Source organism: Macrotis lagotis, chromosome 1, assembly GCF_037893015.1.
Source record: "Macrotis lagotis isolate mMagLag1 chromosome 1, bilby.v1.9.chrom.fasta, whole genome shotgun sequence".
Classification (NCBI taxonomy): domain Eukaryota; kingdom Metazoa; phylum Chordata; class Mammalia; order Peramelemorphia; family Peramelidae; genus Macrotis; species Macrotis lagotis.
The window spans coordinates 643,649,952-643,794,130 of record NC_133658.1 but is presented as its reverse complement, the minus strand read 5'-3'; the positions used below and the strand labels follow the sequence as shown (position 1 = coordinate 643,794,130).

The 144,179-nt window shown below is 41.6% G+C and overlaps 1 protein-coding gene across 2 annotated transcripts; it reads left to right on the top strand.

Moving 5' to 3' along the window:
• Positions 1 to 37,223: 37,223 nt before the first annotated feature.
• On the top strand, positions 37,224 to 140,295 carry NECTIN1 (nectin cell adhesion molecule 1). Of its 2 annotated transcripts, none has more exons than XM_074215270.1 (6): positions 37,224 to 37,567; positions 114,329 to 114,679; positions 116,975 to 117,277; positions 117,902 to 118,019; positions 120,762 to 120,913; positions 134,952 to 140,295. In XM_074215270.1, the coding sequence occupies exons 1-6, from the start codon at positions 37,489 to 37,491 to the stop codon at positions 135,494 to 135,496; spliced, it is 1,548 nt and encodes a 515-aa protein (XP_074071371.1). In that variant the 5' UTR covers positions 37,224 to 37,488; the 3' UTR covers positions 135,497 to 140,295. The 2 variants fall into 2 exon arrangements, with proteins under 2 accessions (XP_074071371.1, XP_074071372.1); XM_074215271.1 differs by lacking the exon at positions 37,224 to 37,567 and adding an exon at positions 99,988 to 107,813.
• Positions 140,296 to 144,179: the final 3,884 nt, after the last annotated feature.

The window sequence follows — 144,179 nt, the reverse complement described above, 5'->3', positions numbered from 1 at the left end:
TTTCCTGGCTCTGAGGTTCTTTCTCTATTGCCAGGCAGACTTTCAGTATAAATACATGCATGATGAAAGCAAGGTAGTTTTGAGAGAGGATACTAGTAGTAGAGAGATCAGCAAAGGCTTCATGAAGTGTTTTCTGATCTGAATCTTGAAGGAAACAAAAGATTCTAAAAGACAGAGGTGAAGAAGGAGTACATTTGAAACATAGGAGAAATCCAGATCAAAGGCACAGAGAAAGATGGAGAATAATATGTGAGGAGCAGGTTCCACATCCTACCTCCTTGGGAGCCACAAATGGCTCCTTGGGGTACAACCTTGTGGTAGTTGCATGTTTTCTCTCACCTCTGTGACCTGAAAGGGGAGTCCCTCAATCTCAAGTTCCTAGACCTAGATTTGGAAAGGCTGTATCATAACTACTCATACTGAGAGTTAGCAGGGATAGAAAAGGAAGTCAAATGAACAAGTAGTATAAATTTCTGAAACTTGTAATTCCTGAACCTAGAGAGAAAAAGAGGAGTTCCTGGGCAGTGCCAGTCTCTTACATAAAAAGAAAATCAAACTAGAGTTCACCAAAGTTGGAAAAACAGCAAGGGATTAAGTCACAATATGGGGAAAGAAATGACCTGGATATTGCTACGGGTGATGCTAAGTTTAGATAAGACCTGGTCCCTGCTGCCATCTGGTACATAGATAAAATGCCAACACACATAATGAGAATATACAGTGTTAAATAAATACATTAGAAAGAGAGGTTAAAAGGAAAGTATCATGACTTTTCCTATCACATATCACATGTCAGCATTAGAAATTAAATAGGAATTTTGGGAAAGTTTTGTGGACCATGAAAAATGACATGAGAAGGCCAGCAGATGACACAGAAAAAGTTTAGAAATTCAGAAATGCATAAAAGAAAAAATTCAAATTTCTTCTCTGATATGAAAGGAGAGTCATAAAATTTTATGTGGATTTTCAGATTGTTGGGGAACTCAGTCCCTAAATATTTACTATAAGAGGGCTGAGAAAATGTCATTGTGAGCAGGAAATATAAGGAAGAATTTGATTTGAGCTTTTGAAGGATGAGTAAGAATTCAATAAATAAAATGAAGAAAGGACATTCCTGATATAGGGAAATCATGAGGAAATAAGAGTCGGAAGGATGAATGGTGCTTTGTTGTTCAATTGTTTCTGATTCTTCAGGAGGTTTATTGGCAAAGATACTGCAGTGGTTTGTCATTTCCTTCTCCACTCATTTTACAGATGAGGCAAACAGGGTTAAATGACTTGTCCAGGGTCACACAACTAGTGTGTGTCTAAGACTGGATTTGAACTCATCTTCCTGACTCCAGGCCTAGCATTCTATCCACAGCACCACCTAGCCATCCCAAAGAAGGATATCAGTTTAAATACAGTATAGAGTTTCTGCAGGTTAATAATTAACTGGAAAGGTAGGATAGTGCCAAACTTTGGAGAGCCTTGAATGCCAAAAAAAATTTAAATTTTACTTTATAAGCAATAGGGAACCACTAAAGATTTTTGAGCAGAGGCATAATGTGACCTGATCTATACATAAGGTATTCTGTCAGAAGTATAAAGGTTGAATTGGAGAAAGGGGAGAGCAAAGCTGGGAAAACTTGCTAAGAGGCTATTGCAATAATATAGGCAGGTAGTAATCAGGGCCTCTTTTAGGGTAGTGGCAGTGGAAGTCCTGAGGCAGGGATAGATACCATATGGGGTATGGAGGTGTAATTGATAACTAAATGCTATTTAATTGATGGCTAAAAGCTACATAAATTATAGTATTTTAAGATTCTCGAAGAACTTTATAAATATTAGCCCATCTGATTGTCATAACAGCTGTGAGAAGTACTTGCTACTATTATAGCATGCAGACAAGGGTTAAATGATTTACTTAGGGTCATGCAGCTAGGATCCAAAATAGAATTTAAACTTGTATCTTCCTGACTCTGGATCTAGTCCTCTATCCACTTAGGTATAGTTAAGTGTTTCTTGGACTCATGGTGGTGGCAGTAGTGAGTTCTTTGTAGGTCAGGTCATTCAGACACAGGTCTTGCCTCCCTGAGCTTATAGTTAAAGATCCATCAGTTTATCCCCAAGGAATCTAGTACAATGTTGTGTAAGTCCTCTATAGCTGCATATTAAATGATTCTGAGACTGTCTCAATCATTCAAACATAGACATGAGAGTGTACGACATTCCGAGGGGGAGAGCAGACCCCAAATATGACCTCTCCAAAGGTCACATTCCTTTAGACACCAGCCCACTGGGTTGAGGTCACTCCTGTTACCTCTCCACCTGAGAAAGAATACCCTGGGCTCTACTGGCCTCTCTGCCTATATGACATTCCAGTGGAAAGACTCTCTCAAATTAACTCTACCTCTGCTGAGGGACAGTGAAGAATAGAGAACATTCATTCTCTGAGAGGTCTGACTTCCATATACTTCTGAGGAGAGGTTTTCAGAACTGGTTCCCTGTCCCAGGACTAAGCCAGAGCAATAAAAGGGCCTGGGCTGGTATTCCCCCAAATCTTCCTCTCTGCCTTGGGCCTCCTTGTCCCTGGGCCTCTCTCCTACCTCCCCAGAGGCCCAAGCTGATGTGAAATCTGTACCTCCAAATCCCAGCTGCTCTCAGTAGCAGGATGTTGATGACTTTAGGTCTGGGAATGTTGCTAGCCATCTGCTTCATTGTTCACGCCACATCAGTCTTCCAGCTGTGCCACCCCTTTCCCCATTTTTCATAGAAACCTACCCTTTGTCTCCTTTAGGGTCTTCTCAGTTTCAGCCTTCTCCCTCACTCTAATCAAATGGGAAAAATACTATCTGGTCTCATCCTCATTCTCTTTTTTACTCTTGAAATATCCACTTCTTAAGAGATTAGAAGGTCTTAGTGAACTATAAATTCAACATAGATTAACAATGTAATGTAGCAGCATATATAAATATATACATATTATCTATGGTACGTTTATATTCTAATATATATGTGTAGATTTGCATATATTATATGTATATGGATATATATTATGTGTATAATTATATTGTATATGTATGCTACATGTGACTATTATATGCACATAGTATGTGTGTGTAAATATGTGGTTGTATGTAAATTTTATATGTGTATACATGTATATGTATGTTTCTTAGGTTATCTTAATAATAGTAGAGCTATAGGGTTCCTAATGAAGGAGATTTCATCCTTCTGCTCTCTGCCCTGGCTAGTCCATATCTAGAATATCATGTTTACCTGGATACCATATTTTATAAGTCACAATGACAAGCCAGAGAGTATCCACCTGGGCGGAACCATGGCATCTGCAGATTGATTTGCTAAGCTTGAAGCAAAGACTTCTTTCTCATGCTGAGTAATGATAATTCCTTTCAAATATTTCAACTGAATTCGGCAAACAATTATTAAGCACTCACTGTGGACAAAACCCTTCCTAGTTGGGGAAGGGTGGTACAACATATATGTCTCTTTTTTCATGGAGTTTTCAGTCTGATAGATGGGAGATTGATCTTGGGAGGGGGAAAGATGTGAGGGAGGAGAAATCTATTAGAGGCAGAGACAGGAGAAGAAGGGATACAGGTTTAGCTAGAGCAGAAAGAAATAAAAGGGGGAGAACCATATCATGCATGCAGATTCAGAAACCTGCAAATGGATAACTAAGAGAAATTATCTTGTTTTCCACTCTATCAGCAACTGATGGTGGAACCCAAAGAGAAAGAAAAAGTCAGGAGAGGGAAGAAAGGAAAATAAAAAAAGCTACAGACCACTGGGCATAGTCCCTGGGCCCCAGAGGACTGTTACCTGTCAAAGTGCCCCTTATTCTGTCTATCATGATAGTTAATGGGCCCTCCATGAGGGACTAGATCTGAACATCATTAAAACTGAAACCAATTAGAAGAGTTTCAAGAAAATTCTAGCACCACTCTGGGGCAACAGAGGGAAACTTTATGGATGTTTCCTCTTTGTTTTGTGATTCAACGGGGACTCTGGGAAGGTGCCAGGCTCAGCAGAAGGCTCTGGCAAGCCCCCTCCTGAGGACTCTGATCAAGGATATAGTGTCATCACCAACAGTCCTTTCTTGTCTATTCTTCCTTGAACTCCTTTCTATCTTTCCTTGCACTGCCCTCACTTAACAGTGTGCAGGCCAACCAAGGAACAACAGGATCTAGGACCAATCATATACTTCAGAGACTAGAGACAGCTCCTTCCCCTTCAGGCTCTGGCTATCCCTCTAAGCTTCATTTCTTTTTATTTGGTCCAGATGGGATCAGTGAATGAAAATAACAATTATGTTTATTTTGACAAGGATCTTCCCCTCCCAGATTGTTGAATTTTTTTAAACTAGGTAAAAGAGGTCATTCTTTTCTCATTTTCTTTCTTACCAAGCCTAGAACACTTGAATGGGCCTCAATCAAACCTAGTTTTAAAAAGTCCAGATTTCCCACTGCTAACAGGGTCATCTCCATCCATATCTGACCACTAGATGTAGATGGCTCCAGAGGAGAAAGTGAGAATAGTGACTTGCATGTCATGACATCACTTCCTTCATGTCATACTCCTCTTCAAAAATGAAGGACAAATATCAGTCAATCAACAGTGCCTGAGGACACTTAGTAACTGCTGAGGAGGGGTCTTTGGTGAGTTTGACCTTTAAAAATAATTAAATTAAGTGTTTTACACTTCAGTTTGTCCTAATAAGAAACAAAAGTTAAGGTCTAGGGTTGGCCTTTAAAAAAACACATTTATTAATGTTTCTTGAAGTTCACTGATTACACAGGTGTGTATTGCCCATCTGACTAGAGAACCAAATCCCCAAAGATATCATTTTAGAACTGTGGTCCTTATACCTTCCACTATCAGAAGGTGGGATCTGAAAATCTACTTCTGACTTGTCCATCAAAGGAAGAGAGTAGTCTTCAACTTAGGATGGGACTTGCTATCATACCTAAGAGGAGGTATGTCCAGAAGGATATGCCAGAAGAGATGATTCCTTCCAAACCCAGGATCTTTGTGCCTTTTCAGTTATCCCAGGAGCAATGCAAATGTGAATCTCCCCACAAAGATGTTGGCAAACCCAGTGACCTTTGATATAATGGGATTAGTTATTAGAGTTTATAGTGTTTAATGAATATGTTTCCTTCATTTGTGGAAGAAATTTATAGATTTTTTCCCCTAAGAATTTGACTATCAACATGAAAAGACATACAGGATGACATGTTGAGATTGGCACCTATGGCAAAGGTTTTTTTGGTTTGCTTGTTTAAAGGCTAAGGAAAGCTGGGTAGATTTGTCAGTAATAGAGAAAAGCTAGTAGAGAGGAAGTGACTAGAAAAGATTAGCAAGAGAGAGATTTAGGAGGCAAGATACTAGAGGAATTGAGAAAAACTAGGTTCAAAGGTACAGCCTAGCAGGTTGACTGGATGTGGAAAAAGGGCCACTTCTTCACCATGGACTACACGGTAAAGGAGGAAAGAATAAGGGGATGGTGTTGTAAAGTACCCTCACTCTCACTCAATCTGTTCTTTCCCCATCCTGCCCTAGGGTCAACAAGAGGATTCCAGTAGTGATGATGACAGGAAATGAGTAGGAGAGAGGTAAGGAAGTCAAAGGCAAAGTGAAAACAGCATAAAGGAGAATGATAGGGCAAGGGGAGATGGGACAACCTCCTTGTCTCCTCCAGTGAATCCTATACAGTCTGGGCTGACAGTCATTCCATTAACTCAGCTATGAGATGGGAATGGTTATGGCCAGACAAAGTCAGAAATTCCCCATTGGGAACCAGACAAACCACCCACTCTCATGAGCTCCATTTTGCCATAGACCAATTCCAACTCTCACAGATGGGTAAGTTTGGACCCTGAATCTAAAAACTGATACATCTTATAACAATATGAGGAAAATATCACAGGGAATGGTATTATTACATTCCTTTGATGGTTCAAGGGAAGAATTTGGACTCCTGGGTCCAACTAAAACTCCAGGTCTAGAAGGACTTAACATCAAGGAAAATAAGAGGCTACAGCTGCTCAGCAAATATTTATTGTTTACTTTTATGCATTGTCTCCTTCTTATTAAGTATTGTTTACTTACTTATTGATTCTATACTGAATAAAAAATGATATATGTAGCATTCCAGCATATGTATCTATCTGCTTCCATGGAGAACCAACTTCACTCCACTAGCCCTTGATTAAATACAACATAGAAAAAGTAGAGTTAGCCAATAGATGGGAGCTCAGAACTAAGGTGTGATCAGTAGAGACAAATGGTTACAATCCTAAGCAAATAGTAGTGTCATTTGATAGAATCAGAGTTATGGCACAGATACCCTGAGGCTGTATGAAAACCTTGGAAGGCAGAGCACTACAGTGGGACATTTGCAAGCTGTCAAGATAAGTAAGGGATGCTGTCCATCCCCAATATCTGTCTGTGTCAACCTAGTGGTGGAGGAGTTTTAAGATGTAAATTAGCAGGGGGAAAGGGATTTCCCAGTGAAGGGTTCTTATTTTCTAATTATAACAAGGACATTCCATGCAACATGTTCAGAATTTCCCTTACTGGTTCCAGTAGACTCTATGAGATGGAACTGGCTTCTGGACATATAGGGTTAATTGCTGAGAGGTTTGCACTATGACATTTTCTTGCACGGACATCCAGGACTCCAATTCACCTGTCTGTGGAGAAACAGTTAGGTATAGATTTCTAGAATTGGTTCAAGAACAGATGTTTCTCAAACCAGTGATTACACTCTACTAGCTTCACCAGGCAGTTATGGAGCTAAGTTCTCATTTTCCTCCTGGATACTATAAACATACAAAGGATTCTTTCTACCATTTAGTTTTCACCTTATTAGGGCAATGGTGGTGAGTCACTGGAATGAACTCAAAGGGAGAGAAACTGCCCAGTTAAGTGAATTGGGTGTGGAGGATGTTGGATTGGTGTCCCCCCCATTGACTAAATTCCCCAGTCTATCTACCACAAAGTTTTGCATACCAAAAGTACTTAAGAGATGACTATTAGATGAATTTAAAAAAATGAATGAAGTCATTGGATCATAACATCTTACATTTAGAGCCAAAAGGGACATTTGAGATTATTTTAGTTAATCCTTTCATTTTATATATAAGGAAGACAGTGACCTGAATATAGCTAGGGAGATGTAGAGTAATTTGGAGAATTAGTTCCAGTACTTCCTTGCAGTGAGTAAGTCAAAACTCCAAAGAAGTAATCAGGGCCCTTGAAAGAGCTGCCCAATGAGTAATGAGAGTTGAAAGGAATGAACTCAGCCCAGCCTAAACTTAAGTTGGAAATGGAGTAATTCCTGCTGAGGAGTTATAAAATGTTAGAAGAAAGATCTGAGGGACTGTTTTTGTGTTGCTTAGGTACAACTGTGAACCTAGCTTTTAAAGGGACAGAAAATAGTCCAAAATATGATCAGTCATAAAAGAGACTGTGATGAAGGAAAAGCATGTTGACATTCCTATAGCTAATGTAAGACATAGTAGAAGACCTTTAGGACATTGCATGTGCTACCTCTGTAGGCAGACAAATGGCTCCTAGCATGAGAAGGCCCAGATAGGCTATAATCAGCACCACTGGGGGGGATACCCCACTCTAGAGAGATCAGTTCCCCTGAAGCATTAAAGATTTGACCTTGCAGATCATTTTATCTGACCTCATTTCACAGGTCATAGGCCCATAGCTATATGGGATTTGAAAGACCATCTACTCCCACCCCTTCATTTTACACATGAGGAAATGCATGAGGCCAAAAGGGGGGTAGAGCATTGGCCCAAATCCCCTAGGTAGTAATTATTCAAACAGCCTGTATTCAAACTCAAGAAGGATGACACCAATTCCAGTGATCTTTCCACTACAAAAGGCACATCCTGATGTGGAATCCTTCCATTCTCCTGGCCTGCCTGCCCTCCTCTCTAGCCCCCTGAGCTGGTACTCTTCCTCTTTAATTGGACAGGTCATTCACTCCCCACCTCTTCATCTCACACAATTGATTTCCTATATTGACTGGGTAGTCCTAGTCCTAATGACTTCATCCTTGCCATTAAGCTAGAGATAGAGCCTCAGGGGAAAGAGGGAAGAACCCCTAGTACTATTACTGTTTCATGAATGAACAACCCTGAGGTGTGTCCTCTTTTTCCAGGAAGGGCTAAGTCAACAGGCAGAGGAGCTAGGGGAGTTGGGGAAGTGAGTGGCCAGCACCAAGGCCCCCCCAGGACAAATTCAAGCCAGGTAACATTGAGTGGGATGTTAAACTGATCTCTAACTTCAGAAAGATTCTTAATTCTCATATGCTAGGGATGCTCCAAGCAGTGTTAAAAAAGTTTTACCTTGATGCCCCGTAGTTATCATATGGAATTTAAATAGGGAAGGTCTACTCAAACCCCTCATTTTGCATGTAACTTGTAGAACAAATCACCAGGAAAAAGCAACTTAGGACTTCCATGGTTGGGACTTAAAAATTGGGAGTTTCTTGATAATCCTACTTTATGACTGATAACTCACCCAGAAAGTTCACTCCTTTAGAACATCATGATTTAATTTATCTGGCACTCTCATCAAGGTTCTCTCACTTTCCTTGCAAGCACCTAGATCACAAGTCATGGGACAGGAAACAGGTTTATAATACACAAGAAAGAATTCCCTATCTATAATCATATGAAAAAATTGCTCTAAATCATTAGAGAAATGCAAATTAAAGCATCTCTTATGTACCATCTCATACTTCTCAGATTGACCAATATGACCAGAAAGGATAATGCTCAACAGGAGGGGATGTGGGAAATCTTGAACACTAATGCATTATTGGTGGAGGTGTGAACTCATCCAACCTTTCTGTAGAGCAATTTGGAATTATGCCCAAAGGGCAATAAAAATGTGTATACCCATTGATCCAGCAAATACCACTATTGAGTTTGTATGTACAAAAATATTATTAGAAGCTCTGTTTGTAGTGGCAAAGAATCGGAAACTGAGGGGATGTCCATCAGTTGAGGAATGGCAGAACAAATTGTGATATGTGTGTGTGTGTGTGTGTGTGTGTGTGTGTCTGTGTGTCTGTGTGTCTGTGATGGAATGCTATTGTTCTATTAGAAATCAGGAGGGATGGGAATTCAGAGAAGCTTGGAAAAACATGCATGAATTGATACTGAGTGAGATGAGTAGAACCAGAAAAACATTTTACACCCTAACAACATGGGGTGATAATCAACCTTAATGGCCTTGCTCACTCCATCAGTGCAATAATCAGGGACAATTTTAGGAAATCTGTGAATGGAGAATACCATCTACATCCAGAGAAGGAATTGTGGAGCTCAAACAAAGACCAAAGATTGTTATCTTCAATTTTAAAAAAAGTCATCTTATGTATTACATAATTTTGCTAGCTCTAATATTTTCTTTCTTCCTTAAGGATGTTTCTTTTACTCTCACATTCAGTTTTGATATGTGCATACCATGGAAACAAATGTAAAGACTATCAGATTGCCTCCTATTGGGGGGAAAGAAGGGAGGGAGGAAAATTGTAAAATTCAAAACTTTGCAAAAAAAGATTGGCAGAAACTACTATTCTATATAATTGGAAAACAAATAAAATATTTATATTTTTAAAAAAAAAAGAATTCCTATCAGAGCCCATAGACAGATAAGAAATATTCCTCTCTTTTGGATCCAATCTTCCCCAGGTACCTCACTATCTAATATCCTGAATGCCATACAGGGATTGATTTCTTCCTTTGCTTCCAGCAGAGAAAGAATGAAAGATTGTTTAAGAGTCAAGCAAACATGATTCTGATAAACCTGAATTTCCCTCTATTTATATGTAAATCTGGAATAACACCAACTCTTGTTCTGAGAGTCTCTCAAGGAAGTAAAGAATGCAGGGTAGCTGGATACCACACCCCAAATCTGCATAATTCCTATGATTCCCAGAATCTGCGAAAATTATACTGGTTTACAAAGTTTAACTCTTCCTTCTTTTTTTTTTGCATTTTTTTTATTAATTCTCTTGTTATCTTGACCTTTTGTTTCTCCAAATGAATTTTTATTGCCATTTTTCCTAGCTCTATAAAATAATTTTTAGTAGTTTGATTGGTATGGCACTGTAATTGTAATTTAATATTTATTTATTCTCATTTTGTACAATTTTTTTATACATTATTCTTGTTTAAGAGTAAACAAAGTACCCCTCCCCAAAAGAAATATAGACTCACTTGAGCGATAAAGTAAAGGGGAGAGAAAAAAATTAAAATTAAAATTAAAAAAAATAATAGTAATAATTGTAGGTATGGCCAGGTGGCGAGGTGGATGGAGCACCAGCCCTGGAGCCAGAAGCACCTGAGCCCATATCCGGCCCGTACACCCAACAATCACCCAGCTGTATGACATGCAAGCCACCCCAACCCCACTGCCCTGCATAAACCAAAAAAAGAAAAAAAAGACCTAAAAAAATAAAATAGTAATAACAGTAGGGGCGGCTGGGTGGCAGAAAGAGCACTGGCCCTTGAGCCAGGAGCACCCGGGTCCCAACGATCACCCAGCTATGCGGCTCCAGGCAGGCCACCCAGCCCCATTTGCCCTGCACCCCCCAAAAAAAAAAATAATAATAATAATAATAATGAAAAAATGTGCTTCAGTATGTGTTCCAGCACCACCAATTCTATCGCGGGTGGATCACATTCTTTATGATAAGTCCATCACAAAAGTTACTTCCATATTTTTCCACCATTGCCATTGCTGATCGCAATTCCCTACTTTCATGTACTATATTTTCTCTCTCCTTTCACTCTGACTCTGCTGTAGGGTAGCTGAGTGGCCCAGTAGACAGATCCCTGGCTATGGGGCCAAGAGGCCCCGAGCCCATACCACCCTTTAGGCCCAGCATCCACCTGGCCCTATGGTCCCAGACAGGCCATACAATCCCAGCCCCTTGCAAGAAGTAAAAAAGAAAATGTTTAACTCTTCCTTCTAACACTTCATCTCACTATTGGTTCTAGCAGTCTCCCCATCACCCAATCATGACCCATTAAATCAGAGAAAGCTTAGGTAACTAGGCATTTAGTCCACAAACTTCTGGTGGGAAGTCCCACACTGAATTATATCTTTCAATACCCCCCTTGAGGTCTAGCACAGCACCTTACTCAATAAGAACTAATTAAGGTGGGCAGCTAGGTTGTGCAGTGATAGAACACAGGCCTTGGAGTTAAGAGGACCTGAGTGAAAATCTGACTTCAGACACTAAATAATTGCCTAGCTGTGTGACCTTGGGCAAGTCACTTAACCCAATTGCCTTAAATAAATTTTAAAAAGAAAAAGGAAATCAAGAATTAATTAAGGAATGACACATGATTCTCTAGTTCCATGCTTACATAAACCAGAAGAGTTATCCTTATGTTCTGCCCTAAAAGTAGTCACCTGCCCCCACATCATGGTGCAAAAAGAGAGCACCAGACTTGCAATGAAGGTGTGAGTCCTCAGTCTGATACTTAATGAGCTAAGTATCTATGAACATCCTTTGAGCTTCAGTCTCCCCATCTGTAAAATGGGTATAATAATACCAGAACTACTCACCTCACAGGGTTGTCATGAGGGAAAAGCACCCTATAAAAGTAAGTTATTATTATTATGATCGCTTGAGTTTGGAACCCAGCATCCCACTCCAGGAGTTCCCAGTAATTGTGAAAAGGGAACAGAGAAGTGGGAGGAGAGACCTCAGAAGCAGTTACCTCATCACCTGGGCCACTTCACAGAAAAGGAAAACCTCATGACAGATTTATAACCTTAACTCTCTCACTTTCCCACTGCGAACATGAGGAGACCTGCTTTCCCCACCCTCTACCCTTCCCTTCCACCCACCTGTACCTTTAAGCACTGGGACTCCCAGACCTGGGTGAAAGCTGGAGTCACCCCAGGGGACCTGCCATGTCTTCTATTTGAGGCATGACAATGGCAGAGCTATTATAGAGGAATATTTCAAATCACTGGGGTTTATTCCCTCATTTTTGCAGAGGATTAAACTGAGGCCCAGGTTGGAGAAATAATTTGCCCAGTTACACAGGTCATAAGTGTTAGAGGCAGGTTGCAAGCCCCAGTCTTTGGATTTATAAGAAGCAGCATGGTAAAAGGAGTAGAGGACTAACCACAAAGTTGGGAAGATCTGAGTTCAAATCCATATTCATACACTTCTTCACTGTATGACTCTGAGCAAGTCACTATTAGCACCTGTGGTCCTCAATTCTTTAGCAGTATGGTGCAAGTATATACCATGCCAGGTCTGGAGTCAGGAAAACTCATTTTCCTGAGTTTAAATTTGATTCAGTCATTTACCAGCTGTGTGACCCTGGATAAGTCACTTATCCCTCAGTTTCCTCATCTGTAAAATGAGCTAGAGGAGAAATGGAAGCCCCCTCCATTATCTTTGCCAAGAAAATCCCAAATGATTCCTGAAGAGTTAGACCCAACCAAAAAGACTCCACAAAAGAGATGGTTAAATTAAATGGTCTCTAAAGTCCCTTGCACCTTGACATCTGTGATCCCAATCCAGGAATGCTTACATCATACCACAGATTTCTTCAGAGTTAATAGCTTCCAAAAGGGGAGTGATCTCCAAACCCTGAAAGAATGATACTTCAGCACCTTCCCATCTCTGTCCATCAGACTCCTGAGTAACTTTTAATATGATTGTACCAGTACTTGACTCTAGGTCTCCTTACTCCCCCCCCCCCCATATTAGTTTGTGAGGTCCCTGAGGGCAGGGATTGTATTTAGCCTCTTTTTTGCATCCTCTCTGTTAGCACAGTGTGGACATATGGTGGTTAAAACTGCAGCACTCTTCCATCTTTGGACATTGGGACCTCTGAATTACTTTTAATATAACCGTGGAATCTTCATCTTTTCATAGTGCATGGGGATCACAAATTATCTAAGATAAGTGGTTAGTATCCACATAGATGATGGGCTTAAATGATCATAGGAAGGATTTAAATCAGACAGTTGGGAAAACTTCATGTGAGAGACTTGACACAAAAAAATACAGTTTCTTCTTTGAAGACTCATCACAGGAGTCTATTTCTCAGCCTGTCTTCATGGTGATTCCTTATTTTTATTTGGTCTCAAGAGCCCCTTTGGCATATCCAGCCCTTTTGGCATATATTTATTTACTCAGAATGCTCTTTCTTTACATAGTGAACTCCAGTTCCTCTTTTTAGTGATTTTTCCATCCTTCCATAGGTACCTCTCAGTTATCCTGCCCCTTAAGAACCAACGAGGCATATGAAGATGCTATCACATGATCCTTAGACATGCAGGCAGAGACAACTTGTCTCCTATCTCCTCTTCCAATTTTGGGCTACTGAGCAGAGTTTAAGAGGTGAAAAATTGGTCCCTTCTTTTTTGGGGTTTCCCCAGCTCATCAACCAAACAAATAAGAAGAATCCAAACTGATGTGCTTTAAGATTTGCCAAAAGCATTTTCCTTACAGCAACCCTGGAGAAGTAATAGTGTAAGTAGCAGGCCCATTTACAGATGAGAAAAAAAGGCCCAAGGAAAGTTGATTTACTCCTTTACAGAGAAAGTTAATAGCAGGGCATGGAATAAAAAGTCAAAGGACATACCAAAATAACTCCATTATGCTTCCCCCGCCTCCAAAAAGTCTGATTGGAAGGACTTAGACAGAGGTCATAGAATTTTAAAGCCAAAAAAGATTCAACACTCAATTCAACCCTCTCATTTTACAGCTGACAAAACTGAAGCCTGGAGAGTTGACCATGTCATGTAACCAAGGACATATTGCACAATAAAAATTAAAGATATTATTGAGCATACATATGACTAAAAAAGATGGACCCAGTATTCAGAAAGATCATAGACAATCTGAGTGAAACATTGGTACTTCAAAGTTATTAAAAGGAAAAAAAGGAGACCTCCAACAATCCTGTGGAGGATTTCTAATAACTAGTTTCCATTTATGTCACCCTTTAAAGTTTATACAAAGCACTAGCCCTGTGAGATAACTAATACACACCCTATTATCTCCATTTTATAAATGAAGGAGCTGACATTGGAAAGGTCAAGTGAATTGTTCACTTGTTCACATAGTTAGTACATATCAGAACTAATACTTGAATCTAGGTCTCCTATCTCCTATTCTCCCTCTCCCTGAGCTTCTTCCTTGAAGGAAAAGCCTACACTTATAAAAAGGGACCACATTGATAAAATGGAGGAAAACGCAAATTAAATTATAAACTCCTTGCCTCTCACCTGAGGCTCCAAGAAACTGTAGCATGCACAGCAACCATACCCAGTAAACCATTTTGGCAGGTGGGCTAAACCAGGTTAAGGGTAACCAATGGAGTCCAAACTCATCAGTGAGTTGTTGGGGGTGGCTACCCCAAGTATGTGAAGTCTTCCACTGGGAGAATGGGCAGATGAGAAGACTTCTTTCTAACAGCCATGAAGGCAGCTGAAGCAGGTACTGTGGAGTATTTGGAACTTGGTTAGACATTGAAGATTCTAGGGTCATTCACTACATCTAGAGCCATCACCAGTTGTCTTGACTCTGTCTTGCCACTGGATCATGATGATTTTTGACGAGAGAGTGAGGCCAATGATTTCATGCAACTCTTACTTAAATCCAATTTATACATGAATCAAAAGACATCATCCATACCACTTTACCATTCTCATATCACATAGACTATTTGTGCCCAACATATGGTAGAACATTCTAAGCTCACATTGGCCTGATCAGCCAGAGTCAACACATTATAATCAGTCTCAAACATAGTGATTTGGTCTTCTTCATAAAGGAAGGACAAGAACCAACCAACCATAATGTCCTTGAGGGCAAAGATTTTCTTTTGACTTTTTCCATATCCCCAGCACTTAGCATAGGATCTGCAACTTTTACTATATTAAAGTTATATTATATTGTGGATATTATATCAAGTGGATAATTAATAAATGATTATTGGCTGACTAACTATCTATCCTAGAGGTCTTCTCATTACTGGTTCAGGACCATGGATAAGAAACTTGGAAGAGGAGAAAGTGTGGAGGGTTCAGGAGCTTCTTCCTTGAAGGAAAAGCCCATACTTATAAAAAGGAACCACATTGATAAAATAGAGGAAGACCCCAAAAAATAGCATTCTCCCAGTATTTCTCTGCTGAACTAACTCATGACTTACAAATGCAGAAGCCTGAATGCTGCCTGTCTTTGGAGGCCCATGGATGCCCTCCAATTTTCATGGCCCTCCTCCCTCCCCTATGATATCTTAACCTGCTTTTTTAAAGCAACAGGTAGTTGCCAGAATTTTCTCATGTTCCCCACAGTCTTCTCTTTTAGACTTTTTGACAAATGAATCAGACAACCTCACTCTTTAGCCCTTTTTAGATGACCATTTTTCTCTATCCACTGGCCCTTACAGGAATTCAAACATAGGGTGGTTCTATGGACTTTTTAAAAAGCCTTTACAAAGGAAATTTAGAAAAATTTCCTGAGCAAAACCAGAAGTAAAAAGACCATGACATCAGGGAAGTGAAGCCATGACAAGTACCTGGTGCTGTGCTAAGTCACCAGTCTCACTTTCTCCTCCAGAGCCATCTGGGTCCAGTGACTAAATATGAAAATCAAGACTAATAGGTGCAAAGTAATGGGGGGAGGGGGCATGGGGAATCACATTAGCTACCCTAGAAGTAAAAATATAAAGTCTCCTCCACTCCCTCCCTCTCCCCCAGTGAGGGGCACACTCTTTGTTCTGGACACTCTCCCTGCTACACACTTACTTAGTACCCAAGGTAATTGAATTCAGGTTTATCCCCCTCCCCCACCAAGCCCACTCTGGGTGTGACACAGTACTTAGAAAGACAAGTCACTTCATGGCTTTCAGGACCATATATCTAGGCTGCAAGATTTATTCACTTCTGGATTGGGTTAAGCCCATCTTTTTGTGAGGCTGGCTTCCCATTGGGATCTTCTGCTTCGGCCACTAGTTCTTCTATGAGTTTCAGGGTCTGGACTTTTGGTGGTCTTTCCAAGCTTTTGAATCTCACAACTCTGTTCCAGCTCTGATATTCATTTATTTGCCAATTATTTGGACAGCAAAGACAGAAGTGGAGGGAGATCAAGCATTCCCAGATACATGGCAAACCAGGTAACAAAATAAAGTGGTTGGAAAGAAAAATGCCACTGCTAGTACCTCTTCTCCTACCTAAAGATTCATGGAATTCCTTCTTCCTTCTCACTTGAAAGCCATCAGGGAAAATAGCATCTCTAGATTTCCACACCCTTGACAGATTTAACTTCAGAAATTTTCCATCATCCTCTAAAGCAGGGCTGTCCAAAATGCGGTCTGTAATGTGATTTTATGTAGTCGACCTGTGGGTTTTAATTTTCACAAGAGAAAAAATAAAAGTATAATTTGCACAGAATGCATGATGTTAATTTTCTTTGATATTTTTAAGCAGTATCAAATTTTGCACAGAATTTTATTTATTTTTTAACAAGGCAGTGGGGTTAAGTGACTTGCCCAAGGTTTCACAGCTAGGGAATTATTAAGTGTCTGAGGTTAGTTTTGAACTCAGGTCCTCCTAACTCCAAGGCCAGTGCTCTATCCACTGCGCCACCTAGCTACCCCTTGCATGGAATTGTCAATCAATCTGTGGGATGTGTTCAGTCTGTACCATGCAGGCTATCTTTATTCTGTTTATTGTCACTTTGTTTTGTGTTTGCTTTTGCACTACACACAATTTTGATATTGTTGACACGTGTTCCTCCACTTTCCAAAAAATTAAAAGTACCATGACTTTTCATAACACTTGCTAAACCTAAGGTAAGTCTACAAATTAACAATTATATAAGTATACTATATTTTTTATTCTGAGTGTGGTCCTAAGACACTAAGGTTGGAGAACCCTGTTCAAGAGGATAAGGCAATGCTTTATACTTTAGGACTGATAAGGAACTGAGACATCAGATAAAGTTCTAAAAGCCAACAATATCTAAACTCAAAAATTCCTCAAGTCACATCACCTGGCCCCAGGCTAGTTCCAAGCCTGAGTATTTGATTGTCCTTCAATCTCGAAGAACAAGACATCAAGACATGATGCCAAGGCAAGCAAGTGAATTGAATTTAAGTGAGGGGGTGCTGTGCACAGTCACCCACCTCACTTTCTCCTTCACAGTCATCTGGGTCCAGTAACCAGGATCAGGAAGACTAGAAATGGCACTGATAAAGTGGAGACAGCAGCTTTTTTAAAGTTAGGTCTTTCCCAGGTCACAGTTTTCCTGAGGCAATGCTCATTCAATCATTAAGGTTAGGTTAGAGAAAAATTAAATTTAGAGACCAAGAATGATCATTTCCAAAAAAGAAGGGGAAAAAAGTATTAGGTAGGTAAGAATTACTTGAAATCTCAAAGATAAGGCAGGTGTGAAAGAAGCTAGTAGCATCTTTTGCATAATGGGAAAAAATCAATCTGGGAGAGGAAGACCTTGTGGGTTTCTGGTCAAAAACAGAAACAACTACTGTTTGAATTCACTCTGAACCAATTAGTATCCAAACAATGGTCAAGTGGGGTTTAGCTTGTGACCCATTTATCAATCAATCTTGGGGAGTCAGAGAGATTTTAAAAAGAGAGAAAAGAAAATCAAGAAGCAACTCAGGCTAAACTCACTTGGCCATTGTTTGGGCCCTGATTTGATTCAGACTGAATTCAAACAATTGTTTCTGTTTTGATCTGAAACTCCAAGAGTCTTCCCTCCAAGATAGATTTCTTTTTGCACTATGCAAAAGAAGCTACTTTCATCTTTTCTTTCTCACCTGACTTAATCACCATTATACACTGAGAGTCATCCTCCCACAATAATTTTTCTTACTTTTTTTTTGAAATGATCATTCTTGTTTGCTTCACCTCAACTCTCAGGGCAACTAGGCGGCACAGTGGATAAGTACTGACCTTGGAGTCAGGAGAATTTGGCCTCAGACTTAGTAGCAGTGTGACCTTGGACAAGGCCCTTAACCCTGCCTCTCCTCCAGGGCATCTCCAGTTATCTGGATTCTTTACAGGCTTTTGGACCAAGATGGCTCTGAAGGAAAAAGTGAGATTGGTGACATTGTATAGTCCTTCATTTAAATCCAACTCACTTTCACGTCATGGCATCACCTCCCCGATGTCAAGGTCTTCTTCAAGAATAGATGGGTTACCATAGTAGAAAGGCTGATCTACTGGATTTAAAACTTAGCTCTGGAACTTACTAGCTATATGATCCTGGGAAACCAATTAATCAAGCATTTCCTGAGTGCTGTGTAGATCTGAGTAAACACACACAAAAAATGTTATTCCTTATCCTTAAGGGCCTTATATTCTACTCTGAGAAAACAAAGCATAGATAAAATATTGGAAATTCCAGAAGTCCACATTTGGGGAACATCTTGTATATACAAAATAAATACAGGGACATTTATGAAAATTAAATGAGATAATACTTGCAAAGCACTTTGTAAACCTTAAAAGTGCTCAGATATAGACACTATTATTATTCAAAGCCCTTAATAACCTGGTTCCATCTTCCCAGAGTAGCCTTGCTGCTCTTCAAGCACCTCACTCCATCTCCAGTCTCCAAGCCTTTGAATTCTTCCTCAAATGTGTTCCCTCTGCTTTTCTGCCTTTTAGAATCCCCAGTTTTCTTTACAGCTTTGCTGAAGTGCTACTTCCAACAAAATGCTGTTCTTTATCACTCTCACAACAATCTAGGGAGGTGGATGCTCCAATCACCCCCATTTTACAGATGAAGAAACAGGCTGACAGGGCTTAAATGACTTTCTTAGGGTCATACAGCTAGTAAACATCTGAGGTTCCATTTGAACTCAAGTACCTCTAACTCCAGGGCTAACTCTTTATCCCTTCTTTGTACCATCTAGCTCCCTGAGCAGCTACTTTTGGTTGGGCTTTTAAGACCAAAAAGAGGAGTTTGAATACAATGTTTAGCAAAATGTGTCACATATAGTAGGTGCCTAATAAATGTTTATTAATAGATTAATTGATCCTTGGCACAGTAGAGAGTCATTGCAGTTCATGGAGCAGAGGACTGACATAATCAGACTTGTGCTTTGGAAAAAATCTCTTTGGCAACTGTGTGAAGGATAAGATTAGAAACAGGAGAGACCAATAAGAGGCTATTGAAATATAGTCCAGAAGCAAGGTAATGATGGCTTGAACCAAGGTGGTAGCTGTGTGAGCAAAAGGAAGGGGATGGACAAGAATAATGTGGAGATTGGATCAACAAGAATTGATTGATACCTGGGACCCTGAGCAAGTCATTTAACCCTGTCTTCCTCACTTCCCTCATCTGTAAAATGAACTAGAGGAAAAAATGGAAAACTACTTCAGTATCTTTGACAAGTAAACTCCAAATGGAACCATGAAGAGTTGGATATGACTGAAATAACTGAATAACAACAAAGTCACTTAAACTCTTGGAATATCAGTATATTCCCTTCTAAAATATAGATAAAAAAAATACTTGTACCATCTCATAGAGTTGCTTTGAGAAAAATGGTTGCTAGCCATAAAGCACTTGTATAAATCTGAATTGTCATTACTATTATTTGCAACTTTGGTGGGTCTGAAATTTTATTGAAATGAATATAGTCTAAACCATAGAGTGATGGACATTGAAACTCCTCCATACCTTTTTTTCCCCCAATGAAACTATTGTCTCCTTTTCCCATAAATCTTCTATCCAACATACTAGAAACCTCCCTTCTTGATTCTTTTATTATCTCTGGAGTTCAAGCATAGCATTTACTCATGGATAAATACATAGAATGCATAAGAAGAGAAAGAGAGAGACAAGATTAAAGAGAGAAAAATGGAAATAGAAGTGAGTCAGGGACAAGGAGTGAAGATCAGCAGAGACACTGAAAATAGAATAAAAGATTTTACGAAGAACAGATATGACTGCAAAAAGGATATAGAGCTCAGTCATATTGTAAGAGTAAGATGACAGAAGGAAAGCCCAAGTCATTTTGTGGTGGGTATCCAGAAAGAAAGAGACACTGTGTAAAGACAGGTATGAAGACATTGTAGGGGGAGAAAGTGAAATGAAGGAAAGAAGCCATTTAAGGGTCACTAGAAAAGGGGATTTCAAGGCTGTTTTTTCAGTCAGGTAGAGAAGTAAGCCTCTTACAATTCTTCTCCTCTTCTACTTCCCTATTCTAAATAAAGCCAACCTAATAAATGCACTAAACATTCACACACTGAGAAAACAAGGAAAGCTAAATTGATCCTAATACAAAACACATCACAAGATGAAATAACTGTACACATCAGGTATCTAACTAGGTGACAAGAAGATTTTGAAGATACACAGAGAGGAATAAATAAATGAATGAAAAAGCACAGATTCTATATTAGATACTATACTAATAACTGTGAATTACAAAATATAAATGGTCCTCCAATAGGAGAGACAGCATATATAGCCATGTAATAGGTAAGAGATAGTGTTTTGGTGTAAGAAACTAAAGGAATGGGGAGGGGTAAGAGACTGAGATTGTTATGCTCTTTCCCACAGCAACAGTAGTGTTGATCTGATGACTTCCCAGAGTTCTCAGCAAACATATTTCTTCCTTTACCTTTTCTTGGGTAGACATTAACTCCCAACTTCCCTTGGTCCAGCTTTGGTTGTTGGAATGAAGTGAAGTGAAAAGGAACAAAGAGGTAGAAGATGAATCTTTATTTTGAATAAGTGAATAAAGGAATAAGAGAACATCATCTACCACCTAGCTTCTATGTGATGTTCATTGACCTGTAATCATGACCAACAAGAGCTCAGTTACCTGATAAATACTGTAATCAGTTTCATAGTTCTTATTCCAAATACATTTCTGGTGGGAAAAAGACATTATATTGGGACTCTTAATCCATGAGCATAAACTTTATCTAAAGACATTTTGATAACTGCATTTTAATATGATTTATTTCTTTTGTAATCCTTTATATTTTATTTTATATAGCTAATAGTTACCATTAACATAGATGGTACATTAACGTTTGCAAAATACTTTTCAAATACTTTCTCATTTGATCTTTACAACAACCCTTGGAAGTAGGTGTTATTATTTGCATTTTACAGATAAGGAAACTGAGACAGATGCCAAAATGTTAAGTGACTAGCTTAGTTAATAGGTGTCTGAAGCTGGATTTGAACTTATTTTCTCTGCTCTAGATGGAGTGCTCTCTCCACTGTGCTCCCTGGAAATAGTGCTGAATTTGAAGTCAGGAAAGTCTACGTTGAAATCTCATCTCTGACACTGATTAACAATGTGACTGATCACTTTCCTTTGCCAATCAGAGGCCACACTTAACCTCTGCAAAAAATGGGCATAATAATAGCTAACGTTTATTTGATTTAAGGATTGTTCTTTGTATATGTAAAGAGAGAAAGATGGATGTGTGTCTATCATCTCATAAAACCTATGTCACAGAGTTTCTGTGACACTCGAAGAGATAATGAATACAAAACACTTTACAAGCTTTAAAAAAGAAAGTGGGTAGGGATTCTTAAGCATTCCAGCCTCCCCAAAAAATATACTTGGAGTCTAGCTCTTTCTGCCTCTGCCCACATAAGGCCCATCACCTCTAGGGGGTGTGAAATCAACTCTCTCTGCCTAGCAGAATAGCAAAGAAAATCGGTAACAAGGGAAACAAATTCCTTTGGGGCCTGAGAGCCTGAATTTTAATTCTCCTGGCTCCTGACCTTTATGACCTTCAGCAAGTCATTTCCTTCTCTGGGATTCATTTTCCGTATAGGTAAAGTGACTGGGTTAGACAAAATGATCTCGACGGTCCCCTCCAATATTCGAACCTAAGAGAATCTCAAACAACAGACAATGCAAGCATCTGTACGGAGTCCTGGAAACTCCAATGATCTTTTTTTTTTTTTTTAACAGATTTACCTACCTAATGGTGTTGGCTCAGGCTGCTATGAAGAGGGAGCCGCATTCTCTCAGTGGGATCCCCTCTTTGATAAAGGGAGGAGCTCCAGAAGCGTGCTGGGTGGCAGTAGGGGGGCCAGCGAGAGATGAAGCATTTGTCACAGATCATGCACAAGCAGATCGTAGGCTCGCAGAAAATCGAGAGCAGGTTTCTTTTCCCTCCAGCTGGAGGTGGGGGGTGGGGGTGGGAATGAGCAAATCTGCCCCTAGACCCACCAAAGCGATCCGTATTGCCTGAGTTTGCGATCCTCTGTCCTGAGGACCGCAGGTTTTCCGCACCTCTGGACATCCCCAGAACCCAGCACCAGCTTCGCCATCTTCCCCTTCTCCCCCACCCCCATCCCCTCCATCCCAACACACACACACACACACACACACACACACACACACACACACACACACACACACACTGGACAGCCAAGCGAATTCAGGGTATGGGCACACGCACACTCAGGGGCGCGGGCTCCGGGACCCCCACTTCCAAGCCACAAGAGCTCTCCATATCAAGGCAATGGTCAACTTTTCCAAGTAATTACTCTTCTGCGGCTTGCAGAGGCGGGGGAGCGGGACCTCGGCCGGCATTGTTCGGGAAATGGCAAGAGGCTGCGGGAGCTGCTGAGGGAGAGGGAGCTGCGGGCACGCCGGCCGGCCCGCGATGCCCGTCTGGGTTTGGCAGAACGTTCCCCTGCCGTCGGGGCCCCTGCGGGACCCCAGCGCTCGTCCAGCAGCCCCTGTCCTGCGCAGGGAGTAAGGGTGGAAGCTAATGAAGAGACAGGTAGAGCCGGGTAGTCCTACCCTAGGGAAGGGAAAGACCCTGCCCATCTCCCCCGGCCCAGCTTGCCACCCCCGTGGTCACTAGGTGGCGCCAGCAAGTAGTGAGTCTGGCATCCCTCATCCTCAGATTGATTCGGGTTTAGCCAACCCGAACCCCTACGTTAGGGCAAATAAGTGGTATGGTGTATAGAGTACCAGATCAGGAGGCAGTGACTCTTCCTAAGTTCAAATCCGGCTTCGGATACTAGTTGTGACCCCAGGCAAGTCATTTAAACCCGTTCGCCTCAATTTCCTAATCTAAAATGACAAACGACTCCAGGATCTTTTCTAAGAAAATCCTAAATGGGGTTACAAAGAGTCAGGATCATTTATTTGATGACAGTAATACTAACTCAGTTCTTTAGGGCTTGAAATAACGGAAATGAGATAGCAGGAGGGGAGAGGCTTGAGTACTATAAGTCTTCTTGTGTCCATTTCACTAATTCACATTTTACTGGATTCACATTTACTCATGTCTCATAATAATAATGTTCGTCCTTCATTCTGGAAGATCAGGAAGGTGATACCATGTGAAGCACATGAATTGGATGTGAGTGGGGGGCACTGTGCTAAGTCACCAGTCTCACTTTCTCCTTCAAAACCATCTAAGATCCAGTGGTCAGATATAAATCAGGAGGATGAGAGATGGCCCTGGATAGAAGGTAATCAGAGTTAAGTGACTTGCCCAAGGTCATACCACTAATAAGGTTCTGAGGTTGAATCCAAGCTCCTGTGCTCTTGATTCCAAGGCCAGTACTCTTAACTATTGCTGCTCCTGACTGCCCTCCCATGCTCATAGATTGAAACAAAGTCTTCTGACTTCTTTTCTTTTTTTAAAAAAATTTATTTATTTAAGGCAATGGGGTTAAGTGACTTGTCCAAAGTCACACAACTAAGCAATTATTATGTGTCTGAGGTTGGATTTGAACTCAGATCCTCCTGACTCCAGGGTTGGTGCTCTATCCATTGTGTCACCTAGTTACCCCCTGACTTTTTTTCAAAACACCAGACTGACCCTTTACATAGAAAGTGAACTGCTTGCAAGGGACCATGAGGGGCCAAAATATATTCAAAGTTCATCAGTCTCAAGGGACAGGAGACATACAAGTGAAAATTTAACCATTTATGACAAAGTAATGTAATGATAAGACTGCTGAGATTGTAGTTATAGAATCTGTGAGACAAACTCCCTGATCTCAGTTCTTTAACCTATAAAATGAAGAAATGGAATTAGAACTAAAGTTCTTCACAGCACATTCAAGGAGTCCGTGGATAGATTTCAAGAGTTTCATAAACTGCAGAAGAAAAAAAAATATATCTTTATTTTCAATAATCTCTCAATGAAATTCAGAATTTCCTTCAAATGTGATTAAAAATAGCAACACCATCAACAACATGATTTTGAGAAGTGATCCACAGACTTCTCCAAATCTCTTACACTAGCAAAGTTTAAGAACCCTTGGTCCAGAATACTTTTAAAGTCTCTCCCACAGAAGTTTTGATTCTGCTATAATTAGTAACATATATTAGTTGGTCTGGATGACTCAGTGAAGTATTTCCAACTCAGAAGCTCTGTGATAACTGTGTGACCTTGGGCAAGTCTCTTTAACCCTGATTAATTTGCATCAGGGGCCATCTCCCATTGTCCTGATTCATATTTGACCACTAGATCTTAGATGGCTCTGGAGGAGAAAGTGAGGCTAGTGACTTAGCATAGTATTCCCTCACTCAAATCCAATTCATGTGCTTGTCATGGCATCATCTCCCTGAGGTCATGGATAGATAAGTAGAGGCATAGACAGATCACTGAAGGTGAGGGGCATCATGAAAGGCTTCACACAGGCAATGATAAAGAAGAGTTGTGTCCCTGACCATTTCTATGCCAGGCAATGGTCAGGAGAGAAAAGACAGAAGTAGCATGTCTCCTCTAGAAGAATAAAATAATGGATTCTGATCTTCCCAGTCTTTCACTTTTATGTCAGGTAGAACAGTTTTGTGACTGTGTGACAATTAGTTTTCCCTCTGGAAAACTCAGTCTTCTCATTAGTAATTGAGGGAATTGGACCAGATGATTCCCTAATGTCCTTTCCAGTTCTACATCATATACCTAATTTAGATAAGAATCCATCGTATTTATAAAGAAATATGTGGAAAGACTGGTACGTTAATGCATTGTTGGTGAAACTACCAAGTGGTCCTATTGTTCTGGATTTTTATTTGGAATTAATACAAGAAAAGTGGATAAGCTGTCTGAACTTTTTGACCTACCATTCCACTCTATACCTCAATAAACTGAAAGACAAAGACAAAGTTTTGGAATGTATCAAAATATTCATTGCAAGACTTTGAGGAACAAAGCACTGGACATGGTAACTGATTAAGGGATGACTTTAGATGTGAATGTATAGAATATTATAGTACAGTAAGAAATGACATGTGAGGGGCGGCTAGGTGGCATAGTAGATAAAGCACCTGCCTTGGAGTCAGGAGTACCTGGGTTCAAATCTGGTTTCAGACACTTAATAATTTCCTAGCTGTGTGGCCTTGGGCAAGCCAGTTAACCCCATTTGCATTGCAAAAACCTAAAAAAAATGACACCTGAGGAATTCAGTGAGACATGGTAAGATTTGTATGAATTAATATAGATGGAAATATGTGAAACCAAGAGTGCAACAGACATGATGGTTACAAGAATATAAATGAAGAGATCTCCAAAAGGAAGTTGAATTCTGAGTAATAGAGAACCCAGTCAAAGAAGAGATAATAAAACATTTCCCCTCCCTGACACCTTCATCCTAGAACAGATTAATAGATGTATTGTCAGATAGGGTTTCTGTATTCAATGATTTTGCTTAATTATTTTTCTTTATCACAGAGGGTTCAATATGAGGATGAGTTAGAAATCACTGGGATATAAAGACAAAGGACCTCAATAAAATGAATTTTTTTATTGTAGAAAGTTCCACAGTTTCTTTGATCATCTGTTTCACCCTGTTGGGAAGTTCATCATTGCTGACCTAAATCCTTCTTGCTTGGTTATGAGCCGATTTCCTCTTGTTCCATCCTCACTGGAGACAGATACCAGCTGGCCAATATATGAAACACAATCTGGGTTGTGGTTCCTTTTTTTCTTCCAAGTGAAGTCTGACTCCCTTGCTAGGTTTCAGAGGCACTAGAACTGGCAAGGGTTTGGGGGACAGAAGAGAGAAAATGGATAGACAGTAGACTGATAGGGTAACAAACTCAGTGACTCCTATCCAGACATCTTTCCACCTTTCCCAACTCTACATCTCCATCCCTTCCTTTATATTTGAAAGCTTAATATTCAGTTCAGTTCTTGCTTGGAGCCAACTCCAAATGTTTATCAACACATGCTCTAATGCAATCAGTTCCTGAGGAAAATACACACCAGGTACCGGATGATGACAAGAGGATCAAACAGAGGTCCCTTTTCCACCTGCTACCACTAAGGCTGGCTAAATCTTTTCAGAGTTCCTTCTTTCCTTCCCTCCCAAACAAGGATTTATAACTCCCAGAAGATACAGAACTGACAGCCCCCTTTGAGGCTCTTTTCCCTGCCTTCTTCCCCTCCTGCAGAGGGGATTCGTTTCCAGAATCTGACTAACAACAAAGAGAGTGATCTGGCTCCTCTCTCCCTCTCCCCACTGGAGGCATTTTCACAGAATAATGGGTCATAAATTGGACCTGTATGGGGAAAATCTATCTGGAGAAGATAGGGAAGAGCTAAGTTCTTGGACCTGGTGACTTCCTCCTAGAAACTGGATAAACCAACTTCAGTGAAGGCATCCCACTCTGCATCTACTAATCAACCCAAGCTAAAGACAGGATTTTTTATTATACAATTAGAGTAGAATTTGGAATAGGAAAGAAAAGTGAACTTTGAAAAATAACCCCTGGAGGAGCAGCTAGGTGTTCCAGAGAAAAATAAAGACCTGAATTCATCTCTGACCTCAGATAGTGATGTGACCCTGGGCAAGTCACTTAACCCTGATTGCCTCAAAAGTAAAATAAAAAGAAAGAAAAGAAAAGAAAAAAGGAAAATGCCCCTAGAATTAAGTTAAATGTTAAAACATCCCTTGAATCTATTAAAGGACATTGGGGAGCCTAGAACCTATTGGAAATGGGGACCCTTCCATGGCAGGTGGGGCAGCTAGAGGATTGATCTGGAAAACACTGGATGAAAATTCTAGGCCACTCTGTGAAACACATGAAGTTACTGAATCCCATGTCTAATGGCAGACTCCAGGAATCACTTGGATCAACATTCATTGATTCTTTGGAAACTCCCTGGCAAAAGCAAGATGTTCTGTACTGCCCACAGAGTCAAAAGTCCTAAATTCAAGTAAAATTCAGGTCAGTTAGTCCTTGGTCAGAACCAATTTCAAATGTTCCAACTCTCCCACTTGCTTTGTGTGTGACTTTACAAGTCAAGTTAAATCTCTAAGCCTTTGTTTCTTCAGCTGTAAAATGAAGTGCACTAGCTACCATATGGAATTATTGTAAAGGAAACTCTTTTGTAAACTCTGAAGGGCTGAATGTAGACTCATCATTATTTGTCCTTATTATTAAACTTTGGACTAGGGTGTGTGTGTGTGTGTGTGTGTGTGTGTGTGTGTGTGTGTGTGTGTGTGTGAGAGAGAGAGAGAGAGAGAGAGAGAGAGAGAGAGAGAGAGAGGCAGAATTCATCTAAGGGTACGACTAGCAACTTCTTAGTGCAGTACTCCCATTGGACAGAGAGATCTTCACCTGAAATAGGGTGAAGCCCCTACTGCCCTCCTGAAGCTAATAGATTTCCATCATCATTAGTCCACTTCCCCAAGGACCACGGTTTGCACCTGTCAGCTTTTGAAACCCATAGCTAGCCTACAAGGGACTACAAGGTCACAGTGCAGAGAAAGACTAGACAGAATCGCCTAAGGTCAGGCTGCCTAAGGACATCCCCAGAGGAAATGCGTGTTTGCTTTGACCCTCCAAGGCTGTCAACTGCTCCTTTCATCTAGCTGGGGGAGTTGTAAATAAGGCTTTATGAGATTTCTAATGATGGCAGTTTTCCCTTTATCAGCCTCCAAATGTGGCTTCCCTGGTCCATGCTTTTCTTGGAATCCTTTGGTCCAAAGCCAGGAAAAAACACCCACTCACTGCCCTGTTGCAAAGCAGGGTAAGAATTCAACGTGTTCAAATAGTGTGGTGGTGGTGGGGTCTGTCATCTAAGAGGGAGAAGTGAGAAAAGTGGAGGAGTGGAAAGCCCACTAAGAGTCAGGGGTCATGGATTCTAGCTCCATCTCTCTGATCACCTCACTCTTTCACCTCCCCTAAGTCAAAAACCTTCCTGTACCTCAGTTTCTTTATCTGAAACTGAAAATAATAAAATCTGTTCTAACTCACCATTTGTCAGTCAACTACTCTTTAAGAACTAGTTCTAGATACTGTACAGCAACCCAGTGATACAGAGGACAGAGCACAGGGCCTGGACTGAGGGAGTTCAAATCTGGCCTCAGATATTTACTACCTATGTGTCCCTAGGCAAGTCATTAAACTCAGTTTCCTCATGTGTAAAATGATGTGAATAGGAAATAGCAAAACACTCCAGTATCTTTGCCAAGAAAACCCCAAATGGGGTTATGATGAGTCAGACATGACTAAACACACACATGGACCGATCAAAGCCAGACACTGTGCTAAGTATTAAAAATACAAATAAGGGGGGAGGGGGAAATGGGGGAGAAATAATTCTTGTTCTCAAGGATATCCAGTGTTTGTATTCATCTTTGAATTCCTATTGTCCAATATGTTGTCTCACATACAGTAGGCACTTAATAAGTGTTTATTAATAGAATAGAATCAAGATTTGTAAAAATTCAATGAAATTAGAGATGTAAAAATGCTTTGAAAAGAACAAAACCCCACCCATATGCATTATTAATATTGTGCCATCACTATATAACTGGATATTTGTGAACATGTGTACCTCTTATGTCTCTATGTGCCCTTCAACTTTTTTTATACCATCTAGATCTGAAGGTGTTTTGGAGTGAGCAATGGGGAAACTGGAATTCCATTTGCATGGTAATTCACAAAGTGGAAACTATGCCCATGATAATTCTGTAAATTTATAAATTGTCTGTAAGTTATATAGAGTCAGTCATCTGTCTACAAGACAATGGTGTGGTGGAAAGAGCCAAGCATCTGCTCAGAGTCAAAAACTGTAGGTATAAAGTCAACCCTGTTTCCATTATTATCTGATGACCTATCACCTTGATTATTTTTTATTTTTTCTTCTTTATACCTTCTGACTACACTGCTGTTTGCTTGATGTCTCCCTGATTAAATTGTGAGGTCCTTGAGGGCAGGGATTGTTTTGCCTTTCTTTATATTTTCTTTGCTTAACAGTAGACAATAAGAGTTTACTTTTGATCCACCTTGGACATGTCACTTCCTTGCTATGGTTTCCAATTCTGTAAAATGAGACTGTTGGACTAGAAGTTCCCTGCTAGCTTCATATTATACGATCCAGGATCTGAGCAGATATGTACATATATAATAACATGTCCACAGGAGAAGGCTGTACATCTCTCAAGATGAGATTGTATATGAAGTTGGTATAATGTGCATGCATATGATGGTTGATCACCTTTTAAGGATATGACTGGAATAAGTTTGAGCAAATCTCAGTATGTGGGAGTCAACTTACTCCCCTGGTCCATTAGTCTAATTGTCATTTAATTATCCTTTGTTAAGGTGGATATGTCCCTGGCATATCCCAGTGCTGTAGAATCTTGCAGCCATCAAACCCACCTAGAAAGATTGTGATGACATCATATTAGACTATTCTCTACTTGGCACTACTTGACAGGACTAGGGAAGGGAAGAGAAGGAATGAACAAAATCTCTTTCTACCCCACCAGGAGAAGGGGAAACTTGGTTAAGCCAATTCTGGGTCTCAGGAAGAACTTGATGGTTGGGACCAGAAATGATTGTCAGAGGAAAATTGGAGGAAGCTAGGTGGCACAATAGATAGAGTGATGGATCTCCAGTCTAAAAGAGTAGAGCTCAAATTCAACCTCAGGCTCTTACTGGCTGTATGACTTTGGCAAATCACTTAACTCTGTTAGCCCATTACCTCTTTCATTAAATGAGTATAATAGCATCTGTTTTTACCTGGGGATGAAATAAGACAATATTTGTAAACTATTTTGAAAATCTTAAAGAACTATATAACTATAAATACTAACTATTATCATTAAATGTTCTCTTAGGAATTAACTTGTTGATATGCATTTGATTGAATGAATGAATGAATGCAAAGGCATTTTTTTTAATTCAAGTACTGACTAAGCCAAGCATTCAAATACCCAAGTGCAAAAGCAAAGGTAGTCTCAGTTCTAAAGGAATTTGTTTTCTATGGTTGAAAACATTCTCAAATACATTGAGGGGAGTGGTGGTCTGAGAACCTCTGGTTCTCACCAAAAGAGAATAATAGTGGAGTTCATTGAAACAGCTCATCCAAGGACAAAGGCAGAATGATTTGATCTAGGATCTTAGTTCCTGTGGTAGAAGAGGAAGGTCTTAGAGGTGGAGGAAAGGGAATCATGAATGGAATTTTCCGGAAGACACAATCCCCAAGAGACAATTACCAATAGCTGAGTGAGATAAAGATGTGATTGGAAGTTACACCAAGGCATGGTCTGTCTCTAAGGAGGGTGGAGAGGAGCTTAGCCTAAGGTATGCTTGCTTTCTTCACTCCTAATTCCCCAGCTATATTCACAAATGAACCACTTTCCTCCCCCACTCCTAGGTGGATGAAGCCCTTTCCAAGTTCTTCCTCTCTTGGTTGAGGTAGTTGGTAGTGAAACAAATAGTGTTGGATCTGGAGGCAAAAAGACCTGAGTTCATATCCAGACCTGTGCGTGTCTTATCTGTGTGACATTGGGCAAGTGACTTGATCTCTGCTTCAGTTTCTTCAACTGTGAAGTGGGCATAGTAATATTGTAAGGATCAACATCTGGCATAGCATCTGCTACATGGAAGGAGTTATAAAAATGTTAAATTATTTTATTATCATTTTTTGAGTTAGGTCAGTGTCTGTCTATATTGGTCACATTTCCTGAACACACACACCATGAAGGGGAAAAAGGAAGAATATTAAGAACTCATATTTCAACAGCATTTTAACATTTACAAAGCACTTTTTTCACAGTAACACCGTGAGGTGGGTGGTATATAACTATTATCTTCATTTAGTCAATAAGAAAACCAATTTGTTAAAATAAAGCATCTACAGACTTAAAACTAGTAAAATGTTGAAGGCTGGACTTGAATCCAGGTTCTCCAACTCTTTCATGCAAGGGTGCCTCTCCAAAAATATTTTGAGCCAAGTTTTAACATCTATAAAGTGAACAATCCATATGCTAGGATGGAATTTCTTGGCCTAAAGATTGTAGACAGCATATTGTTTTGGCTAAAGTGCCAGCCTGTAATTAGGAAGACTAGTCTCACCTTAAGGAAACTAAGTGATGCAGTGGATGGTGCTGGACCTGGAGCAGGATTAACCTTCTTGAGTTCAAATCTGGCCTCTGACACTAGTAGTATGATCCTGGAAAAGTCACTTAATCCTCTTTGTCTCAACATAATAACAGTGTGAAGATCAAATATTTTCTCATATTTGTTTTAAAAAATTAACATAGCTCCTGGCAACTATAAACTCATTTCTTTCCCTTTCCCCTCCTGGGTGACATAAAGGTCCAGTATCCTCCATAGAAGCATCTCTAGGTGAGTGATGGGGCTAGGTGGTTATGTATGACACACTTGTACACTTGTCAACTCCCTCTCTATTAACTCTCCCAAATATTAACAATGCTATTCACCTGGAAAAGCATGGAGCAGTCAGGATGGGTTATGACCCTAGCATCAGAGGAAGCTGTTCAAATTAAAGAAATCACAAACATTACAGATCTTTGAACTACTGTTGTTTTTCAGTTGTAGTCTACTCTTCATTAACCATTTGGATTTTTCTTGACAAAGACAATAGAGTGGTTTGCCATTTCCTTCTCATTTTACAGATGAGGAAACTGAGGCAAGCAGACTTAAGTGACTTGCCCAGATTCAAGGTTGAATTGAGCTCCCATCCTCCTGACTCCAGTCATAACACTATCTACTGTATCACCTAGCTGCCCCAAAGGAACAATATGTAGAGGGTAGTAATAGTTAGAATTTATAGTACTTTAAGGTTTGCAAAGAACTTTATATACACATATTTTCTTGTGACAACAACTTTGAGAGGGAGGTATTATTATTATTATTATTACCCCTATTTTACAACTGAAGAAACTTGAGAAAAACAGAAGTTAAGTTACTTGTCCAAAGTCCCATAGTTAGTGTCTGAGATTGGGTTTAAACTTAGGTCTTCCAGTCTCTAGCCCCACTGTACCACCTATAGCTGCCCCCCAATAGGTATGAATGAATGAATAAATGAATGATTTAAGTATTTATTATGCTTTAAGCACTGAACTAATTGATGGAAATACAAATAGAAAAGAACAGTTTCTATTCTCAAGGAATTTATTTTCTATACATATAGCAAGATGCAGCTATAGAACTGATGACAAAACTGAGGCAATCAGTTGGCTCAGTAGTAGATCAGGCCTGATCATCTATTTTAACAGAAAATTTGTGGACTTCCTGCTCATCCACAAGATATATAAGCAGTCCCATCCCTAGTAGATAGGTAGAAGATAAGCAATGGCTTCAAGATCACAGGTAAGTGAACCTGAGGATCAGAAGGCAGAAAGGAAGGCCCTGCATTCTCTCCCAAAGAGATAAGAATGGAGAAACATATGTCAGAAGGAAGGGACAAAGGGATACTGGCAGAAAAGTCAAGGGAAAAGACTCTCCAGGGACCCTCCAGAGCACCCAGTATTCAATCTGGGTAGTAGTTGGGCTGGGAGAAGGTAGAAGTAGAGAGAATTGAGTCTTACATTGTCCAGAGTTTTAGACTATATATGATACTAACATCATCCTTGAGCAAAGATTATAGAATCATAAACATTCGGAGTTGGAAGTGACTTTAGAGGTCATCTTGTTGGCTCAACCTTGTATCTGATATAAGAATGCTCTGTGCAGCATCTCTGACAGATGGTCATCCTGTCTCTGCTTGAACACTTCCATTGCAGGGGAGCTAATCAAAGGTTGATTGTAGTATTGGCTGCTTTGTGTCCTATGCTATCCCCTAAAAATAAACCCTTTTCCTTGGCCTCCCTGCTGCTCTAAACAAATTCAGTCCCTCTCATTCCTTATTATTTGCTTGGCCCCAGAACCTACTCTCCTCTCCAACATAAGGGGCAATTTGAGGAAAGGCAATGTGGGTGGAGAAATTTGAATGTCTTCTCCCTTTGGTTCTTCATTACAGAAATTCCCTTTCCCTTTCACCTTGTCTCCATTCCATCAGTTCCAAGCTGGCTAGAGAGTGAGTTTTATACAATTCCCTCCCTTCCTCTTGGCCATGGTTCACTGGTTCATGTCTATCTTTGCCAAGGACCCAATTCAACATGTCATTACTACTGTTTGGTTTTGTGTAGACCCTATCCAACCTAGACTGGTACCTACAGTTCTGGTACTCTCCAGTTATTTCCATAATGAGGGCTTGGTTGTTTGGTTTATCCAGAGAATTTCTCTTCTGGACTGGTTTTAGGTCTTGCTTGCCAAAACAAAGAAGACTGGTTTCCAAGATCTTAGGACATCTCTTCTAGATGGAGGATTTTATATCCTTCTAACTCCTGTATGTATGGTAGGACCTATTCTCCCATTAGGACAACATGGGCATAGGATGTGTGAGGTTGAGTGAAAGTAAACTGTAGCCTTGTTGGCATTGGAAATTTAATAGGATTTACAGCTGGAAACAACCTTAGCATCTACCCCCATCTTTTAAAGATAAGAACTAAAGCCCAAATAGGTGAGGAAGCTTACTGAAGATCTCCTAGATGATAAATAAACAAGCTAACATCTTGAATCTGGTCCCACTGACTCCAAATATAGCTATCCTTCAATTGTACCATTCTGATACAACCAACCAGTATATGGAAAAGCTTGCAGATCCAGGAAAAAACCATCTGGGCTCACCAAAGTTCAATGATAGTGAGGCTTTGCAGAGATCCCTAGAAGAATAATAGTAATTAAAGGTTTCTGAGCACTTTGAAATATAGGTGTATTATCATCATCACAATAGTTAGGAGCATTATGATAACAATAATTAGGTGACTGCCCTAGTGTCCTTAACTATATTGCTCTGCCCCACCCCCCATTCCCAGGACTGCTAGGAACAGATGGCCCTTGTGTGTTGGGGCAAAGACTATGCTGGGGTGGGTCTTCCTTGACAGGGGCTTCAGTCAAACTTCTTAAAATTTCCTCTATTAAAGTCAGTGGGTGGTTGTGCTCTGAGGTGGTGTAGGGTTGCATTGTATTCATGAATAGGTATTGAATTCTGCCTGCAGTCCTTGAATGGTTTTTGTTGGGCAACTTGTTCCAGAAGAACTAAAAGATTGGACACCCCAGATTAGCCAATTCCCTCATCTTTCAAAGGAGATGTGTTCTAGAAAGATGAAGCATCAACAGTAAGAAATGGGATTAGAACCCAGGTCCTCTAACTTCAAACAAAATTGTTTCTGTCTTTGTGGGGTTTTTTGTTGTTTTTTTTTTTTTGTTTTGGTCACTGCATGGATTGCCAACACACAGATGTGTGTTCTGTGTTCCAAACATTGGGAAGTTTCAGAAACTTATAATAAGACCATTTCCTGAAGATAAATGAGTTTGATGAGCTAATAAGTAATGCCAGGGGTAGAGTAGAGGGGAGATGATCTTTATCTTCACTCTGGGTGAATTTCAAAATCAACAGTTGCTGACTGAAAATTGTATGCTGAGACCAATTCTTAGAGTCACTTACCCTTTCTCCCACCCCACTCCACCTATCCCACCTCATCCCTGGACAGACAGGTGAGATGGACTGAGATCCTTTAAATTCCCTTTGGGTTCTTGTCCAGAGATGGATACAATCTGCAGAACTGGAAGGGATCATAGACTTTATCTAGAAACACTGAAGCAACTTCCTTCCCAACTCAAGAATGCCTTTGCCAGATAGAATCCCTGGAAAATGTACAATGGTGCTGAAAAGATAGTCCCCATGCTCAGGAAGTCTAAAAGTGAAACATCTAGACCAAAACATACAAAGCAATCTACATAAAGGATAAAGAGGACATAATAAACTGAGAAGTACTGGAAATGAAGGATAAGGAAAGTCTTTATAGGAGATGAGATTTTAGTTGGAGTTTAAAGGAAAATATGAGAGGGTGTTTTATATATATATATATATATATATATATGTATAGGTGACTGTGTAGATATCAGTGTGTGTGCATGTGAGCAGAGTTGGACTATGAAGCACTATGGGTATAGGGGAAAGAGGTGGCACAATGGAGAGATGAAAACCTGAGTTCAAATCTACTCTTAGATACTTAGTAACTTTATGACCTTGGACAAATCACTGCTTGCCCCAGTTTCTTCATTGGTATGGAGAAATAGAGAAGGAAATGGCAAACTACTTCAGTGTCTCTGCCAAGAAAACCCCCATAGGGTCCTGAAGAATTGGACTGCACAATAACAAATTGGAGAAAGAACACTGAAAATGGAGTCAGAAGAAAAGGATTTAAAAATCCTGATTCTGCAACTACTTGTGTGACCTTGGTCAAGTCACTTCCTCTTCACTGTCCTCATTTGTAAAATAAGGGAATTGGACGAACCTCTCGGGTTCTTTTTAAATTCTCTATCCTCTGTTACTAATACTCAAAACCGGAAACAGAGGTTAAAAGACCTGAGCAACCATGACCTAATTCATTGCTCCTCTCTTTCTCTTTCTCCTTTCCTTTCCTTTCCTTGCCTTGCCTTGCCTTGCCTTGCCTTTTAGGGGAAGAATTTACATTTTATCAAAAGCAAGCCTTCCCCTCCTGGCCTGGGTTTGGGGACTGGACAAATCGCAAAAAGCTTAGTCAAGTTCTCCTACTCTGCCCTCTTTGGTAGCAACTGGGGAGCCTTGTTTCCTCCTTTAATTCCTGGAGATCTAGGGCTGGGGGGGGGGGGGGGGGGGGGAGGAACCGCAACATAAAGAGAGAGCTTCAGGCTGCTGGGGTAGAAATATTTTTGAGGTCCGGCCCCTTTGGAAAAGTGCCCAGTTCACCAGGATGTGGCATGGGTATGAACGGGAGGGGAGTGCGGAGTCCCTGCTGGGGACACTCTCCGGGCAGGACACTGTAACAAGGAAATTCCCTCGGGCAGGGTAAGGGCAAGCGGGAGCGAGTGCACAAGGAAGGAGAGCTGTCTCCCTCCGTTCCCAAAGGGCAAGGAACGTTGTCCCCACACTGGAGATTCAGTTTCTGTACAAGATTTTCAGAAGAGGTGATAATGAGGAAATCTAGAAAAGCCAGGCTGCTGCGGGGCTCTTCGGTCTCCCCTGTCAACCAGCTCAGGACTGCTCGTCCTCGGCCCCCAGACCAGAAGCTATGTGGCGGGTCTAAGAATCCAGAGTCCTTCCTCTCTCGGCCCCGCCGCCCCCTCCCCCTCAGCCGCCGAAGCCTCCCTCGGCTCTGACCACTAGAGGCCACTGCTTCCCTTCGCCAGGAATGCCGGAGGGAGGCTCCCCCTCTGGCCCTTCCCCTGGCAAAAAGCTGCCTAAACGGGCATCCCCCTCCCAGCCCAGGGGTGGACCTGGCAGCGACCCCAGCCCCCCTGTCGCCGCGGCCGGCCCTTTGGCCTTCCTCCCCTGGTGGCGCGGTCCGCGCTGCCCGAGGCCTGGTCAGGCTCCTAGGGGGCCAGGAGGGGGTTAAAGCTAACCCCTCCTCCTCCCGTCTGACATCACTGGAAGAGGGTGAGAGGCTGGGAGCTGTGTGTGAGGGAGAGAGTGTGTGTTCCTGCTGGATGTGGGCTACATTGTTGCTGCTCCCGGGAGGAAGGCGGAGAGGAGAAGGCAGAGCAGGAGCAAGGGGGGGACCCTCTCCTCTCGGATGCTGCCAGAAGCCCGCGAGGCAGCGCTCTAGGATCCTGGGCCCCGGATCGCGCCTGGAGCCCACTCTCGGAGGACCCCGGCCAGCCATGGATGCCTGCAACTTGGAGCCGACGGGGACTGTTTGATTGATTGATTGTTCCGAGCGCCCTCCCTTCGCTCCCGGAGACCCCGAGATCGGGGGAGGGGGGGGGTCAGCCCGTGCCGGGGCTCCGGGACTCAGAGGAGCCCCGAGCTGCGCGGGGCGGGGGGGAGGGGGTTCCCTCCTGCCCCAGCCGGGGTCCGCGAGGAAGAGAAGGGAGAGAAGGGCGGGGAGGGGCGGAAGAGGGAAAGGAGAGGACGGGGCATGACTCGTTTAACTTGCAGCGGGCATCTGCCGAGGCTCTGAGCCGGCTGCCCCGGGGGGCCGGGCACCCCCGCTCTATCCGATCCCGAGTGGACACGCTGCAGCGAGCTGACCCGCTTACTCGGAGCGCCGGCCACCCAATATTGATCCCCGCTCGTCTTTGGGGATCGTTTCGGGAGAGGGAGGAGAGCTCTCCTCGGACCCCCTCTCCCAGGACCTACAGCCCCCAGATGGCTCGGATGGAGCATGCGGCCGCCTCTGGATGCTGGTGGGCTTTGGCTCTTAGCTTGGCCCCTCTCTGGCTCCCAGGTAAGCGGTTTCCTTCTTTCCGCCCTTATCCCTCGCTCCCGGGCTCAGACCCTCAGCCAGGCTAGGGCGCTAGGTGGCCGGACTGCCTGCAGGCTCCCGGGTGGCGGGGGGATGAGAGGGAGCAGAAAAGTTGAATCGTGGCTTAGCTAAGGTTTGGGGGGTGTGGGAGAAGAGGAGAGGGAGCCAGGCAGACCTGTTGGATGCTGTGAAAGGCAGGGTTCTCCGGGGAAAGCAAACACTTTCTTGCGGAAGGTTGTTTTTTTTTTTAATAATATGTAATCGCGTTCTATTTATTTAATAACCATCTCTCTGCTCGGGAAGCAGTTTGGAAACACTCTGTGTTACATAAATGCAAAATAATCACCGTAATTACCTTCTCGGGGTACCGATAGAACAACCCCTCCGGGGAAGGTGTCAGTCTCCGAGCTGGTGGGCTGAGGGTTTGGGAAATGGCTTACGGCGGGAAAGCCTTCTTGTCTGACATTCTCTTCTCCCTGAAATGGGGTTCGGGGACTAGGGGCTCCCCTTAAACCCGTGGACCTGGGTCTTCGGCTCCTGCGGCAGTAGGTGGACGAGTCCCAGATAGATTACTTCTCACCTGCGGCTTTCTAGGGAGATTCGGTCAGGGGGCTGGGAGGGGGTGGGGGGATGGTAAGCGGGCAAGGGGGGGGGATATCGAATCATTGGGGTGGTTGTATGGACAGGGTCCTGGAACTGAATCCCCCCCTTTCTCTAACTCCCTTCCCAGCTCAAAAAGGTCTGCACTGAGGAGGTGTTCTTTCTTCCTGTAGTCTCTCTCTGGCTGGTGGCTGCGTGACCCACTTTTCCATTCATCCCCCGGGGGTGCCCCCGCCCGTCCCAGGGTGTGGGCCTGTCGGCAACCAAGGGGTTAAATCAAAGCCCAGAGTCCGAGAGAACCAACAAAAGGTGGCTCGCGTTTGCCCATTCAGATACTGAGAGGGGAGAGGGAAGGCAGGGATCGGCCGGGGTGTATTGTGCTGGGAAATGAACTGGAAAATACGTTTGGGAGGCGAATCTAATGTTCTTAACCCCTTGAAGCCCTGCCCCTTTGCCCCCAGGGGGCATGGCTTCCCACCTCTAGGAAGGGGCCAGAAGGCAGTACGTGGCCAAGAGAGATAAAATAAGAGCACTCTAGCACCCCAGTCGAATGAAATAACCCGATGAAATAATATTTGTAAAACACTTAACACAGTCTCTGGCACAGATTAGATGCTTTCATAAACGCTTGTTTCTCTTCCCCCTGCCCCCTGGTGTGTGTGGGGGGGTGAGACACGTGATCTTCACCTTGGAATCTGGAGGTATAAGTACAGAGACCCTTTTTGTTTGGGGATGAGAAGGGGAGGTTTTGGTTATCTTGTTTGGCTGGGTGCAAGTAGTAATGCCACATTCTCAGCAGGGGGCATAGGACCTGGGTAGTCCAGGAGAGGCCAACCTGCCTTGGAAGGTAGGTGGGTGGGGAGCAAGGGGGAGAAAGGTGGAAAATCATAGGGAGGGGCTTGTCTAATAGGCTTGGCAAAGAAGCTAGAGGAAGCTAGGCTAGCACTGCAGTACCGTTTAGCTGCCCCATCTCTGGTCTCTGTTCTTAGTGGGGCGCCAAGACAACCAGAATAGACGACCAGTTCAGTAAGTGGGTTGGTCTTCCCTATTCCAACAGTGGCACTGCCCACTTAAGATGGACATCATCTTTTCTTCAGGACCTTTTTTTTTAATCAGGACCTGATAAAAGCTCTGCCCTGTCCCCTACCCCCCACTTTGGGGGCTCTGGGAAAAGGCTTTGAAGCTGTGGGCCATGGGACCAACTGGAAACACCTGGTACCTATTGTCTATGAGCCTTGGAACCTTTAGTTCTTTCATTCCCAACATACCCAAAAATCTGTAGGAAGGAGGGCAATGGTCGGCCTTGGACACCAGGGGTTAACACCCTGGACTGGGGGACTGACCTGAGGCCTGGAAGCTTTTGTGGACTGGGAAACAAAGCCTCCTCTCCCTCTCTTTGTTGTCTTATCCTTCCCTTCTATGTGATACCCTAGGGCCTCATTCCTCCTGTGGGGCTGGGGACTGACTCAGCTGCTTGCCCGCCACCTCTGGGAAGGGGGCACAGATGCTTGCTGCCCTTAGCACAAGTGTTCAAAATGAATCCTGCTCCAGGATTAGAAAGAAGGGAATCTCAGCACAGACTGGCACTAAGTGTTTTTTGATTGACTAATTGATAGATGTATTGAATCATCTGAGACTAAGTTTTGTGGTACTAAACCTTAGGTTTCTCTAGCTCTTTTCCTCCTAAGATCTCAGCACTCTTACAGATCCTATTGGTTTATTCTCCCAGCAGATTGAGAGAGGGGGAGGAGCAAGGAATGATAACCTCCATATTTCCCAAATGAAGGAACAAAAGACCAGAGAGGTTAAGCAACTTACTCAAGGTCACACAGCCTTCCTCCCCAGCCAACAGTCCTTTCTGCTAGGAACCATTGCTGCTTCTATCTGTCTTCCCTCTGGGGGAGCCAGTCTCTCCAGCCCTACTGCTCTTTTCCAGGTTCTCTCTGGGCTATGGCAGGGAGCCGAGAGGCTGTTGAGGAGAGGAGTCTAGTTGGGGAGGGGGGAGTAGAGAGAAACAGAGCCCCCGGAGTGTGCGTGGGGGCCCCTGACTTTGAAATGCTCCCCATCTGGCTGTTGAAGTATAAACAGAAATATGTTTTCAGCAACACAGACTTTGTCACTCAGGGCAGTAAAATCCTGGATTCTCTCTCTGCTTCCTGGGATTGAAATCTATTACCATTCACCGTTATTTAGTGGAGAGTATGTCAGGAACCAGATTAGAATGTGGGGCAGTGGGGAGTTATGGGGGGGCAGCATTACTTAGAAGAAGTGGGAGAGTGCCCCACTTCTATATACCTCACCCTTCTTAATTAGTTTCCCTAATCCTTTGTCATCAAAGGGAAAACATCCTAAAACACACACACCCCAAGTGTAACACACACCCTATGAATTGGTTTGAAGACCTGTTGTGGTCATAAATGGAAGGCCCCTTAACTACAGCCTTGGCAAATAGCTGGGATGGTTGCTACCTAAGAGAAGCAGAATATTGTTTTTCTTCATTCCCTTCTTCCCTTCTCATATACAGTAGTATGTGTATCATAGTCAGTATGGTTATGAAAACACCAAACTGCCAATCTGAGATTTCTTTTGATGCTTGCTAGCTGGAATTACCTAGTAAGAGACTGAACCACTGGAAATAACTTAGTGGAGAGAGTTCTCGGTTCTAAAAGTTAAAGAGGAAAATGGGCCTGGGTATAGGGGCAAGCAAAGGGAGATGGGGGGGGAAGAAGGTATTACATCACAGGCTAAGGAGAACTGAGGAAAGCGTCTAATATCCATGGGGACATGGAAATAACTGGAAGCAGTCTGTGAGGGCCTTAAGACAGGGAAAGTCAACAGGCCTTTATCTCTCCAAAGGGAATAAATGGGTCCATTAGTGAGGTCTAGTTCTCTTATGAGTCACTTTTCTTTGCTGGAGGAAAAAAATCTACAAATAACTGGTCATTGACTTTTCCTGAACCTCTTCTGCCACTATCCTTTTTTTAGGTTCTCACCCCCAGTTCCTCAGTGGGAATGGGAAAAGGAAGTGTTACCAGTGTCTCCCCTGTATAAAACATAAACTCTGCTTGGGAGATGAATTGTCTTGGGGTTGAAGGAACCATAAGAATGGTTTTGAATATGTTAACTGCCTAATTTCCCCCTCCATTGAGAACATCCTTAAGAGATGTGATGGTACCTTTGATTTGCTAATTTTTTATTTCCTGTTTCATTTGCTGAATTCAGCTGCTCCCACCTCTTGGGGTGGGGGTGGGGAGGCATGGAGGAAAAGTCCTTATCACTTGCATTGCTCATTAACCAGCTTCTCCCCTTAGTTTACAATGAAATTCTGATTGTTACCTCTGAGATAAAATACTTCTTCCCACCATGTATAGTCCATGAAATGTGAGTGCTCATACTGTGTACCTGTGACTTTCTGGGTTGAGGTCTATAGGTCAGCAGCAAATGGGAATGGGAAAGAAGTTGTAGGAAGGAGTACCAGCTTCCAGTTTAGGATTGCTCTATTCTCTGGGTCTGTTTCACTGTGCCTCAAGACAAACAGGACAATTGTATTTGTGCATACTGTATTTATATGTGTATATTAGCCCATGGTCCTATGTATAGCTCTATTTATTTAAAATGAAGGGTGGGGGTGGCTAGGTGGCACAGTAGATAAAGCACCGGCCTTGGAGTCAGGAGTACCTGGGTTCAAATCCAGTCTCAGACACTTACTAATTACCTAGCTGTGTGGCCTTGGGCAAGCCACTTAATCCCATTTGCCTTGCAAAAACCTAAAAATAAAATAATAAAATAAAATAAAATGAAGGGTGGCAGCTAGCTGACTCAGTGGTATAGACCACTGACCCTGAAGTCTGGAGGACCTGAATTCAAATTAGACCTCAAACACTTGATGCTTAACTCTCTGTGTGATCTTGAGCAAGTCACTTAACTCCATTTCCATTGCCTCATACAAACAACAATAAAATAAAATGAAGTGGTTGAGCCAAGTAATCTTTAGGGTTCCTTTAGAGTTCTAATATTCTATAATTCTATCAAATAATCTGACCACATTCAATCTAGTGACTGTAGTCAATAAGAATAGGGGTATGGAAGAAGAGGAAGATATATGGCAATCTGCTCAGTGCTTTGCAAATATTATCTCATATTATCCTCACAACAACCCTGCAAGGTATTCTTAGCCTCATTTTAGAGAAGAGGAGACTGAGGCAAACAGGTTAAGTGACCTTCCCAGAGTCACACAGTTAGTATTTGAGGCCAGTCTTCCTGAATCCAGGCTCATTGCTCTTTCTATTGCACCTTCTAGCTGTCTTCAGAAGGGTAAATTCAGGGATTTGAGAAACCTGGAACCCTGGATCCTCCTGATCTTCACCATAAATTTAGACTTGTTGGGTTCAATTCACCCACTTAATCATGTGCCTATTGTTTTAGAAAAACTCTTCAAGTTTTTTTTTCCCCACCCATATACCCTCTGCCCCTTTCTGTCTCCTCTCTCTGGGGAATTCAGCTCAATAGATATTTATTATTTAGGTGCTTATGATATGCAAGGCTCTCTGCTGGGTACTTCAGATTCAAAGATGAAAAATTCCTGCCCTCAAAAGAGGCACGATAATTGCAATAAGACATATGCAACTAGAAATAATTCAAGGTAGGGGGCTTTATACAATATTATCAGAAATACAGGGAAGGAGAATGCACTTTCAGCTGGGAGGACTGAGAAAGGCTTGATAAAGGACAGGAGTTTGAAGCCTGCCCCAGACACTTATTAGCTGTGAGACCCTGGGTAAGTCACTTAACCCCAATTGTCACTCAAAAAAATAAGGCTTGGTGGAGGACTTCAGCAAACTTTAGTAAATATCAAATATAGATTTTTCATATATATGTGTATATATTGCTATAATATAGTTAGCAAGATACTATGTGCTAAGGCTAAAGAGGGATTTTTTAAAAATGTAATTCCCTGTTCTCAAAAAATTTCCATTCTACTGGGGTTATAATAAAATTCCCAGAGAAATCAGTGTACAACATTTTGGGATGAGAGTACTAACATTTGTGGAGATCAGAAAAGGTGATAGAAGAAAGGGAACTGGAAGATTTTTGAGGTGGGACTGAGAGGGATGGCACTCCAATGCTTGGGATCAATTTAGGCAAAAGCTTAGGGAGGAGAGATCATCTGAAATATAGGATGAACAAGGTACAACAATCTGGCTGGATTGTGAAGAGTTCATTCCAAGTACTAATTATGGCAGGGAGGCAGAAGAGGAGAAATCTGAGGTTAAAATTGGTTCCATCCTTGCTTAGGCTTTCCCTGCTAGTCGTCTTGATCCCTGAATTTATGGAAACATTTTTTTCTCCGTCTTTTATTTGCTCTCTTTGCATTGGCCTATAGGGAAGAGGATTCTTTTCTGAAGGGTGAGAGTGTGGGACTTGGAAGAGAGAAATGGAAGTATCTGCTGCTCAATCAATAACCAATCCCAATGGGGACCTCAGTCAATCCTAGACATCTCTGAGGGGTCAGACATATGCTTAGTGACATTACACAAAGGAAAACAGGACTTCAGAGTTAAAAAGAGCCACAACTTTTCATGGATGAGCAAGCAGAATGGTGCATTGGAAAATCTCTTCTGAATCTGTAACTGAAATGATTTTGGCCAAGTTCATTAATTTCTCTGGGTTTCATTTTCATGTCTATAAATCAAATGGGTCAGATCACATATTCCCTCTGGTTCCTTCCAACATTAAAATCTATGATCTTAAATTGAAGGAAACCTAAGAATGGAAGTTATTTATCCAAGGTAACACATCTCTGCCTTTCTCTTCTTACACTGCATGGCCCTTAGTTCTTAAATATATGCTTGTGAATTGATTTAAGTTGCAGAGTCAGCATTTGAATGTAGATTCTTCCAATTCCAAACTCTTCCCATCATCCCATTTTCATGCTAATACTGAGTACAGAAAGGGACACTTCCGGTTGAGAAACCTTTGGAGTTGAGGGACTCCCAGTTTAGGAATGTTCCCTTCAGCCTCTGATCCTAGGCTGAGGAAGTACCAGACCTAGCCACATTTTGAGGAGTGATTTCCTCCTTGGGCGGCAGCTTTCCTCCTATTGAGCAACAGATGTATTGTCTGGGGCCACTAGTAACTAGAGATCTAGGTTGGATTCACCTTTCATTGGGGATCCCCTCCCCTCCCCCACTTGCCAAGCTGGAGATAACAGGCTTTTGCATTGCTAATACTTTAATGCTGGGCTGGGCTGGTTTGCCTCTGATTGGGGCTGGGGGGAGAGAGAATGGAGGTGGGGAAGAGAAATCAGAGATCCCAAGCCTTAAGACCCTTCCTGAGTTTCTAATAGCTCTCTAGGAGAAGGTCAGTTGTTTTTGCCTTTGTCCTGAGGCTGGCATAGTGGAAAGTTTGCGCAGTGGTTCCTATAGAAAAATCTATCTACAGTATTTTCCCAATAATAATAGCAAGAATTTAAATTTTATGGCATTTTAAGATTGATAAAAATAATTTTTCTTGAAATAATGTTGTGGAGCAAGTAGGGCAGGTAATATTATGGCCACTGTAAAATTGAGGAAACTGAGTTTTAGAGAAAGAAAATGGTGTCTCATTATCACATAGATCATAAATATCAGACTTAGGATTTGAATTCAAATTTTCTTCTTTTGGTCCTGTGGTCTTTCTATTATCCCATATTACCTATCCAAGGGGGGGTATGCATGGAAATGTCCTGAGCCCCTGGGTAATCTACTTAGTAGGGAAAATGCTTGACTTGCTTTGGAGAAAACATTCTACCCTGGCCTTAGAGCAGAAAACTATAGACCAGAGCAATTTTCCTTAAGCACAGATTGATCATGTGACTCCTGTAACTCAACTAACTCTAATGGCTTCCTACTGCCTTTAGGATAAAAATATAAATTCCTATATTTTTAAAACCCTTCACAACCTGGACCCAACTATCTCTCCAGTTTCATTGGAAATTACTTCTCTTTCCATATTCTGTGATCTGGCCAAATGTTGTGTCGTTCCCCCCCCCCCCCAATTCCATTTCCCATCTCCATGAGATGAGAGAGTCTTTACATTTTTTTTTTCCTCTAGAATCTGGAATGCTCAACCTTTTACCTCTACCTCATAGAGTTATTCTCTTTTAAGATACAACTCAAGTACTATCTTTTAAAAAGCTTTTCCTGATCCTTTCCAATTGCTAGTGCCCATTCTCCCTTTTTATAGGTTCATATTTATTAACTTTATGTTATTATTTTTATATATAAAATATATACATTTTTTTTACATGTACTCATCTTCCTCATTAGAATGTCAGATCATTTTTTAGGAAGAATCATTTCACTCTTTGTACTTGGATCCCTGGTGACTGTATGTGGTACATGCTTAATACTTTAAATATTTGTTGACTGGTTGATGATTGCCCCTCTCTAATTCTGTAGTGAATGAAGAGAGCAGACATACTTGGCATCTCTCTCTCTCTAGATCTATTCTTTGTGCTATCTGGTCAATGGTTATTCTGGTTCCATTGGAAACAGAAAAATAAGTTTCTTGAAACTTATCAAACTCCCCCTGAAAGACAACTCAGGAGTGTCCCACCTCTTACTGAGGCCATATGGGACAGATGTAAAGAAATCCAAGAACATGCTGCTTGCGGAACCATCCCCTCTCCTTGCTTTGAAAGCTATCTCCTCCCTTTGCCTGGAAATGGTATTTATAGCAATAATTCCTGGAGGGAGATTCAGGAGGCATCCTTTCAGAGGTGTTGGTATTGGATTGGTCTCATGGTCAAATTCTCCCTCTGCAACAGGTATGACAAAGCCTTTGTGCTGTACTATTTCATGGAGTAGCCTCTTGGCACTCCCATCTTCCTTTGCTGGCTCCTTGCCTAGCTGGAGTATCAATGGCCATCTGGGGCTTTCTCCCTAAGAGCAACCAGGAGCTAAAAGGAAAGCCTTAGGATCTACCCTTAAGGCAGTAATAAGTCTTTGCAAAAAGTCATCTTGCCCATTTCCTGGTCTCTGAACCAAATCAAGAAATGGATCAAAGATATAAGTAATGGTAAGGATTAGGAGAGAACTAATTCTCCCAAAAGTTATCCCTTCCTCACTCCTCACAGCTTCCCTCTCAGAAAGTCATCCCCTACCCTTTTTTTTTCTCCCCTGTGATTCTTTCTCTTTTTTGTCTGAGATCATTTCTCTGTGGAGTGAAGGAAGCTTAAGAGAATGGAGGGCTCATCCAAAGAAAGGTGAAGAAAAAGAGATTCAAAGTAAACCAATCATGAATGTACAGTGATCAGTGGAATCAGATTTGTAATAGCAGCTCCCATTTCTTCAGCCTTCTTATTTCTTTCAGGTTTGCAAAGTGCTCTTTCAAATAACCCTATGAACTTGAACTAGGTAGTTTCACACACAGATGAGGAAATGCAAGTCACTGGATCAATAACTGATGTGAATGACCACCATCACTATGCAGTGCTAGAGAATGACTCTTAAAGGGATGACCCCAGAAGGGATCCTCTCTAAGCTGTTCTCCAGACTTTCTCTAATACACCAGTAAAAACTTCTTCAAATTGAAGAGGTATACTCTTGTATACCTATGGGAAGTATCTTGTCCCTACAGGTCCCCCCATCTGGTTCCTCCAAGGAGGATGGTCATGTCTTCATTCCCTTCCAGGCTGCATTTTCCACCTTGGATTTTCCCCACTGCTGTTCTTAAGAAACCTACCTTCCTTTCTTCCCCTTTTGCTCTTTCCTTCTTTGTATGTTTGTTGTCTTCATGGAGGAGAATATAAGCTCCTTGAGCAGGGATTGCCTTTCTACTTCTCTTTGAATCTTGTCTTTTAACAAAGTGCCCAACACCAATAAAAGCTTAATAAGAGTTTGTGGACTTGATTCACTAATAGAATCATTGATTTATAGCTGGAGTGAATCAGAAGTCATTGATGACAATGAGCAAACTGAAACTCAGAGACACATAAATGCAGTCATCAGAGCAAGATTTGAACCCAAGTCCTCTGGCTCTATATCTGGTGTATGTTCAGTGAGATCCAGTTAAATATTGATGTAGAGGAACAGATAGGCACAGGTGGGGTATAAGGTCTGAAATATCAGGAAAGCAGAGGTCTGCAATGAAAACCAAAAATACTCTCAAATGTATCTATGATCTTAAAGATTTAAAGGTTCCCTCCAGAGATAAAAGATGGCCACTTATCCATGCCTACTCATCCTCATTCATTTTTGCCACTTGCAGTCTCCCAATGTGCTGAGGGACTTCCTGACATTACAAAACAAATACTAGTAATCTTAACTCATCTTTATATCACACTTTACAAATATTATCTTCCTTGAATCTCACCCAAAGCCCTGGGAGGTATGTGAAGTCTGTAAACCACTTTACGAAGATTGTCTTATTTGAATCGCATCAAAAACCCTGGGAAGTATGAAGTACCCTCCCATTTTATAGATGAGAAAAATGAGACTCAAATTATTGCTTTTATGAGTCTTTAGGTTTCAGTAAAGTGGGATGGGACCAAGTACCCTCTGGTCTTACCTAGGATCACACATAGTGCCAGAAACTGGATTTGAACCCAGGTCTTCCTGACTCTGTGGGCAACACTAGATCCATTAAAAGGGGGAATGGGAGATGGTAATGAAGAATTCCTTTGCAAGGAGATGAGCTCTGGAAATCACAGAATCTCTTCTGAAGCCCCCTACCCCCACACCCTCTTTCCTCCCGATTTTTCCTAGTTTATGAGGAGTCTCATTACCCAGCCAAAGACAATAAAGCCACCCGGCCATTTCAGCCCCGGATCTCATTAGAGGACATTAGTTCCACTGACTGATGGCTCCAGTAGGTCCACAGCTGCCAGGCAGAGCACATGGGTAATGGGGGGGGGGTGCTGTAGCTTTGGGCACAGACACCAGAGACACCTGAACTTTAGCCTGATTGGAGTCTATCATAGGAAGTCCTAGAATCACAGAATTCTAGAATTAGAAGGGATCCCAGACATCATCTCCAACTTCAATTTTAGAACATCCTAACTAGTACTCTCCTAACCACCTCAATCCCCCCCATTCTAATACCTAGCATTGTATAGTGCTTTTTAATGTTTTCTGAGGAAAGTGTTTTATAAATATTATCCAGTTTTTTTCTTAAGAACCTTTGTAGGTAGGTACTATTATTTCTCCTCTTGAGTCAGAATTTGAACTCAGATCTATCACCAATTAACTATCACTTAGTGGATCCATCCTTCAGGAAAGGTAGCACTTTTCTATCTAGGAGCCCAAATGCCTGAATACTCTTTTCCCCCCCTAATCATTGACATGGTTTCTACAATAATTTCAAAAGTACCTCTATTACAAGGTCTCCCATACTGTCTCCCTAGAAAGGAAAAAAATACTACTTGAGAACAGGAGCTGTTTAGATTTTTGTCCTTGTATCCCTAACACCTAGCATTTGTAGGTCACATATAAAATTGTTTAGATTTAAAACTCCATAACTTGACCCCTTTCTACCTACACCTTCCTAATTCATATACACATATATAAATGCCAGTCTCCTTGCTGTTTCTTGTTTAGAATAGTCCATGAAATTTCACAGACTATCCCACGTTTGGAATTTTCTTCATCTCCATTTCTAATTTCCTTCAAGTCCAAACTAAAATGTCACATTCTATAAGAAGACTTTCCCCATCTTCCTTAATGTGAGTGCCTAGCTAGATTGATATTTGCAAAGTTTTCTTAGGTTCTTCTCCCTTCCTCCTCCCCCTTAGACTGAGTATTGTGAGAGCTGGAACTGGGTTTTTACTTCTCTTTGTATTATTACTGCTTAGCACAGTGCCCAACACATTTGGTAAGTGCTTAAAAAAATTTGTCTTGAGTTGACACAATGGCTGTTTAATAAATGTTTGTTCGAGAATAAGTACTCATTAGGAAGCATTATCTTTGCTCCCTTCCCAGGGCTATGGTGAGGAGGTGTGAAATAACTTTTTTAGAGAACTTTGAGATCCTTTCAGAAGGAGCCAAGGCCAGGTCAGAGGAGTTTGGGGGGAAAGACAAGTTTTGGGGGGCCAAGGATTACTTTGCGACAGTGTGGGAAAAGACCCTGGTCATGGTATTCTGGCTAACAGTGTTTTGTCTCTGAAAAGTTTTCAGATACACTGTATCAGAAGGGACCCAAAACCTCCAAGGGTGGCCTTGGAAATCAGTACAAACAACTCCTACCCAAACAGCTCCTACCCATCCTTCCTTACATCCACTTCCTTCTTGGGAGGACTTAGCCTTTTGAAAATCACAGTCATCTCCTGTCTCTCCCCAAGGATGTCTGAGATGTCTCAGAGTCATACAGGCCAAAGGATTCTCGTTTGGTTTTTTCCCTTGTTTTTTTTTGAACAAGGGGGTAATAGGGACCTAGATGTAGCCTTTCCCTCTCAAGAAAAGCCACAGGACCTTGGCTGCAGGGAAGGCTCACAGAAGAAGCTATAGCCAGTTGGGTCAGGGCAATCAAAAGATGGGTTGCAGAAGCTGCTGCCTGACCCTCTCCCCTCACCATTCGCATTCCCACCTAGCTTTGCTCACTGATTTCCTATTTCCAGAATCACCTTCATCTAGAAGGAAAATAAAATGATAGACTGAAGCTGACAAGCTCATCTGCAGGCACTTTGCTCATCTAATAGTAATGAGGCCTAAAGTCACAGGGTCCATCCTTCATATCCTCAAAGGGCTCTCTTTGCTTTTGGAACTTTTTGCACATGTCACAGATTCAACCTTTTGGTCATCTTGCAGATAAATATAGTTGACCACAAGGGGGACTGATGCAACCGTAGATGATTTTGGGCATCCTCATCCATATTACTGGAGGAAAAGGGTTAGAAGCAGCTTTTCATAGACAAAGGACAGCACTGTCAACCTGGTGAAAGTAAATGAGATAGACATCTTGTTCCTGGAGTCATTACAGAATCCCCATGCTCTCTAAGTTAATTTTGCTGGTATATTAGATCATGCTGATAGTTGTATTTAGATAGGAAGGAGTATCTTAGATGCTATTAGCATTGTGTCCTGGGAATATCTTGGGAATAATAGCGCCGTGTGGGGGTGATATTGCTGTATTCTTGAAATACCTTAATGGTATCATCGATTTGGCATAGACTATCTGGCCACAACAACCAACTATCATATCTTGCAAGAGTTAGCATTCCACCCCTAAAATGCAATGTTGTAGGCCTGGATTGTAGAGAGCACTAATTTGTAATTAGAGAACCCGAGTTCGAATTCCAGTTCTGCTACTTACTACCTTAGTCGATTCAATTAATAACTTTGGGTCTTACTCCTTAAGATGACTGATTGTCCTGAGATCATCTCAAAAATCCCTTCTAGCTCTAAATCCTATTTGTTTACTTGATATATATTTTGTGTTTACTTTGAGGTATATGTTATTTCTTTTTCTCCTCCCCCAGTAGAATTTAAAGCCCTTCCAGGGCATGGATTGTTTATTTTTATTGTCTTCATAGTCTCAGAAACTGGCCTACTGCCTGGAATTTTATAGATGCTTAATACATGCTTGTCATTCAAGGATATGTCACTTGGGGTCCTTCCTACCTTACTGAGTTGGAGATTGGAGGCTGCTACTGCTGCTATCCCAGGAGAATAACAGGGAGCTAGTTCTGCACTGAGGGTGGGTTCAGCTGATGCTGCCAAAGCCAGCCCTAAATCTCCAGAAGGTTCTGTTATGTAGTTCTCACCTAGCACTCACCAAAGCCATACACATAGAGCATGAACCAAGATTCCCATGGAGTAGACAGGAAACAAGAGGTCAAAAGAGGATGACAAGGGGGAGGCCCCTCTACCTCCAGGAGTGGGGAAAGGATTTAGGGTGTTGCTCTTTGCTGGGTACTTTGATCTCAAGGGATGAAAGGAATCTGGAGACCTCTGCCCCCTGGCTGGGTGCTAGACACCAGGCAGGGCCAATCTCTCTAGCATGAGATCTCCACACTCTCCATTCTTCCCTACAACTTATAATCAGTAGCCTAGATTTTTTTCTCCTTAGAGAAGGTGAGAGAAGAGAGCAATATTGCCATTCATTTGTCAATTATTTAATAATTAATAACCAACCCTCAGTGATCCATGTACAGATTATCTACTCTGGATTCTCTGCTGCAAGTTTTTCATCCTGGCCCTTTCTCCCAGAGTGACCTACAGTTCTGTCCATCAGTGTGTACTCAGGGACCGCAAACTCATTTGAGTATTTGCCTGCCTAATTAGGGAGGTAAATCTGCTGCAAAATAATCACCTCATATGTTCCAAAGCCAAAGAGAAATTACTTTTTAGTCTCTCCTGCCCTAGACTATCTGTGCTCTGTTAGTGAGGATTACTGCCTGCCCTCTGTGTCTCAGCATACACCAGAGCCTCATTACTGGCTCTCACTAAACAAATTCTGTCCTCCTTTCAGGAAATTTTGAGAAAAAAGATTGGCTGACAGAGGAGTAATAGGCTACAGTGACCCAAAGGGGTCAGGTTACCTGCCCAAAGTCATACCAGATCATGGTAAACTCAGGATGGACAGATTGTGGAATCTAGTGACTAGAATACTAAATTTGGGGTCAAAGGAACCCTGATATATCTAGCTCTGTATTTTAATAGTTGTCTAACCTTGAGTAAGTCACCTGACACTACTCTCTCCAGTCTAGATTTTCACATGTGTAATCAAATGGAGTTAATAATGTTTGCATTTCCTATCTCATAGGGTTATTGTGAACAAAGTACTATGTGAACTAAGTAGGGTGTGTTAAAGATTTGTCATGTTATAGCTAATTTCCATCAGAAAGTAGGGAGCATCTGAGAAACAAGCAGAAAAATAATTTTTTATGCATGGACAATTTTCCTTTTCTTCTTCCCCATCTGAAACAGTGTAGCCTTTATCAGTTGTTCTAGGATGGTTGGAATTTCACAGCCTGGAGTTTCCAGACAGCATTGGGACATATATGGGAAGACAGAGACAGGTCCGTTCCCCCCCCCCCCCCCCCCAGTGTATGAATAAAATTGGAGCCCGTGGAAGTAACAATGCATGAGATTATTTTATTTATTATCTGCACTCTGCTCCCCTCCCCTTCCCCAAGTGTACTTTATCTGATTGGCCTATTATGGTACATCTCCAGATAATGGATGTGTTGGAGTCCAGAAAGGTATCCAAGGCAGTTCCCATGGTCCCTTCCTCCTTGGCACTTGCGTAGATTTATGCCTCTTGTTTGTGGCACCCATAATAATCAGAGGCCCCCACTGGGCTAGAACACACTAGTAATCAGTGTGGGGTTGATGGATGGCCATTTGGGAGCTAATGAAGCGGCCTCCTCCTCTTCTAATGGGGCTGCCCCCAGTATAGGGCCCTGCCTGCTTGGAGTCAATGGCTGTTTTGCTCAGCCTGCTTGCTCATTCTTTGCCTCTCCTTTAGAAGTCAGATAAACTGTTCAAGGTCAACCCTAAAGATGGGGAGATATAGAGGAAATAGGGCAGAGTGAGGGAGGCAGACATCAGTGAGGGATGTTTGCGGAGTCCTCTATGCTGTGCCACTGTAGAAATGGTTGCAGAGGGTATTTATATGAACCTTGTGTCTGCTGCCAGGAAATCTGGGTATGAAGACTGGAAGTGCCCTCCGGGCAGCTTCTCCCAGATTGACCATTCAAGCTTCCCTTGAGGTCCTCTCTTCTATAAAGCTTTCCCTGATTAAACCCCACTTGTCTCTAGCCATGCTGTCACTGCCCTCTCAGCTGTTTACATAGTTCATTCTATAATAATCACCTGTACCAGTTTATAGGTTTCTTTGCAAGTGTTTTTATATCCCTTGTGTTTGTGTGCATGTGTATATTCTGTCGCCCCTACTAGATTATGAGCTGGCTAGTCCTAGGAGGCATGTTGTTTTTCCTTGTTCACTTTTCCAGCATTTAATACAGGGTGGGTTATGAGTATGATGCTTGTTGATGTACTACATACAACTGCTATGTCTACATAGTAGCCCAACAGAAGAGTCAGAACTAGGTCAATAAAACAGTTGTTTTGTCTACAGGATGCCAAACAACTGACTTTCCAATTTGTCCCTCAGCTGTTTTGGTTGTGACTCTGAGTACACCCCTATATCCCCCCACATACACCTGCAACACACAGTACATGCATTTTTCTCACTTAGAGGCAGAGGAATGTAATGGATAGATCACTGGAATTAGAAAAACTTGGGATTGAATTCCATTTTTGATACTGGCTGTGTGAAAGTGATCCTAAGCAAGTCTCAAAGTTCAGTTTCTCCACCTATAAAATAAGAAAAAAATTGTTGTGTTTAATTCATAAGAATAATGATCAGATGAAATAAAGAAGATAAAAGTACCTGGTCAACTTTTTTTCAATATTTATTTATTTTTCCACTGTATGCAAAGATAGTTTTCAACATTCATTTTTTTGATAAGATTTTGAGTTCCAGATTTTTCTTCCTCCCTTCCTCCCCACCCCCTTCATGGCAAGCAATATAATAAATATATAACTAGTTAAACATATTTCCATATATTAATATGTCGTGAAAGAATCAGAACATAAGGGGGAGGGGAAACATGAGAAGGGAAAAAAACAAATTTTAAACATGATTTGCCTTCAGACTCCATAGTTATTTCTATGGACATGGATGGCATTTTTCATCACAAATCCTATAGAATTGTCTAGTTGTACTGCTGAGAAGAGCTAAGTCTATCATGCACACAATATTGCTGTTAATGTAGACAATGCTCTCCTGGTTCTGTTCACTTCACTTAGTATAAGTTAATATAAGTCTTTCCAGGTTTTTCTGAAGTGCTCCCACTCATAATTTCTTTTAGAACAATAATACTGCATATTCATATATCACAATTTTTCAGCCATTCCCCAATTGATGGGCATTTCTTCAGTTTCCAATTCTTTGCCACAACAAAAAAGAGCTACTATAAATATTTTTGTACTTGAGGGTCTTTTCCCCTTTGTTATGATCTCTGAGATACAGACTTATGTATTGCTGAATCCAAGGGTTTACATGGTTTTATTGCCCTTTGGGCATAGTTCCAAATAGTTCTCTAAAATGGTTGGATCAGTTCACAACTCTACCAAAAGGTATTAATGTCTCAGTTTTCCCACATCCTCTCCATCATTCATCATTTTCCTTTTTTGTCATATTGGCCAATTCAATAGGTGTGAAGTGGTACCTCAGAGTTGTTTTAATTTGCATTTCTCCAATCAATAATGATTTAAAGCATTTTTTTTACTTTATACAGCTTTAATTTCTTCATCTGAAAATTGCCTGTTCAACTTTAAAGCACAATATGTGTTATCAAAATTATTATTATTCCAGATCAACTTATCTTAGACATGCACTCCTCTCCCTTCTCCCTATTCTACCAATGCTCTCAATGTACCATTTTAAATATGAGAAAACTGAGACCTTAAGATGTTAAGTGCTTAGGACAAGGCCACACCACTTTTTAGTAGGTCAATCAGAAGTGAGAAGTCATAAAGTAACCTAGAGTGGACATGACTACAGAATTAGGGAGTTGGAAAATGGTAGGATTAGGGATCCACTCAATCATTTATTAGTACGTTACCATGGATGTGTCCCATCACTTCCTTATCTTGTAAAGCTAAGAGAATTATGCTTCCAAGCCTTCCCTAAAGTCTTTACAGACAACTTATCATGGTGTGAAGATGATTCTGAGTTCTTAGAGGTTATGAAAGCTATTGCTGACCTGACTGAGTTGAAGAGACTTCTAGTGTGGGCTGGGCATCAGATAGACTGGGTTTCTTATTTTCAGAGGATCCATCTGGCTAAGTGTGGAAAGGCTCATTACCACAAGGCTGTCTACCAGGTGACACATTATAGCTACAATAACTCACAAAAACTACCTCCTAAGTCATAGAGGGGCTGAAATCCAACTGGGTGAAGGTCCATATGAATGAAGTCTTTGACCCTTGAACTATCTATACCTGCCTTATCCCACTGTTGGGAGGAAATGGCATTTTAATCTATGAAGCACTGAATAAAGTAGTGCTATGTAAAATCCCACCCTGTTCCATTCTCTCCTGCTTCTTAACTCCCTCCCCAGGATAGGAAGGATCCTAGTTATGCTTCATCTCATTCAGGTCTGCTCTTTGCAATCCTGCTTTTCTCTTCTGATTACCTGATTGTAATATTATAGGCTTTTAAGTTGTTTTGTTCATTAGAATGCAAACTCCTTGAGGGCAAGGGCTATCTTGGTTATGTATACTTAGCCAATAAATATGTAATAAATTCTCCTGTCTAGCTATAATGTTATCATTCAATTGTGTCATGAAAAAAAAATCATTGACCCAATGGACCACTATGGATTTGAACTCAGGTCTTCCTCAATTGAAACCCAGTCACCTAGCTTCTTAGTCAAATAGAGGTTTTAAGTGACTTGCCCAAGGTTTTTCTGACTCCAGTCCCAGTGTTGTATTTATTCACTGAACCATCTAACTGCCCAATTAGCTGTATGGTTAGTTATTATTAAATTTATCTATATCACATGTTGCCATATTTTTGTGATTTAGAGAATAAGGATCAAGTCTCAGAAAACTCACTTCCTAACCTGCCTTTTTCACAGCCCTTCTCAGGCAGGAATCCTATAACCTTTCCTCTCCTGGGACTTCCAGGGAATCTGGCAGTTCAAGACAACATGGTGAGATCAAATTGAGAGCAGTGGTCTGTCTGCTTGCCACCACACTAATTAGTGGCTGTAATGTGGCTCCTCCCTGACAGATATATTGATCTTGGTTTTGTGTGGGGAAATCCCTCCAAAACAATGCTCAGAGATCCCCAGCAAGGGGTGTGGTGTCCTGAGTATAGATCTAGTGTAGGGGACTGGTAAAATATCAAGGAGCATGAACCATTTGGCTGCAGCTTCTCCACCCACACAAGATGAAATGTCACTTCTGGGTTCAATGATACCCCATTAACCCCCAAACAACCTTGGCATCCAGCTAAGGTTCACTACTATTCTGGGGGGGGTGCTATGGGACTGGGGAATAGGTCTCTAAGATGATCATAGATTGAAGAGTTGCAAGAGACCTTAGGGGTCATCTAGTCCAACCCAACCCCCTCATTCTACATTATAGGGAGATATTATTTAGAAAAGCAGACTGAGCACTGAATCAGAATTTTTAAAGTTCTGGTGTGAGAGCAAAAAGACAATAATTCTAATAGCTAACAGTTAATATATCAAGCACATACATAAAAAAAAAATATATATATATATATATATATATATATATATATATATATCAGTCATAGTACTAAGCACTTTGCAAATATCTCATTGGATCTTCACAACAATCCTGGGAAGTGGGTACTGCTATTATGCCCATTTTATCGTTGAGGAAACTGAAGCAAACAGAAACTACATGATTTGCCCAAGGTCACCAGCTAGTAAGTATCCAAATCTAGATTTGAAGTCATCTCTTTCTGAATAGTGTTCCCAGAGCTAACCCACAGCACCACCTAACTGCCTCGAAGTTTCTTTAGGTTTTAAACTTTCTTTCACCACCAGTGCCTAGAATAGAGGTCAGTGATGCCAGAAGAGCTCTCTTAGGGGTATGGTAGAAGATTAGGGAACATTTACACCTCAAAAATTTGCAGTGGTTACAAATCTTTGTGTCTTCTTGATAGTTTAGACTTAAGAAAGAGGTGGAGGAAATGTTAATATTAAATATACAAGTTTGTTATTTGTACATTTCCCTCCTGAAAGCAGGCTGTTAAATATTTACTAGCATATGCTCCCGAAGAAATGTGAATGAATGAATGAATGAATGAATGAATGAATGAAGAATTTTACCATATCTCTCTAAAAGACATAGGGAGAAAATAAGACTAATGGTTACTATTTCCATAGTAATTTAAAGTAAGGGCAGCTAGGTTGCACAGTGAATAAGTCACCTGCACCATAGTCAGGAGAATCTGAGTTCAAAAATAGTCTCAGACCCAAGCTGTGTCACTTTTAGTGTTTAAGGTTTGCAGAGCATTTGGTATTGTCTCATTGAGCTTCACTTCCAGCCCGTGAGATAGGTGCTATTATCTCCATTTTATAAATGAGGGAATTGATAGAAGTTAAATGACTTTCCCCAAGGTCACACAGCTGAATCAGAATTTTGAATTCGGGTCTTCTAGGCTCCAAATCCAGCCTTACTGCCTTTTCAGATGTTGGGTCAATTGTTCCCCTCTTTTACTTCAGGCCAGGGAAAAGAAATCCCAACTCTGGTTTGTACAGCCCTGCTCATAGGTGGATGTGTGGAGTTGGGAGAGGGGGTGCATCTGTCCCTTAGAACTATTGAGTCAGATTCAGAAGGATAATAATGCCTTTACACTGGGTATGACAATTTAAAGCTTATAGAGCATTTTCACCTGTTGTCTCACTTCAGCTTAGCAACAAATCGGTCAGGTGAAGAAGGAAAGGTATAATTATCCCCAATTTATAGGTAAAGACTCTGAGGCCCATGTAACTCAATTAGCCTGGTCTGGAAAGAAATTGGGGAAGCCTTCTGACTTGAACCCCAGATTCCTGAGTTAAAGAATTATATTCTTCTAATGGTGCCTCTGAGTTTTTCTCTAAGAAGTCAGAACTTTTTTCTAACTAGGTTTCCTCAGATGTTGGGATCCCTGGCATTCATAGATAGAGCTCTTTGGTCCTGGTCTGCCTCTGACATTTCAACTTTCTTTTTTGGAAGAGGACTACTTATCTCTTCTAGGATATGATGATGGGGAGGAAAGGAACCAGGGAGAATGGTACTTACCAAGAGATAGGAGTAGGGGGAGATATGAAGAAGAGATAAGATTGGAAGAGTCCCTTTCAGTATTTGGGACAGATGGCACTGGCTTCCTTCTTGACTAAGACAATATATACAAGCTAACCCTGCCCGACCTGGACCAAAAATCAGGTCATCCTGATTAGGAGAGAAGGTTCTAGAGAGTCCCTGGCAGGGTTCATAAAAGGTTTCATCACCATTTGAGCCTCCTGGTGATGCAATTGATGCTCTCTGTTCCAATGGGCTTTGCTGACTCAATGATGAGGTGTTAATGGTGTGATTTCTTGGTGACCTATTGTGATATTATGCTGTAATGAATCTGTTATATGTCATGATATGTCATGTCACGCTGTGTTGAAGGAAAGGTGGGGCTTTATACTACTCTAATGCCACAGCATGAGATTCAGCAAGAATTTTATTAAGTTCCTACTAAATATCAGGTGATGAGTACACAAAGGCAAAATGACAGTTCCTCCAAGAATACTCCCAGCACCAAAAACCTGACAGATCCCTTCTTTTCTCCTCTTCTCCCCTCCCCTTCCTTTGTTTCTCTCTTTTTCCCTCTAAGTGAGCTCTTTCTTTTCCTTTTTCACCCCTTCTCATTCATAGATATTTCCTTTTCTTCTCCTCTTCCCCTTGCCATCCCCTTCTTCCTTCTCTTCTTATCAGTAGTGATTGCTCTTTGTTCAAAAGCCCCCTTCATCTGCAGGATAGCCACACATACTTCTCACCTTTCTTTGGGTCAAACTGAAAGTGGATTACAATAGACTAAATATCTGTGACACTTCACAACAACAGCACTATATGGTAGGCAGTGTAAGTATTCTTGTCCCCATTTTACAGATAAGGAAACTGAGATTCTCTCAAAGAGGATCATGTAGTAACTGCTGAAAGTGGTCATTATATGATACCCAGACTATAAACCTAGAACATCCTCTGTTCTGACATGCTTCCTGACCTGGATCCATATTACCAAGGGTTAAATCCACTTCCACCTCAGTGGGTCTGACACACCTTATTTCACCTTTTCCCACTTTCTGATCTATGCCCCCTCTCATTTATCTGGGCCACCTCTTCCCAAACCCAGTCATTCCCTATCAGAGCTAGAATTTGCATCTTTCCCTATACTTCTGTCCAGTTTTCTGGGCCTGTCATCCATCTTGCCCATTCCCTTCTGGCATTAGAATCCTCCCTACAAGGGAATGCATGGCATGAGATGGGTGGCACCACTCCTATGCCCCTTCCTCAAGCACCTCAGACTTTTAGCTTGCCAGATCCCTGAAGGCTAGGGGAGGGAAAAGGAAAGGGAGGACTCAAAGTAAACTCCCCATGGCCCAATTCTCAAATATAGAGGAAGAGACATGGACTGAAAAAAAAAGGAATGGGAATAGGTTCTCTAGGTTGTATCCTAGTTCTTATATCAACCCAAGGAAATTTTCCAAATAAAAACTTTGATAAAAATTCTCATCCTGGAAACTATCATTTCATTCACTTACAGCAAGATCAGAACTCCCCACAAAAGGGGGAGGGAAAAACAGTTTGCCAGTCCATGTAACAGAATCCAATGTAGACTCAGACAAGGAGGGGGAACAGGAACAGGGCTAAGAGGAAGATTAAGCATAATGATGGGTTGAGGGACAGAGGAAGTGATGTGATAACTTAGAGAATGAGGTAAAGACCTAGTGCTAAGATGAAGTAATAGAACCTGATTAGGCAAAAGTGGAAAGGCAGATTAGAGAGTGGAGAGAGAATAAATCAAGAGTTGGAAACTCAGACCAGGAAGTCCACCTCAGTTAATAATTAGTGAAGGTGGTTAATAAATTATTGACAATGCTCCTTCCAAATTTCAGCTTTCTCCTTTTCCCCAGCACTTTGTGACCAGGTTGTGACTTGGAGTCTTTAAAAAGAGAATCCCCATTCCCTCCTTTGCCCCCTAGCTGCTCACTTTAAGCTCAGTTCCTCTCACTGTGGACCAAGTAGGACTAAGGAGTAATTTTTCCATCATGTATGCTCTCTCTTCCCTCCTCTCAACAAGGTTTTGGTCTCAAGTGCCAGACTAGTGTTTAATCCTAGGGAAGATAAGTGACCTGGTTTAGCTGATCTCTCCTACATACCCTTCTGATACCCCCTGCATGTTTCCCTGATCATTCACTCTGCCAGAAAGTAGGGTGAAAGGAACTCCACCCCCTACTCCTCACAAGCCCTGTGGTGGGTGAGTGATGGGTGAGTGGTAGGGTGAGGGTACTGCTAGGAGTCTCCAGATAAAGAAGGCTTTTAGCTCTGCTTCTGTCCCTCCTTGTCATTACTCAATTTACCCCTGTCAGTTTATTTGGCCCTAAGCCCTTTTTAATCAGCATCTATCACATAGTAAGGTGGGGCCTGACACTGACCCACAGAATGGAGACATGCTCTGCTTGGGCCCTGTAGCTTCTCAAGAAAGTCAAAACTCTCTTGTGTAACCCTATGGAAAACTTCTCCCTTCTCTGACCTTCTGAGAAAATTTTCTGTTTCATTGCTCCTGAGGGATTGCCCTCTGAAAACCAGGAGGAGATAAGATTCATAGGAGCTGAATGGGATGCTAGTCCTACCCCCTCTCATCAGCAATGAGAAAACTGAGGCAGAGAAAGGGGCAATGGAATGAATGTCTTAAGATCATACAACTGAAAGGAAGAGCTGAGACTTAAACCTAACTGGAAGGAAAGAGGTTTTAAATTCAGAATTTCAGATTCCATCTAGGACTCTTCCCATTACACCACACTACTACTTCCCTTCTAGACAAGCATATTTTGATATCCCTATGGCACAGTTGATCCCCCAACTGTAACCAAGGTCCCACAGTCAAATGTAGCTTGTTTGTCCAGGGATGTCCTCTTCCCCTACCCTGAGGATACTTCTCCCCTTTAAACCTCAGCTTCCCTGATTTCCACCTTCTCAGTGTAAGGCAGACACAGAAGCCTTTGGCTTCCCCAGCCTCCAGAGAGGTTGTATTTGTGTATATGAGCAGGTGGCATGCTGTGAGTAGTTATATTTGTTATGGAGCTATACATGGCTTTTTATAATTGTGGTTTTACTATATGTAATGTATACATGTGCTTTATGGATGCTGAGCTTACGGGTATGTGATGTGTATATTTTGCAGAGGCAAGAATTGTTAGGGTTTTTTTTTAAAGTATCACAATGTTTATTCTATGTATTACAAAGCATTTCTTTGTTCTGTGCTAATCCAGGCATATAACTTTGTGTTATCATAGATCATAGATTTATAGTTATAAGAGACCTTAGAGGTTGTAAAAACAACCCTTTCATTTTACTCTTGAGGAAACTGAGGCCCAGACAGGTTAAGTGATTTGTCCAGGGTTATTCAGCTAAAGAAAGCATTTGAGTCAGGAGTCACACATTTAGTCATGTCCCACATTCCTATGAGCCTATGGAATTTCATCCTTGCTATTTCATAGTTGTATGAACATATGCTGATATATTTTAGTTGTGAACACATGTGTTTACATGTTTCAGTAGGTTCTGTATGTGTAAGACCCTTTCTTTCCCCTTCCATTGTTGTTCCTCCACCTCCCTACTGGAGTGCAGGAGCAAAACAGTCACTTTTATGGGGAGAATGTGACTTTTCCCAGAATCTTTAAGTAATTTCAAGATGGACTTTCTCTGACAAACCTTAAAGACTGGTAGCCATAGTCCCCCTTGCTTGGGGTCCACTTTCCCCTGCCCCCCACCATTACAAGGGTGAGGGTCAGACCCTCCAAGGGAATGGTTACCCTCTCATTCAGACTGACTGCACTTTCAATCCCACTGTCCTCTGGCAGTGGGTCATACCCACTCTCTCAACTGATTTGTCCTAGGTATATGAATTCCTATTTAGTCTATAGGTAAAAAAGAAAACCTTGGCTGGAGTGACCTTCTGGGTTTGAAGGTGATTATGTTTACCCTTCCAGGGTTTTCCCTATGACACCACATTTCCGCTAGATTTGTGTGAAGTATAGATGAGGGACTCCCCCCCCCACCCTCACCCCCACATATCCTGGGGTAAGGGACTGGAACCAAGAAAGGATGAGGATGTTTTGGGAGGGGACAGATGGGGGAGGGGGGAGTGGGAGCAATGTGCAGAGCCCCTTGTGGCCTGAGTGATTCCTCCCTCTGCTGGCCCTGTCTAATTGGAATTTGGCTAGTGGAGACCATCTGTTCTATTCCGGCCTGTTGTCATGACAACCAAGTGGCTTGAGACTGAGGTTTACTGAGAGAGAAGTAGCCTGGGGGATGTCGGGGAAAAAACAACAGAGGTCCTCCCCCTCAAACCTTGTTCCCCTACATATCCCCCCTCCCAAACACCTAGCTAAAAATAAAGCCCAGGGTTCCCCTGGCACAGAGTTTGGGAGTCCCCTTTGGCTGTAACACTCCTTTTCCCCCACCCCAACCTCTTTTGTCCTTAGCCTCAACTATTTCCCAGATTCCTCTCTGGCTCCCCATCATCCCACTTCCTCCCCTCTTCGTTCAAAAGTACTTTCTTGTCTAGGCTGGTTCCCCACTCCTCTTTGCTTTTCCCAGTCCTCTCCATTGGCTCTCATCCTCCTCCCTGTTGCCCCAGATCCATCCCAACATGAACCCCTCCTTTCTGTTCTCCACTTGCCCTCCTCTCTGTTTTCCCCACCAAGGGAGAGAGGCTGAAGCATTTTTATCTTTCATATTTCTCCTCCTAGTCATCGTTTGTGCTTGTGGCCTCAGCTATCTACAGCAGGATCAGACAGCAAAGCCAAACTAAATTTAAAAAAAAAAAATCGTCTCATAGAAAGTGAAGATGAGGTCCTAGATGGTGCCCTCTAGGGATTATCTTGACCAGCCTTTGCTTCCAGACAGCCACTCATAATCCCAGGAAAATAAGCACTGTCCCTGTTCAGAGATCCCACACCCTTCCCCACCCCACCCCCACCAACCACCTCATATCCCTCCTCACATATGCATCCAAGAAGTCTGATTTAAACTTACTTATGTCTGATCTAAACTCTACCTGTTTTGCTTTGCTTCTCTAAGCCAGTGACTTAGAGAATATTGTTTAACATCCTATAAGGTTGGGCCTTGATGATAGGCCTTCTTATATCATCTGGAAAATAAGGACCCCTCTTTATTTTAAGAGGAAAAAGAGAAAAACCACCTAGTAAAGGAAAAGAGAACTTGAGAGATCAGAGATGAGATGCTAGGGGAGGTTAAGGGATATGGATGGTCATCTAGTGTATGGCTTTTAAAAATTTAAATATTTTCAGTTAAAAAGTACCACCTCCATGTTCCCCCCCACTCCACTTTTGAAAAAGAAAAAAAAAAGCAAAACAAAACTCATGCACTAAACATGAAGAGTCAAGGACATAAATTCCCACAATTAGCTATGTCCAAAAAACGTATGTCTCATTTTGTATCTTAAGTTAGGGTATAATTTGCTTGGCTAACTTAGAAACATCCAAGATAAAGAACCCTGTTTACCTACTGATTTTTTTCCCCCTTCCTCTCTGGGTCCTCAACCTTCTGCCTTCAGCTTTACCCTGGGACTTTCATAGGATCAGAGGAGCATAGATTTCAAGGTAGACCTGTAGAGATGAAACAAGGAGGTCTAAGGAGGGAAGGTGAGAGTGTCGGGAATAGCAGGGAAGCTGTACAGTCAGCTGGATGATGCTTTGGCTTCCCGGGGCTTCAGATGCACTCTGATACACCAAGAATCTATGTTGTATTGTTTTCCCTTTTATTTCTGGACTGCCAGTTCTTTTTTCTCAGTGATACTTTCTGGACTGGTCTCTAGGGCGAAGTAGTGTCCATTACCTCTCTGTTACTAAAGAATCTGATTACTTGATGAGTAAACCAGCAGGTAGCCTAGTGCTTTGTGCCTATGGGACTCCAGACCCTGAGCTTGGCATGTTAACTATGCTACCTTAGTTTTTTCTCAAAGGGCAGGGAACACTGCCCTTTGATGTGCTGTTGATACAGTCTTTGGGACTTGAGCTTATATACTTAGTATTCAATAACATCTAATGAAGCTGGGGGTTTTGGCACCAAGACTAGAATCAGATTTCCTTTGTCTAATTCTTTGTAACCCTATTTGGTGTTTTCTTGGCAAAGAGACTGGAGGCTGAATTTGAATTCAGATTTTCCTGACTCCAGACAGAATGGGCACTATGTCTACTGTGCCACCTAGCTGCCCTTTCACAAACAAAAAGCAAAACACATACACACACAATCTCTCTCTCTCTCTCTCTCTCTCTCTCTCTCTCTCACCTATAGTGGTAGCTGCAAAGAGCTATAGAGCTAAGCTCACTCACTCTAAGGTTACTAGAACTTCTGGAAGAATCAAACTTAGTGGAATTAATTTGGAAAGGCTTCCTAGAAGGAAGTAGACTTGAAAACAAGTTGGGAAGGAAGTCAAGGAAATGACTTGGCAAAGAGGAGGAGGAGAAATGACATCTTTAGTCGGAACTTCTGTGAAAGACTTCAGGATGAAAAAAATGTGTGGAAGGTATAAATCTTGGGGAGTACCTTTTGGGGAAGAAAAATAACCTGGAAGAAAGGAGTGAATATGCTAGCAAACATTAAGAAGTGGGACTAATGGGTGAAAGTTCCAGAAAAGAGAATTTCAGCCTCTGATGAGGAAAGACTTTAACCAAAGGAACTGCATGAGCTGCCTCAGGATTAAAGAGCTTCCTGACATTGGGGATCTTCAAGAAAAAACTGGATTATTGTGAGCAGGCAAGGGGCATGACCAAATGACTTTTAAGATCCTTTTATGTTGTAATAGTCCATGATTCTGAGACCTGAGTTCTAGACCCAGTTCTTAATAGCTGTATGACCTTAGGCAAATCACTATTCCTGTAGACCTCAGTTTATTTATAAAATGAGGGTATCTGATTAGATGAAAACATCATAATAACTAGAATTTATATAACAAAGCACTTTACAAAAATGATCTCCTTTGGTCCTCAACATCATCTCTGTGTGGGATTATTTAGCATTATTCATGTTTTATAGTTAAAAATTGACTCGGTGGTTAAGTGACATGCACAGAACCACACAACTGGATGTGAATTCTAGGCTTCCTGACTCCAGGGCTAACTCTCTCCACTGTGCTGCCTAGTGGTCAAAGGCTTGCCAACTCTTAATATTTTATGACTGTCTCTATATGGCAAACAGGTAAAAAGAACAAAAACTAAATGGAATTTCTTAGAGATAACAGTTGTGGGAGGGACCTTGAACATTAACCTAAGGAAATTGGATTTGATATTGTTTCTAGAAGCATTTCTGGTTCTCATCAAATGCCAAATGTTATCAAGATGCATATCAATACTGGAAAGAGTCACAGAAGCTTTGTTTCTTACTATTTATGTTACCTTGGATAACTTACTTAACCTTTTCTGAACCTTAGCTTCATCAGCTGATGATTCTCTTAAGTTTTTCTTCCAATTTTGTTTATGACTAAGTGTTATTTGAGGAAGATGTTTTTCTGCTCTGGAAAGAAGAGATGAGTGAAGAAAATAGCAGGAAGTTGAAAATACTGGCCTTTACTTCCTGTGATGAATGAAGGAAGAAGGACTGAAGGAATGTAAAGAAAGAAGTTATATTGGTGACATTTTAGAAGTGCTTTATAACCCAGTCCTGAAGCCCTTAAACTCAATCCTCCAATGGAGATAAGGCTTCTCCACGATCTGCCTCCAGTCTCTATTTCAAAGCTCGAGAGTCTCCGCTTTGCCTGCCATCTATTCTTCTCACTATCTCCTGAACTTTCCTTCCCAACTTTTTGCCCTCTCCATTCCCTCTACTAAAAATCCCTTCTTGCTTCTACTCCCTCCAATCTCTCTTCCCTCAAAACTTAGAACCAAGAAGCCCAGGTTCTGATCCAGGCTGTGACATAAACTAGTTGTGTGATTTTGGGCAAGTCAATCACTTTTGGAGAATAATGAGTTGAAAGGGACCTGAAGGACTCTCTATCTACTTTGTCTCATATAAGGAAGAAGCAACATCCCCAACCATGATTATCCAGTCCCTGTTAGGAGTGGTGGTACGGTGGAATCGGGAGGGCCTGAGTTCACATTTGACCTCAGACACTTAACTAGCTATGTGATTCTAGGCAAAAGAAAAAAAAAAGATCCCCCAGTGGGGGAAAAAAAAATCAACTACCTCAAGGCAAGCCCATTCCATTCTGGGGTAGCTCAAATTTTAGAGAAAAGTCTCTTCATAGAAAGCCTGCTTTCCTAGTCTTTAAACACACACACACACACACACACACACACACACACACACACACACACACAGACACACACACACACAGACACACAGAGGAAAGCCTGACATCATTTTTCACTCCTACCCCCCACCAAATCTTTCTCTCACCAGGCTAAAATTCCTCACTTTTCTTCAATCAAACCTCATATAAAACCCTTTAGCAAACTGATTGTTCCCCTCCACTTCTAAGTGATCTACCTAAAACACCTAGGGCAACTAGGTGTTCGAGGATAGAGCTCTAGGCCTGGATTCAGGAAAATTCATCTTCCTGAGTTCAAATCTGACCTCAGAAAGTTCCTAGCTGAAAGTTCCTGGGTAAGTAACTTCATTTTCCTCTTGTTTCCTCATCTGTAAAATTAAGTGGAGAAAAAAATGGCAAACCACTCCCATATCTTTGCCACAGGATGCATTCTTGATTGGTTGGTTAACTACCATTTCCTTATTCCTGAATGCTTGTCCCTTTTAATGTAACCTACAACTAAGTAAAGTAACTTAGTTAACTGCCATATCCCACTATTCATTAGACTTAAGGTCCACTAAAATTCTCAGTTCTTTTCCAAACAACCTCCATGTTTTCCCAGTCTTGTCCTTGAGAATTTTTGGTGGTGTCTTTTTAAACTCTTGTATAAGGCTACATTTATCCATATTAAATGTCATTGTATTCAATCATTCAATCTTTTTGGATTCTGATTCTGTCATCTGACATATTAGTTATGCCTTCCAGTTTTGTGTCAAATTTGATAAGCATTGCATCTGAGCCTTTATCTGTCAATGACAGAAGGGTTGCACAGCTCAGGGCCAAGCCTAGATCTTTAGAATGCTCCATCGGAGACCCTTTCCAAGGTGACATCCCACCATTAGTGACAACCACTTGGGTCCAGTCATTCAACCAATTTCTAATTCACTGTCTGAACACTGGTGTGCCCCATATCTCTTTATCCTGTCTGAAACAATAACAGCAGTCTTTTTAAGCCACACTTGCCTCCCCTATAAAATGGAGATGATTATACATGCATGACCCATCTTACAGGAAGTTGTGAGAAAATCACTTTTGTAAACTGAAAACAATGTCAGTGTCTATTTCATACTGTCTCAGATGGTGAGCATGTTACATTACTTGTTAGCATACTATTCTAACCAAAATGGTCTGCTTGCCATTCATTGGATTTTCCAGACATCCCACTCATCTACTCCCTTCTAACTTTGCAGAGGCTATTTCCCTTTCTCATCTTTGCCTCTTAGAATCCCTAGGTTCCTTCTAGCTTAACTCAAGTGCCACCTCCTTCATCTCAGTGATTATTGCTCTCTTTCTTTACAATTTACAGAGTTTTGTTCATTGTCGTTATTCAATCATTTTAGTCTTCTGACTCTTTGTGACCCAATTTGGGGTTTCTTGGCAAAAGCTATTGGAATGACTTGTCATTTCCTTCTCTCCAGTTCATTCTCCAGAATAGAAACTGAGGCAAATAAGGCCAAGTGACTTGCCCAAGGTCACATAAATGGTTAAGTGTCTGAGCCTGGATCTGAACTCAAGAAGATGTCTGTCTAAATACTGTATCTTCCTTGAATCTCCTGGAGGGTAGTAGACAGTTTTTTCATGTTTCTATATCCTCAATGCCTGACTTGTAGTAGATAGCAAATGTGTTAAGTTCAATCTAATTGAATTTGTATCATTTGGAAGATCTTCATAAGTACTAAAAGTTAGAGAATCATATATTTGCCTAACATATATTGTATTTCTCCTACTATAGGTGAGCTTCTTGAGGGCACGGTTATTTCCATTCATTAACTTCTACTTTCCAAAGACTTCTCCCACAAATCATCCTCCATATCTAGCACTGTCCTGTATACTCATAGCTGATTCATCATAAGTTGGTGAATATAGGAATATACATTAGGAGATTGCAGTGCCTTTCACTAGACTAAATCCTATTTTTCTATTCTCTCTGAGGAAAGGAGATTTTCTTAGAGTCAGAAAGACATGAGGTTGAGTCTTATCTCAAATCAAGCTCAAGGCTCTCTTCCATTTTAGGAAGGACTCTAGTCATGCCCAGCCTCTCTGTCCTAACTCTTCCTCCTTTTTGTTTATTATCTGCCCCCTCAGAGGTAGTCTTCCTCTTCTTCTCTTTCTGTTCCCAGTTATATATTAGAGTTTCTTTATTCAGGAATTCCCTATCTATGTTCATGAAATCACCAGTTCAATTCCTCTGCCTCTGAGCCTAAGTGTGGGAACATTTATAATACAATTTATGGAAGTAAAAGAATGACTCCAATGAAGGTTACAGCTACTGTTTATTCTTTGAAAAATATTTTTTTTTCACCCATGGAATTGTACCTTTCAGATATATTTCTGAGAGGAAAAAAACTGATCTAGACCCACTTATATCTCTTCATTCTCCCTTCTTCCAAGCACATTCTTTTTTTTTCAAGCACATTCTTAATCCCCCTATCAAATATGTCCCTTATAGTTAGAATCCTGGGTAGCAGCATAGTATTGAGAGAGAAAAGATGGAAGGTGGGGTACACAGATGCAGCGAAAGTTTTATATGGCAAATTATGATAGGCAGCCACTTTCTGCACAAAGGATTCCAGTTTCCAAGAAGGGTGCCAGGCAGACCTGCTGCCCCTACAAAAAACAAAGCCATCCTAATTGACTTTTAATCTAGGAATGTTGGGTCTGCTGGTGTTTGCACTGAATGGTGAAGAGAGATAATATCTTTCCTTTTGAGTGAAAAGTTATTTGATCTCAGTGTGTTGGAAAACCTGTGCCTTGGTGAGACTGAAGAGGGGGAGGAAGAAGAGAGAGAGAAGGGAGAAGGAGGGAAAGAGAGCAAGGGCCTGGCTCACAGCCCAATCCAGAGCCAGGAGGCTGGTTTTCTTCTTCCCAATAACAATCATAAATAAAGAGAAACAAGCATCTCTCTTGTCTTAGCTCAAGGCTATTGTTTTGTACTGGAGCCCTCTCCCTCCTACCTTCCCTCCAACCCTCCCCCACCCCCATAAGCCATTCAGTCATGGAGGCAGTGAGGACAGATTGTCTGCAGGTAGACATGGGAAACCAGGCTGCCAGCTGTCTCACCCAAGCTCAGCAGAATGGTGGAGGTGGGTATCAGGACAGGGGAGATGCCTTTCTATTCCCTTACCGCTCGTGTTTTTTTCCTGCCCTCCCCCCCCTTACCTTAAGAAAGAATCAAGAATTCACACAAAATAAGCACCAAGGATGGACAGCTGCAGCAACCCTGAATTCAAACCCAAATGTATCAGGCATCATGAATGTATTGGTAACATAAATAAATAACCATGGACTCTGTCCTTAAGAAGACTATATTCTCTCTCCCCAGAGGCCTTTCTCCCATCTTCTCTGCTAAGCTATAACTCTCCCTTCTTCAAAGATCTTAAGATTCACCACTTCCAAACAGGCTGCTTATAGCTAACCTCAGTGAATTCCACTCAACTTTGTACTCTGAGTCGTGTGAGGTCAGTGGTCTGGTGACTTCTATTTGTGTAATATTTGTAGGATTTCTTTGGTCTGATTCTTTGTGTCATTACATTTTCTGTTTTTTTTTTTCCAACTGAATTATCAATAAAGATGTAACTGTTTCAAGGCAATTAGCTAGTCTTCCGGTTTCTCTTTCCATTCTCCACTTACTACCCATCCTCCACTTCCCTACCCCCCCCCCACTCCATTTGCTCCTGCGAGTGAACTCTGATAGATGGAAAGATGGAGAGGAGACCTCAGGAGGAAAAGGCAGATTCACCAGCAAAGTATGGTGTGTCTCTGCGTCTACCCCCATCTCTAGCCTGGAGTTCTGCTCTACACACACATTGGGTGGGGAGCAGACTATACTGCATGGAAGCAGAAGCATGGATAAGATGACCCCTGTAGAACTTTTCTGACCTTGTCAGTGATTTTAGGATATTCCCATTTAGTGAATACTCTGTGATCACAGTCAGAGACAAACTGTTCTTCCTGATTGTTGTGTCTTGAATTGTTCTCTTTCCATTCCATGCTCTATCTCATCTAGAACACACTTCTCTATTATAAACCTCCCTGCCACCCCTATATAAACACACCACTAGATTAACTCTTGGCCTGACTAACATACATCAACTTTTTTATCTGAGCCTGTCCATCCAACTGAGAGACCACCATCACCACCATACATACATATGGAGAGATTAAACTGTTTGAATCAAACAGGACAGGGAAAGATGTTTTCCATGAATCTGTTTCCTATCAAATGAAGGTCTTCCCTGACATCCCTAGAAATGAGAGCACATATAGTCTCTTGCTGTCAACCCCCCACAATAGCACCAGAAGAAACAGGCAGTAGAACTGTAACTCAAAGTCCTGACTCAGGTTTGTTCTATCCTCTGAAGCCAAGTTTTCCAGGTCTAGTGGTAATCAACACTCAACTTCAGTTCTTGCTGGACTGCCAGCTGCTGATCTGAAATTTGGTCAATCTGTTCACTTGCCCAGAATAACAAATCCTCATTCTATGTAGTGAGAACCTGTCCTAAACTTTCATTCATTCATTCATTCATTCATGGAATCAACAGCTATTGAGTATCAACTATGTACAAAGCCATGGGAAAGTAGTTCATACTAAGGTAGTAGATAAGACATGCTCCTGCCCTGTACTCTTAAAGGAAACAGTATACAGAAATTTAGGAGGATGAAAGGTTCAGCCCTTACTCCTTTCCTTCTCAGCCTCAGAAGGGATTCAAGCCTGCCTTAGAGAAAACAGTAAGAAAAGCTCAAAGGAATATTACTAACTCATATTTACATAGTACTTGAAGGTTTCTCAAGACCTTTTCCCACAGCAACCCAATGAGATATGAAGTATAAATATTATTACTTCCATGGTACTTAAAAGGAAACTGAGGCTCTGAAATCCTCGGTCATCCAATTAGTGTTTGAGTTGGGATTTTAACCCAATTCTCTATTTCAGGCCTGACATCCTTTATATTAGCGGGATTAGGGCTGGGGTGGGGGTGGGGAATGGGAGTGGGTATTCATTTATCTTAGACTCAGGTAGGCCTATCAATCAACTCTGAATGGATGTGGGGTTTGGACTTGCCTGAAGAAATTTTCTTTCCAGAGGGACATTTTTTCCCCCAGAGAGACAAGACATAGATAGCTAGGTAAAAAGATAGATAATATGAAAATCACGTACAGGAGGATGTTGTAGACAGGAAACATAGATTCATAGACTTGGAGCTGGAAGAGATCTTGAAGGTCATGCCATCTCCTTCATTTTATTGATAAGGAAATTGAAGCTAAAAGGTTAATTGGCTTACTTAAGGTCCCACAGCTAGTAAGTATCTGAAACAAGATTTGAATGTTGGTCTTTGACACCAACCTTCTGAATAGGGGTTAGAGTGGATGATGTCTGGGGTCCCTTTCAATTCTAAAGTTTAGAAAAGAGATAATAAAACTTGAAAAGACCTGTAAGACCATCTAGTCCAATCTCCTAATTTTAAATATTGGGGAACGGAAGCCCCAGAGCTTGACAAAGCTGAGACTTGAAACCAGCTGACTCCAAAGCCAGCTTTCCCCTCAATGTACTATCTAGCAAACACAAATAAGTAAACACAAATAATCACTTATGTAGCCTTAATCTTTCTAGACCCCATTTGTCTTATCTATAAAATCAGGAAAATTCCATATTAGCTTAAAGCTAGGGAACTGGACCAAATGATCTCTTGAGCTACCTTTTCATTTCTTAGGAGCTATGTCCATAAATAATACCAATGGTGGTGATTTCTATCACCAGCTTATTGACTATCCATGCCCAGGGGACAATATGGTATAATGGTTAGAGCATTAGACAGGAATTCCAGATAGAAAGCTTTTCCTAGCACAAATGATAATACCTGTTTTTAACAGTAATATCTACAAGTATCTTAAGAGTTTCTGGGGAAGGGTTAGGGCAGACTTTGGAAGACCCAATGAGTGACAGAGGAAAATGTCTCAAGTTCAAGGGCCCTTCAGTAGAGGGGTAGAGAGAGAAAGTTAAGTAAGGGAGAGCAGTGGATTGGGACTGGGGTAAAAAGATATTTAGAGGAAAAATAGAACCTAGATTTAGGAACAGGGATTGGTTGCAGTTACTTCCTGGTAGATGGAAAAATTTGACATCCAGAATTTCATCTTGGGTTCAAAGGAAGGGATTTAAGGAAGGCACATTCACTCTACTTGGAAAACATAGTCAATATCTTATTATCTAACTGTGTATTATTCACTTCTTCCTAATTAATGTCCCTCTGGGTGGCCTCCCCACTATTTTATTCCAATAAATCTTTTAAACACCTACCTTGAGCAAAATAAGAAATACAAACTTGTTTAATAATAGTTAAAAAAAAGAAACAGAACTAAGAAAGTAATGCTTCCAGGAAAAAATAATGTACACAAATAGAAGGAACTATCAAATCCAGAGATCTTAGCATGTTGTCTGGGGACTTCTTTGGGTAATACCAGAGGGTCTGATGAGGTCAACCGAGGGAATTCTCACACTTAAAGTGTGTAAAAGGGGTCTTGAGACCAAAACATTAAGAGATACTGACCTCTCAATCTCATTTAAGAGATGAGGTAACTGAGGTACAGAGTTAATTGACCTGCTGCCTAAGATCACACTAATAACAAGTAGCATTCCCAGAAGAAGCATTCAAATTCCCATGCTCTGAACATTATCTCTCAAACTCTTCTAAACCAGACAAGAACCAGTTCAAGACCTTGAAGCTGGCTTCGTGAATACTGTATTTTCTCTAGTCTTTGCATGCCTGGGTGATAACCCATTGTTTTCTTCCCTCTGCCCCCTAGGCTTCCAACCTACCTGTCCCAAGGGGGGGGGGGGGAGCAGTGCATGGTCAGTCATTTCACTTCCCCCTTGGGAAGTGCTAAAGAAAAGATGAAAAGAAGCCAAAGACTGTGACACCCAAGTCTCCAAAAATGGGAATATTTCATTTGCTTCCTGGGTTGGACTCAGTCTCAAAATCCCATTTGATCTCTACAATTTCTGCCTTGTTCCTCTATCTTCTGACCTGGTGAAAGCCGGTATTTAGTTGTGAGAAAGTGACATAGCCAATTTGACAATTTATTAATCACAAAATAACAATAAAATCTAGCTTTTACCAAAAAAAATCCAGTTGGATTGTCAATACTGGAAAATAGGCAAGAAAGGATTAAAAGGCAGGGGTAGAGATGGCTGAGTAGGGAATGCTATTTACCCATTAGCACCTCGGTCCCTGACTAGGTGAGGGAGAGAAAGACAAAGACAGACCGGAAGAGACAGAGAGAGATAGTCCAAAGCAGGCCAGCCAACCAGTTTCCTGGCTTCTGAGCATCACTTAGAAGAAGAGAGCTTATTAGATAAAGAGACGGTAGAGCAGGCAAAGCACAGTCAGCAGCATATTCTCCTATCGCCTCCAGAGCCAGTTTGGCTTTGTCCAGCCCTTCTCCCTGCCTGGAACTGCTTCTGAGGCTGGCTGACTGGAATTCTTCCTAGGCCCTGCTTCAAAAGACAAAAGCAGGGAGTTTCAGCTGCTGCTCTGGGGATGGCTGTTCAACCACTGAAAGAACTTCCCAACTGCTTGGGCTACTTAAGATGCAGCAGGTTTCTTTTTTCAGTGGGTAATGGTTTTATGCATTCTGGCCTGAGGAGGCTTGGATTGGAGACTGGGAGGTTCCACCTGCCGGCTTCACTGACTCTGCACTCCTTGGAAGTGGAGGAAGACTTGGACTCTCCAGGAAGGAAGGGGCCGGAGCCAAGCCTGGGGCCTGCTCACCGATGATGACCTCCTCCCTGAGACCCAGGCGGGCATCTCTGGCTCCGCCATAGGACTTCATTAAATTGCATTTTCCCGGAGTAGTTGTCTGGGCAGGGCAGGATGGTGACAGAATGAGTCAACACCAGTCCTGTCACCGCGGGAGCCGCCGGGCATAGAGGGAGATAATTGGGAGCCGTTTTGACAGCTTAATGTCTGAGGTTGGCTTCCTGGAGGGGCCGAGGTGTGTGAGTGTGTTGGGGCTAGGGGCGAGGTAAGGAAGAAGCCCATGTCGTTTGTCTGCCTTCAGATTGACCCCCACACACCCCACCCCGGCCTCTTCAAACTCCGCTTACCCGCCAGCAGTTTATTGGGCAGGAAAATACAGCACCAAGACGGAAATTAGATCTGGAGAATAAATGAGGCTTTCTTTATTAATTTGTCAGAACTAATTAGCATCTCCCTCAGATTCCTCTCCTCTCTGAGGCCCACCCCGAGCTGAGAAGAGAGGTGAGACAGGAAAAAGACATTAGCATGAGACTCAAGGATGTCCTGTGGTGAGTCCAGGATGCCATTCTCAGTCCCAGCTTCTTCTGCCCCTTCCGCTTCCTAAGCAAGAAGGAGCAGGGCTCTGATATATAGAATGTTAATATTTGAAAGGACCCGGGCTGCAAAATGACATACTGAAAAAAGTAACTAATTTGGAGTCAGAGACCAGGGTCTCCTAGATTTAGATTTAGTGAACCTGGAATCACACACCTTCAGGTTTTTCACCTATGGAGGGATAGCAGTGCCTTTCTCAAGAGCTGTTAGAAGGATTCATGTTTGTTGTCCATTTCAAAGTGCTATAGAAATCTTAGGTATATCTATTCTAGTCTCTTCATTTTACAGATGATAAAACTGAGGTGTAGAGATTATACAATAACCTTGCTCAGCATTACTTAATTAGAAAGTGACCTAACTGGTTTAAATCCAAACTGTAGTACTTACAGTGACCACAGGTGAATCATTTTGATTTCAAAGATTCCAATTTCCTCTCCTGTGTGTATGTGAGAGTGTGTGAGAGAGAGTTTGAGATGAAACACTTTCAAGCTTTCTAAGGTCCCTAGCAGTTCTAAATCCTAAAAGTTTGTTTAAATTTATTTTAACTTTCATTTTTTTAATTCTCTCCCTCCCTCCAATCTTTGCCCACTCATTAAGAAGTTAAGAAAAATGTAAATCCCATAATCTTGTCCATATTCCTGCTTCTCTAGGGGATGACAACCAGCTAACTCCAGGTGAGACTAGCAGGTGTAAGAGTGTGGAGCAGAGAGTAAAAGAAAGGGAAGGAACTAAGACAGGAGGAGTGAATAGTTCTGCTATTTGGGGCAGAAGATGGAGGCTTAATTGTCAACTTCCCATAGAGAGACGAGGATTCCCAGGACATCATTCATGCTACTCATTCAATTGTGTGTCCTGGAAGTCCAGAATACTTATTCATTCATGCAAGCTGCACTGAGAGAATATTTATTTCAGCCCAAGGGAGGTGATAGTCCCACCATCCTCAGTGTGGTCACACTATATCTGGAGCATGATAGTTTAGATCTAAGCAATATGAAACAAAAGGGGCATTAATACCCTTGCATGTTGTTGGAAAAAAAATAAATAATTTTTAAAAGGGGGTATTGATAGGCTGAAGAACATCTGAAAGAGACTACTTGAATGGGGAAGGCACTAGAAATCATGACACTGGGATCAGAAAAGCTGGAGTTTAAATTATATCTCCAGATATTTGGTTGTGTGACCCTAGGCAGTTTTCTGGACTGTAAAATGAGAATGAGGAAGTAATAACAACTACCTCCCTAAATTATTGAAAATAAAATGAGACAATATTTGTAAACAGCTATACCAACTTTAAAGCATTCTATAAATGCTACTACTATTATTATTATCATCATCATCATTATAATAAGAAACTGGGGGGATTTAGCCCAGAGAACAGAATAAGTTGGGGTTATGTATGACTACATGTCTTCAAGAATCTAAAGAGGGATTAGATAAGATTAGATTGTTCTGAGGCAGAATTAGGGTAGATATTGTAGAGAACTTCAACTCAATATAAGGAAAAATTTATCAATTAGCTATCTAGAAATAGAACTGGGCTACCTGAGAAGTCATTCTGTGGGTTTCCAGTTAAACTTAGGTTGAATTTATCCAAAGAAAACTTTTCTCATAGTTTGCCATGATGTGATGCCTTAATAAAAGAGAGGGGGAGAAGAGAGGTTTTATTTAGTGATAGGATTTAGATTTGGGAGGGACCTTAGAAGTCCTCTAGTCTAACTCTGATTTTACAGATGAAGAAACTGAGGTCCAGAAAAGTCAATCCTTACTTGCCAAGAAATTATATTCTAATGGGGCCACACATGTAGGAAGTTGAAGATTTGAACTTAAAAAAAGTCTTAACTTCTCAGCCAGCCTCAACTTTTACATCTGTAAAATGAGGACAATAATAGCCTTCTTATCTCACAGGGTTGTTATGAGGTCAAATGAGATACTTAATTGTAAAAGCATTTTTATCTCCACTGCACCATAATGTCCCACCTCTTCGAATTGTTAGGCTCTCTGGTTCCATTGTGAACAATTTTCACTGGAACCCAATTCACTTCTAAACCCCAAATCAAGACTTGAGGAGCTTTCAGAAGGTCCTGTTAAAACTCAGCAGCAGAGTTGCTGGCTCCCAGTGAAATACATTCACCTCTGGGGTAAAAACTCATGCTTGGTGACTCAGGAGGGACTGGGGAGGGGGCTAGGGGAGGGGCACACAGGCAAGGCACCAAACATCTGTAATACTATTCACTTTACAAAGTCCTTTTGCATACATTATCTCAATATCTGCATCTTGTGAAGTAGATAGAGGTGAGTTTTATCCACATTTTGCAGATGAGAAAAACTAAGATTTAAAGAGACTTAGACAAGATTACCCTCTTACTAGTGTACATTAGAATGAAGAGCTTCAAACTAGTGGTCTAGCATTCTATCTATCTCTAATTTTTGTTATATGCCCCCCTCTCTGCCTGGGACATTAGAAGAGGGCTGATTCATTAAAAATCAGATCTCTTACTAACTGCCAATTCACTTCCTGGGTGTGAGTTCAAAGTACTCTACCCACACCTAGGCTTAGTTCTCCTTTCCTCCAAAATCTGAAGCTAGTGTAGGTCACTAAACTAGATAGAGTATGATTTTCTTTTACAAATGTCTTATTCTCACCCCCCTCCCCAACAAAACCATGGACAATCCTTCCCCTTACCCTAGGGCATCTGGAGATCTAACCTTTCTGTTTTGGAAAGTCAGAAATAAGAAAAACACCCTATTTCCTGATACATAAGGTGCCATTTTGTACAAGTCACTGCTTGTTTCAAAGCCAAAATGGGTTACACAATTTCTACTGTCCTTTTCCCCTCTCCTGCTAAATAAATATTCTTCATGCTACACATCTGCCTACAGAAACATTTCTATTTCTCCTTGAGAACTGATGGTCTCCTTTCTAAGAATATGACTCTATCTCCAATCATGGTGACTGAAATTTTGTGAAGAACTGAATCACAGACTGAGCACTATAAAATCCTTTAGAGATTATCCAATCCCCTCATTTTAAAAATAAAGAAAATGTGATTAGGATAGGGAGTGACTTTCCTAAAATCACACTTTGAGATAATGGCAGCATTAGAAAAGCAACTTGACTCAGAATCACAGACTCATGTTTCGAAGGAATTTCAGAGGTTAACCAGTTTAGCCCCCATATAAAAATAAAAATCCTGCTTCCAACATCAGCAAAAAGTCATCCAAATCCATTCTTCTACATAAGACTTTCAGAAAATGGGAATTCCCAATCTTATTTCATCCTAATTGTTCAGAAGACAGCTGGATGTTGAAGTAGGTAGAGTTTCTGGGCCTGGATACAGGAAGACTCATTCTCCTGAGTTCATAGAACCTCTGTCACTTAATAACTATGTAACCCTGGACAAGTCACTTAACTGTTTGCCTCAGTTTCCTCATCTATCAAATGAGCAAATCACTCCAGTATCTTTGCTAAGAAAACCCCAAATGGGATCACAGAAAAGTTGTATGTGAATGAAATGACTGAACAACAAAATTGTTAGGAAGTTTTCCTTCTATAGAGCATAAATCTTTTCATCTCTGAATAAAGGATTGGATGTAGAGTTAGAAAGACAAGAAAGTCAAATTATGCCTCTGACATTTATTTAACCTTCCTAGCCTTCAGTTTCCTAATTGATAAAACAGTACTCAGAATAGTGACTTCACACAGTTGTGATGAGGCTCAAAAAAGCTAACTTTTGTAAAGGTATTTGCTGAATTTTAAAGAACTATATAAATGTCTATTGCCATTTTTGGCAATTTCCACCCATCATTCTTGGTTCTGGAGCCAAGCAGAATAGCTATCACTTCCCCACCCATGTTTTGTGTGCTCTATCAATGTCGTTCCTAAAATATTAGTTTTCCTAATGATAATGCCATAGTGTTTGATGTAGAGAAATCTGTAAAAAACCTTGAGTCTGCCACACAAGGAACCTCCAAGCTCAGGGAAATACAGAGGTGAACCAGAGCAAGCATAGGTGGACAACTTTCCTGAAGCCAATTAAGCAGTATACAGAACTTTAGGCTACTTGGCAGGATGTGCAGGGGCCCAGGCAAGTATTGTTCTCTCTTCTCCCCAGCCCCTAGTATACATCTGTGTGACCATAGGCAAATCATTTTCTTATCATGGCCCTCATATTCTTTGTCTGTAAAAAGAGGGCATTTGATTAGATAACAAGATCTCTTCTAGCTCTCATATTTTGTAAAACAGAAGATTCTCTCCTAGATTAGCTGGCAAAAGCCCTTAAGGAGAATTTGATCATTGGCATAAAGAAGGGTCCTTTAGATTCCAGTGAGATTGAGAGTACATTTCTTTTCTCTTTTTTTGATTGATATTTTCTTTTATTTTTCTAATTACATGTTAGGAAAGTTTTTCAACATTCATCTACTTGCATATTTATGTTAGATTTTTTTTTCTTCCACCCTCCCATCCTCCCCTCCCCTCAGCGGAATATGTACATTTGTGTTTAACATATTTACATATTAGTCATTTTTTGTATGAGGAATTAGGACTAAGGGAAAAGAAAGAAAACCATGGGATAAGAAGGAAAAACTTAAGAAAAAAATTTAAAAATGTGAACATAGTGTTCATTTAGATCTGGGGGGGGGGGATTGTTTTGTTTTGTTCTGTTTTTATATGACTGCTGGATGTGGATGGTGTTGTCTGTAACAGGTCTCCCCCGGGGTGAACTAGCTAGCTCTCTGAACTGCTTAGAGTAGCTATATCCATCATAGATGATCAACTCGCAATGTTGTTGTTAATATGTACATGTTAAGAGTACATTTCCAAAGGTCATACCAAAAGCTCCCTTCCTCTGTAGACTTGGTGGTGCAATGAAAAGAGTACTGGGCCTGGAGTCAGGAAGACCTGAGTTGAAACTCATCCTTAGCCAATAGCTGTGTGACCCTGGACAAATTAACCTTGGCAAACCACTCTACCCTTCAGAAGCATCTTTGCCAAGAAAACCCCAAATCAAATCACAAAGAGACACCGATGAAAACAAGCACCCAAGGGAAGTGTTGGTATTGATGGGAAACAGCTAGTCAGCCACCTCAGGGGTTGGTCACCCCAATCATTCTTAGGACATACTTGGAGCATTTCTCCTTTGCCTCACGGAATGAATCTTGTTTTTCCCTTAAGACAGTTCCAACACCACCTTGTACACAAAGCCATAGGGATGCACTTAACTCTTAGTGCTCCTCCTCTCAACCTATCTTGTATTTAGATACTTTGTACTTACTCTCCTTGCATTAATTCTGTATGTACATAGTCTATGTGTTTAGGATTAAACTCTTGGTGAGGAGATAAAGGAGACTGTTTCTTTCTTTGTACTTCTATTTCTAGTGTTGAGCCCAGTGCCTGGTATGTTGCCCATACTTAAGTAAGATGAAGAAACTGAGGCAAATAGGGTTAAGTGATTGGCCAGTTTGAGTTGAGGTCAAATTTGAACTCTAGATTCAAGTGATACTGATTCTATTTCACTATACCATTTACTTATCCTGGAATTAGACTAATAGACTGAACCAGTTCTCTGTCCTGATAGGGTACAGGTGAATAGAGGTGTCTGAAAAAGACCTGGAAGGAACACAGACAAAGCTCCCTAATGCCAGTTTGAGGGAAAACTGGCTGTAGCATCAATGTTGTGGGATGAAGTATTATTGTTGGCCAAATACTAGAGGAGAGAAAGGGCATGCCAGGTTGCTTTTTTAAGGATAGTTTGTGCTTTCCAGGTACCATGCCACCCTCTCCATAAGACTCCCTGTCACATCAATCCATCCTCCCTGACTTCTTGAAATACTAATAGCTTCCATCCACAAAGCACTTTAACATTTACAAAGTAGATAAACAAACACATCTATTAAACATTGTCCCATTTGACCCTCTCAACAGCCTGGGAGAGTCTTAATACAAGTATCTTTATTCTCATTTTACAGACGAAGGCACTGAGTTCTCAGGGAAGCTAAATGACTTGCCCAAGATCACATAGATAGTAAGTGGCAGAGCCCAGGCTCATGCTTATTTTCACCTAGAAAAATCATGTGTTCATCATCACAGGTACACAGGCATTTACTAGTATCTGCTTGTGCAACTGGTTTCTAGAGACACAAGTGGTAGTAGTACATATCCCTTGTATTTACCTTCAGCCCTAACTAAAACCAAAGCTCCCAAGTGTCTAAGGAGAGCTTCCTGGATGGGTGTACTATAGACCTTTCCCTGATCTCCCTGCTCCACCCACCCCCCACCCCCTTTCAGAAACCTCTTCCCTTAAATATTTTTCAAGCAGGTTCCTTGCAGATGAGTTTAGAGCAGAAATGAGAGAAACTCTTCATAGGACAGGTATTTTATTTTATTTTTTTAATTTTTTTTTAGATTTTTGCAAGGCAATGGGGTTAAGTGGCTTGCCTAAGGCCATACAGCTAGGTAATTTTTAAGTGTCTGAGGCCAGATTTGAACTCAGGTACTCCTGACTCCAGGGCCGGTGCTCTATCCACTGCACCACCTAGCCACCCCAGGACAGGTATTTTATTAGGAAAAGTAACTGTAATACAAGGCAACATAAATAATGTTAATTTAAGGTTTTTCTAAGTCAATGTTCAATCCTCAGGATCTGTTTGTTTCACTGTCCACCTGTTCTGCTCAAATTACTTATGCTGTTAGAGGCACCCAGGGCTAATTCACCAATCCCTTTCTCTATTCCTAACCCCCACTTCCATGTCCTTCCCACAACAGTCAGAATTGTGATAAACTTTGTGATGGTGAGGTCTTAAAACCTGAGTTTAATTCTACCTCTTCCTATTTATGAAACAGTAACTATGAAGCTGTCCCCTTTTCATACTCTTAACCACTTTCCTATTACTTTTTTTAAGGTGTTTTTTTTTTTTTTGCAAGGCAAATGGGGTTAAATGGCTTGCCCAAGGCCTTCTTATTACTTTTGAAAACAACACCATCATGGGCATTTAGGCCCTGGAGTCAGGAGGACCTGAAACCAAATCTGGCCTCAGACACTTAATAACCTAGCTGTGTGACAATTGGACAATTCACTTTAACCCCACCACTTTGCAAAAAAAAGAAAAAAAGAAAAGAAAGCAACACCATCTTCCCAGTCCTTCAGCTTCACAACCTAGAAATTTACTCTTTACTATCTCTCACTTACCCTGTCTTCTTTGTTGCAAAAACCTTTCTATTTCATCCTTGCAACTTCCCTTCTTGCCTTTTTGTCACTGCTGCTACTCTGATGTTGGTCCTTATCACCTCAAGCCAAGTATATTGAAGTAGCCTGCTGGTGGGTCTGTCTGCTTCAAGTCTCCCCATTCCAATCTTTTTCCATTCAGCCACCAGGGGGATTTTCCTAAAGTATAGCTCCAACCATGTCACCATAACCCTTCAAAAACTCCAGAAGCTCCTTATTGCATTTTGATCATGTAACAGATTCTCCTTTTGCTATTCAAAGTCCTTCATAACTTAGTCCCCTCCCACTTTCCAGCCTTTGCACTTTACTTACCGCCATGACTGCTTCAATCCATGGACATTGGTCTCCTGGCTACTCCTTAACAAGATACTCTTCTTGTCTTTTGGCTCTGGGCATTTCCTCTGGCTTGTCACCATGCCTGGAAAGCTTTCCTTCTTCATCTCTGACTCTTACTTTCCCTGGCTTCCATCAAGAACCAGCTAAAATCCCAACTTCTATAGGAAGGCTTTCTTAACCTTTCTTCATTCTAGTGTCTTTCTTTCCTTAATAATTTCTTATTTATCCTGCATAGAGCTAGTTTGTGCATAGTTGTTTGCATTTTATATCTCCAGTACTTAGCATAGTGTCTGCCACAGAAGAAATGCACAGGGCAGCTAAGTGCACAGTGAATAGAGCCCAGAACCTAGAACCAGGAAGACTCATCTACCTCAATTCAAATCTGGCCTCAGATACTTTGTATCTGTGTGACCTTGGGCAGGTCACTTCACCCTGTTTGCCTCAGTTTCCTCATCTGTAAAATGAGCTGGAGAAGGAAATGGCAACCCTCTGGTATCTTTGCCAAGAAAACCCCAAATGGAGTCATTAAGAGTCAGGCATGACTGAAAGCTACTGAAGAATAACAACAAAATCTATACACAAATGTAAAGTATCCTCAAGGATATCAATAGAGAACAAGTAGGCTTTGGCAAGCAATATTTATAGATGACATCCTTACCGCGTGACTCAACTTAAAGATGTAGAAAATATCAATAAACACTATCGATTATGGAAAAGCATAAAATTTAGGGAAAAACAGGCTCATTTTAAGTAAATGTATCCCATATTTTTTTTTAGCTTTTTGCAAGGCAAACGGGGTTAAGTGGCTTGCCCAAGGCCACACAGCCAGGTAATTCTTAAGTGTCTGAGACCGGATTTGAACCCAGGTACTCCTGACTCCAAGGCCAGTGCTTTATCCACTACGCCACCTAGCCTCCCCAAATGTATCCTATTTTACTGTAAAAGTTCCTTTATGATTCCCTGGAAGCTGTCACAGAATGATGGCAAAAATAGCCCTCTGATGATGAACAAGTAAGGTATGAAAATAAATCACCAAATGCATCCACCTCAGAGAAGATCTGACAAAGAGTGAAGGGATACCTTCTGAATGGCAAGGTCTTTAAGATGCTCATTGACAAAGTCCTGATTAAATCAAAACCTGACATATTGCACAGAAGAATACTGGTAGAAATCTATAATCAGTTAAAGGAGTTTGGCTTGTCCATCCACACAGGAAAACAAAGTAGAAGAAAAATATTTATTGACTGGATTTTCACATGCACTTGGATGCACCCCATACATAGTTTGGATAATGTTCTGGTCCTAGGATTGCAAAATGAGAAGAAAGCTGGATTGGTGTTCAGGAAATTGCAAGACTCTTTTATTGATCCTCAAGCTTCGCATAAAAATAAAGGCCTATCTTTTCATTACCAACATTTTGCCAAGTGTTGTTATATGCCAGTGAAATATGAAACATGGTTCTTCTGAAAAACTAAAGATGAGATTCACACAGAAGTCAATTCAGAGTTTCATGTTAGGTGTGATGAGACTTAAATAGATAACCAACCAGGCGCTATGAAAAACCAAGAATAAATAAACAAAATTATGGTACAGGACAAAAAAAAGATAGGCTGGTCACACAAGAGAGTAGGCATTAAATATGGATAACCAAAGTATTTCAATAGTACCCTCATGATGTTGGGAAAAATTGAGGATAACTTGTGGTGAACTTGGAAGGAGAACATGGACAAGAATTGCACAATATGAGCAGGCATGTTTGGGTTGGAATTTGTGTCTTTGGAAGTTTGAACTCCTCCATTTGAGTAGGACATAGTAGGAAAAGCATTCTACTTACTACTCTATTGAGTCAGAGGACCAGGGTTTGAATCTCAATTCTCTTGCTCCTATGTGAACTTGAGCAAGTCTCCTTTCACAACTCAGTTTTCTCTTTTTAAAAATGAGAGGTTCAAACTGAAATCTTCCAAGGTTTCTTCCAACTGGATCCTATGATTTCTGTTGGCTGCCTTATCTACTACCAGTGATTCCTGCTAGGATCAAATGAGATAATAGATAGGAAGATAATTGTTCTTGTTTTCTCCTCTGCCTTTAGGCAATAGGATGGGCTGAAATGCTTCCATCCACTGTTCTCCCTTCTCCCCCATCTCTGGATCAGAAGCTAAAGAAAATTGCATTTCCAAATCTTCAGGAGGAAGGGTCTTTCTATCTATCCCTCTAGCTTAACCCTAACTGAAAAACAACCTACCAATACTCTTCCTCCCTCTTCACCCACCCTAGTCCATTTGCAGAATCATCCAAAGTGAGCTTCAATTACAGTGGAGTGAAAGTAAGACATCAGGAAGAACTTATCAGTAAAGAGTGTCAAACACCCAAGCAGGTTTTCTGAGGCCCTGATGAAATCTTCTACCCTGGAGACCTTCAAGGACAGAAATTTATCTGTATAGATTGTTTCAGGTGAAATTTGCCTTGAGGAAGAAGGGTTGCTTTTAATTAACTTTTTCTGTTCCAGTCTGCATTTTCCCACCCCTACTTTCAATATCTCACTCCTGGTTAGGAAATTCCTCAAAAACTAATTCCCCTAGTAGAATTTAAGCTCCATGAAGTCTTAAATCATGCTTTGCCTAAATTTTACATCTTCTCCAAAGTCTAGCACTCTACTCTGTACTAAGGAAGAGCTTAGTAAATAAGTAAATAATATTATTTGTAGGAATGAGTGAATGTTGTGTTTCTCCCTCCTCACTCTCACCTAAATGTGTTTATAGCTTTAGGCTGCAACTGAACCTTTCACTAGTGCACCTCCTCATCCAGGGCCATTCAAGAACCTTTACTAATTAGTGCCTAGGGCAGCAAGTAGGGAAGAGCTTGGCCAGCCAGTGGGTGGATGTCCCCATACCCACCACTCCCTGGTAACACCCTCTCACCTTGCACAGCACCACAATTTATGTCTCTAAGTTCTCTTTTTTAATTCTCAACCCTGGGATAGAGGAGGGGAGTCCTCTTGGAACCACTTGCCCACAGCTGGCCAAGCATGTTCCCAGGACTATAGGCCACTAAGGAGAGAATTTAGGATTTCTTCTGAAATGACTCCTTTCTTCATTGTCCAATGAGTCCCACATGTATGGGCATTCTACCTTGAGGATATTAAGAGTAGACTAGACTAGGGGCAGCTAGATATCGAAGGAGAAGAGAGCACCAGCCCTGGATTTAGGAAGACCTGAGTTCTTTTTTTTTTTTAAGATCTGAGTTCTAATCCAGCCTCAGACACTAGTTGTGTGATCCTGGGCAAGTCATGAGATTTTATTTGCCAAAAAAAAGGGGGGGGTAGATGTACTCTAAGGAGTAAAGGGAGACAAAGAGGAAGAAAATTTGAAAACCAAGCTGAAAGTTCCTAAACTCTAAAAATGTCTTACTGATGACACATTTCCTCAATATTTTAAGGTTTTTAAAGCATTTTCATCACAACAAACCTGTGAAGTAGTTAATGATAATTTTACAAATAAGGAAACTGAGGCTCAGAGAGTAGCTTACATTTCTGTAGCTGGTAAGGTTGGGAGGGAAAGAAGCACAGTAAAAGACTGCTATCCAAGTTTTAATCCAGTGTTTCCTCGTTAAGCAACATTTTCTCACTTCTATCTCTTATGCTACTAACTTCTCAAAAAGATGACTTTGAAGATGGGTAACATAAAGGGCAAGGGTCATGTATGTCCAATTACTTTTGAAGACGAAAAGTTATAAAAATGACCCTTCTGGTGGGACCTAGACATGGAAAGGAAGACAGAAAAGCAGTAAGTTTCATAGTAGCAAAGCTTAATAAATTGCTATAGTTCATAGCTTTTTAAATTTAAAAAGCAACAACTTTCTAGCACCTACTTCTCCCTTTATAGGGTTCAAAGACTTCCCCTGACTACACAGTGGCCTTACTCCCACAGCGTGAGAGCCTTCCCCTGGGCACCCTCTCTGCCACCGCACCCCAGTTCAAATCTCTCTCCCTTATCTCTTCCCATCACAGATTGTCAGCTGTGTAATGAAGGAGTCTCTTTCTAGTAGATTCAGGCAGCAGCCTCTTGTTGATTGTGGTGTATTGTCAGGGTAAAGGGACTGTTCTATTCTCACCATTATCAAGGCCCGGGTGCTGGTTCCTACCCAGACAATGGAAGAAGAGATAGAGCTTCCAACCTTGCCCTATCTGCAGCCAGCAGCAATATCTGGGACTTGTCTGGTCCTGAAAAAAAGGGATGGGGGGGAAGTGCTCTGGGCAAAAGACCAGCCAAGCAAACAAAGCCAGATTTTCCATGCTGGGATTGGACTCTCCCTTGTACTCTCTACCTTTCATTTTGTAACATTGTTCAAGATGGGGCACTCGCCTTCCTCCCTACTGACCCTATGACATCCCCTCATTTTATCCTGACTTTCTTGTATAATTCATAAGTCTACATTTGGATGGGTTCTCAGAGGAAATCACCCCCCCCCATTTTTTCTCTTCTCTTTTCTTCCCCACTCCCCATTTTAAAATGTTGGAAGCAACCTGGTACCAAGATTGCCTTCCCCTCTCTTGCTCTACTTTTCTCACTTTCTCCTTCCTATTCCCTTGCTTCCTCTCTCCCATCTCCCCCACCCCAACTTCCCACCACCCCAGGAACTGACTCACTGACGCTCCTTAGCTTTTGCTTCTGGAGCATGTCAGGGCAGGGTAACTAGGTTCTGGTCGGACAGGCTCCAGTTGTCTGTGCCTGCTTGGCTGGGTGGGGGTGGGTGGAGGCTGGTGAGGTGGGATGTGCTTTGACCTGCTTCTCTTGGCTTCTGCTCCCCCTCCCCCTTGCCCCAGGGAAAGGCTTGAACTTAGAAGCCACCTTCCCGAGGAAGAAGCTGACATAGAGGACCCCGATGTCTTAGTCCTTCACGGGCATCTAAGCAGCTGGCAGGAGGAAGTGGGGACAGAACCCAATCCCTTCCTGCCATCCATTGACACCAACCAGATGCAGAGAGGCTGGCCCCCAGGCTAATCATTGCCAGGAATGGGGAAGGTACCTCTCCCCGGTCTCTCATGTCCATTCCCCCCCCCCCCCAGATTTCTTTGTTTTTACACCCCTCTAATGTACTTAACATGTATATTTTAGGTATTTGTAGTCATAATTTTATCTTTTTAGCTCGACAAGTCTAATAAACATAGCAGACTTGATCTTATGAAATAGAAGTTTGGATTATAAAATTATACACAAAATGTGATAAGGCATAGGGACTTGTTAGGTTGGGGTACCATTTAATCCCCTGAGTAAAGTGCTGATGTGGGAGATTATTGAGTTAGTTGTCCTAGCTTTGGGAAACAAATCCTATTCCAATCAATCTCTGGGTGAGTGTCTGTGTCTCTGTCTCTCTTTCCGCCTCCTCCTCTCTGCCCTCTCTGCCCTCTCCTCTGTCTGTGTCTCTCCTCTATTTTTCTTTATCTCAGTCACCTCTCTATTGCATGCTCAGCGCAAACACACACACACACACACACACACACACACCCCTACTCTTGCTCCCAGAAGGTACTGAATGTGTAGACTTGAATTTAATTGAACAGAAAACCCCAACTTGAACCTGAACTAGTGATGTAGTAGAATGAACACAGATTGACTTTGGAGTCTCAGGAACTGTTTTAAAATATCAGCCAGGTCATTTACTATATGAATGACCTGGGAAAAAATACTTAATCTCTCTGGGCCTCAGTTTCCTCATCTATAAAATGAGGAAGTTGGACTAGAAGACACTTCCAGCTCTAAATCCTGTGATCATCTTTGTCAAGGGCTTTTGCCACCCTACCTCTCCTGTCATTTTTCCTTTCTCCTTAAAACCGGGGGAAAATTTTGGAATAGAAATCAGGAGACCTGTATCTATCAGGTCTGCCACTGACTTGATGTGTGACCTTGAACTAGATCAATCCTCTTTCTGAATCTCAGTTTTCTAATCTGTAAATTGAAATGGTTGGATTTAATAATCTCTAATGTTGTTTCCCCTTAACAGTCTATAATTCTTTCTCCTCTGGGTTGGTAGTTTCCAAGAAGAAAGGAAAATGGAATGAGTAGGCTCAGAGAGAACAGCTGAAGTTTAAGGGGAAGAGATCAGCCCCCCAAAACCAGAATGTTTCCTCTAACCTATTAAGAGCTGCAAGCTATCTTCTTCTCCAGAATACCCCTATAACTGTTGGCAAAAATAAAGAAAGGATCTCAATTTCCCCTTCAACCAAAAAGTCATCATGGCACTGTACTGGGGACCCTATAAAGAGAACTATCAACTACCATCAGAAAGTTTAGTAGCTAAGACCTGCTATTAGTCCCCAAATGGAGCAGGGCCAACTTGTTCTGGTGCTATTATGTCATGAGACAGTGTCCACAGACTAATGTAATTGCTGAGCTGTTTCTTCCCTCCCCCCACCCCCTATACATACCTCTTGAAAAGGGTAAAAATTTTAAGTTGTTCCAGACAGTACCAGGCAGATGCCCAGTATCACATAAACAGGGGTTCATATGAGACAGTATGTACAAGGTTGGGCATATGGAGAAAATATAGTCAGTGAATATTAAGTTAAGGAACCAGATAAGGAGTAAATAGAATTTTAGCATGGAAGGGACTTTAGGGATCTCTTGGTTAAGTGTCCTAAGCAGGAAACTGAGGCCCAAGGAGATGCACAACCTGCCCAAGGACCTACTATGTTATAGTTAAGACAAGAAACTGGGTCTCCTGATTCCTCTATTCAATGCTGGTTTCATTAAGCTGGACTGCCTCCCAGTCAGATTAGACATTTGCTTATTCATCCATCAGCCAAGGAGCCAAGTACATCTTACTAGCAAGAGTGAAAGACAATAGTCATAAAGCTTGTGTTTGTATAACATGGTTAACTTTTCTCAAGTGCTTTCATATCCATTATTTCATTATTGAGGAAGAGGACTGGAGGCCCCCCTCTCTGTCCCTGATCTGCATGTGCCTTGCTGCCTTCTCTTCCCCGATACACTGATCAGTAAGAAGATCTGGCTTACAGTCCTGGCTCCACTTCTTACCACATCTATGGAACTTGTCACTTCACCTAAAATGAAGTGATTGGACCTCTATTTTTCCTCCTATCTCTACCACTCAATTATCCCTTCCCCCCAATGCTCCTTCCTATTGCCAGAGATTGGGCTCATTTCCTTTCCTTTCTAGCTAACTGCTTTTCCTTCTCAAGCATCATTCTGGATTTCCACTGATCTTTCTCTGCTTTCCTTTTGCCTCACTGTCACTTTGACTCTCATCTATCTAAACCAAACACACATACACACCATTTCAGTTTTCCAATCAAATCATTAATTACCTCTGTAATTAAATCCAATTAACAATTGCAGGGGCCTTTCAGAGAGGGGAGCCATTAGCCAGGGTGAAAATGAAAGCAAAAACCCACCCTTTCCCAGCAGTAAAAATGAAAGCAGAAGAAGAAGAATTCATGAGTAAGTAGAGGCCCTTCAATTAGAAGCTAAGGCCTTGTTCATTAAGCTAATTAGACTTTCAGTCTCAGCAGCCTCTCTGGTGGAAGTTCTGGCTAGTTTAGAGACTTTGGTATTTCTCCAGGGTAGCTATTCTAGTGTGACACAACTCCTTTACTCAACCCCTATGGGTTATGGTGAGATACTAATAGAATTCATTAGCTTTTTTCCATTTGTGTATATACATATATGAAAATATATATGTATACACATACATATATGTAATTTGCCTTAGAGATGAGAGAGAAGGAAGGAGGGAGAGTCTGGATAGAGTAAAAATTTAAAATTATATCATTTTGAGATGCAATAAGGGAGGGAGGGATAAAATAGAGGGCTATAGAACAATAGGAAAAAACCTTTACCTTTGAGTCAAAGGGTATGAATTTAAATCCAATCACTCATTTACTACCTATGTGACCTTGGGCCAGTTATTTAATCTCTGGGCCTCAGTCCCTTCTAATTCAATGGTTCTTTGATCTTAAATCAAGGAAAGAAATAGAATAGGAACGGAACATTGTATAGTGGGAAGAGTGTTTAGATTTGAAGGTAAAAGATCTACTTTGAATTCTACCTCTGTGTGACATGAGAATTCCTTCACTTTTCTGATCCTCAGTTTTCTCATCTTTAAAATGGGAGATTGGATGCTCTCTAAAGTCTTTTTCTGGCCTTAATCATAGAAGGCCCATCCCTTAGTAGATAGGATGAGATTTCTTCCCTAAGAATATAGTGCTTATTCATAACTGCATATTGGATGTTAGAAATGTGGAGGGGTGTGGATGTGTGTGGTGATAGGGTATAAGGCCTTGCTCTGGCACTGAAGTGGCAGAGGGAGCAGGAATACCCCATAAGTATCTCTAATCTGAATCCTTAGGCACAAATGGGTTGTATTGGGGAATTCTATTGGATTTGCAAAGTCAGGATGAGGATAGGCTGTAATAACAGTCCTAGCCCTCAAGTGCCCCTGCTAAAAAGTAGAGGCATATGGTACCATGAAAAGCAAACCGGTTCTAAAGGCAAAGGACTTAGGTCAGACCCTGTCTCCAACATTTCCCTCCAAACTGTGACCATGGACATGTCAGTTAATTTCTGGACTTCAGTTTTCTCATCTGTAAAATGAGTTTAGACAAGAGACCCTATGATCTGTAAGTACCTACACCCACCATCCTATGACCAGGAAAGGAATCCCAATCCTATGATTATGAGACATTTTCTCAGTGACTTGTCTGGCCTTTGAAAAAAAAATTCTTTGCCCAGAGAGTGAGAAAAGAAAGCAACACTAGATTAAACCCTTGGGCCCAGTTTAGCACTGCTTTGTTTTTTAAGTTATGCTCAGCTCTTTGTGATCTCATTTAGAAAATCTCAGACTTGGCAAAGATACTAGAGTGGTTTGCCATTTCCTCCAGTTCATTTTACAGTTAAGGAAATCAGGACAAACAAGGAGAAGTGACTTTCCCAGGATCACTCAGCTGCTAAACATTTGAGGCCAGATTTAAACTCTGGAATCTTCCTGACTCTGGGCCTGGCACTCTATCTATTGAACCACTTAGCCTGGGGTTGTACCTGTGTTTCATTTGTGAAGGTTCCTTAAAGGGGGAAGAGGGAGGAAGCAGCTGAGCCCCAGTGAGTCAGAGAGGCACCCAGGACATGGGAAGTGGTGACCGATAGAAGCTGCGATTCTGGCTGTGCAGCTGGGTTGGCGCCCCTCCTGCCTACGTGCTGGTTCCACGAGGGAGTGTGAGGAACAGGTTCCGACATGTGGAGCCCCTACCTAGCGACTCCTGAAACCTTGACAAGTCTGAGCTGGAAGAGAGATGGGGAGAGGCACTGGCAAACTCATGTTGGGCAAAGCAACTACTGGAGGAAGGGTGTGGAGGGACCCTGAGCCCGAAACTCTGACTCTACTGGGGACTGGGGAAACTGAGAGAGTGTGGGGGTGGTCAAAAACCTGGGATTTTCATCTCCTGGTTCCCAACCTCCCCCCCCCCCCAACCTGTTCCCAGTCCTGCAGGGACTGGAGGGGAGGGGCAAGAAGAAAATAGACAGAAACTGCAATGGGATGAATTTTTCTGAACAGTCTGCCAAGAAGGGGAAGGCTTCAAAAGAAGAAAGGGTAGTAGGTAGTAAGAAGATAGATATCCCTAAGTTGGTGGGGTTAGCTCTTATTTCAGAGCAGAATGAATCCTAGGGAATCAGCCATCGCAGGGAAGCCCTTTGAAAGATCAGAGGCCTCCAGAACAAACTGGGATAAATAATTTAGGCAATGTCCATGGGTCCAAGGCCCTGGAACCTAACCTGAGAAAGCTTCAAAATTTCCAACCTAGCTTTTCTTCACTTTGGCTTCTTGAGAGGTCTCTAGGATTGGGGTTGAGGCTGCCATGGGAAATGAGTCTACTGTTTGCACCAGTGTTAAGGCTAGCATTAGTACTGGAATCATAATGCCGGGGTCAGTTAGCTGACAGAATGGTCAGAATTAGGAATTTGGTTAGTGTTATAGCTGGTGTTGACAATAGAAGTAAATGTGAGAATTATGGTTGGTATTTTGTGTTTAGGTTTAGGCAGGGATTAATTGTAGGGTTTGGGTTGGAGTTAGGTTGGGTCATTTCCAGGGCTTACATTTAGATTTAGGTTTGGATGATTAATGGAGTTAAGACTGGAGTTTAGTATTGAGAAGAAGCCTGTGATTGAGCACAGGAGTAGATAAGATTCATATTTGGGGAGTATGTTTTTGTCTCTTTCTACCTTGGGCTAAGAAGGTAGTTTAAGCCATAAATGTATGGTGGATATATAAAATGGGTGTGGGGATTAAATCTCTTTAAGAGGGTTAGAAGGAATCTTCTAAGAAAGAGTCTTTCTTTAGAAGGAGACTATCTAGATTCTGCATGCTTAGATGGAGTTGTCCATACAGAATTGTCCAGGGAAGGTGTGCCCTGAGGTCCAGCGGAGAGAACTGAACTGGAAATAATTTCTATGTATGTTTTGTTCTTTAGCTAGAATATACAGCCTCCAAGGTGATTAAGGAAATTGTCTAATTAGCTCTGTAGCTCTAAGGATAGGGAACCATATTGGCAGCTTGGAACCTAAGTTTGCATGTTCCCAGGGTCTGGAATAATTCCAGAAAAGTAGTTTCATTCTGAGGCCTGGGGAAAGGGATGAACAGAAAGAGACCCTGACTAGGAGCTGAAGTTGGAGAATCTGTTTTTATAATACATCTCTGGTAGCAGATTAGGAATATGGAACTGAATGAGCCTGCTATCTTACTAGCCAGCCTAGATAGACCTCCAGAGATTCAACTGGAAAAAAAAACAGGCTTTTTTTGGGGGGGGGGGTGCTTGGTTAAAGCCATATACCCCTTCCTCACTTTGGTCTTATCGCCTACTCAAGGAAAACTTCCACACATTGAATCATGTAGACCCCACTCATCCTACTTCCATACCCAGTAGACCTTTCATTCCCTCTCTCCTCTCCAAATCTTTTCATCTCTTCTCATTAATCAATGCATGTTCTTTTCTGTTCTGCAAAGCGTGGTCTGGGCCTGTTTTCATTCTCCCTAGAGTCAATCTCAGACCAGGGGTTCTTAAACTGAGGTCTACGAACTTGACTTTTTTCCCCTCTAAAATATTTTGACAACTATCAATGTAATTGATTTTCTTTGCAATTGTATATAATTATGCCTTTAAAACATTCTGAGGAGGTGTCCATAGCATTTACCAGTCTGTTGAAGAATCTTTGAAGCAACAAAAAGTTAAGGATCCTGATTTTATTCAATTATAATACTCTTACACCCTGCTACACTTACATTCAATGTAATTTATTTTGAAATACATTCATTGCATCCTGACTATGTTTAAGCTTTTGTGCTGGGGTTTTGAGATACACCTAAAAGCAAAAACAGTCCCTGACTTCAAGGAGCTAAAATGTTTATGGGGAAATAGTACTGTATACAGGTGAGGTTAAATTAATGGTGGAAAGTGAAGGAAAAAAATGAGAGATCATTACACAAAGAGTTTTTGGAATGTTTGAAGGTAGGATGAGAGCAATAACAGAACTGAGGAAGGTTTCATTGGGAACATAGTCTTAAGGCTGTCATGAAAAATGAAAGCAGAAAGGCTTCTGAAAAGTATTTCAGACATAAGGGACAGCCTATATAAATGTGCAGAGCTAAGAGATGACATTTGGAGCTCAGGCAATAATTACTAATATTTCATTTAGACTAGAAAATAACATAATATGGGGGATGGGGTGCTGAAAAAGTAGGTTGAGGCCACACTGTGGAGACCTTTAATGAGAAAATAAAGCAGCAAGGCCTATGCATTAGGAAAATTCCTATGGAAGTCATATGAAGGATAAATTGGAGATGAGAGAGACTTGCTGGCAGGCAGACCAATTTAGAAGTTGTTATATTTCTAGGCAAGTAATGAGTAGAGTCTGGATTAAAATGGTGGTCTTTAGTAGAGAAAGGGAATGGATTTGAGAGATTTCTGAAGTTTACTGAATAGGATTGATTGGGTATAAGAAGTCAAGAAAAGGGAAGAGTCAAAATATGTTGGTGTTAATGACCCTCCATAACTGGGAGAATGATGGGGTCCTCAGTAGGTCCAGGGGACATTAGTGGGGAGTTGGGATTAGGAGGAAAGATAAGTTGGGGCATGTTGTATTTGGATCCTGAAGAAACATGCAGGGAGTTAAATCTGGTGGGCAGTTGGAGATATGAGAGTCACTCTCTCTCAAAGTAGAAGATGATGTGCTCTGGCTGTAAAGACCAAAAAAAAAAAAAGACCCTCAAAGAGTTAATATTCTTCTGGAGGATACAATGTACATAAATAAGCAACTTCAAGCTTTTTTGATTAGGGAGAATTTAGGGGACAGTAGTTATTCTGAGGCAAATGAGGGGTTGGAAGGTATCCCAGGGATGGAGAGCAACCTTCAATGCTAAAGCAAGGAGCCTGGACATCTAATGTTTCTCAGGGAACAGTTAATAGGAGTAGAGTGCTTAAAAGGGAATCACTTGAAGTATCCAGTTAGCTTTTCCCAGGAATTTGGTTTTGAAAAGGAAAAGAGATAGAGTCTTAATAGTAATTATAATAATAGCTAATATTTATGTAAAACATACTATGTGTCATGCAATGAGTTAAACACTTTATGGTCATCTCTGTTGATCCTCATCAAAACCCTAGGAGGTAAGTGCTACTATTATCATTCTCCTTTTACAGATAAGTTAAATAAGGGATATATAAATTAGGTGACTTCCCAAGGGTCACTCAACTAACTGTGACTGGATTTGAACCCAGGTCCACATGACTATAAACCCAGTGTTTGCCTTGTTGGAAAGAAGGACCTTCTTACCCAGAAACTGGAGCTAAGGGAGAAACGATGGGGGATAATGGAGGGAGAGGGGTTTGAGGTTATATATCAGAGAAAATAGCTCATTTCTATACACATTTTAATGTTTTCAAAGTTCTTTGCATGTTTTACCCTATTTTATTCTATACAACTCTATAAGGTAACTACCATTATGATCTTAATTTTACAGGTGAAGTGAGCCTGAGAGATTTTAAGTGTGACCTACCCCAAGGTTGCCCAATTAGTAAATATTTGAGGGAGTTCACATCAGCCTCTACCAAGTAGTCAATCAGGGAAGGAAAAAAAATAAAAGAATAAACAATGAGGGCCAAGTCTAGATTAATTAATAGAAATTAGTAGCAGTCTCAGTCAGCAAGATTGGGTGACTTCTTCCAGCAGTTCTCAGTCACATGGGAATGGGAGTGGAAAAAGGAGGCTGGGGAGGGGGGGAGGAGAGAGCCTCAGGGTTGGAGTTGGCAAGGTATGAAGCTAGGACAAGAGGCAGAGGATTCAAGGGCGGGTGATAGTAAGTACATAGTTGAACCAAGCAATGCTAAGGGCAAGCCTATGAAGAGGGGAGAGTCAATCTAGAGCAGAATTAATGGCCTGAGGATTGTAATGAGAATTGAAAAGATCCAGGGCATGACTTTGCCTCTTCAAGGCTGAAGTGAAAAACCAAGGAGACAGGAGATTGGAGGAAATTTCACTGAGACCCTAGGGTATTTGAAAGGTACATCATGAATACTGAACTGCAAAGCATGGGATGGAGAGAAAGACATAATTCCTTAAGAAATTAAGGAGAGTGACTTGGCAGTGGACAACAGCAACAGGTTTCTAGTTAGGATGATACTAGATAAAACAAATCTCAAAAAGAGCAAACCCATGGAAACAGAAGATACTATCTAGGGAAAGAATGGAAAAGAAGAAAAGAAAAGAGAAACGGAAACTAGAACAGAGCCATGGGATCACCCATGCTTAGGGGGATGGAGATGGATGATTCAGCAAATGAGATTGAGTAGCAGTGAAGAGGAGGAGGTAGTGTCATAGGGAGAGAGCCAAGAGCATTATCATGGAAGCCATGGAAGGATTGTCCAAAAGTAAAAGGTGATTTATAGTTTCATTGACTTATATCAGAGAATGAATTTGCAGTTTTGTGGTAGGGTCTGAAGCCAGTTTACAAAGGGAGAGTAGAAAATGAGTGCGAATAAATAAAATGAAAGAAAAGGAAAAACTCTTATTGTGTGTCACACTCTGTAGAATGCAAATGGTATAACAAAATAGAAAAATGAATTTACTATTTCTAGGTGTTTGATTGCTAAAGGAAGTAAGGATTTAGCATGATATCTAAAAGATCTTATGTTCAAGTGAAAGCTTTTTTTTTAAGATCAAGACATCAAAGTAGGATCCCACAGATGAGGAGAGATTAAAGATAAAAGAGAAAGAAAGATCAGTAGGGCAGGTACCCATGGGAGGAGGAGAGGGTAAAGTTACAGGAACAAATAGTGGGATTGGCACCCATTAAGGCAGACTCCTTCATCCTCTGAGACTATAGAGGATAGGAGAAAGTGTAGAGAGGTTTTGAGGAGTGGAGTGACAGAGAATTATAGCAGATGACCTTGAACTGGAGCTCTTAGAATGAGGTGAACTGGTTTCTATTTATTTTTATAAAATGTTTTGACAACTATTTTAAAATTGTTTTCTTTTGTAATCCCATGCATTTTGTTTTTTTGTACTGAGATGGGATTCATGACGCACAAAACAGTTGAAGAACTCCTGGCCTTAGTTTCTTGGTAAAGTGGAAGGTGAGCTCATTTGCTTAGGAAGAGGGGTCAGAGGATGGCATTAGAGGTTTTAGAAGAGAAATTTTGGAACAGCTCTTGTGGGGGAGAGCAAAAGGATTTATTGTTGTCCAATAGCCTTATAATCAATCATAATGATATAATCATACCTTTATTATCCTTCTATTTATGTGAATATGTCTTTCCAGAGCATAAATTCCATCCTTCCTTGTTCTGTTGCTCCTGTGGGCATGGTTGGAGTCATAGTATTCTTCCATTGTTTGCTCTCTGCCCAGTGAATGTTCGGTCCACAGTAGCAATTTAGGCAAAGAATAACTCCAGGCATTTCCATTGGGAAAATGAGCTCAGTTTTTGAAGTTCAGCCCAACCAAGAAAAATAGGATCATGTGATTTCAGAGTTGTAAGGAAACTTAGAAAGCATGTACTCCTGGGTCACTGAAAACAATTCCCCCCCCAAAACATCAGAAACACAAACATCAAAAAAAACTCATTAAAACACAGGATTTAAACATTAGAAAGGGAGTAAATGAGGAAACAAAGTCCAGAAAATTTAAGTTCCCTTCCATGTCCTCTGATTCTAAATCTGACGCTTATCTACGCTTCTCAAGTTTGTTTACTTTTTCTCTTTTTTTTCCTCTTCAAATTCTCTGGATCCTGCTAATTAGATGGTTTACTGGATTCTTCTATTAAACAGCTGCCAAGAGAGAACCTGCTAGTCTTCCACCCTCTCACCACCAGGTCTTATCTCCTTCCCTGACCTGGGACCAAGAATTGCAGTAATTGGAAGAATAGATGGAGAAAGGGCTCCAGCTGGGAGGTAGAGGAGGCCAAATAGGAGGGAGAGGAAAGGGGAATGACAATAACCAGTTAGCAGGAGAAAAGGTCAATCTGCTTTTGAGATAGGTTCCAGGCCTCAGTCTGAAAGGTTCCCTGAGGGGTCTCTAGGGTTGACCAATGATAGCCATCTCAGAAAACAAAACAAAACAAAAACCAAAGAAACCCAAATAAGTGGTCAAACAAAACAAATTCCCATACTGACCATGTCTAAAAAAGATAGATCTCATTCCATACCCTGAACCCATCACCTCTTTGTCAGGGGCTAGGTTGCATGCTTTATTCTGAGTCCTTTGGAATTGTTGTTGGTCATTTCATTGATCACAGTTTTCATATGTTTCAAAGTTTGTCTTTACAATATCAATATTATGGTACATGTCCTTCTAGTTCTATTCATTTCCTTCTGCATCAGTTCATACACCATTTCTTCAAGACAATAACATTCCAAGCTATTGTTTCTAGCTTGGAAATTAAATCTTTTACCAACAAGCTCTGAATGCTTCTCTCTGAGTCTTTCTGTCCATGGTTATGCTTTGGCTGCTCAATGGCACTGAAGGTGCTGCATTCCTGCACCGGAGTCTTTGGAGACATTAGCTCACTAGGAAGGAAGAGGCAGAAGAATTCAAGAAGACCAAAGCTGGTCATGGTTGTACAAGAGCTGTTAGCCCCCCACTTCCTGGATAGAGTACAGGATTCTTCCTAACATTTCATGAATGAATGAGAAACTGAGATAAGACTTCCCTCATCTGGGACTTCTTAGGTTTTGAAATATTTCTCAGGATAGGGAATGGTGGAATTAAGCTTGACAAATAATTAAAACTTGTCCATAAAATATTATTACCCTCATTAGAAACAAGAGCATACTGAAACCCTTACCATAGGCACATCAGGTTTCTATCTTGACATATGATGTCTTTGCAAACATAGCATCAGTCCTTCTGGGTGTGAAGAATCCACACTAATGCAGATTCCCTGGGAATAGGGGAGGTTTCAAGAGGAGCAAGGATGGGAGGACATAGAGGTACCAGGAGCTAGAGCCTGTGCCTTAGGTGAGAGACTGAGGCAGGTGTCAAGGGGCTACCAAGATAAGATAAGATAATAAGGACGGAATGCTTTGGGAGTACCTTGAACAAGCATTCTCAGAAAAGGCTGGGTTGTTGTTTCTCGACAGATCATAACCTCACATAGCAAATTAAGCCCAGCAGAATAAAAAAGGAAGAAGGAGGGAGAGATACAGACCCAAGGAGGAGAGCAAACAGCAAAACTTAATGACTTTAATATGGAAGAATGTGCCACTAATTAAGCACAAACACTCCACTAATGCAGGGAACACATGTTTTGGATTTCACTTAAGCAGGAACCAAATGAGGTGAAAATCCTTCCAAAATGATAGCAGTTTACAAGTGAAGACACTCGACCTCACTATTAGAATGGTATTCCCCTGTCCAGGCTTGTTTTTCTACTCTCCTTCTTGTCAAATTCAGTTCAATTAAACAGACCTTTATGAATTATCTACTTCAAAACAGCCATCGTTTTAGGGCCTGAGGATGAAAAGATGGAAAATGACAGTCCCTGCCTTCATGGTGCTTACAATCTAAGCGTGTCTGCTACAATTTCTTTGTCTCCTTTTCTTTCCTTCATGTCATAGCAGATTATAAATATAGAACTGAAGAGGACATTAGAGTTCATCTAGTTCATCTCCTTCGTTAATAGAGGAAGAAAATGGGGCCAGGAAAAGTTGCCTAAGTACCCACAGGTAGGAGGACTGAGCAGAGCTGGGAGTATTGCTCTCTTCAATTTTGATTCATAGAATAGTGGACATAACATATTGACCTGGAAATTAGGAAGGTCTTGGTTTAAATCCCACTTCTGATGTTTATTGTGTGACTGAATACACAAGTCTTTGCCCATTTCTTTCTGAACCTTGTCTTTAAAGTGGAGCCAGTTATTTCTGCCTCACAAGTATCTTGTGAGTTTCCAATGCAATGTTTTCATGAACCTAAAATCACTATCTGTCAGTTATTATTATTATTATTTAGATAACATATTTTTTTCAGCAAGAAGAGACCTCAGGTCATGTAGTCTAGAGATGCCAGTTAACATGCACAACCTTGAAACCTGCAATATTCCCAAATCCAGCGGAACTAGATTATCATATCATTTGGAAATACTGAACAAAATAAATAAAATTAGAGTAGAATGTGTGTGTGTATATATATATATATATATATATATATATATATATATATGCTTTTTCTAAGTCAATATGTGGACCTATTCCTTATGCATGTTGTCAGTTGAGTTTACTTTTGATCTAGTCCAATTCCTTCCTTTTAAGGCATGTCCAGGACCTTGTCTTTCTTTCTTTAAAAAATAGCATTTTATTATTTTTAATTACATATAAAGATAATTTTTTTTGCAAGGCAATGGGGTTAAGTGGCTTGCCCAAGGCCACACAGCTAAGTAATTATTAAGTGTCTGAGGCCTCATTTGAACTCAGGTCCTCCTGACTCCAGGGCTGGTGCTCTATCCACTGCCCCACCTAGCCACCCCTAAAGATAATTTTTAACATTCATTTTTGTAAGGTTTTAAATTCCAAATTTTTCTCTTTCTCTTCCCTCTCCCCAAGAAAGCAAGTAACCTGAGATAGGTTATATATGTACTATCATGTTAAACATATTTCCATATTAGTCATATTGTGACAGAAGAATCAGAACAAGAGAAAAACAAAAATAGAAGTCTAAGAAAAAATGCTTCTGATCTGTATTTAGACTCCATAGTTCTTTCTATGGATGTAGATGGCATTTTCCATCACTAGTCTTTTACAATTACCTTAGATCACTGTATAGTTGAGAAGAGCTAAGTTTCACATACTTAACAATGTTATTGTTTCTGTGTACAATGTTCTCCTGGTTCTTCTCACTTCACTCAGCATCAGTTGATGTAAGTTTTTCCAGGTTTTTCAAAAATCTGCCTGCTTCTTATTTCTTAAGCATAATAAATTACATTCAAATATCACAAATTGTTTAGCCATTCCCTCAATTTCCAATTCTTTGCTGCCACAAAAAGAGCAGCTATAAATATTTTTGTGCATGTGGGTCCTTTTCCCTTTTTTAGAAGACCTTATTTTTTCCATGAATAAATAGGGTTGAAGTAACTGGCCCAATAAATAGTGTCCAGGCAAGTTAATTTTATGTTCTAAGGCCAGTCAGATCTTCTCTCCCCTCAGCCTGATAATTGCCCTCATTGCCCCAGTCTATGACTCTCCAGTTTGAATATTCCCTCCCACTCTGAAAACCTTCCTCTCTATTCCTTGCCTCTGCAGTTTTCACATATCCTTTTCCATCAAATGGAATTTGATCCCTTGGAGTCTAAGAAGGACACACAGATATGTATAAACCCTGTTTAAAGCTTTCCTCCTACAGAGGAAAACCTCCTGACTTTGCACAGTCTGATCACCAGACCTCTCCAATACAGACTCTACAGCCTTCCTTACACATAGGTACTAGGTTCATTTGCCTTGATGAGCAGATTGGGAAGGGATCAACTTTTCCAAACCCCTACCTTTCAAAGGTAAAGAAAATGAGGTCCAGAGAACTGAAGACTTGACCAAGACAATAACCAGGATAGTACCCGACTCCTACACATAAGTGCTCTTGCCATTATTCTTGCTATATTCTTCAAGCACCCAGTTCAAATTCCAGATATACCACTTCCTGTAACTCTCTGAGTCTCAGTGTTCTCATCCATAAAATAAGGGATTTGAGTCAGATGGCTTCTGAGGTCCCTTCATGTTCCAGATCTATGATCTGATGACCCCTGCAACTTGGATATCCCTTTTTGGGGAGCTTTCCAAGGCCATATTCCTCCTTCACGTGTCCAGTCTCTCCTGGTTTCTGCACATGAGGACTTAACTCAGCCCTTGGGTATTGATTGACTGCAGCTGGCTTGAGAGTGGAGACCAACACTTGGCATGCAGGGTGGTCTGACAAGTTCCCCCTCCCCACATGCCATCATGAGAGGAACAGCCTCCTCCAAACAGGTGTTGAACATCATCACAGAACCAGCAGGGTGCTCAGATGGTTCTTGTGTCAGTACAGAGCTTTTAAAGTTCTCCCAGAGAAACCTGGGAAATTCTCTTCTCCACTACAGCCCCCATTCTTCCAGAGAAATGAGCTGCCCACACTCTCTAAAGTGTGTCATTAAAAATGCACAATTGCTGTAGGAAATCCAAATTGTAATGTCTTTTGGGAAATGTTCCATTTGTTGCTGCTGCTGCTAGGGTGGAGTGGGGTTTCGGTGTCTGGAAAGAATGAGGGTTTTTTTGAACAGTCTCAGTTCCAGGTCGTTCTGGGTTCAATAAAAGGAGGGAAGGGGGGTGAAGGGAGAAGGGAAAGGAGTGCAGAATAGTTGAAGTTTATCTGGAAGGGCAGTGTTGGGGAGGGACTGGGGATGTAAACCCAGAAAAATAGGTTTCTCAGTTCAGAGTCCCAGAGAGTATTTCTCAAATTGTATTCAAAGGAATCTTGGTTGCCCTATAGGGACATGAATGGGATGAGATCTATGAGAAAAGTCTGATATTGGCAATAATTTTTTCCTCTGAAATTTTGTATGAATTAACATACTTGTGCATAATAATTTAGATGAATAAAATAGGCTTCATTTCCTCTATTTCCCTCTACTCTCTATTTATATTGGGGCTATTCCCAACCCTTTTTCACACCTATAACCCACATCCATACCACCTAAATAAATGGATTTCATCCAAATATTTTCATGCTTAAGTGTCTTTAGAGGCTAAATGAAAGAGGCACTGCAGTGCCAGAATGTTAGGAGAGTATTGGGGAGAGGGGGATGACTGTTATTTGAGAAAAGGGTGTTCTTGGGACTAAGAAAGACTGATCTTGGAATGTACTAATAGGAAAGTTGGGAGTGGGGGGATTCTAAGGAGAGTTTAAAGAATTAAAAAGAAATATAATATAGTTGGGAAAAAATCAAGAAATAGTAACAAATATCCAGAGCCAGACTATATGATTGGTTTGCATGAGAATCCAGACATATGAGAATACTGACAGATTGAAAATTAATAGTTCGAGGAAAATAGCACTCAAAAAGACAAATAAGTTCAGAAAGATGTGGACCAAGTTCTGAGCCCATTATCATTCCTTCTCACCTCCACCCCACCAATGGTTTGGTCCCCCTAACCTATCCCTAGCACTATCATGTTTGCTCCACCCCACCTATACCCAGTGTTGGCTCATCTTGTGGCAATCTTTGCCCCTAAATGTTGGACTGGCAGGAGTCTGGCAGTTCTAGGTGATCTTTTCCAGCTCTGATCTTCCTCACTCTCTGAAAATTTTTTTCAGACTTGGATCCCGAAATGCCACTGGCTCCCAAGTCCAATACTATGTCATTTAAAAATAATATCCAGAACACTTTCAGTATCCTAGTTTGTACACTACTGAAATGGAGTAAAGGGATGACTCCATGGAGCACACTACATCTGCATTCTTCTATTTTGTCAGGGGAGACTTTTTGGTGAACATGGACATTTGAAGGAAGTGGCTAGTACTGGGTTGGCAGGCAGAAAAGAGTACATGATGCAGACAATGGAGGAAACTCTAGGCTAGGAGAGAGGAGCCAGTAAATTGACATAGTAGCACAGAATCCGACTACTGAATCTAGAATCATTTTATAGATGAGGAAATTGGCCAAATAAAGTTAAATGACTTATCCAGGATCACACAATCTAGTAAGTGTCTGAGGCAGGATTTGAAATCACAATGAGTCATCTTTCTGACTTAAAGAGAAATAACAATTGATTTTAAGTTAAAGTTTTACTTAATTTAAATCTCACAACAAACCTGTGAGATAGCATTTAACAGATATGACAGAAGCTCACAGAGATTGTGACTTGCCTGTGTCCACACATCGTCACTCCAAATCAAGAAGGAAAGTGTTTTAAGAATGGTGACCAATGATGCTGAGGTTTAGACTGAAGGAGATAGGGCAGTATGAAGAAAGAGATCATCATAGATTTTTGACTGTCTGCTGTTTCAGGTAGAGGAGAAAGACAGGAGGTAATATTCTCCACATAAGTGATGGTGAGTGAGGAGCTTAGACAATGACAGTGTACCCTAGGCAAGTCTGATGGGGGGACGTCCCCCCAAAAAGGACAATGGTAGATGAAGCCTGTTTGGTCTCTTTCCCTTGAAGTCCTGACTACAGATCATACTGGCATTTATCCATCTAGCCTCTAGGTCTATTTAAGAGTGAGGGTGTCAGGGCACTGGCAGTTATTTATTCCCACCCCACCCCCAACAATCTATCCTGGGTAAGAGTAAGAGATTGGGCAGTGCCCTACCTGCCTCCTTTCCTTCAGTACCCCCCAGGCTTATATAACAAGGCTCCATCTGGGGAACCTGGCTGGGGCCTTGGCTCCTTTATCTTGGGTTTCCCCCAGAGCTATTGCCCTCCCCCTCCTCTCCCACGCACCCGCTCAAAGAGCCTGGCGCCAGCTACACAGCCCATCATTAGCCTACCCAATGTTAGAGTTGGGGGAGGCAAGTATATTGAGGGGAATGTCTTCAGTTTCCATGACCCCAAATGAGAGGTGGAGGCGTCTGGGCTGGGAATAGGACAGTAGCAATTAGCTTCTGGATGTAGGAGCCTGGGATGTTTTCATCTCTGTCTATAAGTTGGGGTGGTGAGGGGGCATATTGAATGAGACCCCTTGGATAAGTGGGAGTTTTCCTTGTGGGCAATGCCTTCTAGGGAGAAGTCAGACAGTGGGCACTCCCTTGGCCTACTGGCTGCCACACCAGTGAGGCAGTTTAACTGGCACTGTAACCCTGCTATGATAGCTCCTCCAAGAAGAATGGCAGAACCTTTCCTGCTTTCATCTGTAGCAACTAAATGATCAAACCTGAACATGGACAGAGGGATACCTGTCCCTAACCAGGTCTCTGAGCCTTCAGGACTTTTAGGATTATAGTATAGAGCAAAAAAAAATGCCAGTGCCATAGTTACCAGGGCCTTTGTTCATTCTCTGTATTTCTTTCTTACCTTGGAAAGACAGACTCTCCTCCAGTAGCAAATCAGTGTGTGTGTGTGGGGGGTATTGGCAAAGGGATAAGGGATAAGGGAATAGTCTACCTGGCCCAAGCTAAGTGCATTCATTTGCTTCTAGTCTCATCTCTCCCTACTCCTGATGCCCTGAGGTCCATAGCCAGTAGAATAGGCTTATCTATACTACAACTGCAAAACACTGACCACTGGCTGCATTGCAGGATGATTCTAAGGTACACTGGATACCCAATAAAATCATCTTCTCTCTATTTCTCCCACCCCACCCCCTAACCCCAAAGGACTTTCACCTCTTAGCAAAAGAAAGCTGCTAGTCTTTCTCTTTACCTTTTGCAGATAACTTCATGGAAAGGTAGAGGGAAAGACCCTAGATGCCATGCTCTGCCATAGTCTTCCACTTCCCTTTTTCCCTGCCCAGGAAAGAAACCTGTCTCCAAAACAGAGACTTGGCTCTTTCTCAAACTTATGTCCCCAGATAACACAGCTATGGTTTAACTTCTCAGTCACAATCTACTATCTTCCATTGTGCCTGTCAGAGAATTGAATTTATCTCCAGAGAGAGCAGAGGTGTGTTTACCTTCTTGTCTCTACCAATTTCCAAGCCATCAAAGCCATAGTCTACCTTCCCACTGACAACCTATGAGAAAAGAAGGGAGGAAAGAACATTTGCTTTCCCGGCTAAAACAAGGATAATAGAGCAAAACAAAAGGCTTTTCCTTTCCACATCTCTTACCATGCAAAGTTGCAATCAGTCAACATTTATCAAGTGCCTTCAATGGGCCAAGCCCTATAGTAAGCTCTGAAGACAAAAAGACAAAAATCAAAAAGTCCTTGCCCTCAAGAGTCTTACATTTGATTATACTTGAATTGGACCAAATTGAGACTTCATAAACACCAGGAAGATAAAGCTACTCTGAAGTATTGGTCTGGTTTGTTTGAGTGGAAAACAGTTGAATCTTGCCAGCATTTTTCCATATCCATACCCTAGCCCCTCTGCTAACTAGTTTCTCACCTTAGAACCACAGACATAGTGGTAAAACTCAGGGATTATTCAAATTTGAGTATTCCCTGTATCCAAAGTTGTTGCAGGCAGGTTGGAGGAAGGGACAGAAGGTCCAAAGGTAAAAAGAGAAGACCTGGTCATATAGGGATGATATAAAAACATACTCAGAATATGAGTATCAGACAAAAATAAAAAGGGATGAAAGAACTTGGTAATGGAAGTGACTGTAATGTAGTGGTTGCAATCATGGAAGGTTTCTTAAAAGAGATCATTGTTGAACAATAGGAAATAATTGACATTAACAAGGATAAAGGTAAGGGGAGGGGGCACATCCTTCTCCTATGACCTCACTTTATTTATCCAACTTGTTCATCCCCTTCCCCATGACAGGATCTTGGGATCAATGAGCTGAGGGATGGCTAGGCTGGGAAAGACGATTTTTAAGGAAGTGGCTATATGTACTTAGCTGTGAGGAAGAGGATGGAGGAAAGGGGGAGGAGGAAGGTCATCAAAAGCATTAACCTCTCAGTCACCATGCTGAGTCAGCAGAGTTTTGGCTTTGGTCCTTGAATGAGGTGGGTGAGTCATCTCCACTTAGCAGGTTTTTCATACAACTTGATATTCCTTCCTGGTAGGGAGTAGGGGGCTGGGAGTGCCTTGCCCATAGAATTGCAGTGGCACTCCTCTTCTTCCCCCTCCTCCCCACCCAAGGATATTGGTTTTTGAAATTATATTATTTAGAAATTCATCTATTTCAGCTTCTGAGAGACCTTCATGTCAGTCTTTTCCTTATCCTCTCTCCTAACAAAAGAAAACAAAAACAACCTGGGCCACCATGACTTGGTGCATCGATCTTAATGAAATTATACTATCTTGACAGTTGACACAAGAAAGGGGGAGGGAGACCAGACAGATCTGGAGCCTTGGAAGATGATTGACCATATGGAAAGATCAATGTTCTCAGATTTTTACCACCTGATCTCAAGCCCCATATCTATTTCCCAGTCACCAACCATACTGCTGCCCATGAAGAGATTATTCCCCCAGTCACTCACCTCCTGCTAAAAAGATCTTAGAGTTTCAGAGTGGGAAAGTGGGCCAGATTTAGGGGAAGGGGTCCAGGGAAGCTGAGAGCTTCCAGTAGGGAAACTCCCTTTCATCCCAGCCCCAGCCCACTCCGTGGGAATCTGTAGGACTTTGGGCAGATTAGCTGAGTGGTGGGCAGGGTGTGGCCCTCTAGGGAGCAGGTTTGTCAGCCAGCACTGAAGAGCCTTTGTGTTTTGTTGCTGAGCTTGGGCTTTTGTGGGGTGATGACATCTTGGGGGGGGCCAGGCTCCTGCACTGCTAGGTCAGCACTTCCTCCAGGGACCAAGGCATCATGCTGCCCAGCACTGGGTCCTGACAGCCTAACGTGAAGTGTAGAAGTGGGATAACTTCCAAACTTTTAGACCTTGTTGCCTCTGTCCAGTCAAGGAGAAAAATGAGGAGTTAATGAAAGCTGAGAAATTCAAGGTCCTCTCCTTTGGTTTCCTCAAGTTATGAAATATATACAATTTCTATCATCCCATGGTCCTATGCAATGACCTTTTCCCCCTCTGAGAAATTCTAGCCAGTCTTAGGTCAGCCCAGAGTGTGATTTGGGGATTCAAAGTCAATCTCTTGGCCCCTTTCTGAGCCACTTTCCTCCCACGTTTCTATCAGTGCTCCCACACAGGGGGTTCCTTAAAAGGTCACAAGGGGAACAGGGTCCTAACCTTCCCACCCCCAAGCTATTTTAGCACAGTTGGCACTATTCCCCAACCCAGCCCACTCAACCTCAGAAATAAACTAGGTTGGGCAACAGATCTTCCTAGGACCATGGGGGATCAGTCTGCAGGGCTCCACATGCCCGCCCTGCTGGAGGGCAAAGCCTAAGTGTGCCCACCCAGAGCTCAAGCAAAGTATCAAAACAGTCTGTGTGGTTGAGCACTATCCTTGGCCACTTTCCCAAGTTCTGAGGCTAGGCTCCATCTCTTATCCTCTGGACTCACCAGATGGGGAAACTGAGGGCACAATTGAGGTAAGGAATGCTTGCTCCTCAATCTGACCTAGGGGATAGATTACAGTTAAGACTATGACCCCTTCTAATCAGTGATATAATGGGAAAGCACACTGAGGGACCCCCTTCAAGCTTGGCTATGCTACTAACTAGCTGGGTGATGCAGAGCAAGTCACTTCCTTTCTCTCAGTCTCAGTTTCCTGAACTGTAAAATGAGGGTATTGGAAGAGATAATCTCTAAAATCCCTTCCAAGTATTATATTCTGTGATTATAACTCTTCAAATAAACATAATTGGGAGGGGAAGGGGGGAGAATGTGATCTACATAATTTACAGTTACGAGTTGGAAGGGAGTAAGGGGGAAAAAAGAAACTAGTAGTGACTTGATGTTTTGTACCCTGCCTGATAACCTGACTCTCCTTGGGAAGGTTGACCAATCCAAAACTAAGTACCCCAAGGTTAGCATCTTAGAGACACCCTATTATTATTTTTGGTGACTATGGGAAGAGGGGGGGCGAGTCAGAGCAATTGATGGCACAGACTTCAAACCCAAGCTCAACAGCTTTTGAATTTTTGATAGGACAGGTTGAAGCCTACCTGGATAAAGTAGTATTTCTGTCTACATCACTATATCCTAACCCTTATATTAGGGCAGGATTCTTAACCATGAGCTTGTATTATTTTGGGTTTTTATTTTTGATAATTGTATTTCAGTAAAATTGCTTTCCTTGGTAATCCTATGCATTTTGTTTTATTCATCCAAAAGCATTTAAAGGGGTACATGGACTAGACCAGACTGATAAAGGGGATACAAAAAAATGGCTAAGATTCTCTGTCCTACCTCCCCCCCCCTTTTCCAGGGCAAAATACTTTCATGATTGAGAAACCAGCCAACCTCTTCTGCCTCTCCCCATGAAGGAGGGGTGCCCCCCTTTACCCAGATTGACACCTCAAAGTTCTGTCTTGTGGGGTCTTCCTTAGAACTATATAAGCAAAATTATTTTTTCAAAGAACTTTTTATACAAATAAAATCAGATTTAAAAATTGAAGAAATATTAATTGTTCGTGGGTAGGTAGGGCCAATATAATAAAAATGGCAATTTTACAGAAACTAATTTATATATTTGATGTCATCTCAATTAAATTGTGTTACTGAATTAGGAAAAAAATGTGAATATATTTACATCACTTCCCAACTGGATGAGCTGGGGTAAGGTGCAGAGTCTCTCATGAACTCTCTTGAATTTGGAGAGCATCCAGATTGCCCTCCTTCAGGATCCAACCCCTCTACTCTTTTCCCAGGCTCAGCTAAATGCTGAAGACTTCTCCCCAACATGCCCTAGCATGCTCTTCCTGTCTTTGAGAGCTTCTAAGTTGGGACACAAAGTGGCTGCTCATCCCCTCTTCCTACCTCACCCTCAGCTCCCATGGGCTAGAACTCCCCTCAATCCTGCACCCAGCTCCATAAGCATGATTTGAACAGTCTTCATGCAACCTCCCTATATAAGGGAAGGTTGTAAGGTGCAATAGAAAGAACATTACACTAGGAGTTAGGAGGTTAGGGATTGAGATGTTCCTATTTGTGCCATCATGGGCAAGTTGTTCTACGTTTTGGACTTTATCATCCTATTTATAAAGTGGACATTACACCATGGCACTTATTTCACAGAGTGGTTATGAGGGGGTGCTTTGGATTATTTGAGCATCATGTCCCCTTCAACCTTTTAGTTATCTTCCCTCCCACCTGAATTTGGTTTTAAATTATTTTTGCATGTACATACACACATTTTGCATGTATAAATATACATGTATGTACATGCATGTACATGTTAAATATGCATGCACCACACACTTTTTCTCTATATTTCTATAGAATGTAAGCCCCATGAGGACAGGGTCTGTCATCATTTTGGGGTTTTGCTTTTTTTCTTTGTGTGCCAATTGTGTGCCACATTGCTGCTTGATCTGTAGAATTGGGGTATGGGGAGGGTATGGGTACAGGGAGGTTCTTCCAGCTCCTGCATTTTTGTAACTTCAAGCAAATCCCAGAACTTCATGGACTCCAGAGCTGGGGAAACTGTACCTATTATTGACCCTCTCCTTTGGGATGGGGGCAAGAATAAGGAATGGGAGGAAAGTTGGAAGTGAAGGGAATGGGGAGCAGACTGAACTTACCAGAGGGCTATGCCCCTGAACTCATTCTAAATCGGCTTCTCTTGATCAAGTCCACGCCCCTGCCCCCACCCCCAGCTCTCACCCTTTGTCCCTGAGCCCTGCAGACTGGATTTTCCTGTTCTCAGTTTTGTGTTGAATTGCAATTAGTGCAATGTTATCTCTTTCCCACTTTGGAAAGGGATGTTAGACCAGGCAAAAAGAGGAACTGAAAAAGATTCTTGTGTGATGGTGGTCGGTTCCTTCTCTTGGTTTGAGAGCTAGGCAGAGCTTCCTTTTTTCCCAGAGGAACAGCCAAAGGCTTAACCCTTTGAAAGGGTTTTTAAGACCCACTGGCCTTGGAGAGCAGCTGCTTCTAAGACAGAGTCAGGAAGCTGGGTTTTCTTTTTAATTTAATTTAATTTTTTTTTTCAGTTTGCACAAATCTGTTTTTTCCATTGCCTATGGAAAATAAATAAAAACAAAACCCTTGTAATAAATATACAAACAAAATAAATATCATCATTAACCACGTCCAAAAATTAAATTCCTCCCTCTACCATTTCTCTGTCAGGAAGTAGACAGCAAGTTTTACATGGTCTGCTTGTAAGTCTTTCAAAGTTTGTCTTTGCCATGTTTTTATTGTATAAATTTTACTACTCTGTTTTGCTCACTTCATTCACTTGACTCAATTCAAATAAGTCTTCCTAAGTTTCTCTAAACCTAGCCTCTTCATCATTTCTTACATCACAAAAGTAGTCCCCTCTTTTTTTTTTGCAAGGCAATCAGGGTTGAGTGACATGACCAAGGTCACACAGCTAGTGTCCTGTCTGAAGCTACAATTCAACTCAGGACTTTCTGAATCCTGATAGAGTACTAACTCTATCCAAAGAACCACCTAACTTTCCCAATAGTATCAGGACCCCTCTTAGTACCAAAAACAGTGAATATTGTCGCACATAAAGGTCCTTTTCCTCTGTCTTTGATCTTTTTGGGGTATAGGACTAGTAGTGGTTCAGAGGGCATATACAACTTAGTAACTTTGGAGGTATGGTTCCAAATTATCTTCTGAGATGGATGGACTGTTCTTCAACTCAGATGTTGATTCAATGTGTATTCTGACCTAGGTCTTAGGGAAGTTGAGAAGACAGAGTTCCTTTCCCATTTCAGAACTTGAGAAGTTTGATAAGGTTATTATGGAGGAAGGACTTTGTGTAGATTTTAAAAGCTAAGAGGATAGAAGGGAGAAAGGCATTTTATGGTCTATTAGAAAAAAATGTGAGAACCTTAACCTAACAGGAATTGGAGAGTCTGTGTTGGAGAATCATAGCAGAGAAGTACATGTCATAAAACTTTACCAGCTTCTAAAGAGAACTGATAATTGAACTGGTATTATGGGTGAGAAAAGCTTTGTATGTGTATGTCTAAATTCTAGTCCCTTCTTTGCTCCTAAATATTGGTCTTAGTAAAAATCATAAAATCTTTTTTTTGTTTGGTGTGTTGTTCTTATAGGTAATCCAGGTTAAGTGACTTACCCAGGGTCCCACAGCTAGTAAATATCTGAGACTGGATTTGAACTCAGGTTCTCCTGATTGCAGGGCCAATGCTCTATCCATTGCATTAAAATCATAGAATCTTAGATGAGGAGGTGGTCAGAGAGGCCCTACCTGAAAGGGAATTCCTTCTATAAGCTCCCTGGAGTTCTACCCTCTACTTAGCAGTTCTACTTTTGGATAGCTTTCATTGATAGGGTGTTTATCTTTACATCAAATCAAAATATTCTTCTGTATCTTCCACCTAGTTCTGTCCTCTGGGGCCAGGAAAGATGAGTATAATATCTTTTCTATACAATAGCCTTTCATATATTTGAAGATAGTTATCATCTTTCATCTACCAGTATTCCAATTCCTCCCCTTCCCTTCCCCCCCCCCCCCACATCCTGCAACTTCTTCCAGGATACCTTCATCAGACTAAACATCTTTACTTCCTCCAATCAGTCCCAAGTTGGAGGGTCATTTTTTCTTAAGCAAATCATTCTAGATCTCAGTTTCCTCATTTGTAAAGGAAGAAAGTGAACTCAGTTCTATGAGCAGAACTCAATACCGTAAGCCTTTGAAATATGAAGTAGGTTTTAATGATTCTCTCACCTAGGTGCCAACCTAAAATGACTCTTCATCTGCCCTGTTAAAAGGCAGATCTTCAATACCAGTACTATGAACTCTCCATAGTTCCTGATTTCCAAATCTGAAGTGCCCAATAGAGGTCACTGAAACCACTTCTATTCTTTTTGGACAAGACCTATATATGGGCACCCACTGGAGGTCATTGAAACCATTCTCATCCTTTGGGAAAAACCTAAATATGAGCCCATAACTAGACAAAAAGCACAATACAGATATGAGAACACAACACATAAATAGGGGCATAATGGTGAATGACTTTATAAAGCTAGATAAGTCTGGAGAGGGCAAAACCAAAGTGTGATATGGAAAAAACAACAACAATGGAAGCAGCCAAGCCCAAAGTTTCTAGCAGAATCAGATCTTATACAAGACCCCTTCAAGGGTGACTGAAGACTACAAGCAATCCAACCAAATCCTACCAACAAAAGCCCTACTATGCTTGAGATTCACCTCCTCTTACTATTACTCCCCTCAAATTGTACCTCTCTGAGACCATTAACTCTTATCTCCCTTTCAGAGCTAGTTATGAGCAAGTCATCTAAGCTTTCTTTCTCTCAGAAGCTTCATCTTGAGAAGTTGGGCTCGATGGCATCTGAGTCAAGACAATGTGAACTCAAATGTGACCTCACATAAAGTACTTAGCTTTAGCATGTGTTTGATCATTTTTCATTTATATTGGACTCTGATCCTAAGTGAGACTTTCTTGATTAAGATGCTGCAGTGGTTTGCATTTCCTACTCCAGCTCATTTTACAGATGCAGAAATTGAGTCAGTTAAGTGACTTGCTCAGGGTCAAACAACTAGTGTTTGAGGTCAAAGCTGAACTCAGGAAGATGAGTCTTCCTAACTCCAGACCTGGCCCTCTATCCACTGTGCCATCTAGATTCCCTTTGGCATATTTCAAGGGCTTAATAAATACTTATATTCTTCCTTCTTCCCTCCTGCTCTATGATTTTTTTCCAGTTCTAAATTTATGCTCCTGTGAATCCCAAGTGATTTTTAACAAGGGTTTATTAATTGCAAAGGAATGACAAAAAACTACAAGTATGTGTAAATGATTTAAAGAGTGCTCTAAAGATTAAAAAGAAACCTGGTCCAGAGTCAACAAACTTGTCCAGGGATCCCTTTGGACCTGTCAAACTGACTCCTCTGGATCCCAGCCTCAGATATATATGATGCAGCAGCTCTACTTGATTGGAAGAGACACTGCCTGACCCTCCTCTTCCCATATTTTCTTTCAGGATGCTCTTCTTGGTTCTCTGCTTCTGATTCTGACCTGGGGAGGGAGCAATATGCTCTTCTTCCTGTTAAAGTGCCCTAAATCGCAAATCCTGATGCAAGCTCCAAATATATAAGAAAGCTATTACTGATATGCTAAACTAATTAACAAAAGTTTTTCTGGTTTGTTTATTTGTTTTGGCCAGACCTGTGATTTCTTTGGTTTTGAAAACTCCCAGAGGAGACTTCCACTATTAATGCAAATGTGTAATTGCTCTGCCACTTTTGATAGTTTTACACTTACAACCCCCCCCCCCCTTAACCTGGAGGCATTAAGTGACCTGTCTAAAGTCACACACCTGTGTGTGTCAGAGGGGCCTCAAACCCAGGTTTTCTGAGTTGAAGGAAGGTTCTCTAGCTATATCATCATTCTGCCTACCAGGTATGTCAGTATATCATGTTTTCCCTGGCAATAGACAAGGAATATTTTCTGGAGAGGGAGAGGTGTGAGAAGAGCCTTTATTTGGCAGGTGGTGATAAGGCGGTGGGAAGGGATCTTCCTAGGCTAGAAGAATCTTTGTGTGATACCTCCAAGACAAGAGAGGTTGAGCTATGTCAAGGTGGGAGGTTCTACCTGCCTGGACTAAAAAAACAGTCCAAATTGAAGATTCTTGGGATATAATGGTGAATAAATGATATAGAGAAAGTTGGAGCTGGGGGATGGGAGTAATCACAAAAATTGGAAGATGCCTATTTTTTATTTTTTTTATTTTCCAAAAATGCTTTCCTATCCAATAAGTTCTTTTATCCACAAGCTTTGTATCCAGGATTAGAAACCTTAGATAACTGACTTTTGGTTCACTTTCTCTTTGGATTTTTTTTTAGAAGAAGATCCAGAAAGAAAAGGGAGGAGAGGTGTAGTACATGTAGAGGAATTGTCCAGGGCTCCCTAACCTTGTCTCTCTCTCTCTCTGTCCTTCTCAGGTCTGCAGGCCCAAGTGGTACAGGTGAATGACACTGTGTCAGGCTACATTGGTACAGATGTGGTGCTCCATTGTAGCTTTTCCAACCCCATACCCACGGTGAGGATCACCCAGATGACATGGCAAAAAGCCACCAATGGCTCCAAGCAGAATGTGGCCATCTACAATCCAAATATGGGAGTCTCAGTATTGGCTCCCTACAGAGAGCGTGTGACCTTTCTACAGCCATCCTTCACTGATGGTACAATCCGACTCTCCCATCTCCAACTTGAGGATGAGGGTGTCTACATCTGCGAATTTGCTACTTTCCCTACAGGTAACAGGGAGAGCCAGCTCAACCTCACTGTCCTAGGTAAGTTCACCTCATTCACAACCCATGTGATGGGCCTCCTGATCAATAGTCTATAGGAGAGCATGTACTAATTTCATTTACTGGGGATAGGGAGGGGTGTGTTTGACAGTTTTCCCCCTAGACTAGGGCTGTCCAACCTTACTTTTAAAAGTTTTTACTGAAACAATTTGCTAAAGCATTTAGTAAACCTAACAGGAAGCCCCATAAAACCTGCAGGTGGGCTGCATTTTGGATAGCCCTGTTCTAGATCATAATAATCTTAGCTGTGCCTTATAGGGATTGAGTGTACCAATCTGGTAGATACCATCCCACATCACTTATATATAGTCCTGGGCCTAAACACTAGCTCTACCTGTGGTTATGGCCTGGTCAAGTTTTACTATCACTGGGACAAGAATGAAGGACTCAGTTACAATTGATACAACTAAGCAATAGAATTTGATGAACCAGTGCCCTGACCCTGGAGAAGCTCTTCCTGGGAACACCACATGAGCAATGTCAGGAAGGGAGTTTTTGAAAATGAGAAAACCTGAGATTGGAGGAAAGTAAGGAAGATTGGAAGGTCAAGTAGAAGGATTTGCATTAGGATGGATACAAGGCCTTGGACCCAGGAGGTCAAGGGAAGTTTGGGAGTCTCTTTTAGGAGAAGAAACCCATGAACAGGTTATAATTGAAATAATAATAATAATAACCATCAATCATCATTATCATCATTATCATGACCAACAACAAGAACATTCATAGAGAGTTTTAAGATTTGTGAAGTGTTTTATATAATATTAACTGAGGAGCCAAAGTTCAAATTCTAACTCTGATACTTAATATCTGTGTGACTTTAGGCAAGTAATTTAACCTCTCTGGGTTTCAGTTTTCTTCAAGTATGAAAAGTGGCAGTTCGATTTAGATAACACCTCAGGCTCCTCCAATTCCAAATTTATGATTAATATAGTGTTAATCTGCTATGCAGGGGTTAGGGTAAAACCTATTACTAAAAAAGTTATAGAGATCCTGACCTCTGGAGGGCCCAACCAGTACCTTCAATCAATCAGCAAGCATTTATTAAGTGCCTATTATATCCTAAACATTCTATTCTAGACCCTCATCTCTTTTCTCTCTGTACTCTCACTCAATGGAGCAAATATCATCTCCACTATGACTTTCTTTTAGTATATTTTTGGAAACAATCAAGGCTAAGTGATTTGCCTAGGGTCACACAGCTAGTAAAGTTCCTGAGTGCAGATTTAAACTCAGATCCTTCTGACTCCAAGACCATTGCTCTAGCCACTGTATCACCTAGCTGCCCCATGACTTAAACTTCATGTAGATGACTCCCAGATCTATCACATCACTTAACTACCACATCACTGATGCTTATTGGATATTTCAAACTGGATGTTTCAAAGATAACCTCATTCATCATGTTTAAAATTGAGCTTATTTTCTTTTCTCCACCCCTAAATGCTTCTGTCTTCTAAACTTCTCTATTTCTGTCTGAGGCTCCCACCTTTCCAGTCTACCAGGTTCAAAACCTTGCCATTGTCATGGACTCCTCATTCTCATATTCCACATATTCAGTCACTTGCCAAGTCTTGATATTTCTATGGCCATAACCCCTTTAACATCCACCTCCTCTCTCACCCACTTATCATCTTATTTTCAACCCTTCTCCCCTTGCACCTAGACCTAGGGGGTAATAGCCTGCCCCTGCCTTACATCTCTCCCCATTCTAGTCCATCCTACACACTTCTGCCAGGACAGGTTTGATCATGTCACTCCCCTACTCTATTGACTCAGTGGTTTTCTATGACCTCTGAAGTCAAATTTAAACCCTTCTCTTGAACTTTGAAAGAAAGCCCTTCATAAGACTTACCCCAGCATATCTTTCTAACTTTGTTGGACATTACTCTCCTCTTCAGCTGTCCTTTGTGCTTACTTCCCTTCATTGTCCTTCCTCACTTCTGCTTCAGAGAATTCCTCTCTTCCTTCAATGTACTGCTTAAGTACTACCTTCCAAAAGAGACTTCTGATTCCCCAACCTGATCCATGCTTTCTCCCAAACAACATTCTATTGATCCTACATTTGTATTTACTCTTTGTGTTTATTCTGTATATTATTCTCCTAGTTGTCTTCCCTATTGGAATGTCTTCAAGAGTAAAGGTTGCTTCTTTCTTTTTACTTATATTGTCTCTTCCATATTTTCCTCTCCCTCATTAGTGGGAGGAAAGAAATCAGAGTAGGTAAAGTCAAGAGAGGGACTCAGAGCTCTCATCATGCCCTGTTTTATTTCTTGGCAGCCAAACCAAACAACTCAATGGAAGGCACAAAGAAAACCCTGATAGCCAGAACTGGACAGACAGAAAAGGTCCTGGTGGCCACTTGTACCTCAGCCAATGGGAAACCAGCCAGTACTGTTTCATGGGACACCAGGCTGAAGGGGGAGGCTGAATTCCAGGAGATCCGGCACCCCAATGGCACAGTGACAGTGATCAGCCGATATCGCCTAGTGCCCAGTCGAGAAGCCCACCGGCAGCCTCTGGCTTGTGTTGTGAACTACCAACTGGACCGATTCAGTGAGAGTATCACCCTCAATGTGCAGTGTGAGCCAGGGGAAGGGATGAGGAGGGGAAGGGAAAGGAGGAAAGAAAAAGATGGAAAAATGGGACGAATGGAGGCAGGGGTTTCAAGGGGAACAGTCTCGGGGCTTGTGGGTGAAAATGATCTTGAATGACCAACTGCTATTCCTTTCCTTGGCTCCAAATTATTTCCCCATCATTTCACTTTTCTTTCATCCTTTCCTTCTTTTTATTCACTGTCTTCTCTTTTCTATCCTCTTGTATTTCTTTTTTTAACCCTCCCTCTTTCCCTTCTTTTTGTCCTTCTCTCTTTTCTCTTTCTCTGTGTATACGTGTGTGTGTTCTTTTTCCTTTTTATACTCCTTCTCATCCTCCTCTTTTTTCTCTTTTCCTTCCTTTCTCTCTTCTTGCCTTCTTTCATATATTCTTTTCTCCCCATTTTCCCTATTCATACTCATGCCCCCTCCATCTCTCTACCCCTTCCTCTCCCCAACATATTTCTTATCCCCCCTTTTCTCTCCTGTACTACATTACTGTTCCCTTCAATTTTGCCTCTTCTCCCTATATCCCTTTCTCATTAACACTTCCTCCCTGACCTCTCCTCTATCAATCTCCACCACTACCATCACTCTCACCCCCAACCCACAGATGAACCTGAAGTGACCATTGAGGGCTTTGATGGCAACTGGTACCTAAAACGAATGGATGTGAAACTCACTTGCCAGTGTGATGCCAACCCTCCAGTCACCCATTACCAATGGAAACTGTAAGTATTTCCAGTTTTTTCTTAGCTCAGCCTCATTGTCCCAGATTTGGGTCATCACTAAGATTACTATCCCCCAGATTTATCCTTTTTCCAATGGATAAGCTTATTTGAGGTTGAATAAGGACTTATTAATCATAAGGGGGGGATTAATCCACAAGCATATATGAAAGAGCATACCATTTAATTGTACTATAAAGTATCAAAAGCAGAATCTTTAGGCAGAAATATTGTCCAGAATCTCTAATCTTAACTATCCAATATAAGAATCTTCAATGTTACACAGGTAAGCCACCCATGTGCTAGACTCAGCATTAATTTTCAATGTATGCATTTACACCTTGGAAAAGGGCAAATATTATATGGCAGAGCTTGATTTCTTGTTTTGTTGATTGTCTAAACTTAAATTTAGATTAAATTTAGTCTGTTATGGACACATTACAATTTTCCTGGAAAAAGAAGTTAAACATTTACCTACACACCACTGCAGGTAGCATCTTATTATCATCACTAACATAAAAGGATAATAAAAGGATGAGAATTTTAGAGGGTTTTTTTGCAAAGTAATGGGATTAAGTGACTTGCACAAGGTCACACAGCTAAGTAATTATTAAGCATCTGCAACCGAATTTGAACTCAGATCCTCCTGACTCCAGGGCTGGTGCTCTATCCACTGTGCCACTTAGCTGCCCCTAGGATAAAAATTTGTTAAAATTTCTCCAAGTATCCTCCTTCCTACTTCTTCCCAGAAATAAATATTTTTTTAAAGAAGCAAAAGAGGGAAAAAATAGCAAAAGCAGTTCATACATTGACTAGATCTAAAAAAACCTTTGCAATATACCACACCCCAAGAATTTCTCCTGCTACAAGGAGAATGAATCTTCTCTTATTTCTTCTTTGGGACCATGCTTGAAGGAAAATGTTATTAACAAAGGCTGCCATGCCTAATCCTCATAATCTCCAAACCACAAAGAACAAAACTCTTTAAAAACAGAGACCAAATAGAAGAAATTACAACCAGGTGGGAACAGGACAAGGAGGTACATGTCATTCCTCTCTGCTAGTAGAAATGTTTTCTGTAAGCCTACAGAGAATGAATCTTCATCTTGCTACTCTAATTCAGTTACAAAAAGAAATCATTTTAGCCACTAGTACAATTGTCAACAGTAGAACATTAAGCAGAAAAAAATAATTGTAGAAAAAATGGGGAGGAGATAGTAGTGATGATGATGATGATAATAATATTTCTGTCTGAACTCCACTGAATGTAAGGAGACAGGAATAATTAATACTAATGATAGTTGACAAATATAGAGTACTTTAAGGTGAAACACTTTGCCCATATTATGTTTTCACAGAATCATTTCAGAGTTGGAGGAGACCTTTAAGGCCATCCAATCCAATCTGAAAATGCATGACCTGAGCAGCTTACTCCAGGCGTTAATTATTCCCCTTTTTCAGATGGGGAAACAGAGTTTCTGCAAGCATGTGTTGGAGGTAGAATTCAAACTCAGATCTTTCCTGACTTCAAATCTCTGTTTTTGCTACTTTTCCACACCATACCTTCAAGAAAAGTCAAAAGTATTTTAGTATAGGTCAGAGAAGGGAGGATCACTCTAACCAAGACCCCACTCTTTTCTCTTGTGTTCCAATTAAGTCATCTAATAATAGGCTTCCTTTATCATGTCTCCCTGCTGCTAGATACTAAATGTGTTTTCATTTATGTTCAGTTATTCAACTTGACTCAGACTGCTCCAACCTCCAATATTTCTTGTAAACAATTCATCCCTAGGAAAGCTGGCCTTGAAAAGTGGTCAGAATCATGCATTTTCCTTGACTTAATCTTATATTATTTTAGGCTGACAGTAGGAGGAAAGGGTGGAGAAAGGATGGATGATCCAGACTTCCTGGGTTCTTTGGGATTTCACTCCCAAACCTTTACTCTCCTCAAATTAATTACTTTACCACCTCATTTCTGGTCTTCATGGCTGGAAAAAAATGTCAGGAAGATGAGAAACTAGATAGTTGGATTCAGATTCTCCATCTTCTTCCCTCTCCCATTTCAACCCAAGGTTCTTATGAGCCTTGCCTCTCAGTTACAGAAAATCACTGGGGGCTGAGAAATAGAGGCAGGCTGGTCAGACAGAGAAGCTAGAAGGGTGTAGTTAGAAGGGTGAATACAGACAGCCCTGTCAGAGACGGCTAAAAGAGAGAATATAAAAGGGCACAAAAGCAGTCAGGTTGAACTATCATAAGGAAAATGATACATAATAGTGCCACTTCAGCTTGGATAAGCATGTCATGCTTCCCAAAATCATCTCTGGGACTAAAGGTTCACCAGCTTCCCCAGCTTTACTCTGCATCACAGAAGTGGAAGAAGTGGAAGAAGAAAGAAACATCATCCTTGTCCTTGAGACCACTAATGGAAGGGATGTAGAACAAATCACCATGTAAAAAATGTTAGCCATATCGGATAAATCAACATGTTAAAAAAAACCTGGAAAACTCATTAGCAGGGGTATAGTTGGTGGCAGGTATATAGTATGTATGATGATACAATTTAATTCTCGAAACACTTTTTGAGTGTATTTGTTTTTAGGGAAAATCCTCCATTCTCAACTGGAACCAAGTAAGATTAATCAGGGATGAGGAAGAGACATGACATGATTTGTCCAGGAGATAAAAAGAAAATGTTTCTCATGATGGATGGATGGAGGAATGATTACTTTATTCTTTCTTCTGCAGATTGAATGGTACTCTTCCTTCAAGTATGGACACTCAGAACAAGACCCTGTTCTTCAAGGGGCCTGTGACCTATACTCTGTCTGGTACCTACATATGTGAAGCTACCAATCCCATTGGCACACGCTCAGGCATGGTAGAGGTCAATATCACAGGTAGGAAGCTTATGACTGCCCCACCCCCACCCCTCACCAGCCCCATCCCCAGCTCTGTCCTCCTTTGGCCCCCTTTCTAAGGTACTATGGTTTGTACCCTAGGTTTGACCTGAGCCTTAGGACCTTGGATCTTGTCTCTCAACTGGAGCTACTGATGGGGTTATTGTCTCTTTGCTTTTGTGCTCTCTCTCCCCCCTCCCTTCCCCTGAACTCTGGAATCCCACTTTGCTGTCTTTCTTCTGTGCTTGATTGAGGTTAGTGATGAGAGAGGAAGTATTAGGCATAGTAAAGGAGGCTGGAGGAGGAAGAATGGAATGAATGGGGAAGAAAATCATTTGTTCTTTTGGGGTGAGTTATTAGGGCAAAGTTCTGATGTTTGGAATTTCCCTATAGGTTCTGCTGAGAGAAAGCTCATGTGTTCTCTTGATCAGTTCTGGTTTACTCAGCCAGACCTATAAAGTGTCCTTATTTTCTTCTTGACAACATGCCTGTAAATACTATGGTTGCCACATGGTGAATGTAGTATCTGGTTTGGTTGTATTGATCAGATGGTTAGGCTATGCATAGTCAATTGAGAGCAAGAGTGTTGGGGACTTGGAGATCACCCAGTCTGATAGTTTTGCGGATGAGGAAACTCAGGCCCAGGTTAAATGAATTGCCTAGAATTATACAGGTAAATAATTAGCAGAGAAGGGACAGCAGAAGGCTTGTGTTCTGCACAGGAAGTGATGCCACACAGCTGCTAATCAAGAAAGGAAGTATTGTCTGAGTTGGTGGAACAAATAAGATGGTTATCAGAGGGTGTTGAGGTAGTCACAGATAAGAAAGACTGCATAGAATAGTTTTAGTAGAGTTAGGAAAAAAGCATCCCAAAATAGGATGATCCCCTAGGGATTTTGGTAGATAAAGTGGAGGCAAAGATTGACTTTGGCTGATTAACTCTGAGCAGTGATGTTATATTATCAGAACTTGGTGGAAAGCTCCTCTGTGATCAAATTTGTATCACATACAAAACAGAAAAGATAAACTTCAAAGATTCCCTGGAGCCATCCCCAGGGTGATCAGAGACCTGCCCTGCTCCTGGGGGCTTTCCATAAGTTGCTCTTCTCTCTCCTTTATCCCCATGAGCCCCTTTCCTGTACTAGCAAAATCACTACCTCATGCTTATATTAGGCTGTTTGACCATGTGCACCCTAGAGAAATGGAATTCAGGAGTGAGAAAAGTCTAGAACAGCCCCATCTTCCAACTAGAAAACAGAAGGGACAGGGCAAAAAAACCATACTTTCCTCCCTCTCTAAGCAAGAGTTTCAAGTGCTTTGTGTGATGAGATATGACAAGAGCAAGAACTTATTGCTGTAAAAGACCCCAGATATCATCTGAGAAGCACCTGGGAAAGGGAGCTTTTGGTGAGATCAACAAAGACTTTATAGAATGAAAGATCTTTCATTCTGGCACTAGGGAGATTCTTGTCCTGAATTTCCCCTTCAGAGAAAAGAGAAAATTTTCCTTACTGGTTAATCTTCTATTGGTACCTCTGAAGAAACTGCCTATAAAGAGATTAGTAAGCATGGTTGGTGGTAGGTCAAGGAGACCCAATAATCTTGATTTGAGCTAAGATCCATTTCTTATTTCACTCTCACTCTATTTTCCCTCTCCTCTATGGGATAATTATCAACTTCAGGACCCACAAGTCTCTTGGAAGTAGCTTTGGATGTCCAATCTCAGAAGCTTAGGAAAGCGTTTAGTTTTTTTGCTTCTCTCAACGTTTTAAGGAGTCCATGGCTGCTGTGTGGGTTATTATCAGTTGTATTACCTGAAAACTTTAACCTGAGCCTAAAGAAAGAAAAGTAGGGAAAGGGTCCTGAAGTGAAGCAAAACAACTGACTATCAATAGACAAGAGAAGGGATGAAATTTAAGTAGAACACTCTCTAATCAAAGTGATGGATTCAGGTTGGGAATTGTATTGGCTGTTTTGGTGATCGTGGTTGCAGGGGGACTGGTGGTGCTTTGCTGGGGTGGGATTTGTTGGGAGAGTGATTGTGGTACTTGGGTGGGGGAAGAAGAGGAGAAATATCTCATGTTTCCAGAGATGTTGGAAATAATGATTGTGGTGGTTAATGGTGGAGGGGATGATGGCCTTGATCATGGTAATGGTGATTCTGTTGGTGATGCTTCTTGAAGAGGGGTGTGCCCAAAATTGGGTCACTGATGCCAGAAGCTGATTTCAGGGGAAGAGTTGACCAGGGACAACATAACATCCCTGACATTAATGAGAAATGGAATGCTTTGGAAGCATCAAAAGGGGTAGGAGGAGGAGGGGTAAACAAGACACATCTCTCCTCCCACCCCAGACCCCAAGAGTACAGTTTGGGGACTTAGTGAAGGGTGACAGGATTGTTGTCTGCCTAGTTAGGCCAAGCTGAGGGGAAGCTGAAGCTCATTGAATCATTCATGAGCCCACGATCTGTTTATCCAGCTCTCCCCAAGGGCTGATTAGACCCCTGCTCAAGAGGACTCAGCCGGTCATGCTGAGCCATTACAGGGATATTTGTTCCTGGGCTTGAAAGCAATTTCAGGATTGTCACCCAACCACAAAAACCTCTTCCCAGAGCCATCTACCACAGACAGGACTGCACCTGCCATACTGGCCATCCTAGGTGGAGAGAAGCCAGTCCCCCTTTAAGCAGAGGTACTCACTATTCCCTCCTCAGTGATCTGGACAGTTCCCCAGAGCTGGGGGACCCTGGTCACTCTGATGGGTTGGGGAGATGGCCAGAGGGAAATGGATAAGTGAAAATTTAATATTTGATTCTGGTCATTCATCTTTGTAATAGCTTTTTCTGCCTCTCCTGGAGAGGCCGGTGGTATATGTCTATTTAGGGAACTGTGATGTGGCTAGGATAGTGGAAGGAGAGAAGAGATTAAATGGATGAATCAGACTGAAGGGAACATGTATGAAAAAACAGATAACATGTATACACACAGCTGCTACACACTAGTATGTGGGAGCACACACCAACATGCTTCTATTATAAAGACACTTATATGCTGTCTTCTCTTATCCAAGGTTATGGTGAATGACTTGGAATTGCAGAAGAGAAGAGGTAGATGGTGAAGTCCCTAGCAGGTAGTGTGGATAGGCAGTGAGAATTAGATTTATGCAGGTTGGGATAATCTCCTGAGTTGGATCAAAGACTCAGAGGTTTAGAGCCCGAGGGGACCAGACACAATAACTTCCTCATTTTAACCAATAAAGAACTCAGGCCCAGTGTTACTTCTATCGCCAGGTAAATTGACTAGTGCTCTCTGATCACCTGGAAAAAGACACCCAGACTTGAATTTCTTCCAAGATACTTCAAGGGAAATCTCATCCCAGAGATCCTTGTAGGACCAGAATGTCTTTCTAAGACTTTCATGCCCAATTAGTCTCAGAGAAATCACAAATATTCTGCCCCAATTTTGTATTCTCTTTTCCCAATTGGGGATATGAAAGAAGATTGCAATTTTGTGGGATCTTTTGGATTTGATCAGCCTAAAGAAAACTTAGCAAAAGATACAAGAACTTAGTGAACAAAGGGCTAATGGTAAGGTAAGGAAAATATCCTGACTTATAGCTCATTCACCTCCCCTTTCTTTTTTTTTAAATTTTATTTATTTTGAGTTTTACAATTTCCCTCCAATCTTACTTCCCTCCCCCAACCCCCCCCCCAGAATGCAATTTGCCAGTCTTTATATTGTTTCCATGGTATATATTGATCCAAATTGAATGTGATGAGAGAGAAAATCATATCTTTAAGGAAGAAATACATATAGTATATATATGTGTGTGTGTGTAAAAGAGATAGCAAGATCAGACAATAAGATATCAGGTTTTTTTCCTAAATTAAAGGTAATAGTCCTTGGTCTTTGTTAAACTCCACAGTTCTTTCTCTGGATACAGATGGTATTCTCTATCACAGACAATCCTAAATTGTCCCTGATCACCTCCCCTTTCATAGACTTCTTTTATTTTTTACATAGACAAGGTAAAGAGATCCCCATTGTCCAGAGAAGCCTATCCCATAATCCCAGTTCTGTCACCTAAGGAATAATTCCCCCCCGCCTTTTCTTCACACATTGTCTCTCCCCATTTAAAAGACTTTTATTTTAAGTTAATGGATATTTCCATTTGGAAGATTTCAATTGAGAATAAGGTATATGAGTGTTTGAACCTGTTCTCAAGGGATCTTTTTCCTTGATGAGAAGTACATGATCATTACTTGTCTGTGTATCCATGTATCCTAGCAAATGTGAGTTTGTGGATGTGAACAAATGTGCAGGTCCTGTGGGAGAGTATATATATGAGCATGTATGTGGAGTACATAGAGGGAAGATTGATTCTCACTACTGGTTTAGCTGGGCCCTCTGCGTCCCTCCTATCTTCCTCTTGATGGCTTAGCACAGGCACCCCAGCTGCAACAGCTGGATGGTTGGAGTTACTTCTAAAAGGTGGAGCCCCAGATTCTCCTCTAGCCACATTGCATGTTGGGAAATGTAGTTTCTCCCTAGTTCTTGGGGTTTCTCTACCCTGTTGCTTTCTAGCATAACATTTCCAACATTGGATCCAAGAAATAAGCCCATTCCTTCTTTTGATACCAAATACTAAGCTTAGGCCACCTTGCCTAAGTTATAACCCAGCACAGTTCCCACCCATATGTCCACTCTGCCCCCCACCCCACCCCAGTCCAGCTGTCCATCAGACTTTGACCTCCCATCCTTTGGAGGGGAGGCAGTAACCTGGGCACTGGCCAGCCAGCAGGAACAGTCCCTCAGCTTAGTTCCCTCTGTAGCTGCTCCCAGCTGCTGCCCCTCCTCCCCAAGCCTTGCTGCTGGCAATGAGACAGGAACTACTGGATGAATGTGACAGCTGGCAGGGCTAGAGGGGGTGGGGGTCAGTCAGCAACAGCAAAGGCGGATGCCTCATTCCTGAGCATACAGCCTTCTCTGTTTGGGAGGGAATGGATGAAGCCTCCATCCCTCCCCTCTCTTTCTGAACCCTAGTGTCAGAATACTTTCCTGGAAAAGTCATTTGAGTCATCCCCCTGCCTCCTGCAGGCTGCTTGGCTAACTAGACCTTGGACTGGTCACTTCATTTGCCAAGGTCTCAAAAAGAGGTTGAACTAGAAGCTCTCTAAGGGTCCCTTCCAACTTATTTCCTTATGTCTATTTGTTATAGTGAGCTTCCACTGCAGAAATCAAGGACTAATTCTTAACCCCCTCCCACATGGAGTCGATATCCAGGGGGAGAATACAGTTACAGTCCATTCAGGGAGAGCACATGCAGCAGCTTAAATACCATACAGGTCAGGGCATAGTTAAGCAGCAACATGAATATTAATTATAATAATTGCCATCATTAGCAATAAGCATTCATTAAGCACCTACTATATACCTGGCACTAGGAAGAGCAAGAAAGACAATAATATGGTCCTTGGCCTCAAAGAGATCATCTTTAAATGAATTTCAAAAAAAAAAAGGGGGAAGTCATTGTGGGCTAAGATGATAAGAAAAATCATACACACACACACACATACACACACACACACACACACACACACACACACATATATATAAAGGAGATTGGACTCAAAGAAACCTGAAGGATGATGGAGATTCCAAGGGACAAGAAGGGAGAAAAGGGTGATCCTGGGGAAAGGGGAAAAGGGCATTCCTGGTGGGAAACACAGGAGTGAAAACTTTGCCCTATTTAGGGCACAGTGAGGATCTCAGCCTGACTATGGCAGAGGGCTTATATTTGAGATTTGGGGAGATAGAAAGTTGGGTAACAACTAAAGTGGTACTAGTGTCCTGTATTTTGTAATAATTTAATAAATATTTATTGACTTGAATTATGAAGAGGTATGAATGCCAGGCTGACTTTTCTTATGGACAATTTCAAGCCTCTGAAGGTTTTGAAGCAAGGGAGTGGTAAACCAAAATGGTGCATGAATAAGGTGAATCTAGGAGCGGTCACATTGATGAAGCTATTTGGGGTTTATAAAGTGCCTTCCTTTACCACAGTCCTTGGAGATAAAGCATGCATTGCTATTCTCATTTTATACATAAGAAAAATGAAATTCAGGTTATTTAAGTAACTTGACCATACAACTACTAAATATTAAAATGAGAATTCAAAGTCTTAGCACACTTTAAATTTGGAGGTAAGGGAAGGTAAGAGAGACCTATATAAAAGACTTAATGTTATAAGTGCTTGGTAGCAGAGTCATTACAAAAAAAAAAGAATCAACAGGATTTGGTAACAGGTGGTATATGGGAACTGGAGAAATCATGTGATCTAGAACAGAGATCTTCTGTCTCTTCTAACCTTTTATTTTATTGATGGAAAACTATTAAGATCTATTAAGTAAGGGACTTTGCCAAGGCAATACAGATAATAAGTAAGAGAAGCAGTTTAGCAGCTGTGTTTTTTTCCCTTTTTTTTCCTTATTTATTTTTTGTGAGGCAATTGGGGTTAAGTGACTTGACATCTAGGAAATGCCTGAGGCTGCATTTGAAGTCAGGTCCTCCTGATTCCAGGGCCAGTAACTCTATCTACTGCACCATCTAGTTGGCCCCAAAGCAGGTTTCAAACCCAGTTTACTTGCCATAAAATCCAGTATATTCCACTCTCCTGACCATGCTCAAGAAGGGATGTAATTTTGAGCCTCAGCTGAGGTAGATAGTAGTACTGGAAAGGGGGAAATTAACAGAAGCAGCTGATTTCTGAGAGAACACCATGAGCTTGGTTTTGAATACAAAGAGTTTGGGAATATAGTAAGGTAGTATCAGTTTCTTTAGGATCCAGGCATGGATATGCTGTAAGCAATAGGAGAGGGCAGGGTAGTAATTTGAATAAGGAGTAAAAGATGAAGGAATATACATCTGGGGAATAAACATACTGGTTAAATTGTGGGACAGGAATGGTTCACTAAGAGAAAGGAGAAAGACCAAGAAGAACAGAGGGATCTTAGCAAAACGATTACAAGTTGTCACTAGGATAATACATTTTGACCAAGTAGGATTCATCCCAGGAATGCAGGGTTGGTTCAATATGAGGAAAACTGTTAGATCTATCAGAAATTATATGATCATATCAATAGATGCTGAAAAAGCTTTTGACAAAATACAGCACCCATTCCTACTAAAAACACTAGAGAGTGTAGGAATAAATGGACTGTTCCTTAGAATAATAAATAGTATCTATCTTAAACCATCAACAAGCATTATATTCAATGGGGAGAGGCTAGAGACATTCCCAGTAAGATCAGGGGTGAAACAAGGGTGCCCATTATCACCACTACTATTCAATATCATATTAGAAATGTTAGCTTCAGCAATGAGAGAAGAAAAAAGAAATTGAAGGAATTAGAATTAGGAAGGAAGAGACAAAACTCTCACTCTTTGCAGAGGACATGATGGTATACCTAGAGAACCCCAGGAAATCACCCCCAAAACTACTGGAAACAATTAGCAATTTTAACAAAGTTGCAGGATATAAAATAAATCCTCATAAATCCTCAACTTTTCTATACATGTCTAGCAAGATACAGCAGGAAGCACTAGAAAGAGAAATCCCATTCAAAGTAACCTCAGACAATATAAAATACTTGGGAGTCTACTTGCCAAGGCAGACCCAGAAACTTTTTTAAAACAATTATAAAACACTTCTAGCACAAATAAAATCAGATTTAAATAACTGGGCAAACATCAACTGCTCATGGATAGGTAGAGCTAATATAATAAAAATGACAATTCTACCAAAACTAAACTATTTGCTTAGTGCCCTATCAATCAAAACTCCAAAAAATTAGTTAGAAAAAGTTATAAGTAAATTCATATGAAGAAATAAAAAGTCAGGAATTTCCAGGGATTTAATGAAAAAAGTGCAAAAGAAGGTAGCTTAGCCCTACCTGATCTAAAATTGTATTATAAAGCATCAGTCATCAAAACTGTCTGGTATTGGCTAAGAAATAGAGTGGTATGGTAGACCAGTGGAATAGACTAGGTGCAAGAGCAGGAAACAATTATAGTAGCTGCTGTTTGATAAACCCAAAGAGTTCAGCTATTGGGACAAAAACTCTCTCTTTGATAAAAACTGCCAGGAAAAATGGAAGCTAATATGGAAGAAACTTAGATTAGACCAACACCTCACACCCTATACCAAGATAAGATCCAAATGGATACAGGATTTAGACACAGAAAAACAATACTATAAGCAAACTAGAAGATCAAGGACTAGTTTACCTGTCAGATCTATGGAAAGGGAAGCAATTTATGACTAAGGAAGAGATGAAAAACATCACTAAAAACAAACTAGATGATTTAGATTACATTAAATTAAAAAGCTTTTGCACAGACAAAACCACTGTAACCCAAGATCAAAAGAAATGTAGTAAACTGGGAAACAATCTTTACAACTAATGTTTCTGACAAAGGACTCATTTCTAAAATATACAGAGAACTGAGTCAAAATTTTTTTTATAAAAGCCATTCCCCAATTGAGAAATTGTCAAAGGATATGCAAAGGCAATTTACAGATGAGATCAAAGCAATCCATACCCATATGAAAAATTGCTCCAAATCATTAATTATTAGAGAAATGCAAATTAAAGTTTCTCTGAGGTACCACCTCACACCTCTCAGACTGGCCAATATGACCAGAAAGGATAATGATCATTGTTGGAAGGGTTGTGGGAAATTTAGGACACTATTATATTGTTGGTGGAGATGTGAACTCATCCAACCTTTCTGGAGAGAAATTTGGAACTATGCCCAAAGGGCAACAAAAATGTGCATACCCTTTGATCCAGCAATACCACTACTGGGTCTATGCCTTGAAGAAATGATGAAAAAGGGTAAAAAACATCACTTGTACAAAAATATTCATTGCAGCCCTGTTTGTGGTGGCAAAGAATTGGAAATCAAGTAAATGTCCTTCAGTTGGGGAATGGCTTAGCAAACTGTGGTATATGTATGTCATGGAACACTATTGTTCTATAAGAAACCAGTAGGGATGGGAATTCAGGGAAGCCTGGAGGGATTTGCATGAACTGATGCTGAGTGAGATGAGCAGAACCAGAAAAACACTATATACCCTAACAGCAATATGGGGGTGATGATCAACCATTATGGACTTGCTCATTACATCAGTGCAACAATCAGGGGCAATTTGGGGCTCTCTGCAATGGAAAATACCATCTGTATCCAGAGAAAGAACTGTGAAGTTTGAACAAACATCAAGGGCTATTACCTTTAATTTAGGGGGAAAAAACCCTGATATCTTATTGTCTGATCTTGCTATCTCTTATACTTTATGTTTCTTCCTTAAGGATATGATTTCTCTTTCATTACATTCAATTTGGATTAATGTATATTATGGAAATAATGTAAAGACTGACAAATTGCATTCTGTGGGGGGAGGGAAGTAAGATCAGGGGAAAAATTGTAAAACTCAAAAATAAAATCTTTAAATAATAAAATAATAATAATAATAATAAAAGAACAACAGAGGGTCAAGAATTAGGCCAGTTAGTGAACAGGAAGAGAAAAAGGTGCCAGCGATAGAAACAGAAAGGAGAGAAAGGCAGGGGAAGGGGGGGAAATCAAGACTTCTCATGTTACCAAGGCTTCAGGAAAATAAAGTTTTCCCAATGGTATGATGGTTGATGTCCTACACCTGGAATTTGTCCATTTTTTTGACTCTAAAAGTCCTTCACATCCTTCAAGACTCTGCTCAAATACTTTCTGAAGTCTTCCCTGGATACCCCAAGCCACAGAGACCTCTCCTACCTCTGAATTCATTGTCTGTAGCATTCTTTGGGTTTGTGGAACAATCATAGACTAAATCTGAAAGGGACTTGGAGCTCATCCAGATCAACCCCTTCATTTTTGCAAATGAGGAAACTGAGATCTAGAGAGATTTGTCTGCATCCCTACACAGCTTGGCAAAGTCAGAAGACCAAGAGTTTGGATAGAGGAGTTGACAAGAATGTACCATATAAATATCAGCAAGTCCCATCTCCTTCACTGGACTAAGCTTCCCAAGGCCAAGGACTGTTTTTATTTCTTGTCTTTACTGATAGTTTCTACTCTTTACACAACACAATAAGAACTAAGTAAATATTTATTGAATGAATGAATGAGGAGTAAGTTTAGGTGTAGAGAGGAAAAATGGTGGAGGTACAGGCAGAAAATGGTTTCTGAAGGTTAGTCCAGGAGAAGGTAGGATTACTGCCACCTGCCTTGATGGCCCCATATAAAAAGTCCTCCCCTTCCAGGTGGTGAGCAGGTGCACAATCTGATAAATAGGTAGGGCTATAAATGGGATGGGAAACTAAGATAGATGAAAAAAAAATTAGGTGAAATGAGGAGGGAGGCATAAGACCCTCAACAGGGGCTAAGCAGATAAAGTTCCAAAAGGGGGAGTTGTTTCTAGGATTTTTAGCAGGACAACTACATCTCAGCTTTTGGCAGTTTTCCCATGAGAATAGTAGGTAGTATAAGTGGGACTCTTATTTATCCCACTGCTTTTCGTCATCAGAGATACTTTATAGGAGATTTATTGTTTGGTCAACAGGATGTCTGAAACCATTCCCACATGGTGAGAACTCACTGTGGGAAACAAAGAGTTCAGATTTTAGAAGGGCCTTTGAGACCAATAAGGGCAATCCCCTCATTTTACAGACAAGGAAATGGTTTCAGAGAGGTTAATTAAGCAACTTTCCCAAGACTGCAATCTAGCATGGGAACAGGTGGGGTTAGAACCTAGTCTCCTGACTAGTGCTCTCTAGTGTTCTTTCTACCCTTGAGCCTGAGCTGGGGCAAGGAATTTTATCTTCCCTTTTTCTCATGGGAAGAGTCAGTCAGTCAATACGACCAGGATACATGGAAAATGAATGAGTACTGTAACTGAAAGGCTGGGAAGGCAAAGAAGGGGGAAAGACTACTTGCAATCCCTGTCACCTTAATTTCCAGGGGCAGAGGCTCCTGGAGCCTGCCCTGTTTCCTGCTCTGTTTTGTGTAATAGAGTGAAAGATGAGATAAGCCCTGGTGGCCTGAAACCTAGATTTAGATCTTTCTATGGGCTTTCTTTTTAATCTGCACCAGGGCTCCTGAGGCCAACCCTGGTCTCAGGAGCCACCCAGTGGTGGTGCTAGGAATGGCCAGCAGGCTGCCTTGCTCTGACCCTTTCTTAGACCTGAAGCCTTTGACCCTGCCCCTCTTGAGTGCTGTCTCTCCCCTGGTTCCTCTCTTCTACTCTCTTTTTCCTTTAAGCCTTTTTGTCCCTCTGTAGGACCTCCTATGGTACAGCGAGGAAAAAGCATTGGAATCAGGGGCCTGAGTTCAAGTTCTGACTCATGTCTATTTACTATCTTGTTACTATCTTGGGGACTCCTAAGTAAAATGGGGGTTGATGAGGAGGCTGGACTTAAAAATCTCTCTTAGAAAGTCCTGCCTAACTTTAAATACAAGCATATTCCAGTCACTGTTCTGTCCACAATGAAACCCCATACCAAAGGGATTGGGGAAACAGGAATTAAGGGGAAAAGTCACCAGGTTTATTCACTACCCTATATAATACAACTTTGCAGTCAGCTACTGTTCTGTCTCATGGGCATGAGCTAGTAACTTCATCACTACTCCTCTTTTCTTTTTTTCCCTTTCTTCATCATTTCTACCTGTCTACTTAATTCTTTCTCTTTCTCTTTTTCCCTCCCTCTCTCCTTCTATCTTTCCCTCCCTTCCCTTACTCCTTCTCTCCCACTTCCCCTCATTCTATTCTATCCTAATTTCCCTTCCCCCCTATTTATTCCTCCTTCTCTCCAGTCCCCTCTTCCATCTCATCTCCCACCTTCCCATCAGTCTGCCTAGATCTCTAGTATAGACACTCTCCTTCTGGGATTCTGTAAGCTTTTCCTTCCCCCATCCTCTTCCCCAAACAACCAAAGACACCAGCTGTTTCCATCTGTTAGAGTGTAACCCTCTTTCAGTCTCAACAGGAGAGGAGCAAGGTTGGGGGGGGCAGGCCAGACAGGAAAGAGGATTGCTGGGTGGACTTGGGGAGATAGTCTGTGTTTGGACACTGATTATAGATAATCAGTTACTGGGCCTCCATTTCCCCCCATAGCAGACATCCCTCTCAATGGACTAGTTGCACATGTCTCCTTATGATCTCTCTTTAAAATATATTCAGCCTAAAAATAGGAAGGAGTATCTTGGGACCAAGAAGGTACACATGTAATCAGCATACATATAGGGCCGTTGGGAGGTTGGTGGTTTGGAGTGGGTTTGTCCTGTAGACCAGTGTATTTTTGCAATGCATACATCCTTGTGCCTGTCTTTGTCTCAAGTGTTTTCTCATTCCCATAGATAAACATGCACCCTGTGATCAACATAGAAATAAGTATATGAACTCCCAGGGATATTTGCTGACCAAAAACTACAATTTTCCAACATGTTAAGCCACCTTATAAGCTATGTAATCAGGCAATGATAGTGGAAAGAATACTGCAGTTGGAGCCAAAGGGAGTTCATTCCAACCTTGGTTGTACTATTAATGAGCTGACTGACCCTGGAAAAGTCACTTAACCTCTATGGACTTCAGGCTTCTCATCTTATATAGGAGGACATTTGACTAGATGACTTCTGAGGTCCCTTTCACCTCCAAGTTGAGTGAGTTTGTAATGTTATGAACCACATAATTTGGCTGAGCCAACCCCATCAATTTGCAATTGAAGAAACTGGCCTGGAAAAACTAGATTTATTTATCCATAGTCTCACAACTTCTTCCTGGACTTCAATTTCTTCCCCTGAAAAATATAAAGAAGTTAGGTGATCTCCAGGAGCTTTTCTAGCTCTAAATACTATGATATGGTTATTCCAACACTATTTCCCCACTATCTCTGAGGTTGTTCTATGTGAGTACATGTGCAAAAACTATTTTTATGCATGTGCATGTCTAATACATGTGCCATATTGGTTCAAATTTAGGCTGCTCTGCTTTCTGTGAAACCTAAATGTGCCCAACACTCAATTGGTGCTACTTTTCAAAAAAAAACCACCTCTCTATAATTGTTCCTTTTCATTCAAGGAAATCTGATGTCTCTAGTGTAGCTTCTTTTCTATTCAGACAACTAGATACCTAGACTAATATCCCATGAATGCTCTTGGTCAGACACACTTCTTTCTGTGTGCAAACAGCTCTCTCCACCTCCTGATGGAAACCCCTTTCTTGCCTTGTCCAAACATGTTTCACATCCTCATCTCATTCATATTACAAGTGCCTGGATGCTCAACACCATGTGATCTGGGCAAGACTCCAAATAGGAGAACCAGAGTGTCCAGCTTGGACATCCAACTCCCTCATTTTCACTCCCCTCTTCCCCCCCACACCAGGTCATTGACATGGGTCTAGCATCAATCTGATGTCTAACATCCAAGAATTCCTTCTCCCTTTGACCCAGAGAATGGCCTGGCATTCACTAGTGCCTCCCTGGACCAGTATTCTTCAAAACCCAAGGAAGAGTTAGCCACAGCGTCTATCACATATACCTACAGAGAAAGTATCATTCTCATAAAGACGTCAGAAGGAATTGAGGTTTGTAGGTGATTCTCAGGCTAGGGAATTGAGCTGGCATTATTTCTGAGGAATTAGCTAGGATTGCTCAAAGATACTATGGGCACTATCTTCTGTCTCTCTCTTTAGCCTCTCTCTTGCTCTGATTACAAATTACTCAGCAGGGCTTTAGATATGGTGGAGGACAGAAAGCTGACAGGTTCAGAATCCCACAATCCCTCTGTTTTAGGGATGGGGGAAAACACAGGGTCACCAGGCTAAGCCACATTCTTGGGGTAATTCCCCCCTCCCCCCACTCCCATTCTCTTCCTGGCTTTTCCCTCCCTATGCTCCCACCTCCTACCCTAATCCTAACCCCAGCAAGCCTGAGAGGCAGAGAGACACTGACACTGTCCCCCTTCCATCTCTTTTCCTTACCCAGAGTTCCCCTACACCCCGTCTCCAACTGAACACGACAAGCGATCTGGGTCCGGCGTCCCCACGCCCATCATTGGGGGCGTGGTAGGGGGCATCATCCTGGTGCTGGTTGTGGCTTTGGTGCTTGTGGTCTACTTCCGCCGGCGCCGACACACCTTCAAAGGCGACTACAGTACCAAGAAGCATGTCTACGGAAATGGCTATAGCAAGGCGGGCATTCCACAACACCATCCCCCCATGGCCCAGAACCTCCAGTACCCCGACGACTCAGATGATGAGAAGAAGCCTGGACCACTGGGTGGGAGCAGCTATGAAGAAGAAGAGGAGGAGGAGGGTGGGGGTGAGAGGAAGATTGGGCCCCCACACCCTAAGTTTGATGAGGACGTCAAACGGCCCTACTTCACAGTGGATGAGGCAGAAGCCCGATCTGACGGTTATGGGGACCGGACTCTTGGCTACCAGTATGACCCTGAGCAGCTGGACTTGGCTGAGAACATGGTTTCTCAGAATGATGGGTCTTTCATTTCCAAGAAAGAGTGGTATGTGTAGCCCCACCTCTATGCCCACTCCCTGTCCCCCTCACCCGCACGTCCCCAGCCCCCAGGTCCCCAAGGAGCTCAACAGAGACTCAAGTGCCCCGCCCTGAAGCCCCCCACTACACTCTAAAGGTATATGGGGGAAGGATCAAACTGGGGCAGGGGGCTACTTTATTTTTTATCTCTTTCCTGGATGACTGCCTTCTGCTCCCTGCCCCCTCCTTCACCCCTTACCCCCACTTCCTGTGGTATTGTGTTCAACTGTGGCTTTGGTGTTCCTGTACTTTCCTTTGACTACTATCTGCCCCGTGTATATGGAACCTGTTCATGTCTTGTTGTGTTCTTGACCCTGGGATATGAGGGGGCAATGATACCCAGCCATCTCCCTTCACCCCCTCATCCCCTGTCCCCAAACACTGGAATTTGTTTATATGTTGTCTTCATTTTTTTTTCTTTATGGAGGGGGAGGGCTCCCTGGAAGAAACCCAACTCATCTCCCTCCCCAATACTATTCCCTTTTCCTAGGCTGGGTGAACCTAGGATCACTTCCTCTTTCAACCCACTATGATTTAGCTAGAGTGAATGAATGATTAAAGACAGCCCTGACTTATCCCAAATGGAAGGGATGAAGGATTAGAGGAAGCGAAGTGATGGAATTGGACCACTGCCTCCAAGGAGACCTTTTAAATAAGAAAAATTGGGGTTCTTGACTTCTAGGTCAGATATGCCTTCACTGGTCAGAATATATTTTGCATTTTTTTTCCTCACTGCCTAACAAAGGGTTAGGTTGACCATGATTTGGATCCTCTCTTAGACTCCAGCATGTGTGTATGTGTGTCACTGTTACACACATACACACACACACACACACACACACCACACGCACACGCACACACACACACACACACACACACACACACAGCATTGTGATTTCTTCTCTGGTGTCCCCTGTCCCTTACAGGAGCACCAATATCTTACTATCCTCAGCCATAGGCTTTACTCCAGGTGAACGATGCCTAGGGTGTGCCACTTCTTCTCTGTCCTTATTCCCCCATTCAGCACATCTTTCAAAAAAAAATGGGAATGCTTCCCAGCTGAAGAAAGGAGTCTCAAGAAGAAAAGCTAAGATCTGAAGAAGATCAAATCAGAGAAATCCCTAATCTGGGCCACCTGACTAGACCAATTTAAACTCAAATTCTAAGCCTTTGTGTCTTAATCCCAACCCATCTTGCTATTTAAGGTGCTGATATTTCTTGGTTTTCTCTCTTGCAGTACCCCCACTCCCCATACACAGCCAAAACCAATTCCAGCTCCCCAAATCTTTAGAGGAGGAGGTCCCAAGGACTTTCAGTACTAGAAGGGAATTATGTAGGAAGTTAAAGGTGCAGAAATGCTCTGTGTGTGTGTGTGTGTGTGTGTGTGTGTGTAGGGATGGGAGAGAAGAGTTCATCAAAATTCATAAGAGCAATGTATAAAACTCTGAAGAGTACAGACTAATGATATACTATATGCATGCCAATACTTGTGAAGTTTCAAAGTTTAATTAAAAGGGCAAGAGGGCAGATGGATTCCTGAGTTCAAGCCCTGGAGAGTTCATCTGCTGTTTGTCACTTCCACTGTCCTCTTTAAGACTTCATCATGTCCTTCTGCCAAAGGAAGACCATGGAGAAGACATCCAGAGTAATTCAGGGCTTCACTTGGTCCCTGGCTCTGTGGTTTCCCCTCAATGAGTTGTTTTCCAGAAATGTTCCCTACCTATAAATGGAAAGAGAGAAAGGGCTCAGCATAGAGGGAATTCCTTCCTTCCTCTGTCTACTATCCAAATTCAAAGTGCCTCAATCCCCTCAACCCTCAGAGGGAAGGGAGACTTTGCAACAGCCTTCCTTCCCTCTCCCTAAGTCCCTAAATTTGGAGTGATGAGCATGGGAGGAGAAAACTCTTTGACTTTGACAGTGAAGTCCCTTCCCACAAAGGGCATCAGAGACAGATATCAGGAAATAAGGATTGAAAATGCTGTCTGATCAACAATTCCTACTCACAGGCAGAGTTCTGGATCCCACTTGATCCAACCAAAGGTCATAACTAGAGAGAGAGTGGTTCTATGGAATGACAGGCAATTTGGTGGGGGGTGGGGTGGGGTGGGGTACAGGGACATACATCCTGGAGAGTATACATTTGGGCAACATTACCATTTGCTCATTTCACCTATACCTGATGCCACTATAGATACTCATGTAACCTCTAACTGGGCCTTAATTTCCTCATTTATAAAATGAGAGATTTCACCTAGATAATTAATTATTCTTGCTGAAAATATTAGGGTATTACTACCCAGAAAACCATCCTCTCACCCAGGTGCTGCTATGTTACAGAGACTTTTGTCACCCTTATTGCCCTGGTCCTCCTCTCATCCCACCATCCCCTACATCTTTGAACATGCGTGAGCTTCCCAGTCAACTTCTGACCCCTAAACTGCCTGCAGCTTGGGCAGTGATGGTAGCCCAAAGCCCTTGACCACTAGACCCCTATCTTTAACTTCCTAGTGGGCAGCCCAGTAGCCATGTAGCAGAAGTCTCAAGCCATGCTGACTTAATGGCTGACCCTTCTCTTGCAAGCCTGGTATTGGGGAAGGTGGGTCAGAGCAATTCTGAGACCTCTTTGACCATGGTGGGGGCAAAACCAGCTCTGGGCCTGTATCCAGAGAGTCCCTCCCAGATGCTGTCTCCCCCAGCAGTATTAACACTTTCTTTTCCCCTCTTCCATACCCTTCCCTTCTTTTATGCTCTGCCAACCTTGGCTTATCTCACTTCATATCTTCCTCTATGATCAACTTCTGTTTGTTCTATCCAGAAAGGAGCCACAGCCAGTGGTCTGTTAGAAGTATTCTTTTTTCCTCAATTCTTCCACTACAGTCTGTTCTTAACCCATTCTCCCAATCTGGCATCTTCTGGAATCCTAGAATCAATGACTTCCCCATCCTTTCTACCTACTGATAAAGTATCCTCCTAAATCCTAGTGTCTTTCTCCTTATACCCTTCCCTTTCAACTTCTAAAGTAAAGCACAAAGAGCAGAGCACATAAGGGATGTATCAAGACATCCCCTTCCCCTGAACCTAGCAGCTGCTTCCCAGGTGGCCCAATCACTGCTACAGCCTTCAAAAGAACCAAGGATACTGGAGTGGTTATCTTCTTGAGTCCTTTGCTTCTCCATGCCAGGAACTCCCTGAGTAAATTTGAAGAATGATATCACTTATGTATTTGTTCTCAGGTAGACATAAACCAGAAATGGTACAAGGGTTAGACAAGCAGCAAAGGTCTCTAGATCCCCTTCTAGCATGATCTCTTTTGCTGTTATGGCATATGGCACCTCACAGGAAGGATGCCCAGTGCCATTATAGATTACCCAGCCAACTGGGAAGGATAGACATCTTCACAATGCAAGCTATGCTTCAGTCAAGGTTGGCTTTGCAGAAAGTGAAAATGAATTGGGGATGATTTGTACAGCAGCCACTCCAACCATTTCCTTCTTGCCTCTTGTGGTGGAATCCCCACCAATCCACCCACTGCTCTTCTTTTCTCTTATTTAATTACAGAATTTTTCATTCTTATTCCACCATGTAAGGCATCTGAGCTCCCTCACCTTTGTCAGACACAAAACAGCTACATACAAACATAGGCAGACACCTAATGCTTGTGTTAATATATACGCAGAGACACATGTAGATGTACATGTCCATATCACACATGTATAGGTATATATACATGCTCAGACATGGGCAGCTTGCAGATACACACATACACACTCCCCTAGAGGGGTGGGCTTGACCTTTTTTGAATGAAGCACTGCAGGGGGAAATGCCTTTCTGATCTTCTCAAAAAGACCAACCTCCATGGAGTCACTAAGAGAAAAAGACAGTCCCAATAAACCAGGCATTTCTACTCTTTGTTCCCCCACCCACCCACCCAAATCACATGTGCAATACTTGTCCCAACTAGGAACCAGGGAGCTAGTAATGCTGTTGCTAGGGAAGAGGCGGGATGAGGGACTAGCCAAGGACAAAGAGTAGTAAAAGGGATCCAAGACTCTCCAGTCTTGGAATGCATAGGAAAGGAGAGAGGATGATCAGGAGAGAGAAACCTCTCCAAGGTCCTGATCCTTTTGCAAAGCACCACTAGGAGCTGGAGGAGGAAAGATGAGGGATGATGTTGGAAGCCCCTTTATTGATTCTGGGAATCCCTGATGACTTCTCCAGTCCAGCCTCACCTGACATCCCATCCAATCAGAGTAAGGACATTTGCATGTGAATGATACCTGGATAGCTGGTCATGTCTTTTCTGGCCCCATGGGATCAATGGGGAGAAGATATCTTTCCCACTCCCCTTAAATCCCTCCACTTCCCAGCATCAAGGATCTGAGTAGCAAGTTGGACTATGTGAAATGCTAAGAGCCCAAGTTGAGATTTCTCAGTACTGATACTCTTGATGGCTCAGATGGGAAACCCAGGAGAACTGGGTGAGGGAGTAAAGATATGTGTTTTAAGTGGAGTTTTTGTGTTATTTTTTTTTTTTTTTGTAAAGAAACAAATCAAGGAGAAGGCCCCTCCTTGCCCAAGATTGTAATGAGCTGCCTTTTTTCCCTTCCCACCTTCCCCTTATTTCTTTGGTTGAGTGAAGCATTACCAGGGGATGGGCCTGCCAGATTCCCAGTTCTGACTATTGAATGGGGTGTTTGTTTCCCCTTTGTATAAAAAAAAATTATGGGTAAAATGTACTGAGGAAAAAAATGTACTTTTTTATAAATAAAGAGTTTAAAACAAATTCTGTTTTCTTGTGTGCCATTTTCTCCCATCTAAGTTTCCAGGATTGACTTCCCCCCAAAATGGTGATTTGGTTTGGGGTGTCCATGACTCAGGGCAGGCAGGACTCCAGTAGCTGCTTGGCACTGAAATCTCTCCCTCCTTCTTTAAATGCCTCTGAGTAGGGGCAGCTAGGTGGCACAGTGGATAGAGCACCGGCCCTGGAGTCAGGAGTACCTGAGTTCAAATCCGGCCTCAGACACTTACTCACCTAGCTGTGTGGCCTTGGGCAAGCCACTGAACCCCATTGCCTTGCCCCCCCCCCCAAAAAAATAACCTAAATGTCTCTGAATGAGACCAAGAAAAATTGGATCTTAACCTCTCCTCTCTCCTTTCTATTTTGTCCTTGGTGTAATATGGGCCTGAGTTAGAAGTTCTCCCACTCTTTGTCCCCTATACCACTTGGTTCTCCATAGGCATATAGCTTTAAATCTGGAAGGGATCCTTAAGAGGCCAGTCATGTATGTAAACTGACCCCATCTTTTTAACCAAAGATGGAACTACAATTGTAGTTTTTACTTAGTCTTTTCTAGGCTATCTTAGCAGCAAGATCTGCCAATATGACTTAGCAGATGACATAGTAAATGCTAAAAATAATTTTCCCATGAACCTAGGTCTCTAAAGCATTCTTTTCATATGATTACTTATCTTCTTTTAGGTTGTATTTTTCTAGTCTAGGACCCAAGTTCATCCAGTCAGTGGCTAGGGCATGACATCTTGGCAGAGTCCTTCATAAATGAGCTCTAAGTCACTTTCATAACCAAGAGAGACTAGTTCATGAATAGTGGGTGCCTAGTCCTCAGGAACTGCCTGCTGCCTGCTGCCCACTACCCTGAGCTTAGCACTTACCTATGGGCAGAACCTCAAGCTTGGCAGCATGGGGAGGGACTGGCAGGAGCAGAGCAGTCTTCTCTCAGACTTCTAAGTGAATAGTACTCATAGACACAAATTGATATCACTCAGAGTAAAGTTACCTAAGCTAAACTCATTGGCTCATTGGTTCAGTTTCTGAGGGTGGAGGGAGAGACCTCTACCCAAACTGGCTAAGGAGTGGGGACCTATGATTTATACTGGAAAATCAGAGCATTCAATCAATACTTATTAATCTGTTTTACTGTATATCAGACACCTTAAGAACTAGACATGCAAAGACTAAAGTGAAAGGACCCCTACCCTTAAGTAGCTTACATTCTAAAGTAAAGATAATTGGACTTGGCTATCTGGGGCATTACCTGACAGGAAGTCACTGGATAGATATGTGGCAGGAGAGAGGAAAGAATTTAATTATCAGGATGTCTGGTGGCCAAAGCTAAAGAAGATCCTAGGAACAGTAGGGACCAACTCCAAATGATCTCTGCCTCCTCAGAGCCCTCTCTATCTACTTTGTTACCCCACAGCTGAAGAATCTGGACCACTATACAAAAGTCATTCAGTTTCTAAGATTTCATAAAATATTAGAATTAGAAGTAATAGCAATTAAGAGTTCATCTAATCCAGAGATTCTTAACATTTTATAGACCTTTTCTCAGAAAAAAATTTTCAAAAGCATAAAATAAATACATAGAATTGCAAAGGAAATCAACTATCTTGAAACTTTTAAAGTTCAAGGACCCCAGGTTAGGTAAGTAATCCTCATTTAGAATGACAAGCCCAGAGAAGAGTTACTTGTGCAAAGTCACAAAGCAAATTAATCATCTATATCTCAAGGGGAACTCAAGCTATTTATCCAACTCTCTTATAGGTGTGGAAACTGAGGTCCAGAGAAGGGTTAAGTGACTTAGTTACCCAGCAAGTTAGTGGCAGCATAGGTAACAGAACCCATGTCTCCTAATTTAAGGGGGCTTTCCATTGTACCACAATGTTGTCTAAACTGCAGTTCCCCCTCCCTGCTCCCTTCTTGCTTTCTCCTTTACTCCTGCCAAGGACTGATGAGAAATCCACCAAGTTCACACTTGACAAGTTGAACTGCTTCCCTGGAGTGTGGATGGGTGGAGAATAGAGGAAGGTCAGCTTTGCTCTCTGATCTTACATGTAAGGATTCTGAATGAGCCTCCTCCCCACAAAACAGCCTTTTCCCTCCTGAGAGTTTTCATATCTTCCTCCCAGACATGCTTACACAGTTATCCACAGGTTGCCCTATAGTTAACTTACCCTGATCCTACTCTACCACCCCCAGTTCACCATCTGCTTTCCATCTCCGGGGTTGGAATGCAGTACAAATCGATCCCCTCCAAGGAAGGGGGTGCCAGTGGCTATTTAAGTAGTTACCCCACCTCCAAATAGTTTCTCCTTTAACTGAAATCAATACCAGGAGATCAGGCTACATCACTGGGAAAGGGTTATAGAGGAGGGCAAGGCGGGTTTGGGTGGAATGATAGAACTGAAAGAGACCTTAGAGATCATCTAATCCAACTCCCTCATTTTACAGATGACGAAACCAAGAGGAAAAGACTTGTTCAAGGTCACAATGCTAGTAAGTTGGAAAGCTGCAACTCCACCCCGTAACTTCTGATTTTGGTTTTAATGTAGTTTCCACTTTGCTAAGTTGATGCTGTAAACCATGGTGTCCAATTAGGGGATGGTATTACTGCCAGCATGGGGGGAGAGGGATGGAGACAGTGGGTCTTTTTCTCCAGTCCTAGATACTGATGTAGTGTAGAGAGATTAGAGAATATGGTGCTTGATAGAAGGGCCAGACACAAATTGAAGGGGGGGTGGGGGAAGATCTTTCCCAGCTGTGGACAGCTGGAAAGCTCTGGGATCTCTGAGCCCAACTAGCAGACTTCAGTGAGGTAAGCTTGAGGGTCTGTGTAAAGAGATACTTGTTTGGATTGTTTGGATACTGGTATGCTAATGAGATGCAAATTAGTCATTTAAATGGTCACTTCCCAGGTTTTCCTGGCTGTCCGATTAAGTTAATTTTTAATTTGTGCTGGCAATAAATGCTTAATTACATTATTAATACATTGGAGTGGAATAGTGGACGGAGCACTCTAATTGGCATTTAACTAGATCGTTCTGGCAAATTAGCTGAGCTTTTCTCCAGCAGCAGGAGGAGGACATCCCAATTAGTCCCCCATGCTGAGAACTTCTCCCTGACTTCTCCTGGCAGAGCTTAGGGCAGGGGTTCTCCAGACCAAGACTCTCCCTTCAGTCCCAAGTGCCAGGATATCATTATGGTCTGCACATAACCTGATGTCCCTGTTGAGGAAACATCTCACTTGGAAGGGCACCTAACCCCAGGACACTAGGAAGGAGGTTGATAGGCATATGACCAAATTATAAAGAGTAAGTAAGAAATTCTACCAGAAAGCCATGGGGAATAAGTACAGTGACTTTTGGGAGAATCTTTCCTATTTGTCCTCCCATAGGGAGGGGAACAGCAATTAATGTAGTTTAATCCTTAGAATACTTAATGTCCATCTAGAACTCAAGAGCTTGGTGCCTTTAGAATATGGCCTGACTATCCTAGAGAGGTCACCTCACCTTGACTAATGATGGATGAAGAGGGATCGCTGATTCATAATAATAGCTAATATATAGAATACTTTTAAGTTTTACAAAGCACTTTGCATATATTTTCTCATTCAAGCATCACAATAATCCTAGGGTAGGGTGATATTATCATTCCCATTTATTGAGTGAAGAAAATGAAGGACACAAAGTTAAATGACTCGCTCATTGTCATAAAACTAGTAAATGTGGGGAGGAAGGATTTGAACCCAGCCTTCCAGATTCCAAATCCAGTTCTGAGTGCTGGGGTGTGTGTGTGTGTGTGTGTGTGTGTGTGTGTGTGTGTGTGTGTGTGTGTGTGAAGAGAGATGAGAATTAAGATTGAGG

What these genes read in the sequence shown, in the direction of transcription:
- NECTIN1 (XM_074215270.1), top strand. Translation starts at nt 37,489, where the DNA reads ATGGCTCGGATGGAGCATGCGGCCGCCTCTGGATGCTGGTGGGCTTTG. An exon ending in GGCCCCTCTCTGGCTCCCAG is followed by an intron (nt 37,568 to 114,328) that starts GTAAGCGGTTTC and finishes TGTCCTTCTCAG; the next exon opens with GTCTGCAGGCCCAAGTGGTA. An exon ending in ACCCATTACCAATGGAAACT is followed by an intron (nt 118,020 to 120,761) that starts GTAAGTATTTCC and finishes TTTCTTCTGCAG; the next exon opens with ATTGAATGGTACTCTTCCTT.